The sequence below is a fragment of the Parasteatoda tepidariorum genome, chromosome 4 (genome assembly GCF_982258835.1).
Source record: "Parasteatoda tepidariorum strain Cologne lab strain chromosome 4, Ptep-v5.0, whole genome shotgun sequence".
Classification (NCBI taxonomy): domain Eukaryota; kingdom Metazoa; phylum Arthropoda; class Arachnida; order Araneae; family Theridiidae; genus Parasteatoda; species Parasteatoda tepidariorum.
Genome location: NC_141758.1, coordinates 67,626,669 through 67,766,446, shown reverse-complemented (window position 1 = coordinate 67,766,446; position 139,778 = coordinate 67,626,669). Strand labels below are relative to the sequence as shown.

Here is a 139,778-nt window from a genome sequence, read left to right as displayed (position 1 = left end):
CTAGTATACTGTTTGAAATTTCTCGGAAAAAAATTGTTAGATAATAGTTTATTTAATTCTTAATTTACCATATTCAAATTTAGCAGTAAAATAACCATAGATAAGAATGGTAATCAAACTGCTAACTGTTTGAAAACCATTCGTTAACTACTTTAACCTAATTCGATAATTTTATCGAACCAACTTAGCCCAGCCTAATGAATCCACTTAGTTCCTTGAAACTGCGTACATATTATAGCTGAGAGGGTCAATCTGTTAGTCTTAAAACCGACAGATCTGAGGTTCGAGTCCCAACGTTGACACCACAATATTTCCTACATTCCCTTCAACAATCTGTGTTCTGTACTCTCCAATGCCCATTACCTAACGAAAAGCCTATCTCCTATGTCCAGTTAGATCTCGTTTTCATGGTTTTGAAACCATGGGTAACCATTTCCAAATGATTAACCATGTAGTGTATAGAATATAGTAACCGTATAGTTTTGTATTCATGGTTTTATAACCATGCTAGTTGTAAACATTTTCAAAACCGTAAAGGTAAACTTTACGGTTAATAGGATGGACAGACTGCTGCCGATTATTTTACCATAATTTTAGAATAAAAATTCTAACAGTGTAGTGCAAAATTCGAGACTGCTGCTTATGAAAAGATTGTCGAATTAATCTGTTTAATGTTTCATTGTGATGGAAATAATATAACACTAAACAGAACAATTCTGTCAAAGAACATAAAACTGAAAATAAGAAGACATCAAATCAGTATTCAAATGATATTTTGAAAATTGTGACTACAAATATTCATGCTTTAGAAAAAATTAATTCACAAAAATTAATTATTTAATTAACATTTATATAACAATTGATTATACTGTAATTTTATTTCATTTTTAAATGAACACCGATTTGTAAGAAATCAACAAATCCAGTAATCTACACTAAAACTATTATCTCTCTTCTAAAAATGCATTTCTTCGACCATATTACATTTTTATCCTCCCTCACTTTCTCTTGAAAATTTCCGAATTAATTATTACGACTTTTCGATAAGACAATATCAAAGATGTTGAATCAAACTGCTGTATAAAATACCGACACTTTGGGTTGGGTGCATTATCCGTAAGAGACAATTGTAGCATAAAAACCATTTATAACGTAAAATATTATACCGTAATTTTTACAGTAATGTTCATTTAATTAAAATGAATTTTTAGTGATTACTGTAAAAGTCACGATACGTCAGATTTTTGTTCCATAACATGTTACAGTAAAATTAAATTTTATAGTAGAAAATACCAGAACCCTGAGTGCCGGTACTTTTTGCTGTTATTTGATCCGGAATTTTTTACAGTGTATAAAATAAGTGCTAATAGCGTAGTATCTCCAAACATTCTAATCTCATTTTCATATCTATTTTCTTTTATTTTGTTGCCTGATTTGATATTTAACATAAAACAATTGTTTTACGTTTTAAATTTTATTTTGCTGCTGCATGGTTAAATGCATTATTTTAATAAAATTAGAAATTGCATGTAACAAGACATAATCAGTAAGATTAAATAAATCTCGTTAAAATTGATGGACATCCATTTTGAATTATTTACTCCAGAAATTCATATCCCTCTGCTGTTGTTGTTGTTAATTTACGTCGCACTAGAGCTACACAATGGGCTATTGGCGACTGTCTGGGAAACATCCCGGAGGATGATCCGAAGACATGCCATCACAATTTTGATCATCTGCGGAGGGGATGGCACCCCCGCTTCGGTAGCCCGACGACCTGCGCGCGAAGTCGAGCACTTTACGGTAGCACAGTTTAACGAGGACCAATACCACACACCCTCGGTCCCTATGCAGACTGATCCAAGTGGTCACCCACCCGCACACTGACCGTAGCCAGTGATGCTTGACTTCGGTGATCTGCTGGGGACCGTGTCTTAATGATCAATCCACTGCGGGACTATCACCTCTGCTATAAAGTAAGCATTAATCAAAAAGCAAAATGAACAGTATTAAGTCTTGAACTCATTATGTGCTTATAAGCATATATATTATATTATATTATATTATATTATATTATATTATATTATATTATATTGTATTGTATTGTATTGTATTGTATTGTATTGTATTGTGTTGTGTTATGTTATGTTATGTTATGTTATGTTATGTTATGTTATGTTATGTTATGTTATGTTATGTTATGTTATGTTATGTTATGTTATGTTATATTATATTATATTATATTATATTATATTATATTATATTATATTATATTATATTATATTATATTATATTATATTATATTATATTATATTATATTATATTATATTATATTATATTATACAGTGGGTGATCGGTTAACGAACACTTTCACGAAAGATTTTTGTGTTCGGTTAACGAACACATATTCGGATAACGAACACTTTCAAGAAAGATTTTTTGTGTTCGGACATCGAACACATATTCGGATAATGAACAAAACGAATTCTAACGAACACTTCTCGGCCTGAAAAAAAAAGTACTATTAAACGTTTGTTATCATTTTGCATACAAAATAAGATATTTAAAGCATGCTTAGTATTGATAATTACTAAATGAAACTTGAATTAACAGTGAATTTAAATTTAAAGGTCATTCAATAATTATTATTATAAAGCTTAAAACACTTCTCGTTTACCACTCTGAGAATCCCAGAGCATTCAAAAAAAATTCCATAATTAATAACAAACTGCCAGTAATGTGGAGATCGAATCAGAGGGCATGGGTCACACAGTATCTTTTCAAAGAATGGCTATTTGAAGTTTGTCCGAGCATCAAGGACTACCTTGATACCAATGACTTGCCGTTGAAAGCACTGCTGCTATTGGACAATGCACCAGGACATCCAAAGGATCTTGAAGATAATTTGTTGACAGACTTTCCCTGGCTGACAGTTCAGTTTTCACCTCCGAATACGACTTCGCTGATTCAGCCGATGGATCAGGAAGTTATTGCGGCTTTCAAGAACACTCGCGTGCTGTTTCGTCGGTGTTTTGAAGCAAGCCAATTCTCCTCAACAATGACTTCAAAAAAGTTTAGGAAAGAAAAATTTGACATTCTTGAAGCTATTTGTATCATTCAAAAGGCGTGGTCAGAAATTCACACAGCGACAGTTGATTTCTGCTTGGCGGAAGCTGTGTCCATCCTTCGTTTAAGGTGACGGAGATGATCAGGGAGACACCCCTGAAATTATGGATAAAATTTTAACTGAACTGCTAGAGATCTGGAATAGGAGGTGAACGTGGATGACATAGAAGAGCTCATAATGGGACATGTAGATTAACTGACGACAGAAGAACTCCAAGAAATTTTGAATGAAGAACACCAAGAAACACAGCGAAATGTGTCTCCTTCTGAACAAAAGAAAGACGAAAGAGCATACCAATGCCGACATCTGCCGTTAAAGATCTTTTGAAAAAGTGGGAGGATGTCAGAGCTATGGTCTTAGAATGGCACCCAAACTAAGCTGATGTCAGTAGGGTTGGGGATTTTTGCAACGACAATGCTATTAATTACTTCCGGATAATCCTGAAAGAGAGAGAAAAGCAATCGACATTGGACATGCTCTTCAACGCCCCATAAGCAAAAAATGAAAAGGACTGATTAATATGCAAGACTATATGTATGTATTATTTTTTAAAAAACTTAATAAGAAATTATACATTTTTTTTAAATTTAATTTTTAGAGTCTCCAGAACGAATTAATCGATTTCACATAGAAGTCTATGGTGAATCGATGATCGGTTAACGAACAATTCGGATAGCGAACATAGTCTTGGAACGGATTATGTTCGTTAACCGATCACCCACTGTATTATATTGTATGCATATAAGAATACTTCCCAGACTTGGTTTACGAGTTGTATTACTTTAATTGTGCCCAATAAAAAGTGAACACACTGTATAACTTTTGATCTAATGATCGGATTTTCGCTTAGACTCAATCTTAATTTTTTGTGAGACCTTAAATATACTAATTAATTAGTGCAAAAGGTATTTTTAAGTACACATGGTATTTTTAAGTCCCCTGGATAAAAATACTGGTCCCTAAAGAAATTCCTTTTTTTTTCGAGGGTTTTGATTTTTGACGATCAAAATATGTGTGGGGGGTAACCGTAATCTTGAAAATATGATCTCAATAGTTTAGTCAGGAGAGCAGCAATATTAATTTCACTTCATTTAATTGGTCCCTTAACATTAATTTCACTTTTTTACGTATTTCACCATATCTCGGAAAACTTTTAACGAATTGAAATGTTGGTGACACTCTTGAATACAATTTTATTTTAAATATTACATTATCACGACTTATACAAAATGGTATACTTCACTATGAAGGACGACACGGAGTACACTGAAATTTAGTTCATAAAGAAGACTTCTTGAAGGTATAGCACTTAACTAAAAATGTTGTCATTTTTAAATATTTAAAAAAAATTTAAGAATATTTTGTTCAACATATTTTTATAAATGTAGTTAATTATTCTTGGAAATAGCTAAAATTCCTCTACATATTACAGGAATATCAGCCGCATTTGTTTCATAATTTAACTACATTTTCATATACTGAGTTAAATATGCTAGATTATATTTTTACAAAGAATGAAATAGGAAAGATGGATAGCTTAAAGGAATAAAAATAAATTATTTTTCATGCTTTATGTCTTTTCATGAATTCTATGACTTAGTAACAATCTTGTCGCTTCCATCTTAAAGTACAGAACACGTCATGCATTTCATTGATGATGCAAATCCTCAACGATTTAAGTACGGTTTCTCTACTCTACCGTTCGCACATTTCCAAACAATATTAAAGGGAAATATTTATGAGCCTAAATTGTAAAAAAAAAATATATATATATAAAACAAAAAAAGTTTATTTCAATTTTTCTTTATAATGTTGTTTATTAAAAAGATAAGGCATGTTTCAAATTCGATATCATGAATTAATTCATTTATTTATTTGCCGTACGCAAATTCGGAAAATTTGTTATAAAACTTCGATTTCAACAAAAAACAACAGAAAAATTATTATAGTGTTTAAATTTATATAACTAATAGTTCAATAAATTAAAAAAATTATAAATTAACTGGTCGATTATCGTACCATTAATTTTAAGTTTATAAACTTTTTTCATTTATTTATAAATAGATTAGCAAATTCATTGATTGGTATATTAACGAATTCTTCCTTTAACTATTCATGCTTTTTGGATTCGTTAATACGTCAAGTCGCTGATTCCCTAATATTCCAGTTTTATTTTATTTTATAACTGGAGTTGGACAGCCTACTCATTTCTGAGTTTATGACTATTAATCTTTTACTCCGTAGCCTTGTAATTTTGAACCCGACCCTGAAGACAAAGGAACTCCAGGATCAAGCATTGGGACAAACTAACCTTTGAGAACGACTGTTTGATGGAACTAACTCCCAATTGCGTTACATTGAGATAGAAAACCATCAAAATATCCACTGGACGGCACGGATATTCTAACCAATGATCCGTCTACCACTGAGGATATTTTACGTCAGCACTATGGTCAGTGCGAGTCGGGAACTGAATTCGTATCAACCAGCCACCGCTCAGATTCGAACCAGGGTCACCTCATTGGAAGACGAACGCTCTATCCCCTGAGCCTCAATATTTAATTTTACAACCATCATTGAACAGCCACCCCAATTTGGTGTCTACGACTGCCAATGTCCAACTCTGTAGCCTTGTAATTTTGGAAGCAATCCAAAAGACAAAGGAATTCTTGGATCAAGCGTTGGGACAAACTAACATTGCATCAACCATGATCGGTTTACCAGTGAGTATATTTTACGTCCGCTCTGTGCTCAGTGCAAGCCATGAGCAGAATTCGTATCGACCAGCCATCACTGGGACTCGAACCCTGGTCTTCTCATTTCGAGGAGAGTGCTCTATCCCCTGAGCTGCAACGGCTCTCAAGAATACACTGAAAATAAAAAATTTTGCCCCTCAAAATCAATCGTGGTCCAAAAAAAAGGGTTGGAAATCTATGATCTCTAGATTCCTTCGCTCACATTTCACTTTAGCATCATTCTTTCTTTTTAAGTTATAGTGAAAGAATATATTAAAATATACAAATAGTTATCTTTAACCGTTTTATGAAACCAATCATAGACAAATATGTTCATATAAAAAACAACTTATAATGATTCACTTTTTAGCTACAATTTTATTTTGCTTGCAAAAAATGCAAGAGGAAATGATAACTGTAAGTAATATTATCTGATTTGCTGTATTCACACGAATTTTACGAAAAAATCCTCCGTGAGTAGAAGATTAAAAAAAAGCTGCATTGTTGTCCAATGTTACTAATTGCAAATTAATCATTAAACTCTTCATTAAAAGATTATTAAGATTCTGGAAAGTTATTATATTGTTATGAGGGAAAGATGCAACTCACTATTAGGGATGAGCTTTAAAACAATACCGTGGAATTTTACTCAAACTTTTTAAAAATTAAACTTTATAGCTATTTTTGAAGTCCACTTAAACTCTAAAATCTAAAATACAAAACTGTTATCTCAGTACTTACTTTCTGGGAAACATTTTTTTTTCTTATTTTAATTCATCAGTGGGTACAAATGAGGGAAAACATATAGATACATCCTAGTGGGAAATAATAAACTAATAAAAAAATAGAAAATAATAAACTTATTTTATTATTTTGTTAAAATACATTCTAAAATGCAATTTGCATTCCAAAAAATATGCGTGCACACTGTAAAAAAATCGAAATCAGATTTTGGTAATATACATAGCACCTTAAATGCAGCATCTGTAAAAAAACATTTCCACAAAATTTTATACCGTAATTTTTACAGTAATATTTATTTAATTTCAGTGATTTAGTAATTTTACAGTAAACATAACTTTAAAAAATATGATAAATAAGGTTTTTTTGTTCCATGAACTTTATCACCATTATTAAATTGCTATAGAGCTAAGTTGAAATATGCATTTTAGGCCCAGGAATCATTAAGATTAACATTTAGTTTGTGAGAATCCAATCATTAGAATAAATGTTATTTAGAGTGCTTGTTTTGCACATTTTCAGATAATTTTTAGAGCTTACTTTTCGAGTATATATTGAATAATTGAAAATTTGAGGAGTTAAAAATCTTGTAATATTATGCAGTGCTTACATTATCTCCTGTATAGTCACTGCAAATCATCAAAAGCATAATATCTTATTTCATTAAAGTCACTTTCAATTTCTGAAATCTATAAACTCTTATTAATATTTTTATGGACAATCATAAAAAAGATTGCAGCCCATCAAAGTTAAAGTAATCCCGGTAAACATTACCTAAGCTGAATAATTATTTAAATAATAATTTCAATATATAAATTTCGATCTAATTATTTAAATAACGACTTCAATATATAAATTCCAAAATAATTATTTAAATCACAATTTTAATATATAAATTTCGACATGATTATTTGAAAAACGATTTCAATATATAAATTTCAATATAATTATTTAAATAACAGTTTCAATATATAAATTTCAAAATAGTTACTTAAATAACAACTTCAATATATAAATTTCAATAAAATTACTTTGATATTTAAATTTTAATATAATAATTTAAATAATAATTTAAATATATAAATTTCTATTTAATTATTCAAATAAAAACTCCAATGTATAAATTTCAATATCATTATTAAAAAAACAATTTCAACACAGAAATTTCGATATAATAAGCCAAATAAAAATTTTAATATATAAATTATAATATATAAATTATTATGAATAAATTATAATATATAAATATAATATATAAATTATAATATATATATTATAATATATATATTATAATATATAAATCATGATATATAAATTAGTATGTAAGTATTTAAATAACAATTTTAATTTATGAATTATGATATAATTATTTAGATAACTATTTCAATACATAAATTTCAATATTACTTAAATAACAATTTCAATATTTAAATTTTAACGTAATTATTTAAATAGCATAATTATATATTAACATAAATAATTATTCAAATAGCAACTTCAATATATAAATTTCAAAATAATTATTTAAATAACAATTACAATTTATAAATTTTAAAGTAATTAATTAAGTAACAATTTCGATATAAAAATTTCAATTTAATTACCTAAATAACAATTTCTATATTTAAATTTTAGTATATAATTTTAATATAATAATTTTAATAACAATTTCAAAATACAAATTTTAATTAATATTATTTAAATAAAAACTTTAATATATAATTTTCGATATAATTATTTAATTAACAATTTCAATATATAAATTATAATATAATTATTTAAATAACTATTTCAATATAAAAATTTCAACATAATTGCTTAAATAATATTTTCAATATTTAATTTTTAATGAAATTATTTAAATAGCATAATTATTTATCAACATAAATAATTATTTAAATAACTTAAATAATAATAATAATTTCAGTATATAAACAGTGATCTCCGTCTATTAAAAAAATATTTTCAAGTGGTAAGGAAAGTTAAGTTATTTTCAGTTAATATTTTTTATTTTAAGTAATTTTTCCGCCACTCTACATATCAAAAATTAAAAGTATCATATAAAATGCATCTTCATTTTTTATCTCGTGTTGACACTTTTAAAGAATAGGCGTAATTATTAAGTTTTACTGTTTAATTTGCTACCAATTTATTAAACAGAAAACAGAACAGTTTCCATCTCCCTGTATGAATTTTAATTCGATTATTTAAGTAACATAATGATTTCAATAAAATTATTTAAATAACAATTTCATTACATCGATATCAGGTTCAGCATTCGTCAGTTAATAATCAAAACAGTTATCATGTGATGTTGTATTTATTATATAATTACTTAATTAGGTTTGAAATATGAAAACGATAATAAAAATCACGCTCAGACAGTATTTGAAAAAGTTTATAGACATGGGAACAATTTTTAGTGTATATAGGCGTTGTTTTGATAGCGAGAAGGAATTTATGTAACGGTGTGTTTACGGAAAGAATGATGTGTTGAATGATACTGTTCAAAATCATTCAGGAAGAACGGTAAAAATGTATGTTTCTATATATCATTCAGTAACTATTTAATTCGCACCACTGAAAGACTGTAAAATTCACTGAGGCTGTTTTTTACAAGTGGCGTGATATATTCAGAGCAAGGTTGTGGCTTTTCTCGTTTGTTCGTGGAAGATAACTATTTTTATATATTCCATGAAAGCTTGTTTCATATTATTCCAGTTTAGATACTAAAAATCATAAAGTATTGATAAGTAACAGCAAAATTACTGAGGAAAACACTTTTGATAATCACAATAATGGTCATTAAACAAACATAATAAAAGTAAACAACACTGCTGACTCTATGCATGTATGCGTGCTTTTTTTAAACTTCAGCATTCGATTATTTGTTATTGTTGTAAATTTTCTCAATTTAAATATATATATATATATATATATATATATATATATATATATATATATATATATATATATATATATATATATATATATATATATATATATATATATATATATATATATGATAGATATATATATGATATATATATATATATATATATATATATATATATATATATATATATATATATATATATATATATATATGATAGATATATATATGATATATATATATATATATATATATATATATATATATATATATATATATATATATATATATATATATATATATATATATATATATATAAATATATATATATATATATATATATATATATATATATATATATATATATATATATATATATATATATATATATATATATATATATAAGGAAAACTTTTATGCTTGTTTCATTGGAACTATGAAAACGAGCCATAATACAGATATTTACTAACAAATAATTCAACAACAAAGAAATACATTAATTATAAATCAGTTTAAAAACTTATTTTTTTATGATATAATAATAAGCACCAAATTGTTACACTGATAACGGTTTTCTAAAGCATTTGCTTACAAAACTAAGAAATAGTATTGAAAGGTTTCAAAACAAAGACGATTAGTTTTCTAACAAGCTCTGCCTAAAGTAAGGCGATTTAAAATTAAACGTGAATCACTTGTATACAAAATAAAGTAAACTTCAGCAATTCTTTTAATCTTTTATTTATAAAACAATATGTATAAAATATTTTTAGATTATTCTTGAGGAATCGACGTGATTTTAACATTAAATACTTCTACATTGTTAGAATTTTCATTCTGAAATTACGGTAAAATAACAGGCAGTAGTCTTTCTAGACAATTAACCATTAAGTTTATGGTTAAGAACATTTCTTTACTTTTATGGTTTTTAAACCGTTTACAACTGGTAGAGTTAAAAACCGTTAATACAAAACTATACAGTTAAAAAACCGTTAATACAAAACTATACAGTTTTGTAACCATTTACATCTACCTTAATTCTAAACTATTAAAGTTAAACTTAAACGGAGATTGGAGTTCTGGGTGCTGCGCCATTTTTTCGTAAATGATAGTTTCGCATTCTAACAGTCTAGGATTATCGATTAAAGAGTGCAGGATACTAGTATTTTCATGTATTAAAAGAATGAAAGAAGTATAGCGGTATCAATGCTGTAATTCGAACCTCTAATCAGTCGATGATGAGATGGACCGATTAGCCCTCTAAACTGTGTACCTTATTGCTCGGAACAAAATGGCATCATAAGGTACACCTAGTTGGTGAGGATAGAATCCTGATTGTTAAATCGTCTTAGGTAAAAACGATTAATAAACGTTTTTTCTCACAATAAATAGTTTGAATATCATCTTTTCTTTTATTTATTTCGCTGTTTTGGTTATATATAGTAAATAACAATTAAATTGCTATTAATTTGATTATTAAATTTTACAGAGAAACTTCCAGCAGTGAATTATTAAAAGTAAATTTCAATTTATATCACTTTAAAAATAAATTTAATGGTAAATAACACTCAAGACTGTTCGAATTATTACAATTTTAACTAATTATTGTTACAATTTTAACTAATTATTGTTACAATTTTAACCAATTATTGTTACAATTTTAACTAATTATTTGAAACTGACTAATTCCTTAACTAAAATATTTAAATTCTTACCCATTATTAATTCCAGAAATATATTGGATGAATCTCTTAAACAAGAATCGGCTAGTTTAAAAGTAAAGCTTCAAAATTCTCTTTAAAGTTAGAATTTAAACAAAACATAATTTAAAATTCATACAAGTAAAAAATTATTGCAATAAATTTAAATTTTTTTTCTGAATATTTCATGATACTTGTGTTTATATTTTCTTGACAACACCGCTAATATACTACCAATACAATATTTTTATATATGTGTAATACTAAAATTACTTCAACTGCAATCTAATTCCTTATCTGTCTTATACATTGCATTCAGAAAGAATAATAATGTCGTAAATTTGAAACACACAATGAAACGAAGGAAAACAAATTTTGCTCCATAATTATATTTTCTAAGAATTGACAATGAAAAATCTAGAAATTCGAAAATTATTCAACTGATATTATATCACGTCTATGTTATAATAATAACAATTGTAACTCAAAAATAATAAATTTTAACACAAAGGTTTTGTCACTAGTTTTAAGCAGAACCATGAAAAATTGCAAAGAAAAAAGGAGTTATAGTTACATATTTATATTTTCGTTGTTGGCGAGCTATTCAATATAATAAGTACGACACGGCCGAATAGGAATTATTATAAAAAGATATCATATATTTGATTTCACACGTGTTTATAATGATAAAAGAAAAAGTTTGTGCATCGTTAGCAACAATCTTTCAATGCCGGATCGAAAATGAATCGAAATTTATCGAAAAAATGAATTGGTTTTTAAGACTAACGAGTATTTAATGCGCCGAAAGAACTTTACTTTCCGGTCTCCCTTATATTTTAAATTAGGCTGTAGATAGTTCTATTTTTCAGTTATTTAAACGATAGCATCGGTGATGTTTACATATTTATAACTCTATTCAATCAAAAGAGAGTTACATACCAATTTTAAACAGTTTCGTTGATTTTTCTTTTTTTTCGTTATGTCCGGAAAGCTCAATTTTTAGAAAAAATATGCATGCTAAATGAAAATAACATCACCGAATTAATTTTTTAAAGCTATCTGAAATCACATGCTTTTTTTTTTATTTACAGTTATGAGAGATTAAATGGGTCCGAACCCATACCCAATGTTCCCATAGCCATGTGCCCATAGGCTTGAGCACATTATCCGAATAAAGTCTTCAGGCTCGAGCTCAGGATAAACATTTTATATATTTTTCTACTACTTTGAAACTATACAGTTATTCAAAAATCCATTTGATTCAGTTATTAAGTTTAAAAAAATAACTATTATTAAGTGTAAAAATTAAAATGTATAAGATCCATGAGTAAGGAATCTCAGTAGTAAGTAATCTCGTAAGTAATTATTATTCACAGAAAAAAAAATTGGCATTTTCTTCAGAATTAGAACGAGAGACAAACAAATGAAACAATTTTGGTTGGCTTAGCTTTAGGAGTGTTAACTTCTTAACAAATAATGTAAGTAGTTTATAGTTCTTGTTTAGTTACTTAACTGCAACTTTCATTGTTTACACCCACAAACCTATAGTTTGTCTACGGTAAGAACTGCCCAGTCACAAAGTCTGAGGCCGCCAGCTGCAATGGAAACGTTTCAGGGAGGATAGCTTCTCTTCACTCTAGGGCTAACACAATTGACAGGAGAAAAGATTCCCTTTCTCTCGCCGACACAAGCCAAAACGTGTCCTAAACAGTGACCCCACACCCCTACTTGAAATACATATCTGGTTACCATAGTCACTGCCATGGGTCCAGACGAATGTCTTGGGGAGTTCTTACTATAGACAAACTATACTGTTGTTTATGGAGAATTGCAGTTTTTAGAATTACGTTATATAGATCTTCTACTGCATTAATTATTTGATACACTGTACAAAGAGCGGGCGTTCAACTAGTGTTTATTTACAATTGAAATGACAAAACTTTTTAGCTCAACTTGTACTGACTTGTACAACTTGTACAACATCAAATTTTCAATTTGAATATTTTAAACTTATAACAAAACATTGGTTCAAATATATATATATATATAAGTTCAAAATGAAGAATAAAACAAAGAAAAATTATAGACATATGAAAAAAAGGGGGTGGGAAATAATAAGTAGAAAAAATAACAAACAACAATTTATTAAAAAAAAAAAAAAAAAAAAAGAAATGTTAATTAAAAAAAGCCGGGAAAAAAAAGTAATCTTTTCTTCAGCCCACACGATTATATCCGTTAATCAGAATATATATATATATATATATATATATATATATATATATATATATATATATATATATATATATATATATATATATATATATATATATATATATAAATAGATTTAAGCATTTAAATTTTTTTTGGCTCATCTAAATAATGTTTAGTATGAATGTTTGTTTATGCTTTCCAAAAGAAGAAATGATTTTTAAGTTTTATTAAAAAAAAAATTTAAATAAATAATGAATTATCGTTAAGTTTTACATTATGTTTAATGCTAAGTAACTGAATGCCTAAATTTAAGTTTTTATCGAAAACCATAATTAAAAAAATATTATGTCCTTACCTTTGTATTATTTAAACATAAAACTCAATGTACTTAATAAATACAATGTACACATAAAACTCAATAAATACGTAATTGTAAAGAATCCTCACGTTTTTGCAATATATCTGCAGTATGCAATGAGATTTTACTGCTTTACAAGCATTTTCCAAATCATCTTTTTTTGTTATCACTACAATAAATTTCAAATGAATTTCAGTAGTTTGTTGTACGTATTTTCTTTCCATTTCATTGATTTCCAAATTAGATGCAATTGAATTGATGAAATATTAAACGTTTTTTCAACTGCTGTAGAAAATTTTTATGTGTTCTATGACCTGCATATTTCGGCCATTGTATTCCTTTTAAATTTAAAGAATAGATAGGTAATCATTTCTAATTTATTCGCATAAAAACTGTACCTTTATTGTTAACTTGATGGGAGTTAGCATTTTTAACTTTTTTAACCTTCTAGTGGTATTTGAATGGTTTATTTTAAACGCAAAGTGATTTTATATGCGCTCGTAATTTCTTGTCATTCACTTCATAGGCACCGACTCAATTGGAAAAGGGGGGTTTTCAACTGCTATTCAAAGTGTAAGGTTTTTTATTGTGTCCACTATTCATTCAATTCTATTAGAAACGTCACAAAATTTGCAGGTCCTTTTAAATATTTCCTATCAGCGGTGCCTTTAGCAAAATGAACCACTTTAGGATACCGGATTTCCTCCTAAATTATTGAAATAAATATATATATATATATATATATATATATATATATATATATATATATATATATATATATATATATATATATATATATATATATATATATATATATATATATATATATATATATATATATATATATATATATATATATATTTAGAATTTCACTCCAAAAAACGAACAACTTAACTTTTTTCTTTTCTCTTCAAGTTTAATACTTGTGATGCCACACTGGGCATTACATATTTCCCCGCCTTTAAAATGTTTTTAATTTCTTAAACTTATTTTTTTAAATCATTCTTAATCGAATTTAAATTAAATTAAACCAATTATTTAATTTTTATTACATTTTACAAAAAAGCATGTATAAATTATTTTATTCTTTTCTTAACAATCAATGCAACGGCCAACTTTTTATTTCAATACTAATGAACTACTGTCGCGCCTAAATCGAAAAACAAAAATCTATTTATAACTCTTTATTTCTTACCGCAAAAATGTTTCAGTTACACGGTAATACTAATTCTCACAGTCTTTTTGGCGATTTACTTTCGCCAAATTATTTTCAAATTTAATAATGATTATGGGGGGTTGGCTTTATTTTCGGCTATGCAATCTTTCGATAATTCTCAAACCATGGATCTCTTCCTATGCTCCCAACTGTCTGTTGGGAACAATTCATTTACTTTCAATTTGGAATTATTGGTGACTAAGGGTGCCCTTGGGCCTATCAGTCCCTACCGTTGAATATCTATCTTAACAGAAACTCTCGAAATTAAAAGAAGGATTTTCTTGATCCCTTTAAGGGACTTCTTTTCTTTATTTTTATATTTTTGAATGTAGCCATATTCTACTTAATATTTACTTAATAAATTAATTTTTCTAAAAATAATTTGATTCATTTTTCTGGGATAATATCCCTACATCACGTCCAAGTTAAGATGTATCTGTAATGGCCAAAAGTATACTTAATACTACAAAGAAACTACCTGAACGGACCACTAAAATTGAACTGATCTCCGCCTCCACAATACTATCGAGTCAAGGGGAAAAAATGGGAAATGGGACAACCGGTCATTTCACTTTTTCCCATAATTTTACTTACTTTTTTTTTTATTCTTTTCATTTATTATTATTATTTGAAAATATTTTAATGATAAGAGTAGATCAATGAAAGACTTAAGAAAACAGAAGTCCGATGTCTCCTTTCAAACTTTTGATCCTTCGGTATCCATCAATTTGTGATGGAAAGATTCGTGTGGATGGTAAGTTCTTTACCAATTCAAACATTTCGAAGCTGTACACATTAAATGCACTTTGCCTCCCAAAGTGTATAGAAATGAAGTTCTTTTTTTTATAAAGTTCTTTCAAATAAAACTCTCGTGAACTAGATTTTGTCATATATTCATATTATTTTCATTGTTGAATTAACTTTTTATTGCATTAGATTATTTCTAACCTGAATATTTTTTTAAATATAATTTAATCCAAGGGAAAAAAAAATTTGCAAAAAGTGGCTATTAAATTAAAAGGATCTATTGATATCGTCCACCCACTCCTTAGGTTTTCTTTTACTTAACCGACGCTAAACAGCCGACCCGCTTCACAGTTTACGACTACCAATGTTAATCTCCGTAGCCGTGTAATTTTGAACTCAACCCAAAAGACAAGAGAATTCTTCAAATATTGAGAAAAGACGAGAGAATTCTTCAAATATTGGGGAAAATTGGTCTTCATTGTGGGCTTTTCAATAGAACTAAGCCGCATTTGCGTTACATGGGGAGGGAAACCACGAGAACCTCCCAATGTTAGCCTGACGAATAGGGGACTCTAACCCATGATCCGTCTACCGCTGAGGATATTTCACGTCAACACTGTGGTCGTTGCAAGTCAGGTGAAGTATTCATATCGACCAGCCATCGCTAGGATTAGAACTTCATTGGGAGGCGAGTGCTCTATCCCTTGAGCCATCACGGCTCACGCATTAGGTTTGAGGAAAAAGTGGCTACAAAGTTATTAAAGTCTACCAGCCACTAGCTAGTAACTGTAAATTTAAATTTCCAGGCTTAGGGGACGCTATACAAACACCTCTGCGCGTACTAGTTTTATTGCATAATACTTGTAAAAACACATAGCGTATTGAGAAAAAAAACACTCCCTTAACTATGGCGTATATTCTATACATTTAATTAATAGAAGGCATTTCTTAATTCTAAAAGGAATATTCCACATTTAGCAATCATTTTTATTGTTTGTTTCTCTTACTCAATGGATTACGTTTCAACAACGACATTACGAGCTTCGCTCTTTCGTTGAACCATAAATCCTAAAAGTACCTAAGTATGATTTAGATATGTTTATTAACGATGGAAAAACCCCTAAGAAATATTATATAAATGACAAGACAATGAGGGTAATCTCATTGTTGTAATGTCTTTGCCCTCTCTTGAATCTAGACTCGGTTTTTTGTTTAATGATGCCCATTATTTTGCTTTATTATTTATAACCATACCCATCTCTTGTGAGCATCGGAGATTTTTAACTAAGGCTATGAACTTCATCGTTACCAAATAAGTTTTATCTTCTAACTTTTTGAAAAAGCAGCTCTTTCTTTATTTCTGGAAATCTGGCGAATATTTAGACTATAAAAATCCAAAGAAAGGCAAATGCGAAAAATGTACTGCTCAGACATAAAACTTTAGGCACTATATAAATTTTTTTACATAAACTCTTAAGTAATTGTAATTTTTTCTTTCAATCACTTTACTGAAGTTGTAATAAATTGATAGAAAAACATACCATGGAAAGAAAAAAAAACAATTACAAAAACAAATTTAAGCTGAATGTATAAATATTAACATTTTTAGCAATTTTAAACGATTAGGCACAAATGACAATATTTGTTCAATAATTAATATCAAAGGAAATAAAATAATGTGAAAATCCATTTTTTAATCAATTGAAACACAAGGCTTTCCGTTGAAATGACAAGATTTTGCATGGTTTCTGATTCGATATTATACCATGCTGTTTAAGTGGCTTGCAACGTATAGAAATGCCCTACTAAACATTGTCTATTGGGTTCAGATCTGGCTAAGGGTGGGACAGTCTAAAACTTATTATATGTTTTCAGTTAACCATAATTTAACGTGCATTTATTTATATATATATATATATATATATATATATATATATATATATATATATATATATATATATATATATATATATATATATATATATAAATCCTCGTTAAATTATGGTTAGCTAAAAACATATAAGTTTTAGACTGGCCCACCCTTAAAATTGCCAAGATAGTTTGACCTTTAAATTAAAAAAACCTACATCATAAACTGTGCTCTGTCCTTGCCTACCAAATTGTATAATTCTCTTGAGTTCTTTCTTATTTCATTGATGGCTATAACTATCTTGCCCATCCAGTTTCTAACTTTCTTTTTTTTTTTTTTTGATGATCAGCAGCACATTAATCCATTCACGATATGTACTTGCTGGCCCATTCTAGATTTTCTTGCTTATGATACGATTTAGGATAATACAGGCCACCTAGCACCTTTTGATATATTCGGTTTTATAAATCCGTTTGCAAAAGCTTTCTCTTGAAAACACGTATCACATTTGACTTTTGATGCATTTTCAGAACAATTTTGATTTGATGCTGTTTCTCCCCTCCCACCTCTAACCTTATTCATTGTTGTCTTTCGTAGACTTCCACATCACAATTGCTGTCCGTAATTTTCGTAACGGATATAATCTCACCATATACCTAACTCAGCGATTTATTTAAATCGAGATTTCTTTATTCTCAGATTCTAATTTCGTTATTCTAAAAATTACTGCATGCGTGACTCCTTTGACCTTTCATTTCGGAATGAAAAATAAAAATAACATCAGTGATTAATTAAAGCAACAGAATATTTCTACATACTTCTAAATTGATTTTTAATTTCTTAAAAATCTGCATTTATATATTATGTTTAAGTTTTAGTGGCAAGTATTTCTTCCTGATATAATTTTTTAGCCATAGCTTATCTTTCTTTTCGGATCTTACCTTATCTGTTTATTTCACTACAGTAAAACAATGGGAGAAAATATCCGTATTTCCAACCAATTAATCCACAGATCAATCCGATCATCAATCAATTTTATTGTGTCCAATTTTAATTTCAGTAATTTTTTTTTCCGAGATAATTTAGGAATTCGATATAAAATTATAATATAAAAATATCTCACATTAGATTAAAACAATTAAGTAAAATCATTATGGGTTACATTTGATACTTAGGCGAAACATATATCATTTATAACGGTTACCTCTACTAAGGCAAAACATTCCATTACAATTGCGACGATTTATCCCAAAGACGACGATCCCAAAACGATTGATTAATATTTATGTAAATTTTTTTGTTTAAAATTTGGCTTTTTTTCATATTTTATTTCGATTAAAATTTTTTGTTAATTTATAAGAATATTTTTAACACTAGGTTTACGGGACGTCATTTTGACGTATTTCGAATTTTATAAGGAAGATAACAAAACCCGTTTGCATTTTTATTTTACCTCTTGTAATGACTTTTATCCATTGATCGAGGAAAATATTTATTGAAGTCTATTTTCTTCAAAAGCGTTAAAATATTGAATCAAAAATTTGAATTGTAATGAACACAAATTTAAAATATAATTTAAATGAAAAAACGAATTTAATTATTCAGTACTCCATTATACTCCTTCGAGGACTGTACGTGTTAAAATACGAATGAAAACTTTTCAAAATATCCAAGATTCCACTTTTTTTGATAAAAGTTAATAGAAGCAATTCTTCTACCAATTAAACTTTTTATGCTAAATGTTGATTTCTAAATGTGAAGGGGATAAAAATACTAATATGCATATTCAGCAGAAGTAGCCTTAACTTTTCTAAATGTTTAAGAATTTATTTTCTTGGTTAAAAAAATTACATTAAAAAAATCTTTCTGTTAATTAAGATTTTTTTTTTATTCGTTTTCAAATGTTAAGAGAAAAAAAATACTATAAAATATATTTTCGGAAATAACCGTTTAACTTAGATTTAAAGATGTCAATTGTCCTTGATTTTGACAAATCAATTGTTCTCAAAATGAGACTATATATCATTCAAAGCTGTCTGGGCAATTTAAGTTCACAGGTAATAAAAAAAACTTTTTTGAAATAAAAATAAGCAGATTCTGTTTGTAACTGATTTAAATGGGAAACTTAATAATAAAACCATTTTTATGTATATATGGACAAAGAAAATAAAAAAATAAAAATTATACGTATGAAGATGAACTTGCAGAACTAATTTACATGATTTCATTCTTTTTTTTTTCTCCCAAAATGTACAAAATACAGCTCACAAATTTAAACTTTTTTAAATATTCTTTTCTGGAGTGAATTCAAACACAGTTGTTGTGTTGGTAGTTCACCTTCATCTCCGGAGTTTTATGAGAATTGACTCCGACTTATATTCGATAAAAAAAAAAAATTAACCAAATCGTTGGAAAGCATCATAAATAAATAAGTTTTTATTATAAATTATATATTCCTGTTTTTGTACTGTTAGAATCTAAGGTGTTTAAATAAATATAATTTTTTATGTAGTTATGATAGCAAAGAGTTCATTATAATTGAAGAAAGTTTCAAAAATATTTTTTCTCTAAGTATTTTTATTTTATTTTATAACCGTCGTTGAACAGTCGACGTCGACCCAATTATTTGGGTTTACGACTACTAATGTTCAATTCCGTATCCTTGTAATTTTGAACCCAATCCAGAGGACAAGTGAGCTCCTGGATCAAGCATTGGGATAAATTTGTCCTTATGGATAGAACAACCCGCAATTGCGTTACATGGAGAGGAAAATCATGAAACCACCCACGGTTATTCTGACAGAAAAGGGACTCTAACCCATGATCCGTCTACCACTGAGGATAATTTTACGTCAGCATTGTGGTCAGTGCGAACCGGGTGCGGGATTTGTATCGATCGGTCTAACGAGCAACGTCATCGTAGATAAAACATGACATTCGTTTATGCCACGATTTATAGGCCAATAAGGTTCGAAACACGCGCATGACATCGCTGACAGAAATCTAATTAAATCTGATCCAAAAATTTATTCAGTGATAATAATCCATGCGTAGTTGCTGTAACGTTAACCCGCCAAGCAAAACCACGTGACTAGGCCCAACCATGTACTTTAAATCTCACTCGCGTACTCATACACGACTTTCAGCAATAATTAATACGCCTATTCCTGATGAAACTTGCAAGTCAACCCTTGAATAATTCGAACAATACTACAAATTTCATTCAGGATATCTTCCTTTTGGCTTATCGTATACCAGAATATGGTGTTAATCGGTTCAAAATGGCAGATATTATAAAGATCACAAATATTTTCTTTTATATATAAAGATAACCTATCATGCTAAATAGCAGTTAGTTCAAAATACTAATTCAAGAAACTCAAGATTTATTATAATCATATTAGTAATTCTCTAAAATAATAATTGTATTCATTAGGTATTCTCTAAAATAATTACTAATGGCTTTAATATTTATTAACATTGAACATACTATCATGGTACTACAAAACTTTTTTTAGCTAGAATAAAATGCTCTTTACTCTATCAGAACTTCGTGCACAACTACAATTTTTTATTTTATTCTGGTTGCTTATCAAAGAAAAAAAAAGTTTTAGAAATTCAACTCGCAAAAAGAAAGGCTAACTATAGTACTAAATAACCCTCGTTAGTTAAAATTTACTACAATTTTTCGAATGGATGCATAGCTTCATTTTAATTTCATGAATTTATTATTTATACATTTAGGTTCGCAGAAGCAAATCTTGATAAGCGTAAATATCGGAAAAAGAAAAATATAGTTGTAGATATTTAAAAATTAATTATCGAAGATGTCACTTGGAATTATTCGGTCTTACTTCTGCTAATCTAACAAATAAACCTAAGTAAGCATTAAAAACATGCCACAAACTCCCAAATGAAACTTATTTTTGATTACATAGAGCTGCAAACTACTTATATTATAAAATATTTACTTAGTGGAAAACTTTCTTTGGGCTGTAGAACAAATCAGTTGTCAAAGGTAGTTTAAAAGTGGACAGTGACAACATAGTCCTTCCTAACATACGTACATTAGATATTGTGCAAACGGATAAAAAAATGTGAATTAGTACAATGAACACACATATGAGAATTCTGTTTAGCTTACATAGAGAACTGTTTATTGCATTCAACAACATATTTTTGATTACTTAACATTATAACATATGTCATTTGATTTTTCATACAAACAGTATTCATTTATAAGATAAAAACTGAAATGACTTGAATAACCCATTTACTTCTAATTTTGTAATTAAGCTTGATTTTTTAAACAAATTAAACTTTATGTTCTAAACGAATCCATACACGTTAAATCATGCAGTCTTATTTAATATATTACTTAAAGAAACATTTGCTTGAAACGGCAACGCTAAGAAAAATATAACATTGGAAGAAAAAAAAACAGTAAATGTTATGAATTTTCATTAGAGACTACAGAAAAGCAAACGTAATAATTTTTGAAATAAGAATAGAATTTTCTGATAGAAAAAAAAATCACTAAAACTATAATTTTGCTTAACTCAAGATACAATTTTACAAAAAATATTTACCACATTTCAACTTAAGTGAATGCTGTAATAATAAAAAAATTATAATTCTTATGACGATAAAAAACAACTATCTCACTGTTTCACATAATAAAAATCAAAGAATTTTCTAAACAAAACTAGTACATTTCAGCTCCATGAATTAACACTAAGAATCCAAAGGAAAATGAAATAAAAAACTTTGAAACTGACAAAAAATTTTAAAAATTACTTTATGACCTCAAATGTTTGAAATATTTATAAAGAAAAGAAAACTTATAGTACACGAGCACATGCACAAGAACAAAAAATCTTTTATTTGTCATGAAGATTTAAATTTTGTTTCACAAACATTAAGTTTTTTTAAATGTATTATACTGCCTCACATGATTAAAACTTTAAAAAAAATTTTCTTGAAAGGTAGAAAAATATTGGCATATCAACTCTCTATTAGAACTTATGGAAAATCACCATCCACATAAAAGCCATAAGCAAATAATAGCCTAACAAATAATAGAAACCTAAGATATGACTACACTAAAAATAAAAAACTAATATTCAAATTAGAGCAAACCTCTCCTTATTTAATCTGCTCTTTTACATGATAAAAACCTCAGATAAAAAAAAGTATTTATTAATATTTAATCACACAACCTTCACAAAAACAATAACATACCATATAGGTTAAGGCACAAAACTGTTATTGAAAAGCACCAAGGGTCTATCCTTGGCATTGACTTGAAACCCACCTTAAATTAAAGGTGAACAAGCAGAAATGTTGGCTTAAAATTTTGCAGCATTAACCTCCACTACCCTTCAAATCAACAATAGGCAGTTGTGATTAAACCATACTTTTTTTTATTTTTTAACTTATTTCACCTATTAAAAACCTGAGGAATATTACTATGTCAGCTGCTACAATTAGCACTGATAACTAATTAAAATCATTATTTCCCCAAGGATAATTTTTAAGAAACTTTTTCAGTGTTTTATCTTTAAAAATAAATGTAGAAATCACTGCCTCAATATACTCTCCCCCCCCCCTCCCCACTCCAAAAGATTCTCACTCCCCCAGGACACAAAGGAAGGCTTTGTTGATTGGCACAAAGATGGGGAAATGCATGTGTTAGTTCGTTACACAGTCAATTCGATTCAGACGATTTTTTTTTCCATTCTGCCAAAAAGTAAATTTTTTTTTATTAAGAAAAATAATACAAAAATTGATCTAAGTACAAATTTACAATGCAATCAATCAATCTTAATTGATTTTTAAAAATTTATTGCTTTCACATCTCATTCACTTCTTTGGCTTGTCTCACATCAGCAACTGATGAAAGAAAAGAACAACTTAGCCTTCCTAAAAGTTTCTGAAACAGTGAGAATGTCCCCACTGAACCATAGTCACTACTTTTTCCTTTCAATATTTATTTTCGTACCAAATATTGATTTTTAACAACATTTCTTGTTATTCTAAGTATAGACCATGAATTCAGTACAAGTTTTGTGCCATTAAACTATACATTCAATTCAATACTAGGCATAACATAACCCTCAATAAATTTTTCTAAAGAAAAAATAATTACATCACACCAGACTTTTCAATCAGCATGATGTGTGTGGACCATAATATAAATATTTTAGTAATCAAATAACATGCAACAGAAAACAATAGGTGCAAAACCTTTTAAAAATTTTATTTATAACCAAAAGGATTAAAAAAAAGTACAAATTCAATTAAAATCTGAAATATTTAAAAGTAACTTCAGATTGCATTAAACAATAATTTTATAAAGCATAAATTGCAACAAAGCTCACAACTAATTATTCGAATAAAATTCTTCATTAAATCATTAAACTATATAAAAAAAATCAACAGGACTAAATGCACAAATTTACAATAAGCAAATCAATCACCAGTAGAAAAATTTTACATAAAAGCAAATAATCAAAGCGATAATCAAACAAATCACCGAGAAATATTGCAACAAAAAATCCTCATATGCATATTTTCTTCTGAATCTTTTACAATTCGTTAGCAACGTCATTAATATTCATCCCCTGCAATAGAAAAATGACTTCATAATACAAAAATATAGCATTGATATAAATATTTGAACAATCATCATTATAAGAAAAATCATATCTCCATATTTATTTACAAAACACAAGTGCTGCTTACTACTGCATAGAATTTGTTTCTTTGCTGTATATGTTCTCATATTAGGAACTATGATAGTAGGGCGGTCAATATACACACTTCAACAGCTGAGTTTGAGAGACCCGTGCGAAAACGAATTTTCTGATTGACAGCAAAACACCAGGGATCCTAGTAGAGTTTTTTTTTTCCTTCTAATTTTTAGGGTATTATTAGGGACATTCTTCAAAAAGTCCCTAGTCTACTACTACCTAGAATTCAAGGGTTTCTTAGCTGCAAGTGTTTGTTCTCATATTAGAAACTAAGATGGTAAGGTGGCCTCCACATATGCATGCAGGAACAGCTGAATTCAAGAGCCTAAATAGCCTAGCGAGAGCAGATTTTCTGATTGATACCAAAACAATATACGGGGTAGCAGAACTTTTTTTTAGTTTTTTAAGGGTTCTTTTAGGGACATTCTTCTCCAGTTTTAGGAGTATTTTAAGATTTTGTTAAGCTAAAAATAAGCTACACTATTAAATAACAACTGACTTGTAAAATTGAAAATACATATTTTGTATAGCATATTAATCAATTTGTAAAACATATTAATACAAGTCATATTTAATGCAAATATAAGAATGCATACTCTTACAATGGTCTTTATGAAATCATGGTAGACTAATTTGATCCCATAAGAATGTATACTTTCCACGAATGTATACTTTTATACTTCAACATAAAAGTATCTTTTATTTTCACCTTACTATTTTAACAAAAATCTATTGGCTGCTATTAAATTTCAAATAAGCAATTTACATTAAAAATTATAGTAAAAATTTAGAAGCCTTATTTAATTTTAAGTTGCTTTTTCAAAATTTCTTTTTTTCCAAGTTTTTAAGTCAGTCCTTTCTGATTCTAAATTTTAGAGCTCTACTATGCCAGATTTCATCTATTTTGGCAACACAAGTATCCAATTCGAACATAACATTTCAGGACTGGAGTTGAGTAGACTCAACACTCCATGTCTCAACATTTGTTTCAGAATTTTGTAGCTATCAATTCCTTCAGGTATTAAATTACATGCAGCAGTTATTTCCACAATATTTCGAACTTCTGCAGCATTTTTCAATCTTCCTGTTCCCTATTTTACTATGCCTACAATTGGCTCATTCTTTCAAACTCATTAATTTTTTTGGTTATTTTCACTAATCGGTAAATCAATATCATTTTTCTTTTTTCATTGGTTCTAAGTCTCTACTTTTAATATGTTGATTGATCTTTTTGCAAATAACTTTTTAAGCACTTAAGAGTTGGTGTAAACTTGTGCAACCTTGATTTAACCTTTAGGTTAGAGCGTTTATTCGATTTCAGGTGGACTATAAGATTCGAATTGTTCCAGAACATGTAGTTCTGGAACCATCAGTACAAACTATCAAAACAGGGATTAACACCCAGGCAACCTCAATCGCAACAAATCTCAAACAAGAATTACATCTCAGCGATAAGAACTGAGAGCAAGTAAAGCTACTATTTTTAGTAAGCAATGGAAAAGTCTTGCTCCGGATGATAAGCAAGCACCAAGTATGGCAACTTTTAAGATAAACATAGAACAAGACTACCTGCTGTGAAACCTTATTTATGACATCCCATCACCCGAGTGCTGGCTGCACTGTTAGCAAGTCAAGAATGCTTAGATCATTCAAGAGTATGCTCTATCCTGGACCATAACTAAAATTACAATCAGTGTCGGCTTACCCAATAGGCCATGGCCTAGAGCCCCCAATGATTAGGGGTCCCCTCAAAATGGATTTTTTGAAAATAAATTTTAAAAAAATTTAAGAAAAACAATGATTTTTAAGAAGAAAAAAATTATATTTCAAATATATATTAATAAAATACGAGAATTTTTTTACATAATGTTAATCAGATTTAATCTTTCTAAAATTAATAGATCTATAAATACTTTTATATTTGAATAAATAAAAAATACACAGAAAAAAATTTAATCTAAGGGCCCAAAAAATAATGGCCTAGGGCCCCACTACGCTTAATCCGGCACTGATTACAATAATGACCCCGTCAAAGAGATTCAGTTTTACTGGGCAGATCTTCACTGAGTGGCTCTAAAACCAAGGTTGATAGACCACAGCAAATTTTAAGTCTTTGTATTTATCTTATTTTTGGCTTATAGAATGGATAAAAAAATAAAAAGTTTAAGATTTTATGAATTAGTTTTATAAAGGTTTTACGAATAATATTAGTTTCAAAATTAGAAATTTTTTTGAAATTTCAAAAATTCATAAATTTTGAGCAGTTATTAAACAGCTGTAACTCAAGAACTAATTGACCAAGAGAGGTAAATTTAAAGGCATTTAGTTCAGTTCTAAATGGCGTTTATTAAAATAATGTAACATGGCTTAACTTTTTAAACAAAGAATTTTTTTTTAAATTTTCTTCTGATTTAGAATTTTTTTAAAAATTTAAAATTAAAATTTTTTGGAAAAAATATTTTATTTAACAATATATGCGTCGAATTTTAAGATCGTATCCCAATGAGATCACAGGGTGCATAGCCAGATTTTTCAACAAAAAATAAGCACTTTCTAAGCACTCAAAAAATATTTTTAATCACTTTCCAACAAAGAAAAATTCATAATTAGGATCTGTGCAGTAATAAAAATTATTTTTTTCTATCTTTTAAAGTTCTTAATTTATAAACATAAAATCAATAAAATTCAAAAAACATTATCATAAAAAAACAACTAGTTTCTGATAAATATTACAGAGAAAATTGAGAAAATCTTGCATTTCTTGTAATTTAGAACGACAACCAGCATGGTCTAATATTAAAAAATAGAAAATTAAGCACTTTTCTCAAACCTGAATGAAAAAAGCACCTTTAAGAGTTTTTAAAAATCGTAAATCAAAAATAAGCACCTTTAAGCACATTATTAAATTGCTACGCATCCTGGATCAGAGAGGAAAAAAATATTTTCTAGTTTTAAGATTACAACTCAAGTAGTTAAAACACATGACATATTATGTCAGTTGTTCAACAAGAAAATTTTTTTATCTTTATGATCCAATAGGAATATTGTCTTAAAATTTGGCAAGTACATTGAGCTGAAGTTAAAATATTTTTTTTTTTCAAAAATATTAAAAATCGTGTTTTGGAGTATTTTAAAATTTAAAAAATATACATATTTATTAATCAATAAGACCATGCTATATATTTAATTAACTGTCATTAAAAACTGAGCAAAACAGCACAAAATTTAGCTGTTTAGGATAATTAGCTCTCAAGTTTTAGCTGTTTAAAAACTGCAAAAAATTTTACTTTTAGAAACTGCTTTGCTCAGAGACAAATGGCATCTTAAAATTCAGTATTTTCTCTTATCAAAAGGTGAATTTAATTAACGTGCTAAAAATAGTTAAAATCTGAATAGCCGACATAAAAATAAATTATAATGGGTTTATTTAATAATAATTAGCCAAACACATTTATAGTGCAAAACATTAAAAAAAACCTTCATGGCATTATGAAAAGGAAGATTCCCATTTCATGCAAAGTGTGAAATTATCTGCATTAGTAGTTGCAATTCTCCCCAAGTAACATACAAAAGCGAAACTGTCAAATATGTTCTTGTTTATGATTTTTGACTAATTAGTCTGTTCTGCTTAGTGCTTCATAATTTGCTTCATATTAAAACAATTCATCCACTATTTTATTAGCATAAGTAATTAATTTTGAGCAATTAGAATTTTCTGTTCTTTACTACTTTCTCATCAAACATGTATTAAAATGAAAAAAATACAACAGTCTACTAAAGTAACACTTCAAAAATTACAAGTCTAGTTTAAATAATTAATTATGACAACAGTAACCTACATTGACGAAAAAATATAAAAATATGCCGTAAAATTTAAATAGCTATTTTAACATTCTTAACTTTTCATAAAATTACCTACACTGTTAATACTGGGAGTACAACCTTCACTCCACAGTGGTAAATTATCCTTTGCAATAGCATCATTTTTTTCCAATTCATCCATCAAATCCTAAATAGTTCAAAATAAGATTGAGATAAAATAGTAAAACTTGATAATATTCACAATTTATTCGGAATACATTGTTTAAATTTTGCATTTTAACAAAATTACTTACAAGACTAATTTTTGAAACAGCATTATAATACTTTTTTGCTGAAATTTCAAGGATGTAGAAAATTTTTTAAAAAAGGTAGTCTTACACCAGTTTCACCCCAAAGAATACTGACAGTATCTCAGAAGAAAAAGCTGATACAGACAATGTGGAGTATTCCCAATGTGATTACTTGAGAATCAAGAGACAATTTCAATAGCTCAAAAATAACAGAAATTTTTACTGGCGAAGCAAGGGATGAAAACTGAATCTTTAGTTCCACCACTATTATTCAATGAATCAACAGTTTTGCTCCTCACTGGAGAGAATAAAAATTTCCTTTTAAGTAGGGGTGCACAACCTGCGGCCCGCGGGCCAAATGCGGCCCTTCGACTACCGAAGTGCGGCCCGCGAGAGCTTCTAAACACAATAAAAAAATTTTAAAAAAGGGCAATTTTTAATCGCACTTTTAAGTCATCACGTTTTGACACAATTAATTTTAACAGATTCTTTAGTAAATGTATGTTTAACGCGCTATCTTTAAGCCGATTTTATAGTAAATATAAATGATTTTTTTAAAACAGTTATTTCCGCTTTTCTACGTGATTTCGAAAATCCCGAATTTTTATTACGACGCGAGTTTCAGATCGCAAATTTAAATAATCACTTTTCTTGCACTTTATTTGTGACGATTTCATTTTAAATGCAAGTGATTTTTTATTTTTTTTTTGCAATTCTTTCTCTTTTTTCAACAATTTTTTTCGGCAGTTATTGCTATGCATTCCCACGTATTATAAAAAATTCCAATTATTCTATTACGACATGCAAATTTTAAATCATGCATTTGACACGCTTTATTCGTGCTGATTTCAGCATAAATATATATTTTCCCACTTATTTCTATGCTTTTCCACGTGATTTTGACTATCCCGTTATTTAACTATGATGTTATTACGACACGTGATTGTTAATCGCGCAATTAAATAATCACTTTTTGATACGGTATTTCGGTAGAGTTTTATCGTAAATCCTAGTTATTTTTCCTTCGTTTTTATTTCCGCAACGAATATGATTTGGTCGAATGTAATAATGAATTGTGATTTGGTCAAAAACCAAATATTCGGCAAAAAAAAGAAGAAAAAATCGACTGAACGCAGTACAATTGGGGCCAAATAGCAAAATCTTTTACTGCTACTAAACACTGAAACTAAAATTTTAATGCTCAGAATAATATTTCCTAGAAAAACGTATTCATAAATTAACTCTAAAAAGAACGTTTTTGCCAATCAAGGCAAATCAAGAACGTTTTTGAAAATGTCGAAAAGCGAAACAGAGAACATAAAAACCAATCTTAATTTTTGAAAAATTTTTTTAAAGCTGAACATCTCAGTTTTTCAATTGCCAGAAAAAGCCAAGAAAAATGAATTAAGTCATCAGAACTGCTATTAAAAATTACTGCGTTATAGTGAAAGCGTATAAAAAAAGTTTTTTTTTTATTTAAAGAAAATAAAAAGATAGAAAAAACGTTCTTAATTTTTAAAATGAAAAACTTATGCTCAGAATCTCAATTTAAAGTTTTCTCATTGCCATAATTTTGGAAGAAAAAAATTGCTATAATATAAACTTTATTAGTAACTTTATTTTTAAAAAAAATGCTGAGTCATAATAAAAATGCCTAAAAAAAGAAAAACAGAAGAAACAAATTTTTCTTAGTTCCTGAAACAAAACTTTAATACTGAAAATAACACTTTTCTATGTTACTGGTTATTTATATTACAGTACAGGGAAAGAGTGATAATAAATTAATACTATGAGACGTTCTGTTAAAATGCTGGGTTATAATAAAAGCAGCAAAAAATGGAAAAAAATCCTTCTCAATTCTCAAAGTATCGAAAAAATTGTCTGATTATAATTTTTTAAAAAAAAGTGATATTTATAAAAATTCAAAAATTAAAAAAAACTTAGAAAAATACATTTCTAAAAAATATTCTGCCGAATATTTGACTGATCATTCAACCAACTGAATTTTTCACAGAATGGCCAAATACTCGTTACATCCCTCCCTAATATAAATGCAATGTTATTTCAACTTGAGAAATTCATAAAATGGCGGAAAACGTGAATTTTTAAACTGCTCACTGTTTGTAGTTTAGATTTAAATTTTTTGTTGCTTAAGTGATCTTTTTCGATAAAAAAAAAGGAAAATGTTTACGATATAAAAAATCTAATAATTAATAAAATAAAATAACAAAGTACATTACAAAATAAGCATTGAATTTTATTTTGAACTATCACAGTTTTGCTTTTATTTTAGGCTTTTGTTTAAAACCTATAAATTTTCTTCAATTAAAATATTTAATTTGAATTTATAATATTTAAATATGACTAAACTTTTTCCTATTTTCATTCTGTGGGCATTGCAGTTTTTTTTATTTATTTATTAGAATTTAATTCTAAAATGAATTTTCGTATTGCATGATATGATAAAAAAAACATTTCTTTTCATCAATGTTTATTTATTTTGATAAATCTATTGTTCATATAATAAAAATAGCAAGTTGTTTTTTGTAAAAAAAAAGTATAAGTTTTTTTATTTTTCAATGAATTCTAATAATGGAACACTACTAAGTTATTGATATTACTAAGTTTATTGATAAAAAAAATGGAACGCTAATGTTTAAATAAACATTACTACATTTGTCATTAACATGTCTAAATACATGTGCGGCCCTTCGTTAGCCAACCAGCTGTGCAAGTGGCCCTTCACTCAAAAAGGTTGTGCACCCCTACTTTTAAGGAAAAAAAAGGAGAAATGGATGCCTTTGAATTAGTAGAAAATTCATTGTTTTCTTGAAGACAAAAAAAGGTAAACAAACAAAAATGCCATTTTTTTTTTCATAGATCCAGTTTAAATAATTGATTATCACAACTGTGACACACATTGAGAGAAAAAATTTAAAAAATATGCCTTCAAATTTAAATAGTTATTTTAAACATTCTTAATATTTCATAAAATTACCTACACTGTTAATATTGAGAATACAACCTTCACCCCACAGTGGTAAATTATCCATTGCAATAGCATCATTTTTTTCCAATTCAACCATTTCCATCAAATCCTAAATAGTTCAAAATAAAGTAGGGATAATAAGAATGAGATAAAATAGTCAAACTTTATTATCTTTACAATTTATTCAGAACAAATTATTTAAATTTTGCATTTGAACAAAATTACATACATGACTAATTGAATAAAATTTTCAATGCATATCCAAAAGTGTCTAATCGGAAGCATTACATCCCTTTTAAATTTGAAAAAAAAAATATTTAAGAAATAAAAGTTCTTAATACATTGATATTTAAAACTATATCATGAAAAATAAAATGAAATCTAAAACCATTAAATTTTCAGCCTCATAAGAAGCATAATAGAATGAAAATATTTTAAATCTTAACCATTAAAAATAAAGTAGAATTCCAAACAATTTAATCACAAGCTTTTAAAAAAAAATTAAAAATAGAAAGAATCAATAAGTACAATATAATACTTATAATAAATGGAAGTTTCAAAATATTTATAGATTTTTGTCATAACTATTTAACTAAATCTTTAAAAACAAAAGTTTTTAAAAAATTACAGTTACTTTCGGGAACGAATATAAATTTAATTAACTAATAATAGAATTATAATAAAAATAAAGCAATACTAGAAACTAAATAATACCTTTAAGGAAAAAGAAATCTTTTTAGTTAAAATTTTATGCAACCATAATCTTTTTTCTTTGTTCATTAAAATGATTTAAACCAAAGATTGCAAAAATTAGTACAAGGACTCCCCTTCCCTTTTTAGATTTTTTCTTTTATGGACCCTATTCTAGCTTTTAACATTTTACTCAGTTCTCGAGACTTACGGGCTAAATAATCTCATAATTACATAAGTATTGGTAAAAATATATAAGTAGCTTACAAGTTGCTAGGGAACATTTGTGCAAATATTTCTCTTCAGTGTAAGATGGAAATAGAAATCAACTTTTGACAACAGTCAAAAGTTGCTTTTCAAGACAATTATTGTGCAACATTTGGCAAAAATTTAAATACAGTAGAACCCAAATTTAAAGTCACCTGTGAATAAAAACTTATTGCTTTTAACATCTTTTCATGGCCCCTTTCATTTCTTATATCAATAATGAAGAAAAAAAATTATGATATTTAGATTTGAAACGGCCTTATAATACTATTTCCCTGAAATATTGAGGATCTAGAAAATTTTTTAAAAAGGTAGTCTTCCACCAGTTTCAACCCAAAGAATACTGACAACATCTCAGAACGAAAAGCCGGTACAGACAATATTAAGTATTCGCAATGTGACGACTCGAAAATCAAGAGACAATTTCAATAGCTGAAATAATGGAAAATTTTTCACTCGTGAAGCAAGTGATGAAAACTGAACCTTTAGTTCCCCCCCCCCCAATCATTCAATGAATCAACAGTTATGCTCCTCACTGGAGTGAATGGAAATTTCCTTTTAAGGAAAAAGAGAGAAATGGATGCCTTGGAAATAGTAGAAAATTCATTGATTTTTTTAAGACAAAAAAGGGTAACCAAAAAAAAAAATGCCAATTTTTCTCTCAGAGATATAATTAAATTTTCTCTTATTACTAAATTAATTATATTTAATTTAAGTTTCAGATTTTATTTAGGTATCCAACAAAATATATTTAAATTTGAAGAAAATTAAATTTTAGTTTTCATGGGAATTTCCATGCCTTCGATATGGCAACATGCCATCGTTTACAATGCTTATGTCCAGTCCATTGAGTGTCACTAATTCAAGGCTTTGTTGTATTTTAAGATGGTGCTGTTGTTGCAGTTATATTTTTCATTAAAATAATGATTTTAAACTAAATTTATTTCCTTTGTTTTGCTGATACAATATATTTATGAGAACACTAACAATAATTTCTCAAAAACAGATTAAAAATGTACCATAGAGGTACAAGAAATAAAATTAATTAACACATTATTTATCATTACAAGACTATGAAGCTTAAGGGGTAAAAATCCAAGTAATAGCAGTGGTTAATGAAGAAATAACTGATCTTTGTAAAGCTATGCACACTGAGTATTACAAAGGCATCTTTTAGCAGTTTTTTAAAGTCAATGTGAAATAACATTTTTTACCCACCTTAATTTACTTCCTAAATTAAATAGCAACCAATTTGCTATATTGGAAAATAACTTAATTTTTCCTTTAAAATAAGTTAGAGCTTAATCATTTAATATGCAATTTGCAGTCTACCTTTTCAGTGAGTCACAAACAATAAATGGAAAATCCTATGGGACTGATAGGTATTGTATAGTCAAAGAAATTTGTTGCCTGTGAATGGTCATATCTTTGCCATACATCACTGGTTCATGGTAAGGTAATTTGCAGCTTCTGTTTGTCCGAAGACTGGAGCACCCAGATGAAAGGAAGATTCCCATTTCAAGCCAAGTGTGAAGTTAATTGCATTAGTAGTTGCAATTCCCGGAGTACCATACAAAAGCGAAATTGTCAAATATGGTTTTGTTAATGATTTTTTACTAGTTTGTTCTCCTTAGTGATTCATAATTATCTGTCAATGTCTGTTAGTGCTTCATAATTTGCTTCCTATTAAAACAATTTGTCCACCCTTTATTAGCATAAGTAATGAATTTTGAGCAAGTAGAATTTTCTGTTCTTTATTACTTTCTTATAAAAAAAACATGTTTTAAAATGAAAAAAAGTTTTAAAATTAAAAAAACAATTCATCAGTCTACTAAAATATCCTCAAAAAGTGACACTAAGAAAATCACAAGTCTAGTTTAAATAATTGATTAGGACAACAGTAACCCACAATGAGGAAAAAAATTTTAAAAAACATGCCTTAAAATTTAAATAGCTATATTTTAATCATTCTTAATTTTTCATAAAATTACCTACACTGTTAATGTTGGGAGTCCAACCTTCACTCCACAGTGGTAAATTATCCCTTGCAATAGCATTATTTTTTTCCAATTCAACCATTTCCATCAAATCCTAAATAGTTCAAAATAAAGTAGGGATAATAAGATTTAGATTAAATAGTCAAATTTGATAATATTTACAATTTATTCAGAACAAATTATTTAAATTTTGCATTTGAAAAATATTACATACATGACTAATTGAATAAAATTTTCAATGAATATCTAAGAGTGTCTAATCAGAAGCTTTACAACCATTTTAGCTTTGAACAAAAAAATTAAGAAATAAGAGTTCTTAATTAAAAAAAATACATTGGAATTTAAAACTACATCAAGAAAAATAAAATGAAATCTAAAACCATTAAATTCTTAGCCTTATGAAAAGCATAATAGAAAGAAAAAATTTTAAATTTAAAAGATTAAAAATAAAGTAGAATTCTAAACAATTAAATCATAAGCTTTCAAAAAAAATCAACAGGTACAATATAATATTTATAACAAATGGAAATTTTAAAATATTTATAGATTTGTCATAACCATTAAACTAAATCTTTAATAACAAAAGCTTTTAAAAATTTAGTTATTTTCAAGAACTAATATAAATTTAATAAACCAATAATAGAATAAAAACTAATAGAAATAGAATAAAAACTAATACAAATTTAATAAACTAATAATAGAAATAGAATAAAAATTAAGCAATACTAGAAACTAAATAATACCTTCAAGGAAAAATAAATTTGCTTCAGTTAAAATTTTATTCGAATATAAACCATAATCTTTTTTCTTTGTTCATTAAAATGATAAATATGTTTGTCGGACCTCTGATAATGGTTACACTATAGGAAAATCATATAGTTTAATACAACTAGAAGGAATAACATTTAATTAGAAAATATTTACAAACCAAATTTTAACGAACCAAATTTTAACAAACCAAAGATTGTTTTGTTAAAATTAGTACAAAGACTTCCTTTCCCCTTAAAGACTTTTTTTTCTTTTATAGACCCTATTACAGATTTTAATATTTTACTCAATTCTTGAGACTTACAGGCTAAATAATCTCATAATTACATAAGTATTGGTAAAAATATATTAGCAGTTTCCTTTTTTTAATTGATCTAGCAAATTATAAGATATATACAAACATATATAAAAACAAAAAAAATAGTAAAAAGAATTTTTAAAAATTTAAAATTATATCTTATAATGGTATTTCATGCAAATAATTACCAGAATAAAAATATCTGGCTATATGCTGGTAGGTCTTATTTTGTAGCCTAAATTAAATTTGTGTTTCCACTTTGCTCTCATAAGGATATAATCATTTTTGTGAATTATATAATCAAATGCTTGAGTGCTTGATTTAAAATAATTATCAAATATGTTTGTCGGACCTCTGATAATGGTTACACTATAGGAAAATCATATAGTTTAATACAACTAGAAGGAATAACATTTAATTAGAAAATATAAAGCAGGTTGACATGTTTCTCTGAAGTGGTTCTCACCAATGTCCCTTAAAATCTTTGGATGATAGTTAGGGCCTTTCTTGCTACAGAGTCAAATATTACTACAGTCTAGAACCAATGCTTTAATCTAAAATTTATTTTTAAAATATATACATATACTGTCAAAATTATTTTACTTAATTATTTAACAATAAAAAATCTTATATATAGTTAAAATTATGTACAATAAGTTCTCTCTCTCTAAGTTATGATTTTTAATTAAAAAAATTAAATTTACACTTATGTCTTGACTTGCTTCATTAGAAAGCATGGCTGCCATATTAATGCTTGAGTTACTCATACTAGTAATGAACTGAAAAATAATAAAGACATTAGCAAACAATTTAAAAGCAAACATATAATAAATAAAGTAAAAACTTTTAAATTGAATAATAAGCAAAAAGAAACAAACTAAAACATTACAGTTATCAAAATAAAGAACTTTACAAAACGCCAAAAAAAAATTACATTTCCACCCGAGTAGGATGCACAAAAATTTGACAGACAGACAAGAAAAAAAACTTTTTCTAACTAATAATTATAATGTGATATCAATTATTTCAAAAAATCTTAAGATTGCCAAATTCATAAATACTCAAGAGTTTAATTAATCTTATTAATCAGGTAGAAATTTAAACAAATTACATCATACCTTTACACAAAAATTTACAACATTACTATCAGAATTCTTAATCTATTTTTTACTCCAAAATAAGATTTCATTATGTAATATTTCATTAGTCATAAACAAAGTATGAATTTAATCAGAATTTTTAATAAAAAGTAATTATATTTACATTCATATCTTCGTTTTCTTTCATAAGAGGCAATGAATCAGTATTACTGCTGGAGTTACTATAATCAATCTAAAAAAAAGCATTAGAAATCAACTTTTGGAAAAATAAACATACAACTAAGGCTAGGTTTTAAGGGTCGAAGGATAAAATTTATTGTAGTCCCTTTCCTTTATAAAAAAAAAAATGTAATATTTTCTAGAATTTGTGAAGAGTTTTTATTTAAAATTATAAATATTTTCTCGAATAAGATAATTTTCAAAATTAAAAAACATTTTAAAGGAATTTCCATGCTGCTCACAGAAAATCTTTGAAAACCAAAAATAACAATGTTTTCTATTACCATTATAAAGATCCCTTCAACTTTAAAGGTGAAGCTTCTCTCGTTTTCTTTTATCACTATCAAAACCAGTAACTGAGATGCCTTAAAAACTGGTGTCAGATAAAATTCCTGTCCACAACAAAAAGATTTTTTGATTTTGCATAGATATCTGGTTCTTTCTAATTTAGTTATATTATTGTGGAAAAGGCCCTTAAAGCAGAAAGTGCTTAAAACTGATATATGTCACAGAGCATTAAGTGCTGATGATTTAATAATCAGCCACCCAATTTAATTCTTCCCAATCTTAAAGATCTAAGTTAAATCAATTAATGTTCCATTTTCATCACCAATTTAGTTGGAAAAATAAAATGGCTTATCTTATAATTAAAAAGTAAGAGTGAGTGAAAGTATTTGTATTTTTAATGAATACCCAGAGGACATTTGCTATTATCAAAAGTGTTGTTGCTAAACATAATATATATTTCTCCTCCCGGAAAGAAAGGTTTTCAGTCTTGTGACTGATACTAAGAATCGCAAAAGGAGGCAAGAAATTAGGAATCTCAATATCAATGAATAGAGGTAATCAGAAAATCAAATTACTATTCCATATTTTAAGGGGAAAAAAACATAAGATTACATTATAAGTGAAAATTACTCACATTAATATTTTCCTCTGGAGATGCAGAAACTAAATAAACATAACCATTTTCATCGGTACAATATACCTTAAAAAATTAAACAAATGATCTTTTTCAGCAAGATGTAAAATATCTATTACATATAAATTAAATGATATATTAGAAGAAAGTATATTAGCCTAATTTAACCAACTAAGCATTTTCCTTCGGGCAAGTTCTCCCAATGCACAATTTTCTTATTTAATACCAAAAGAGAAAACTTCTTTTTTTTTTTTTGTTATCCAGAAAACAGGTGAAAGAAAGTTTCAAAAGGCCAATTTTCTAAGGAAACACTGTAATGCTTCAAAATTTTAATTGTGTGTGTATGTATAATGTCGTAGCTGAGTGGAAGGATTTACAAAAAAGGAATAACATAAAAAGATTAATTGAAGCTTGTAGAATTTCAGACATGAAAATCATATTAACTCAACACACAGATTGTAAATAAGCTATGTATCACCTAAGTATAATTCTTGAAAAAAAAGTAGTGTTTGCTTTAAGAGTTTGTCATTAGAAAAAAATAACTTTTCTCAGCATAAGGCAAAAAGTAATTCAAAATATTTTTCATTATTTAAAAATGTATAGATTTTTGTACTAAATTTAAAATCTAAATTAAATATTTTTTTGTTACCTTTATATGGAAAATTAAAAGTTTTAATTTTACTTCTTTTTCAAAATCAGTTTCATTCAGCCATTAACACCCCCATTTTTAAGATTTTTAACAATGGTTAAATTTTCTTACTCTCCATGTTTAATTTTTTTAATAATAGCTAATTTTTTTTACTCTCATTCGATATTTGAATTCAAGGTCTTTATAGGGAATGTTCAAAATTATTTTTAACATTTTTAAAACCATACAAGTAGGATATGCATGTAAAGAAAATAACAATTGAAATATAAAAATTTCAAAAGCAACAAAACCCCAAAAAAAAGTTTTTATATTAATAACACCCCCAAAAAAAAAGTTTATTATAATTAAACCCAATAAAAGTTTTTATAATAACTAATTTTTTTAAAATTATAAAAAAATTATTGTCTACTTGTATATAATGAATTAAAAGTATAAAAAATAAATTTTGGAAATTTAGTTTTATACATAATATGTCTCCTCCGTTTTGAACAATTATTTGATGAAAATTAATAAATACAATTAATTGTTTTTTAAACAAACTGCTTTGATTGACTAAAGTAGTTCCAATTATAAGGAAAATCTCTTAAGGACACTTTAATCATTAAATGAGGCTATAATAATGAAATAATCTCTTAATGATTTAGAATATTAAGCAAGCACAACTTACTTCATTATTCATATCGATATCATTAAAACTCTTAATAGGAGGTTCCTCAGAATCATCTTTAATCTCTTTATTTCCAGCAAAAGTACTATATGACTGTAATAAATTAATATTCTTAATATTGCCATTAAAGAGTGAACTATATCTTGGATGTGGCTTAAAAAGAGACGTAAAAATAAAAAAAGATTTTTAACTGATTTATAAATGCCAATCACTTTACACATCCATAAATAGAAATAAAAAATTTTAAAGATGTACACATATTTATATATACTCCATGTTCTATTCACTGTGACACAACATTGTCGCAGAACCTTCATGCGGATAGATTTTTCTTTTGAGAAGTAAAAAACTGTTTCCTTTCATGCAGAAATTTTCTAAAAAATTCTTTTTCTTCATAATTATATTCAAAAGATGCCTTTCTCGTGCATCAGAAAGGAAAGAAGTGTTTGTTTTTTTAATTCTCATTTGAGAATGAAAAATAAAAGTAAAAAATTTTAGTTTTCTTTTCTGCAGAAATTTTCAAAATATTTTTTTTTTCCTTCTAGAATTAGATTTGAAAGATGCCTTTCTCCCCCATCAAAGGGAAAATAAATGCTAAGGATTTCTCTATTCTTATTTGAGAATTAAAAAATTTGATAAAGACTGGTTTCTGCTAGAAGTTCAATTAGATAATATAAAGAAAACTGCAAAATCATGAAAACCTTTAAACTTAGTTTGCTCTGGAAATCATGTTCTTTCGTTATTTTTTTTTTTTTAAGAACACCATATTGCACATTTTATTAAAATTGGACTGTGAAAGCCAATCACGTTACAAATTAATTAATCAATTTGATACAATAGTCCCTCGTTTTTTTAAACCATGTTTTAATAAAATTTTCCAAATTGACCTAATATTTTTAATATATTATGCGCATAAAAATTTCAAATCATGCACCAGTCTTCAGTTCATCGTTCAGAACTCTCGCCGATTCAATCATAATTGTATGTGATGTTTTGACCATTTTTTCAGCAATTATGGCAATGAATTTTTACTTTTTTTTCTTCAATCCCGATGTCTTGAGTTGCTCAGTTATTATTGATATTCTCGTAATTTTTTTACAAAATACTGATATTATCTCAGCATGAGAAGATCGAATTGCGAAAATCAAGTTCATTTTTAGTTCTATATGTTAATTGAGCACAAGTCGAATCAATGAGGATAGCTTTTGTATTTATAAGCTTATGATAAAAATAACATTTTATAATCTGTTTGAAACTTCATATTTTGTTTATAGTATATACTTAAAATAGGGTTGGCATTTTGTTTGAAAGAAACCTATTTGTTCCAGAACACTGGATGAAAATGGAAAGAAAAAAAAACTGGACAAAATGAAAACTAAAAATAACCAATAAAATTGTTTAGAAATAAGTGTTATAAGAATATAATTTTAAACAAATTAAATATAAAAACGAAAAGTTCTCACTTTTAAAAACATTGCTTTTCTCACATTTACTCCAGTTTAAAAAAAAAAAAAATTTCAAACTAGTTAAGAAGCAGTTGAAGTATTCATTCATAACAGTGTGATTATAAAAATTTGTATGTTGTTCATTAATGTGAATCCTATATACCATTAATAGTAAGAGTATGTTTAGTGTATGATTTGCTAATTTAGTAACAATAATTAAATTTCATAAATTATATTCTCACAGTCTTTATTTAATTTTAAAATTAGGTTTTACTTTGCTTATTTATGCGAATTATTGAAGGACTACAAATAATTTAATTCACAAAATTCTTTAATTTTATATTTCTTTCCAAAAAATTTGCTTTATAGTTTTCTCTTAATTGAAAGTGATACATTAAATAGTTTAGATAATATAATTATTTTAACTTGATAGCAATTATGAACTGTTTAAAAAGAGTGTTTAAACTTTTAATATTTCTTTTTAAAATGGAGTTCTCTTATTTCTTCCACTTTGGTTGAACAAAAGGCAATTTTTCCACTGTGGAAAAAACTTGTTATTCCTGATTTGAAACATGTTTCTATAAACCTAAAAAAATATATATAAAGAATTTTTAATAAATTAAAATGGAAATAGATTAAATTCCAATTCACCAAAAAAACTGCTTTGAAATGATTTAAATGCTCTAATGTAAAGCCTAATTTTGTGTGAATAATTTTGGTGAATACAAATTTCAAAACTATGTTAAAATTTTGAGATTGTATTGGAAAGATACTTAGGAAAATTAGTAGCAGGGTATTATATTGTTGTATTATTATATTGTATTGTTATATTGTATTATTACATTACAACATATTGTTTTATTCTCAAAATTTATTTTACATTCCTATTATCACAAGTACATACTTTCAAGAATTATATATTGTTGATAAAAACAAATAAAACAATTTAAATCATGGACTGCTAGGCTAACCAGGTTGTAAATAAATAAAAACTAAGCTTATAAAATTGGTTTTATTAAGTTGAATAAAACTAACTCTTTAAAATAAGGAACAGAAAACAATTAAAAAATTTTTTAAATAAAATAGTGCATTCTTATTAAAGTGAAAAATGAAATCCGAAAAAAAAAATTTATATGTTGTCGTACATTAATTTATGCTAAATTCATAGTTTTTGTTCAATTATTTAATATAATTAGATTATACATAATTAGAAAAAAGCAAACTTACTTCATGTTCAGTTTCTTTATTAGAGAAACAAAAATTGTCATTAGAATTTAATGATGCATTAATCCAAACATTCCCCTGATAGAAAGAAAATAAAGAGATTTATATATTATCCATAAATATATATTTTAGGTGTTCCTTTATCGCTACCCTTAATATATATTTTTAAAATTCAGGTGGAAAAAAAAGCACATTTAAGCAGGGTTAAAATTATATTGATTTAACTATTATCACAATAATAATTCCTATATCACATTATCACAAGTACATACTTTGAAGAATTATATATTTTTGATAAAAACAAATAAAACAATTTAATGCATGGAATGCTGGGCTCATCAGGTTGTAGATAAATAGAACAAAACTTATGAAATTTGTTTTATTATGTTGAATAAAACTGACCCTTTAAAATAAGGAGCAGAAAACAATTACAATTTTTTTTAAATAAAATAGCACATTCTTATTTAAGTGAAAAATGAAATCCAAAAAAAAATTGATATGTTGTAGAATATTAATTTATGCTAAAGACATAGTTTTTGTTCAATTATTAATATAATTAGATAATACATATACAAAAAAAAAAGTAAACAACTCACCTCATGTTCAGTTTCGTTATTAGAGAAACAAAAATCGTCATTAGAAATTAAAGCTGCATTAATCCAATCATTTACCTTTTAAAAAAAAGAAAGATTTTGTTACATGGTGTTGCTGTTGTTAAAATTTAAAAAAATTGGCCGAAAATAAAATACAATTAAATTTATGCGATGTGCCTCAATAACTAACATAAAAATACACATTGGTGAGGTACAAAATGTTGCAGTTAAATTAGTTGGAAAACATTATAAATTTAGTTAATTAATTACTTTTGTTACAAGGTTGAAAGAAATAAAAGACAAGTTAATTATGGCGCGTGACTACTCCAAAAGTGAAAAAGTACGTAAAAGATTGCAAGCAATAACCCTTAGAAATAAAAATGTAAAAAACACCAAAAAGATCAATACGTCATTGTAATTGAGTTCCACATACCTGTTGCAGGTTTACTTTGAGCTGTCTGAAATGTTGAAAAACAATAACTAATGTTCTTGAAAAAGAAACAGAATAAATGAGTTCCGGTTACCCAAAAAACATGTTCGTTTTATTTTTATTTTGCTGCAGAAGGTTCAATAAAACAGATAACAGGGAATCACAACATCGAGGAGCACTGCCACAAGGAACGCAAATACATCAGCACACTAATTTCTGGCACATGATTGAAAAAGGATAGGCATTAGTGGAGACTAACATGGACAGCTTCTTAAAAAAACCACATTTTTGGCGTATCATAAAACAGGAACGGTGAGAGAATGGAACATAAATCCCTTTTTTAACACGGGAGTGGGATGCCGCTGGAGTCTTACTTCTCAAAATCTGCCCTCCAAAGATTCATCCATGGCGAAAAAGAATTTCAGCACAGCCGAGCCGGACAGCTCACGCACCCACAGGGGGTCGGAGAAATGACCGCCATGTAATTAAACAAAAAAATACTCCGTCTCTCAAAGAGAGGAGGGGGTGGAAATGAAAAATCCCTGTTAAGGGATCGTAGATTTTGAATGCTAACAAATATCGAATGCTGCCCGCTCCAAAAAATGGGCGGTATTTATATAAAAGGCCAGAAGTGGAAGTTAAACTCCCTAAAAAGCAAAAGAACCTAGCTTAAGGAGCGAACTGAAGTGAGTTGACTAACCCCTTAAATTTAAGCATAATTAAACACTAACGGTGACCATACAGTAACCAAAGACCATGTGTTGACATCAAAGGCTGCCGAAGGTCACAGGCGTGAAGGTCGACAGACAGTGAGGCGTCACAGGAGAGGGGTCAGGGTTCGGTCTAGTTTTTAGGTCACGATCCCAACAGAAAAATTAAGATTAAGTGACGCAATGTCACAGATTTATATATCATCTATAAATATATATTTCGTGTGCTCCTGCATCACTACCATTAATATATATTTTGAAGATTCAGGTGAAAAAAAAGCACCTTTAAGTTAATAAATTTAAATTACATCCAGGAAAAAATAAAAAGGCTATCAAAACCTCACAAATCACTATTAAGTTAGATGGGTTTAAAAACATCAAAACATGTTTCACTGCCCAATAACAGTTGACAAGTGATTTCTAGAAACACCTAAAAATTTATTGGGCAATTAAGCATACAATTGATAAATCGGAGGAAAATGATAATGAAAATAAAGTATTTTTTAAAAAATTACTAATGATAGAGAATAAGTAACCATTTCAGATCCATAGCACTTGTTTTCAGTTTCATTTTTTAATAAAGCATTTGACAAATTGTAAGATGAAAAAATTTTCTGTAAGGAACCTTAAAATTGCCCAAAATAAAAAACATGATTATTTAATCTTTCAAATCACTGAATTGGAAAAATCTTAAACTTTCCTTATAGTCTGCAAATCTTCACTTACTATTTATACCTATATGTAATTTCGAATGTCTCATACGAGTCTTTCTATATTAAATCATAATCTCAAAATGAAGATAAAGCTAAGGAAAATTATAGACATATGAAAAAAAGGGGGGGAATAATAATGAAAAAAAATAACAACTAATTAAAAAAAAGGATGAAATTTTTTAAAAAAACCGGAAAATAAAAGATATAATCTTTTCATCAGCCCACACGATTATATCCGCAAAAAAGAGTGCTTTCTGATTCTTATTGTTTTTCTTAACTTTCTTCGTGTTTTCTTGTATTTATTTATTTATTTTGTTATATATATATATATGGGTCATTCTCACGAAAACTGTCATTTTTCAGTTCATAAAATCCCAAAAAAGTAAAGTGAATAAAAAGCTCTGAAACTTTTTATATTAATAGAAATATGTAATGGCATTATAAAGAAAGTATATATCCTATAAATTATACTTAATATTTAAATTAATTAATTTTTTAAATAATTAATTTATAATAATTAATAATTAATTAATTAATTTAATAAATAAATAAATTAATTTTATAAATTAATTTATTAATTTATATTTCAAATTAATTAATAAGTAAATTAATTATTTTCACTATTTAAAAAGTGAGGGAATGACACTAATAGTGAGGGAATGATATTTTATTTTAATACATGTTTTTATCTAAGTTACATCTACCTAAAGTTTGAAAATGATAACATACTAAGTATATCTAATATTTATTATAATTTAGTCTTATATATTTAATAGTTTTTACAGGTTTGGGAAATAAAATTGGCTGGCTCGATTGAACAAAAAAAAATTTGATAATATACTTATCTTGAATCATTCCCTCACTTCAGCGTAATTCCCTCACTTTATACACTAGTGAGGGAATGACGAATTCAATGAAATTTAAAAATAACATTTAGGCCTAATTAATTTCTGAAGTCAATCACATACAATTATATTCATACAAGAAAGCAACATATAATTATCCACTTTCTCGATGAAGTTGTATTTTATTTTGCTCTAAAAAATGACATGAGGGAATGACAAATGTAAAAAATTTTACCTGGTTTGATTCATTCAAATTTATTCCACAGCAAACTTCTTTAAGTTGAAGATGGAAACATACTGCAATTTTGTTCTATGATGCCAGTTGTTAACTTCTGAAGTTTTTATTAAAATATTTTTATTCTAAGAAGATTGCAGGTGATAAGAACATTGTTGTGAGGGAATGACGCGAAACACTGGGGACAAAGTTTAAAATAGTGCTGTGTTAATATTTTTATCAGAAATTAAATATAAAAATGATTTTCTGAATTCTATATTTCAGTATTCTGAAATAAAAAACATGAATTTGTAAAAAAAAAAATTTTTTTTCAGAAACAATTTTTTTCTTTTTTTAAATCAGCAGTGGGGACAAGTGAGGGAATGACATATTGGTATATTTTAATTACCTAAAATAAACAAAAAATAAAAATTGATAATTTTATTTTTATTCTTTTGTTAGCTTGCATTCCGAAGGACACTTTCCCTGAATTTTTTTTTTCGTAAGCTGTAAAACAAACATAAAATATACTGGGGACATGAAAATGACTGTTTTTGTGAGAATGACCCATATATATATATATATATATATATATATATATATATATATATATATATATATATATACACATATATATATATATATATATATCAGGATGCATAGCCAAATTATTCAACAAAAAATAAGCACCTTTCAAAAACTTTTCAAGCACTCAAAAAATATTTTTAGGCACTTTAAAAAAATATAATTAGGCAGGATTGGCAGCAATGTTTTTGACAATTGTCAAAAATCATGACATTTTGAATAATGTAAACCGAGTGGCGTTTGCATTAGCTACAAACTGACAATGCGCCAAAATAGATTGGGGTTGAATTAATTGCGAAAACATTGAATAGAACAATGTGAACTGGGTCTTTTTGCATAATTTGAAGCGAAAATCAATATAGTAAAGGAAAAATCTCATTTTGAAAGAGGGAAAATTAAGCACTTTTTAAAAACACCCAATGAAAAAAGCACCTTTAAGGGCTTTTAAATAATGAAAATCGAAAATAAGCACCTTTAAGCACTTTTTAAAAACGCTACGCACCCTGTATATATATATATTTTCATTGAGAAACAGTTAACCTATAAATATTACAACTGTTTTGAAAACATCCTTCAATTTGTTTTTAACTAACATCATGAAGTTAAAACAACCATTGACAGAAATATGCAAAAAAAAGTAATTAAGATTCTGTTACGATTTTTCTGCAGTTGATCTTCACCTTAATTTATTTTAAATATGTAAAAGTGAATATCAGAAAGTTAAAATTATAAAAAAAATAGTTAATCAGTTTTAGAGGAAAATAACTTAATATTGTTTACATAACTCTCTCTACATTAAAAGATCGAAAAAGTCACAGCTGCTATTTTCAGCGTTCAACATAATGTTACACTTGTTTTTTAACGCAAAAACTACTTTCAATAGAAATTTTAAATTATCAAAAATTACACAGAAATGTATAGGGAATACTGTGAAATAAAAAAAAACAGCATTTGATAATTAGTTCCAAATTTATTCTTTTTTTCCTTTATGTTATATTTTGTTTTGTTGCGTAAAAACTAAAAGACTTAAAAACTTGTAATTATAAGGTGTAGAAAATGCAAAAGGAGTACAATAGAATAAAATATTTTATGATTTGGTTATTAGTATGAGACATGACATAAGGAGAGTTTGTTTCAAAATTCCAATTTGTTCAAGAGCTATTGCAATTTTCAGTTCTTTTTACTCATTCTGGGTTGTGGTGGTCTTGTTATTTCTAAATTTTCCTGATAAACAATATTTTGTCTTTATTTGTTCCAATTTTTAGCATTTTGTTGTGATAGTTTTTTGTTTTTTCTTCTGTTCGGAAACGTAGGTGGTACTTTTTCACAATGAATTTAAGAAATAAAAAAAATTATTTAGAGAAGGAGAGACTGTCAAGAATTTTGAAAACCTCTTTTGAAGTAGTTAACGTGGAAATGTCAAATATTATATGATTCATTGCAAGAGAGTGAAAAAAAAAAACCCTGAAGCATTGCAAGTGCAAGGAATTCGTCATACGAAAAAATTACTTTACCAATTTTGGAAGACATGAGAAGTGAGATTCTTGGATGAAAACATTCCTAACTAAAGAAAGCTGTGGCTGGATTTTGCCCCATTTTAATCTTGTTGCCAACATAATCTTAAGAAAAAATATACTTCTTCAATAAAACCAATACGTCATTTTATATTTCCTTCACAAGAATAATCGTTATCAAATGCTTTAAGACAAAAACTGATTAAGTTAACTATGATTTAACAAACAGAAATTAAATATATTTTAATTCAAACAATAATTGATTTGTATTATTTTAAAAAAATATTACTTTGCTTCCTAAAAAAAATCCCCTTTTATTCTATTTAAAAAATTTAAATATTTCAAAAAAGTACTGTTGCAGTTATAATATATAAATAGTTTGAAATATATATGTGGATCATACTATGTTTGTAATCACAAAATTAGCTTAATTGAAGATCAATAGCAATTTCTTTAACACATTGAGATATTAAGTTAAACAGAATTTGATGAGAAATATAAATAAATAAAATTCAAATACATGCATTAATAATTATTTATTAATTAACTTCCGAATTTCCCATTATTCTTCAGAGGAATAAACAAACATTTTTAAGAACTAGAAAAGAAAAGAAAATCATAAAACCTCCATTTTAAAATGCTTTCAGACATAATTATTTTATTTAGCTTCAATTATTTAGGAAATATAAATATATAATAAATTTAGATAAATATATTGTTAGTACATTAACTGGTTTCTCAAGTAATCAAAGTGACATTGATAATTAATTGATTTCTCAAATATTCAAGACATCATATGGCCATCAAGACCATATGATGTCAAGACATCAAGATAGACCATCAAGACATCATTAAAATGCAACTTCTGAATAAAAGTGTTACCCAAGTGTCCCGGTAGTAGATACTCTCCAGCAATGGGCTATGCTGTGTTTACCACAGTATCTGCAGATTCCGATTTTTTTTAAGAACAAAAGGAGAAAAAAATTGTGTGCAGAAAAAGCAGAGAGCTTGTTAAAACTAATAAGCAAATTAAATTAAAACGCAAAGTTTTAGTGTAAAGCTTAATTATATTTTTAATACGCAAATTGTGCTAAATATATATAAATATAGAAATATGTATAAGTCAGAAGGAGAAGCTACTGAATATAGATATAATTTTTACAATAATTTATTAAGTGCAATTTTTACAATAATAATCTCTGCCTCACTGTGTCAAAATCACAAACAAATTTGAATATTTCAATACAGTGCTGCAGATAGTCTGTAAATCATGAATTCCTCAAATATTTAAATTTCATAACCATTAATGAAATGCAACTTCTCAAAAAGAATTAGTTTTAAATATTGTACGGAATGGAGAGTTAAAAGGTAGAAGATTCGTAATAGATTTCACTATGCTAAACATAAATGGTAATACTTAAACAGGGTATTAAGCTATCAAACAAATATTAAATCAAACAGTGCTATAAGTTATCTTACTATTAAGACACTTAGTTTTGAGAGAGTTTCAAAAAACAATTAAGTATTATATTTTCCATTAGCTATTTTTTTTCTTATTATTAATAAAACCTGATAAGTATAAATTTCAATATGTATGATAGGGTACTTACCATACTACTTGTCTGCTCATTACTGGTTTCGTCTAAAAAATAATCAAATAAGCATTACATATAAATTTTATCAAAAGAAGGTATTAGTGATTTACAGTAGTACAGTAATGTAGATCAGTGTTTCCCGAAGTGTGATATGCATACCCCTTAGGGTACGGAAACAGTTTAGCGGGGGTAAGCATTCTTATGCAAAATATCTTGCAACAAACGAAAAATTTCAAAGAATTTTATTTAAAAACAAAGTTAGCCATGAAAATTTATGATTATGTATTTTTCTATTGGCTATTTTTTGCTGAGTTAACAGCTAATAATTAATGGTGTCAACAGCCAGTTATGATTTTTAACGTTTGTGCAATTTTTTTATTATAAAAAATATATTCATTTTTTTTATTCATAGTACAGAGAGTTACGAAAAATTTAGAAAGGGTACACAAAAGTCATAAGTTTGAGAAACACTGATGTAGATGGGAAAATTGACATTTTTATTTTAAAAACCCTTTAGTCAGGAAAAAATTTACATTATAAAGATGAAAATTGATATAAAATTTTTAAATTAGTTGATACCTTTTAGTTGAACATTACACTCTTAAATTAATAAAAAATGACAAAATACCATATTCTTAAATTTTTCACACCCTTTAAAATTGTATCACAAGCATACTATCACTTTATATTCCTATAGTGTAATTATCTTAATGATCATTGGTTATACAATGTATTTTAAAAATACCAATTATCACAATTTTTTTCAAGGCTCTAACCATTTAAGCAAGTTTTAAAAGGCAAAATTTTTGCATTAAGTTTCACATTAAATACTTGCAAGCTGGAATTAAATACTTGCAAGCAAGGAATCAAAAATTATATTAGACAGGCTTCTGAAAACATCCTAACATGGCTAAAAGATTTTTCTTCTAAACTAAAGAAACATGAGTGCTGTTTCCTTTGATATAGTTTTGTAGAGATTAAAGTTTTCTACAGATAGAAATAGCAATTATGTAAATTTTCCTGAAAAAGCTTGGTCAGTAAAAAAAAAACAATGCCTTTAAAGCAAAGCATGCATAAAATAGTTCACCTTAATATTTGTATAAGTTGTGTTCTCCCTAAGAGTTTTTTGAAGGACAGTCTGCCCTGCTTGCCCTTTGATCCCAATGAATGCACTCTCTTTACCCTTTTTGTAAAAGTAAGCCACAATCCCTTAAAATCACTGCCTTTTTATTCAGATTCCACTTAGGAAAAAAATTTATTCATGGTTTTTAAATAATAATTACACTGGTAAAATTATCTGTGTTTATAGGCTAAATACTGATTACTACTACAAGTATTTCCTTTGTTAGGATTATTTTCAACTGGTTAAATTTTTTATAAGTATCATTTCGGGGAGATATATTAATAAACTTTTCAGTGGTTTTAAAACTATTTTTTTAAAAATAAAATGCATCTTTGAATGTCGATTTACACATAATTTTTAGTTTAAATTATATTTGATTGAACAATATAATCATATTATTGATTAAAAAATTTTAAGTAACATTAAAAAATTTTTTTAAATGTTCAATTTCATCAGCTTTAATAAATATGCGTTGGAAAAAAAATAAACCAGTTTTATAAAAGTTTATATAATTTTTTTCCTTTTTACATAAGGTTTCTTTGCCGGTGTTTTGAAAGTAAAAACTTGAGGCTCATTTGCTCCGCCTTCACAAAGCATTATACTAAGATCGTAAAGCAGAGAGTGCTTGAAACTGTCACACAATCCAAAACAACTGATGTTTGTAGAGCTAATTATATACCCTACAAAGCCATGCAGGAAAGTAAATAGCTTAGTTAGGTATTTTAATTCAATGTAAAAAAAAAGAAATTGTTTTGCTATTTAAATTTGCAAAATAAAACTGTTAAATGAAAATAATTAATCCAGGGATGCTTGTTTGTCTATTTTAGATGGTACCCAAAGAACATTTATAGTTATCAAAAATTATAAAAAAAACTTCTGAAGAAAATTTAGCAATTAGCAAAAAATTATTGCATGTGCAATTGAATAGAACCTACATTACACTATTGAATATAATCTAAAATAATCCATTTTTTGCACTAAAAATTACATATTATGTTGACATTTATATCTTACTTTGGCAGGCAAAGAGATTAAATTTTCTGTTGACTCAAGTATAACTACAACTACTTTCAATACAAAAAAAAAATGTGTCTCCTGCATCAAAAATTATTAACTTTTACACTTTAGATTAATTGAATTTTATTATTCAAAACAAATACATAAATATGAAATAGGTTGATAATAACATGCGAAAAATCCAAATTGCTGTGTCAACAAGAATGCATATTGAAATGAAGATTCATAATCTTGTACATGAAAGTTAATAACCTATCAAAGAAAAAAAGCATAGGAATTCATACCTTTTTTTTAATTGATTAAATGAAAACCAGCACTACTTAGTTTCTGTTCTGCCAATGTGTTTCAATTACTTTTTTCTAGCCAAGATAGATGATAATATTGACCAAGATTGACAATTTGCACAGGTAAGAAATATAATGTCATGATCAGGTTTGATTATTTGCACAGGTAAGAAATGTAATGTCATGATCAGGATTGATAATTTGCACAGGTAAGAAATGTAATGTCATGATCAGGATTGATAATTTGCACAGGTAAGAAATATAATGTCGTGATCAGAATTGATAAGTTGCACAGGAAAGAAATGTAATGTCATGATCAGGATTGATAAGTTGCAAAGGTAAAAAATTTAATGTCATGATCAGGAATGTGAGAGGTGCAAAGGAAATAAAGCAAACCTTTTTTTGAGTTAGAATCGCAATTAACTTTAAATTTAGGATGAATTTGCTACACTATTTTAGTAAGGTTAAGGAACTGCAAAGTTGGTTAGTAGTGAATTAAGTGAGATTACCCAGGTATATTTGTCAGAGAGTAATGCTTTGATTAGTTTTAATGTAAATTTTAATAATGCCATCATTGTTTAGACAGCAAGTTGCATCAGCTTCAAAGGGAAAAATATTTTTTGTACGTCACAAGATTAAATAAGGAAAAGGAATTCGTTTTACGATAATTAAATACATTTATTATTACCCCGCATATGTTAAAATTGTAAAAAAAAACATTGACATGTCTTAAAGTTATTCAGTAGAAAAGAAATAAGATACATATTTTAAATGTGAGTGACTTAAATGTGTTTAATACTAATTTCCGTTTATGATGAAATGCACGTTCAGTGCGGTTAAATGATACTTTGTGTGTAAATTGCTATAATCTTATGAAATTAACTCGAATAGTAATAAAGCTGTTATTTACGAGGAAAATATTTAATATAGATTGATTGTATTTTTTTTTTCAGTGAAATGTTAATTTGGTATTAAAAATAAGTATAGTAAGTGTAAACCTAAAATGTGATAGAATTGCATTGTTATGCTAGTTTTTAGCATGTAACTAAAATGGTGGCAATAAAAATGTACCAAATATGGCCAACAAGGTAATAAATCAACCTAAATTAGTGACAAAGTGTAAACAAAGCTGTCACGCTTTAAAAACCATGGTCGAAAAACTTGGATTGGGAAAAAATTTGCTGTGACTGCGGTCCCTGGCGTACAATAGGCCCACTTAAAGTTTCAGCTCATTTACTCATAAAATAAAAGTTTTTCGCTCTGTGGAATCAAATCACTACACTTAAGCAATACGTCTTCTGAAAGATAAAGGGTTCAAATTCCAGTAGAGACATTTGATTTATATTACTTGAGTTCTGATCTAAGATTGATAACTATTTAGTATGTTTTATTCAATATATTAATTTTTAATTTAAATTATGCCATTGAAAACAAAAACTTTGTTGGAAACACATAAATCTTTCAGCAAGAATTATAATGCTATTTGATTTAAATTTTCATAATTAAAATTTAATAAAAAACCCTATCGATGTTTTAAACCAGCCTCTTTGATTCAAGCTTAATTTCGTTTCACTACAGATTTCACAGATGACTTACTTGTTATTCGAAATTGTGTACTTAAATATCAAAATATACTTTTAATGATAAACAGCTTTTTGAAATCTATCATATATACTTAAATAATTTTATGTATTTTTGGCAATTTCTTTTATCTTATACACTTTTACATCAACAAAATTACATTCTTTTTCCACTTATACCCTGAACATTTAAAAAAAGTTACATTCCATTTGCTATATAAAAAAGTCTGATTAAAATTCTACAAACCAGTAAATTTATAGTGGACTTCTTTAGTACATTTATCGATTTCTATTTTTCTGATTTTTTCTAATTTTCCATCTTGGCATAATTTACGTAAATTAGCTTTACATCTTCTTTTGCCTGCTTGATCATAATCACTTTCATTCTTATACTTTTCATATTTTGATTCTGATATTTTATCCAACTCCTATAAATAATATAAATATTAATAAATCTTTATATTAACAACATATCTTATAGTCTCAAAAAATTGCCAAAATATTTTTCAATGAAAATTGTTTTAAAATTGTTTCAGCTTTGTAAGAAGTAAATAATGGGAAAATATTTTTAAACGAAAGTAAAGTATTTTTAAAGCATAGTCAGGGCCGGATTAACCTAGAGCCACACTAGGCACGTGCCTAGGGCCTACGAAATTCAGGGGTCTACGAAAAACTTGGGAGAAAAAAAATTTGTTGACGAAAGTAATTTAGCTTTAAAAACAACAAGTGTATTTTGTACAAAATCATGAAAATACAAATAAAAGTATAATATTTTTCGGTAATAAATTATTTTGCAGAATCTTATGATCTAATATATTACTCTTTTGCGATTTTTGGATTCAACGAAATCTTGTATTATGCTGTCGAATTCCAAACTACGCAAAATATCGTATTCAATAGACATAAGTGCGAGCGATGCCAAATGATCTTGATTCATTCTTGCACGCAAATAATTTTTTATCAATTTTAATCTGGAGAAAGATTTTTCTCCTTCTGCATTTGATCCAAGAATCGACAAATATATTCTTAATGCAATGTGAACGTTAGGAAAAGTATTCACAAGTTTATCTTTAATTTGAGCTTTTGACAATGTTAATTTCCTTCACTTAGTTATCATAGTAGTATCATGAAAACTATGAAGCTATTAGTATAAATATTTCTTGTAATTAATCTCACTATCAATTTCACTGTTTTCTTTGCTGGTTTGTTGTTGTATTGTTGACGTGAAGTGTTTACATAGTATCGATCGAACTAATCATAATGGTATTATCGATATCAACTGCAATATCGGCAGTATGTCGGTATTGCAGATAAAGTTCGATAAACAAATTAAAATCTACATTAATAAAAATGTTAAAAAAAATATGCAAGAAAATTTTAGCATATATTTTGAAAAGAGGGGAGGAGTGGGGGAAGGAGGGGAGGGGCAAAAAACGGCTATGCCTAGGGCCTACGAAAGGTATAATCCGGCTCTGAGTATAGTATTTATTTAGTAAAAAGTAAAGTATTTCTTATAAAGTACAAACAAAAGTAAAGTATTTTTAGAAAGCAAGTTTTAAATTTAGAATAAACACAGTTTCGAAAATGTCCAGAATCATGTTTTAGCAGTAATCAGATACGTACCTTAATTATAAGTATGCTAAAATCATTAATGAAACTTAAAAAGGACAATAAATATCCAAGTATATAAAATATTATTAAAACCTAACCTCTTTTTTAAATATATATATATATATATATATATACATCAGGGTTGGGTTTTTGCCCTCAAAAACTGGTTTTTGACATGACAGTGGTAAAAACCGTGTTTTTGCCGGTAAAAACTGTCAAAAACCTACTGTTTTCTTAAATTTATGGCATATAGCGGACAATATATTATTTTCACATAATTGCCCTTATAAATGAATGTTGTAAATGATTGCTATTGATTTTGCAACTATATACATGTATTCTTATAGAAGGATATACATTCATACAGTAATATTGTAATATGCTTATTGAAAATAGTGATACTTACTTTTATCATTATAGCTTGTTTTGCAAATGATTCAAAATTTTGCACTTCTTAATTGTTAGAAATAAACAAACAAACAAAAAAGCTCGGAAATATTAATAAATTCAAGAACTAAAAAGAATAATTTAGAATTTGGCATTTCTTAAATATTAGAAATAAGCTAAAATAAACTTTCAAAACTTGTAAGTACTAACAAACTCTTAAGTCAAGAATTACTGCTATTTCGTCAAGTTAAAAGCTTTTATTCAGTTGAAAAAGCATATTAAGCAAAACTTAATTACATGTTCAGTAGTCGGGGTCACGGTACCGAAGCATACGATAGCAAATGACTAATTTTGCGCATTTTTCATTGCCCAGTCGCTTTCTGAGTTTAGTATGGATGAGTCCAAAATTCAAGAAGATTCTGTCAATGGAAGCCTGTCATTGAGGATAATGATAACAAAAGGTTATTGCAATGTTGCAAGGAAACTCTAAAAGGATTTCCCAGGCTTTTTCATGTCTCATTTCTGTGTAAAATATTGAAAACAAAAATGATAAGAAAAGTTTATTTTATGAGGCTTTCTTTTTATGTGTACATGTGTTTCTCAAAGCAAGATTTTATGAATGAAAGTAATCAATCTTTACATTCTTCAGTAATGTAATATGCCAAACAAAGTGATGCTTGGAAATGTTGAAAATTTTGTTTAGTATCCTAATATTTTACTTCAAATAGTATGTTTTGCTATAAACATGTTGAGAAAATGCAAGAATCTGTTCTTAAATATCTTTTAACAACTTTTTTTCTAATTTTATTGCCCAAAAACTTATTAATTTTAAATTATAAGCAGTTAAACTCAAATAAAAATAAAGTTTTACCAAAACTATGGGTTTTTGACAGAGGGGTTTTTGACATGACCAGGGTTGGCAGGTTTTTGACATGTGACAGTTTTTGACAGTTTAAACCATGGTTTAAACCGTCACGTCAAAAACCTCACTGTCAAAAATGTCGAAAATGTCAAAAACCTATATTCATATGTGAAATTTAATTAATACATAAAATTTATATATTTTTTATAAAGGATAGTGTTTCTAAATATGTTCTAGAAAAAATAAATTTAAAATGTTGAAGAAACACTTATATTTTGAATAGTAACCAAAATCTTGTACTTTTGAAAGCTCACATCTTTTGTAATAGTATGTATTCATTTTCATGTGTTATTGAAAATCTGCAGTGATATTATTAAGAAATTTATTTATAACCAAATTTAGTGTTTAGTATAGATTATACTAAAAATTAGACATTTTTAAAGATAAACATTAGCAGTTTTGTACATTAGACATCTTTTAAAGAAAAATCTCTTTAATATTCTTTTAAATCTTCTTAATAATCTTTTTAACATAAGACAATACAAATTTAAGTGCTTTCTGTTAAATACACAGAGTAGTTAGTGTCGATTTACAGTATATTCAGCCTATTCATTTACTATGCTGAAAATTTAGTTTATCCAAATACTTGTGAATTTCATTTTGCTGAATACTATATACATAGTTTTGTTGAATATCTAAATATTCAGCTGTTGAATAATTACTTCTTGCTTTCAAGATATGCATTATTTGTATTCTTAATACAAGTGAGGGAAAAAAATTAAGAGGTAAAAATTGTTTTAAAATGATAAGTGTAATAATTATAAATAAATATAATAAACAATATGAATTATATTTATCATTATTCCCAAATATAACTATACTTTTAAATTCAAATTAACATACTGGATAATAAAGATATTCGGTATAACATTAAAAAAATTTTTCATACACTTGTATCAAGTTTGTATTTATACAACATAACTTGTAAGTTCCTTATAAATATTAGTTATATGTTCCTTATATGTCAAAAATGCATAGTAATAAACTTTTAATTTTCTTAAGCATCAAAAAAAATTTTTTTTTTCAAAATATAAATATTTTATAAAATTTTGTGCAAAATTTTTCTGCACATGCATTTGAATACAAATTTCTGAGATTTTAAATCTGTTATTTTACCTTAATTTTAATTAAAAAATATTTTAAAACCTGCTGATTACCTATAGTATAATTAAATTTCAATATAATGCATGGCAACTGTTGGTAGTTTTGAAGTTTATATATTTTCTTGGCAAACTTTAGTTTTTGACATTTTTGACGGGTTTTTGACGGTTTAAACCAGTATTATACCCTTGTCATGTCAAAAACCACTTTTTGACGTCAAAAACCCAACCCTGGACATGACGGTAAAAACCATGGTAATAACCGGTAAAAACCGTCATGTGTCAAAAACTTGCCAACCCTGATATATATACACAGTTATTTCAATTTTTCTACATCAAAACATGACCTGGATAAAATTTATATGCTACATAAACACATTTTGATTGGTTGATCATGCTTGACCTATGATCAACCTAAAACTTACACCAATGGTATTTTAAAATAGAATTAATTGTTAGTTTATAATTTAAAATTACTAGTTTATAATTGTAGTTACGAGTTAAAGACATGGAACAAGACAGATCAAGATATGGAAATATCCACTCGATTATTATGGAATCAAATTCTGCCTAACGAAATTATATTTTCTGTACAAAATAAATAAATATGCCATATATAATATCACACTACAAAAGGAATTGGGAGAAAACCAAAGCTTAAATAGTAATACAAATATGTAAAATAAATGCTTTATTCAAAAAATGGGGATATTTTCGTATCTTGACCTGACGCGCCAACAACAACCGCCAAGGTGCTAAATTGATTTTAAATGCACAATTTAAAGAAAAAAACTCTTAGATGTTTGCCCAGGGGTAGGTACAAGTTATACCTTTTGAGTTGATCCCTTTCTGTGATTCTTTTTTTTTTAGTTTCTTGCAGGCCGCTTCCCGGAAGTTGCTTAGATTTGGCGATTATTTTGCCACAGATCACGTGTCACAGAAATTTCCCCAAAAAAATTGCGAGGAAAGCCATAAATAGCAATATTGAAAGTGAATTTTAAAATAAATATGTTTTTTACAGATTAGACAAGATATTTATAAAAACATCATATTAAAATGTAAAGTACTTCTCAATTTCGCCGGCGCAAGTAAATTTAGTTTTTTTTTAATTATTTCCTTAGTTATATTTAAAAATAGGACTCACAGAAATCTTTTTTTTTTCTAAAAAAAAAGAATCTTAAGAACTCTAAAAGAACAAACTAACTTTTCATTGACAACTTTATTACTTGCATTGGCAAAATGGAAAAGTGTACCAAATTAAATTTAATTATAGCACTATTATATAACTTTCTGAATTTAGAAATGGAAAAAGATAGAAAAATGAAGTTATTTCTGAAATCTGAATGTTTCAATTAGTTAAAAGTCTGAAAATATCATTGTTATTTAGTTCATACTTGTCAATTTGCAATTTTATAACAAAACTTTTACAAATACAAAAGCACAATAATCTAACATACCTTAAACAAGGCTAAATAGTTACGCGACCAATCAGGAGATTTTTTATGCTTAAATAGAATCGAAAAAATCTGCTCCTGTCGATCAATCCATTTAATTACAAGTCGGCATGTTCTGTTTGCCAAGCATCTTCTGAGGCAATTTACTGTTTTACGATCCTATTTAACATAAGAACAATAGATATTACTTATTACAATAATTTGACATATAATCAATAACTGAGAACAACAGTATACAATATTGCTGTATGTCTTAAAAACCAATCTGAACCCTCTCAAAAAGCTAATATTCTTAGATTAATAAATTCTAATAGATTCACTTTGTGCCAAACTTTAGACAGAGATAAAAACTTGCATTATGATGTGAACAAATTTCTTAAGGATAGTAATAAAAAAAAATTCATGTTCTAAAAGTTCATGTTTCAATGTTTGGTTCTAGATTGAAAAAAAAAATTTTTTAAAATGACCTACCATTTCCAACACTACTGATAAATTCTATGGACATATAAATAAATGCTTCATTGCTCCATTTATGTATTTGAGATGCATTTAAAATGATTGCAAAACTGAATTAAATTCTGTAAGCTGTTGTCTAATTCTTAACCACTTCATAAAATATTTTGCTGAAAATTGAGTTGCCATACCTGAATGAACTTTCTACATGATATAAAATTATGATTTTTATGATATAAAACAAAACTTAAACAAAAAACATAGTTGTTTTTTAAAATAGCCTTGTCATTCATAATGGGTACATTTGTTTTTGCATATAATTATATAATTCAGGATCATTTTTATAAACGCTAAATTTAATTCATATATCTGTCTGAATAACTTTTGATTTACTGGTCAGATTTTCACATTCTAGGACTCAATCTTTATGGCTCGAGAAGGTGATTTCAAAAAACGTACTGTCTCTGAATAAACAACTTTTTTTTTACGGATTTGGAATTCTTATCCCCAAAATGTAAGGGGTAGCTGCAATTTGGGAAATATGGTTCCTATAGTTTGGTCAGGAGAGCGCTCCAAGGTTAGGGCCCCTTTGTTAATTTAACTTTTGCGTATTTCACTATGTCCCGAGAACTTTTTAAATGAATTAAAAAATTTCAATAGACAATTCTTACTCTTTTTAACAGGTTTTTGAAATCTCTTGTCAAAAACCAATTTTTGACACCAAAAACCAACCCTGATTTTTCCCAAGATAAGAAAGATATGAAAAGTGTATACTGAATCAGAAAGAGTTTTTGTTTCTTTGGTCCATGAAGACAGAAATTATAATGTAGTTTCTAAACAAAAACTGAAGAGTTAATCAACTTAAATTTTTATATTTTCGTTATGCGTAATTTGTTACACCCAGCTATCTCATCAGCAGAGAATACGATATAACTGTGGCTTAACAGAATAAAAGCAAAATCTAGTTAAATAATACAATATTCTGCAACAGTTCTGAGGAAAAATTGCTTAAAAGACACTTAAATTTTGTTTTCAATAAATTAGATAGACAAAAAACGAGATTAATCTATGACGAAAATATATTGAGACTTTTTATAAACAAATGCCTTTTTTATATTACATGCATTAAATGTACTATATTACCTCCAGTGTTTTCACTACAGCGCGTGAACGCGAGAATCTCGCATATTTTTTTCTTTTCCCGCATTAAAAAATGATTAACGCGAGAAGTTCGCGCACTGAATTTATCAATTTTAAAATGCACGAATCTCTCAAATTTTGGAAAAAATTAATGAATTACCAAACTCCCTCATCGACAATTTAGAGCACTTTGTAAAAGTTTAAGTCTGTGAAAACTAATCTGGAAGACCTGACAAAGAGTATGAACATGGAAATAACTTCAACGAACTTCACTATTCCATAACAGAAATAAGTGAAGAACCTATGCTGGCATATGTAGAGGACAGGAAAGTGTGTGCACAATGCTACAAATTTAATTAGTGATTCCGAATAGTTCAGCATCTGTTGCAAGGTTATTTAGCCCCCAAACCGAATTAAAACAAAATATCGTAACAGATCGATTGGTAAGCATTTGAGCAAACCTAATGAGAAAAGCTAATGAAGAAGTAGATACAGAACATTTTCCATATGATAATGCAGCAAAAATATTCAATGTTCAATGGTTTAGAAATCAGAAGATGTTAAAAATTTATTGTAACTAAACAAATATTTTTTTTAAAAGTCTATTCGGGTTTTTTTAATTTTTAGAAATCTCACTTAACTTTTTGAAATCTCACCCTGTTTTTGAGAAAGGGTGAGAAATTCTCTCCCATTTTTTTTTCTGTAATGAAAACACTGACCTCTGAATTAGATGTTTTTAAATAATTAGATACCATTCTCATAAATCAATATTTGATGATTAACTACTGTTAAAATTTTCGTATGTCTTTTTTGTTTCTGATGATTTAGTTATTAAACTAAGTAAGGAAAATGTATTGTTAATGTACTGAAAATATCATGTTTCTTTGAGTGTTTTATATACTTATATTCTTCTTTGTTTAACATTGTAGCATGAAAACATAGTACCTCATTTAGAATAGTACCTTAAGATAACAGAATATCTACTGAAAAACATTAAAACTTAAAATAAATTTTTCGTACCAGACTTTTTCTCCTTATTCGAACCATTTTCTGAAAAAGGAAAATAAGATATATATGTGAACATTATTTAATAGTTATGCAAAACAAGTTTTACAAATAGTAAAGCAGCAATCAAGTTTCTTTAAGACATTTCATTCCATAACTTAGGAATTTTTAATTAGTTATAAATTTAAATATTAAAATCATAAAGTTTTAAGAATATGTCCTCAAACAATTTAAAGAACTTAAGAAAACAAAAACTACTATGAAACCATTACCAACTTAAATGTTTTTAAACAATTTGATGAACAATAAAAAAAATATGTAATGAAACTTTTAACAACTTCCCAAACAATAATATTGAGAGAGAAATTAATTCTGAATAAATTATTAGTTTAAAAATACATGAACATTAATTATTTTCAATTTGAATTGAATAATTCAGCTTTTTGTGTTTAAAAAGAATATCTTTTAATTAAGTATTAAAATTAGAAGTCATATATATAATTTACGCATATTATAAAGAAATAAAATTTTAATCTTTCTTTTTTTCAATTCATAATAAATAAACAAGATATACTTTCTTTTTTTTCAATTCATGATAAATAAACAAGATATACTTTCTTTTTTTCAATTCATGATAAATAAACAAGATATACTTTCTTTTTTTCAATTCATGATAAATAAACAAGATATACTTTCTTTTTTTCAATTCATGATAAATAAACAAGATATACTTTCTTTTTTTCAATTCATGATAAATAAACAAGATATAGAATTTCCGGAAAGCTCGTTACCGGTTTCGATGAATGTTTAATACAATATGTATCCGTTTGAAGCTAAATCAAAGAGTGGGAATCCAGACAAATAAATAATTGTTCAAAGAAAGGAGAGGGACTTGGTGCAACGTAGACAAAAGCAAAAAATGAGTATAGAGCACAAATTAAGTACAGAAATGGATATGCTCTAGTTTCGGCTCTATAAACCAGTACCTTCCTCAATATCTATACACCATAATGATAAATATTTTAAAAAGAGTAACAAATAGGTAGCTTAAAGGCATTAAGTAATCAATTTCGTTGTTTATATACTAAGGTTCTCATTTACAGAACCGAAACTATAGTATACCCATTTCTGTACTTTAATTGTGCTTTAATTACATTATTTTTTTCTTTCATCTATTGTTTTCTTAGTTGTTTAAATTTTCTTAGTTGTTTAAATTACCAATTACCAACTAAAGTAAACTAAAGCCTCCTTCATTGCCATAATTAATTATACAAAATTACTATTTTCATTATTTCCTCAATCACATATTCAGAAAACTTCCAGCTTTAAACATTTTCACTCCAAAATTAAACATTTTCAAGTATCAAATAATGCAGAAAAAAATCAACTTAAGTCACATCATGAGTACAATTCCTACCCGTCAATTCCACTCTTTAATTTAGCTTCAAACGAATGTTACTCTGTCAACCAACAACTTGCCAAATGACTTTCAGAATGTTTATAAACTCAGCGTAGGTCCCGCGCATCCTTACTCGCCGGTTTCAATGAAAAAGATTACGTAATATTCAACCAATAAGAATTCGCCACAATTTGGAAACTAAACGTAAACCTTCGCCAATTCCACTCACATTGGCGTCTTCCTCGCTTTTTTTTTTCTTTCTTTTTTTTTTTTTTTTTTTTTTTTTGAACTTGCCAAACTGTAACGTTGTCCTTGAATAACAGTAACTCTCTCTTTTTCTTTTTTTTTATGGAAACCAGAAATATATCATTTGAAATTTAGCATCATTGCTTTATCGTAATTCAAAACAAATCATTCGCATTTGCTTCATAAATTCGCATCTCTTTGAATTTAACTGAAATAATCATATTGAAAAATATTTAATTCCGTTGTTTTTTAATTAATTAATTATCTCGCTTAAAATAAATTTATTTAGTTGAAAATACAAGGGTATTTCAGATAAATTAAAATATTTCTACAGTAGAACTAAATCGAAAGTGCTACAGTGTGCTTAAATCGAACATTATTCTGGTTCATTTCAATGTAAGTAAGTGAATCAGAATTAAATACTTTTAAATATGGCATTATTTATCGCAGAAAATTAAAAAATTTTATACAAAATTGCATCACAAATTCTATTATTTTTAGTTTAGAAATGCGCTTAAATATTAAATTCCAGCATTTTTATAATATTTCATTAATTAACTATCTAATCTCGCTAAAAATGAATCTATGTACTTAGCTGAAAAGTCAATATTATTTCTTCGCGTCATAAAATAAACGTTTTAAAAATACTGGAAACGGAAAGGTGAATACATACTATATTAAACATACTAAGAAAAAAAAATTCTATTAAATATTTTAAAAAATTCGCTTCATTAGTTCTGCAAAATTTAAATGAATCATTCAAACTTGCTTCATCTATTTTTTTTTTAATTTTTATAAATTAATTAATTTATATAATTTTGTGGGATTGAGAGTTTTTTATTTATTTATTTATTTATTGCAGACATAAAAACGGCTGGCGTTCACTTGCAAAGATTAATAACCAGTTAGGAAGAAAAAATATTCACCTGCTTGAACTTGAAAGGAAAATTAAAAGCTACATTTTGGTTGCTCATAATATTAGTAGCTCCTCGAGGTATAAAGTTTTCACCAGGTATAGGCAAGTTTTTGGAGTTCATGGTTGTAGTCTTTTTCAATCTATGCTGAAACGCCAAATGCAAAAGAGATCAATTTGGGTAAAATGGTCATCAAATTAAAAGTTTAAAATTTATAACTTTAAAGAAAACTGAAAAGTTTGAAGAATCTGTCTTTTTTTCAATCTCCTGTCCTCCGATGAGAACTTGACAAGCACTGCCTACGAAGCTTCCCAAGCAGGGCACAAAAAGTTCTCTAAACACTACTCTGACTATATATTTTAGTATCATAGGTAAAATTGAACTGGTAATTACCCAGAGGTATTCACTACCGAAACGTTTATTAGCAAAATTCATAATTTTAAATAATTATAATAAATAAAGAAAACGAACCAACAAGTTGTAGTTAGACTTATTGCAATTCAAACAGTCAGACTTTTTTCACTACCGAAACGTTTATTAGCAAAATTCATAATTTTAAATAATTATAATAAATAAAAAAAAACGAATCAAGAAGTTGTTGTTAGACTTATTGCAATTCAAACAGTCAGACTTTTTTAACCCATTAGCGGCAATTGTCGCCCTGATTTTCTTAATTATTTAAAGCAATATAAATTAGCTTTATAATTTTACAGCATTAAGTTTTATTATTTATTCTAAACAATTTAAATAATTTAAAATTGTTATTAAAAGTGTAAATTATAATTCGATTTCATCAAGTAAATAAATGCTTTTGATTTTTAAAAATTCTTCCTTTGCAATAACTGAACAATAACAATGATTCCAGAGATTTTAAAGACTTTTTTTTCTTTAAAAATTTTGTATTCTAACTTCTCTCTTTCGCGATGAATGTTTTTTTAAATAGAAAAAGGTCGTCAATGGAAAATTCAGTTTACCAAAACCGTTTCAAACTCAAGATATACAGAGAAAAAAATTTATAAGGTACAGTTTTAAGATTTATAGTATACATAAAACAAGTTTCATTTTAAATTATCTATATTTTATCATCTGCTTAATATCAAGCTATGAATTCCTTCATCTTTTATTATTTTTTTAATAATAATAAAATTACTTTATTTTACATTTAACAGATTCTTTTTTACTTACTATCTAAATACACAGAAGAAATATATTTATACTAAACTCATTTTTTTATTATCTTGCGTATTTTGATTATTTATTTGTATAAGTGTCTCAAATAAGGATATATCTTATAACTTTCGTTAAAAAAAAAATTCACTTGGAAAAAAATACACTAAAAACAAATAAAAAATGTTTCTGGGAAATCAATGCCAAACGAGTTTTCAATTTTTTTGTGTATAGGATTTATCGTTATATCGCGTTTAATATGCATTTTAAGTATCTTTTTCAACAAAAAAAGTATACACATTAGGGGTTTCAAATTCGTCATTTAGAGCATAAATTAATTAGTTTCAAATTAAAATTTGGAACAGAAAAACAAAACCGTTATCGAAATCTAACGAATCACAACTGAGGTGGACAGAATCGTAAAACCCATTAAAAAAAAAAACAAAGGAGTTGAAAAACGATTATAAGAAAAAATTCCAACAATCATCACGCAATCAAACCGATTTCGAATTTTTTCATCCCACTTTCTTCACTAGTAATTCCACAGATTTGATAGCGTTTATGTTTTATTTCCCTCCCTCCTTCATTTACACGTTGATTTTAACCACCACAAATGTATAATTTTTTTAATTTCATTTTTGACAAAGACGTTTTGTATATTTTAAGGGTATTTATTACAAAACACTTTGCACGTGTACTTTTTTCGTTTCTGTTAGTGAGTTTACTTGAAATATGTCCTAGATATGAGATTCTGATTGAGGCTAATTTATTTTTTAGTGTAAGAATTTTTATTTTGTTTTGTCGTTTGAATTGTATGTTATAGATAACCATAATAAAAATAAACTAATATACTTGTCTACATAAGTGTTCTCGGAATTAAATTATGGTAGGAGATAAAATTTCACAAATAGAAAGATTTCAATAGATTCCTTTATATCCTCCTTTTATTTTATTTCCACCACCTGCAGTAAGTAACAAGAGCAAAAACGGTCTTTGAAAATATACGGATGTGACTAATAAATCAAATAATTCCATCTTACACAGATTTTGTTAAATTTAAACACCTGGCAGGCTAGATTTATTTCTTCCACTGAGTGCAACACAATTAAATAGAAATTAAAGCACTTAGAACAAATATTAGAACGTTCAGAAAAATCCCAGCATACTCGTATTAGGACTGTGCTTAGGGGTTGTGGTCTCAGAAAATCTGTTTAAATCACGATGGGTTCTTAGAAGTTGATTAAATTTTAAAATTGAAAAAATATTTAATATTTTAATAATTTTTCAAACTTAAATTAGCAATAGTTGTACAACTTAATTTAATTATTTTTGCATAACCCAATTTTATTAGCTGTGCAAAATAAGTAAAAAAAAATTTTTTTTTAATAAATTTTTGTGTTGTAAACCAGTGTACCAGTTTAAATGTACAACATAATTTTGTTAAAGTTGTACCACTTATTTTAATTACAATTGTACAAAATTTAATTATACCTACAATTATGTTTTTCAGTGTTACGTATTTAGAAGTAAGTATAATATTTTACATTTGAAATTGTGATTGGTTGCACTTTCTTTTTCATATACTGAGCGTGTTTTGGCCACACCTCATAGAAGAAAGAAGGTCTCAGCAAGGATTAATTTAGTAGTCCGAAGTAAACGAACATAAACTGCGCAGTGGTTGAAAAATAAGAAATATTACATTACGTTCTGGGGGCTACTTAGTTGTGCAGTGGTGGTGAATACGAAAGTACATTTTCACAACTAAAGGATCAAATTTCTTGTTTATGGTAACCCGTGCTGAGGCCTTCTCTTTTCTAGGAGGTATTGGTTTGGGTGACAAGAAGTTTGTAATGGCAGTTAATATGTTTTGCGCGACCTATGCCTGCTAAAACACAAGGCACGACCGTAAATGCAAATAAAATAAGTAATGTAATTCGAAGATTATGAATAGAAATAGTATCTAAACACAGCTGCTCAGATTTTGAAAAATCGATTTAACTCTGAACCATAAAAACTATTATTTGATGCCTAGCTATGACTTATATTAATGTATACACTTTTTTAATTTCTTAACTGACAGAGTTTCTAAAGGTAAACACAAGGGAGGTGATTATGGAACACCCTGTATAGTTGACTGTATCGATAATTTTTGAATAACTATAAAATATAATTTTTGCATTCGTGAAAATAAAAAGTTTTAATAGCGTAATTTTTTACGAAGAAGTAAGGTTGGAGACGTAGTTAAAAATTCTCATTTCAAAAAAATATTCTTACTAATAAAATTTATGAATACTAGTTCCCTTTTGAACCAATTAAAATAGTTAAAGCTGAAGAAGAGATTCTGGAACTGGCGTTCCAATTATATTTTCACAAGCGGGTATAAATTAAAAAAAATAATAATAATGAAACCGGCCACATACTGAGCAAAGTTTATAAAATATGTTTTAACAGCATAAGCTGAAGCATGGTATGATTTATGTAAATGAATAAAAAAATTGCATTTGTATTTTGTATTTCAAATCTAATTATTCAACTCAACATGATAAAAATACAAATAATGCTCCTTTTCGTTTTCACTTTAACGAAATCCGGCTTATTTTTTCAGCCTTATGCATAGATCAAAAAACAGATTCAAAACTAGACTAGAAGCTGCTCTTGACCAGAGAATTTTAAGACTGTTATTGATAAATTCAAGACGAATATTATTGTTATTACTATTACGAATATTATTGTTATTGTTAGACGAATATTATTGTTATTGTTATATTATTGCTATTATTGTTACTATTAATATTAATTAACTATTAGTAAAACGATGACAAAATTTCAGTCTTCACAAATTAATATTTTCATTACTAGTTTTTTTATGGTTAATACGTTCACAATTAGTAATCAACTTAATTTTTGAAGTAGGGATTCCCCGCCGAAAAGGTCAATCATTTAGAGTTCTATAGAAGAAAAGAAATGGGGATCTAGTGATCTATTCTGTCTTGAACCACAATATAGTTTTTATGCCATTATAGGCATTACATATTTTCTAGCTTTTAAATTTCCTCTATTTCATAAATTTAATTTCTTAATCATTCCTAATTCTTTTTTAAACAATTAAATTAGATGATAAATTTTAATTCAATTCTTAAAAAGAGATACAAATATTTCTATTCCCAATAAATGTAAAGGACAACTTTTAATTTCAATTATGTATAACTAATTGTTATTCATTATCACGACAACTGAACATCAAATTCTATTTCAGACCTTTCTTTCATCAACCACATTAAAGCATATAAGTTATTAGATTTACTTTAATTTTTAATGAACTTTTTCACCTTAAATCTTCAGCCAAATTATTTAAATATTAGCATGAGATATCGAGAGACAGGCTGAAGTAGCTTTTCTTTGCGCAGTGTCTTGCTTCGATAATACGCCAACAATGGATCTCTCCTGTTTTGCAAAGCGTTGATTAAATACTACTTCTAATTAGACAGATCGTGGTGGGATTTATCTCTAGGGGTCAGTCCCAATTCATATTATGCAAAATTTATGATTTTACTAGCGATGGCAATACTCTTTCTACTTTGCACCTTAAGGTCTGTTCCGAAAAAAAGGTTTTAGGATTATCATCATCTACTTAAATTAGTTATTTATACCAACTACTGTCAAATATTTTTCATTTTATCTTTTAAATTCACTGCAACCAAAACTATGGTTCAAAGTTGAACTATATTATCATACTTCTTAAACTTGATTATACGATACCACTGATGTATACCATCAACTTTAACATGGTTTAATTTAACACCTGATTATAATAAAATAGCAGCATGTTGTGGTACTGATATTATGGTACAACGTTGAGCCGATTTTTCCTAGAATGTATAGTTGTTTGTCTTTTAGTCTAAATGGAATCTTTTTTAGCGCCACTTTAAAGTCATATACAAATTAAGGACAATGTTACAGAATTGTCAAGGTAACAACAAACAAAAGACAGAACAAAAATAATTATTATCCAATATATGAAACAAAACATTTTACAGAAACAGTTTTTTTATAAATATATAAAATTAGATTTATTCATTAATATTTGGCATACTCACTTTTATTCTGAAGACTTGATTTAGCATGTTAAATTCAGATGTTTCCATTTAACATGCATTTTTTTTTTCTTTACAACTATGTTTGTTGTACATTGCAATACGCAATATTGCAAACCAATCCAAAATCCGATGCTATATGATAAAGATTCGCAATAACTATCTCGTGAGTTTAAGACTTTAATTTTTGTTTTAAATTTTTAAACCTTAAATCTGCACCGAAAATCATTAAAATAATGTAGATTTAACAAAATAATCAAAGTAATTATTTGTTCTTTAATTTAAATTAATAAAAAAATTTGGAGCTCTTGATTTAAAATTTATTTTTAATAAATCATTTTCGATTAAAATGGGTTTTTAGAGCATCAGGTAGTCAATAGCTAAGAATCATAACATGCATGTACCTATATATGAATAGGCATTCGAAACTTTAATTAAAAAACCTTTAGTAATTACACAGTAATTTAATTCAAATATGTTTTAAAATAATTAAATTTAAACTAATATGAAAAACACCTTTTTAAATTTCTTAAAGTTTAAATTTCGTTATAAAAAAAATTTATAAAGATAATTAAATTAAGCATAAATTATTAAGCATTTAAAAGTTACTTCATTTTTATTATTTCAGTTTCAAAGCAATAGTCAACGAGCTAACAATCTATTATACTCAATTTTTAAATTAACATAATTGAAAAAAAAAAGTTTTGAAATTTATTCTACAAATAAAAATTTTAGAAATACCATTGAGATTTGTAAAATCAGTATAATTTTCAAATTCATTGATTTGCCAAATTTAAACATTCTATTTCGTATGTAAGCATAATAAGTAATTGAGGCGTTGCATATCAAGTCCATGATATTGAGATAAACGATAATCGAGCCCAGCGTTTTATTTTAACAATTACGGGTTACATCCAAGACCAATTTAACTTAAGAATTTTCTTTAATAAAAAATAGCCTTTAGGGATAGAAGTCTGCTTTCTGTACTCATGTCTGTTTTACGTAGACGTGTACACAAAGCAGACCATTTAAACCACACTTTTTAAAGTGAAATAGTTCTTCGAAAAATATAATTAATGCTGGTGTATTCCGAATATTTTTTTGGTATGCCATTATATTATTAAAAAAAAATTTAAAAATAAAAGCATTTATTGATAATTCAAAAGTCTTATTGTAAAAGTAATATTATAACAATAAACTAAACATGAGGATTAATAAAAAAAAATATATGACTCTTCTACTTTTTATTCATTATCGTGATTTTGATTCATAGTAAAAACTAATTACACTATTTTTAAATTTAGCAAAAAACAAACAATTTTCAAAGTAAAGTACGCAATATTTAAGGAAAATACAAATGTGTAACTAATAATAAAAGTAATTATTGCAATCATAACCTAAATATAAGGATTGTATCAGTCAGAAAATTGTCCCAGTTTTGATTTATACTTATAATTGTGATAAATAAAATAAAAACTTATTAATTTCAATTACATATAAAATGATTAACTTATTGTATATATTAATTGAAAATTTTATTAACTATGTTACAATTTTCATAATAATTTAATAAATTTATAATAAACAATTTCCTAAACGAAATAAGGAACATTGATAATGCAAAAATCATGCATAGACAGTGTAATAATTTAAATTAATAATCAAATTAATAATAAAATAAATAATTTAAATTAATAATAGATTAATAAATTAAAATAAATTAATATTAATAATAATTTAAATTAATAATTTAATTTTTTTTTTATGAAGATACATGAAAAACGGGTGTAATGAACAATTTTCAGATCAAAATACAGAACATTCATTAATTATTAAATACTTCTTATAGTAAAAGTTTTAAATGTCATTAAATGTATTTGTGTATTTTTTTAATGTTAAAGGATAGTGAATTTATTAAGAGCCTGAAACAAAAAAATTATAATTATTATTAGTTATTTAAATAAAAATGCAACGAAACAATTTAAAACCTAAATTTAATTCGTTATTTTCTTCAAATTTAATCCGTTCTTTAATTCTAAAGTTACGCATGGGAAGTGCAATAATCCTAATTAATAACCTAAATATGATCGATGAAATAAGACTTATATGAACAATTTTCAAAGCAAAATACAGATAATTCATTAATTATCACATACGCTTTATAGTAAAAGTTTTTAATAAAATTATAAACTAAATGTAAGGATCAATAAAAAATGGCAGCAACTTTAAATACATAGTAATAATTTCGATTTATAGCAAAACTAATTATACATATTATGTAATAAAAAATTTAATTATATATTTAATTATTAAGAGATAGTAAAATTATTAAGAGCCTGAAACAAAACAAAAATATTATTATTCATCTTAACAAAAATGCAACGAAGCAATTTTCAATTTAAAATTTAATTCGTTCTTTTTAAATTTATTATTAGTTAAGTGGTGGTCTAACTTCCCGATATCTATTCATACTATTAAAATTACTGATCGTACTTACAAATAAGGGTGGCATTTTATATGCCCTTGACTAACTACCTGATGCCCTAAAAACCAATCGCAGAAGAAGGGAGAAGGCAAAGTGACTTATCTAAAAAAAACCCATTCTCTTACGTTTCTTATCACATCAAATCCTAAACCAACTTAAGAGTCAAAGATATCAGCATTCAATATTTATAAAAATTATCATAATCATTTAATACTGAACTCACCTTTGCGTATGTTAACAAAACACAGTAAATTATTTGTAAAATAATAATTTGTTTCAGAACTGAACATTTAAAATCATGTAACAGAAGGGGGAAAAAAAATTCTGGCAAAAATATTTTTTGATATTTATTATTCATATTACTGCGAATTGGAGCAAAATGTATAAACTCGAACCTCAAGGTAAGTTTTTTAAACACATGATTTAATGCATAAACTTGATATTACAAAACTGTGTGACACATCAACAATGGAAAAAAATGTAACATTCGATAATTATTAACGGTTCGACAATTATTAATTACTAACTGTGAGAGAATTATTAACTGTTTAACTTTTAGGGAAAAACAATATGCGGGCCAGCTCAACAGACAGCACGAATTCAAGCACTAAGTTAGAATTAAACTAGTTGAAATGTTTAACTACTAGTTTGTATATAAACCTAGCACGAGCTTTTTCTTGAAATTACAATTTGTTTAAAAGTTATTGCAATTTTAAATGCGAATTTTTCCTTTTATTTTTTTCTTTAATATATATTTTATTTCTTTGAGCCAAATCTATAAAACTTAGAAATTATAATTTACGGAGGTGTGTATAAAAATGTACAAAAAATTCTATGCAATAAAAAAAAATGTTAAATTAGATTATTGGTTTGAGAATTATTAATTGTTAAAACTTAAAGTAAAAAAAAAGTTTTTTTGTCCGATCTACTGCCCGCTGAAATGCAACTATAGAGTCAAAATTTGATGACGTTCTGAAAAGGCCATTTTCAATTACAAACTTAAATCTTTTAACTAAACTAAAAAAAAATCTTTTTTTTAAAACAAAAATATCGAATTTTAAGGGGGGGGGGACAAAGATGAATGAGAGACCATAACGGGGGTTGGCGAGCGGAGCGAGCAGAGGCAGAGCCTCCAAATGAAAAAAAAAAAGAAAGAAAGAAAATATAACGATGTAATTAAGCAGTGTCGACATCCTATTGACAATTAATTAATACACAAAAACTTGTAATCTGAATTTCTATTAGTATTATTTTTATTACCGTATTTACTTATATTTATTACTGTGCACAGTTACTTTATTATCTGTAATACTAATAGTATTTTTTACTAAATTACAATTAATTTTTTTATTAAGGAATCAAGTTTTTTTATTGGATAAGCACTTGGCTTAAGAGAATTATTCTATGAAAAGTAAAAAATGATTTTCAAAGAAATTTAATCTATTTTTATGACATTTTAGATCATAAAAATGGATTAAATTTCTTTGAAAATGACGACATTCTTACTTCATTTTAGGTCATAAAAACAAATTATTTTTTTACCTTTTAGTAAATTTAAGAATATTTTGTTGGAAAAGAAGAAAACTTATACAAACATCTACATTAACTTGAACTCGAAAATATGGATTTAATTTTGATGAATATATATTACAATGTTTTTTCCTATTAATTTAAGCAGGTCATATTTTGATCCCTCCATTGATTGCGTAAAATTATACTCCTCTTTATAGGGGAGTTCTAATCGGGGAGTTTCCCCTACACATACACACTCCTTTGCACGTTATTGCAATACATTAAAATAATACTGATTTTAATAAAATCATAAGTTAGAAGAGAAAAAAACACTGTTTCAATTCAATACTCAATACGATTATCGTTATCATTAAAAGCAATAATAAGCAAAACGTCCTGAAATATATGAATTTCAAGAAAATTATTTACTCTTATTTTCATTAAATTTCAGTTATAAAAAGGATATTTTTGTCATTGAAACTTATTATGATATTTACTTCACATTATATTCAATTGAAATTGACTCTTTTCGCTTTATAACAATAATATAATTTTTGTTTGAAGTAATAATCCAATTTCTTACAGAAAGTCTAAGATTTTCATGGGCTTTTTCGAGATTAGCGTGTTTTAAGTAAATGGTGGTTTGAATCAGTGTCGCCAGAACTTAAGATTAAAAAGTAGCGAATGGGAGCTCCAAAAGTAGCGGATTCGAACATTTTGTAGCCCAAAAATAAATCATATATATATATATATACACATATATATATATATATATATATATATATATATATATATATATATATATATATATATATATATATATATATATATATATATATATATATATATATATTAACAAAATTAATATCACAGCATAAATAAAGTGTAAAGTTTGCCATGTTTTGAGTGCTCTAATTTATTTGTCTATATTTCTGTAAAACAGCGCCGTTTGCCAGAAAACACTAAAATTATAATAACATTGGATAGCTCGTTTTTTTCAAGCTTTTTTATGTGTAAAAATCAGTCGGAACTGTCTTCGATATTTTAATGTTGACGCGGTCTTTGAGCTGCATAAGAATACTGAGAGGTTTCGACCTCAGCTCGCTTCGTTCCCCAACCTCAAGAACCTTAATTACTCGCACATAAAAATTTTCTCACTAGCTAATTTTTTTTAAATAAAAATTATCTCGCGTTTCGAGGAAATTAAAAATAAGACCTAACTAGGACCCAATCTCCAACAAGAAATTCAGAAAAGTTCAACTTCATGGGCCTACATCTGTGTGTATTTAGAAATAAAAGGCAAAAAATCTTTTTTTGATAAGCAAAATAATTTATTTAATAATTTCTGCTCTGAAGTTCGAAACAATACAAAGTACAAACATTCAGCTCGCAGATGAGAAATATGACTTTGCTTTTCTTTGTAACAGCATCAATAATTGTTTCAAACTCGATTGAGAATAGTTTTGATAGTAATTTAGTGAACAAATGAATATTTTGATTTGGGTCACGTATGAAACTGTATTTTAAAGCGTCTACGAAGCAACAAATATTTTTAACTAATTTTTTTTTTCATTTATAGTAGCCGTAACATCTGTTGTAAAGTTTAAAAAAAAAACAATGATAAAAAGATAGATATGCACTAAATGCTCGTAAATATTTTCTTTTCTCGCAGCTCGCTTAGTTGCTGTGCTTACTTTACTTGCACAGTGAAACCTGTTAAGTTGACCATCTCTATAAGTTAATCACCTATCTAAGATTTTGATGATCAGGTGCAAAACTGGTAAAAACAATTTATTATCATTTTTATAAGATGACTTCTCTTATAAAACCATCAAATTGTAGTTCCACTTCTGATCAGTTTACGCTAGTTTCACTGTAGTAGCTTTAATAATTTTCTAAACTCCTTTTATAACACACAGCATATACATTACCGTGTTTATCATTTAAAGTCTTTCCTAGTTATTTTGCAATTACTATAAATGTTTCGAAAGGTTTAAAATGTTGACACTTTCGAATTAAAAAAATTGTCGTTATTAAATTTTCCTGATCCCTAAGTGCATTATGTTTCAATTAACTTAGTCATTTTTATTCATAATTTTATTGTTATAGTTAATTATTATTTGAAATTTCATAGTATATATTTTTGTTTTAAAAACAAAATCCATCTTTTGCGTTTCATCGTCATCATTGGGTGGGCCTTGGCCCTCTGTGAAATATTTCTTCATGTCCTTCTCCTTGATGCCAATTCTGATTATCATTTGCGTTTGGTAATACGAATTTTATTTTAATATGATAACTATCTAAAACTTCATTTTTATTTGTTTCATTTATTTATTGTATATTTGGCAAAATGAGGTGAAAAATAATAACTGTAACCATAGCAATACATATTATAGCTTCCTTTAAAAAAAATTAATTTCATCATTTACAACGGGCAAATCTTAACTCTAGAGAGATATAAAAATTTTCCTATTTTTCGTGCAATTGTGAATAGATGGTGATTTACAAAAGTGAAATGAATTCACTAAAAAGCATTTAACAGTACAATATTTTTTGGAAACTCATTGTCATTCACAACAATTATTTTCATTCATCAGGTTTAATGACTTGGGATTTAATTTTTCTGAGTTTCAAAGCGAGTAACGTGATTTTTTTTCTCCAGAAGATAAATGATTAATAATAGTTGGAGTTAAAAAACATTTTCCCCATCATACTCTCCGTGCATTTTTCCATATATATCTTTGCGATTTTCCGAGTCTACGATTTGAAACATAAACATGGAAAGATTATAGACTCCATCAGTAAAACATATCAAGAATCCAAAACTGAAGCGAGAACGTTTTCAACAACAACAAAAATGTCCTTTTTAAAAATGATAAAGAAGCTGCAAACTTTCAGAATCATTTTATAATGGGAAGGGAAAAAATTAAAATATATATATATATTTCAGTAAGGAAAAAAAGTAGCGCATATTTAAGATTTGTAGCGTTCGAAAAATAATAAGTAGCCCAAAAAGTAGCAAGTAGCGAAAATTCAATTTTCAGTAGCGGGGACTTTTAAAAGTAGCCCAATCCGCTACTTGTAGCCCAATCTGGCAACACTGGTTTGAATTTTACTGTTCAAAGAAAGCAAGAAGAGAATTTCCTTTTTCTAATTAACGCCAACTACAGTGCGCCAAAGAATTACAACTCTCTTTACAGCAACCCTGCGAACTAAACTCAAAGCAAGCTTAAAATAAAAACAATGAATTCATTACAATGATCATTGCTGTTGCTATGGCAACCGTTATCCAGACGGAGGTGGCAGACCACGTGAGGTATAGCAGTCTGGAAATTCGTAATAAAAGAAAGGATTTTGTAATGTGATAGACTTCTCGCTGTTAAGATTTAGATAATTTTAATGTTATTTTAATTAAATTTTACGAAAAAATAACTAACAAACCCAATATCACTTAAAATATGATTGAGAGAATGAAACAGTGTTAAAAAATACATAAACTTATATTATTTAAAAACTGAGATTCAAAATGACAATTGTACTTCGAGTGAAATGACACGCAAATTTTTTCAATGGCGTGTCGCGAGAAGGGCGGCCGAAGAACTCGCCAGGCTTAAAAGACAACCACGCGACGACTAAAAACTAAAATTTAAAAATAGATTACAATGGCAGCCATTATTAAAGTCATTGTATTATAAATTCAGCTTTTTTTTAAAAAATAAATAAATAAAACTTGTTGTTTTGTAAAATCAATTTTTCGTTAGGCATGTTTCGAAAAGAATAACATGTGCTTTTTTTGAATAAATATTTAGAATATCTTATTTTCACAAGTTTTAAAAGATATGTAATATATTAATAATGTTGTATATGTTGTTTGTTTTTGTCCCATACAAACAAAAAAGAACTCATAAGACGTGGATTAAAATATGGATGAAAAGTCTAATGGAATCTAAATTAATACTTATGAATTAATAAAAGTTTTATAATTCCTATCATCATTCAATATCAATGATCATCTAAATCACTCAAAAGTAAATGATTCAATACTAAATCATTCAAAAGGGTTGATACACTACCGGTCAAAAGTTTGCGAAAATTTTGAAATCTACGAAAAAATGGTCTAAATTCAAATGTTTATAGAACTGCGAAAAATCAGTCAAATTGCATGCAAATTTGATATGTTCTAAAGTGAATCCTCTACATTTAGTTACATATGATCAAATTGCAATACTTTATTTTTTGCGAACTGAATCCAGCTTTTCATCATGGGTTGTTTCTATGGTGAAAAAAGTTGTTAAGTTTGAACACCTGCCAAACTTGCAAAAAAATTTTTTTGTACTTTCTGTTAATGGAAAATAGTTATTTGAACCGTTCTGTGTAAGCCCTCAAAATTTCAAATCGTTTCGATTTGTTTTGACGAAGTTATAGATTTTTGAAAAACATGTGTACTTTTCTCGATTTTTGAGCATTCCACATATGCAGTCTTTTGGTCTATACATCTTCTACCAAAGAACTTTTTAATTTTAATGTTTTCTATATTTGCAACTAATTAATATTGATTATAAAACAAATATTCTTATTCATTATTGCAATTACAAAGAATTTATTATGAATATAATTAAAACAATATCTCATAAATGTCCCATTTCATTGAAAATTTGTTTGTTCTTGCAAACGATACTCTGATATTTCGAATCGAAATTAGTTATGGGACATTTTACAACAGGAACTCTATATCACTTGAAGTGATTAATGGTTTGTTCGATCGAATGCCACGCATATGTAAGGCTATAATAAAAGCAAAAGGTGGATGGTTCGAGGAATCTAAGATTTAAATGTTAATTTATTTAATTACAAAATACGAATAAGAATATGTTAAATATTTGACCTGTTGTAAATAAAATAGTTTAGTAAAAATGCAAATTTTTTATACTATTGATATTATTTTTTTAGAATTATTTATGTAATTATTGTTATAACTTTTTATTTTAATTTAATGTAAAGTAAAAATATCACAACAAAACTAATACATATAAGCAATAAATATAAACAATAAATATAAACAATAATAGTTACAATAATGAATAAGAGTATTTGTTTTATAATCAATATTAATTACTTGAAAATATCGAAAACATTAAAATTAAAAAGCTCTTTGGTAGAAGAAGTATAGACTAAAAGACTGCATATATGGGATGCTCAAAAATTGAGAAAAGTACACATGTTTTTCAAAATTCTATAACTTTGTCAAAACAAATCGAAACAATTTGAAATTTTGAGGGCTTACACAGAACGGTTCAAATAACTATTTTCCATTAACAGAAAGTACAAAAAATTTTTTTTGCATGTTTGGCAAGTGTTCAAACTTAGCAACTTTTTTCACCATAGAAACAACCCATGATGAAAAGCTGGATTCAGATCGCAAAAAATAAAGTATTGCAATTTGATCATATGTAACTAAATGTAGAGGATTCACTTTAGAACATATCAAATTTGCATGCAATTTGACTGATTTTTCGCAGTTCTATAAACATTTGAATTTAGACCATTTTTTCGTAGATTTCAAAATTTTCGCAAACTTTTGACCGGTAGTGTATATCCTCAATAGATATCTGTAAATCGCTTGATTTAATAAAATGAATCTGACAGCAAAGAAAAAGAAATATTGTAAGTTACAAAAATTTTTATTAACTTTTAAACCATTTTGCAACTAGTAACTTCAAATTTTGGTAATGAAGAAAATACGGTATTTATTTTAAAACCCTTCTGAAAATTAAAAACTGTTGATCGTGTATAATTAAAATATCTAATATAAATTCAGAAAAAATAAAATATAAACGAAGTAATCAATTTAATTTTTAGTGTACTTTTTAAAATTAATAAAAAAAGCATTATGATTTTTATCGTATCATTTCTAATATTTGGCGGCACATTTTAAGAATTTTGCGGCACACAAAAGTGCCGCGGCACAGTGGTTGAGAATCACTGGTGTAGATATTCGGGTTTTTAAAAATCAAATGTTCTTAAAACGAAAGCGATTTTATAACTCGGTGATCACCGAACTATTATTTTTATTATGAAAATAAATTTTCAACCTGCAAATATTAGAGTCTGTCAAAATGCTTTATGAAAAATAAATTGATTATCAAACGAATTTAATAATGAAGTATTAGGTCGTTAAAACTTAAATAATCTTTACATTTAATAAAAATTTACGAACACTTTGTTGAAAATAGTAATAAATTTTTTACAATAGAAAAATCACATAAAATAAGAAGAAAAATATTATTGATACAACAGTACATTTTGCAAAAAACTTATTTGTTTTAGTCCTAGTACTCTATAATTCTAAGAAAACACGTGTCAAAATATGTCATATTTTTTATTACATTACGTACACCACTCAATCGTTCGGACCTGATTTATAAGTGGGTTCATAAAAATTTCGATTATTCTCAAAAACGTATAAATTCAATTTGTAGAAGCGCGCCATTTTATTTTTAGACGTTCTGAAAAAAGGAGCAATATTTTGATCCTTGAGAGCTCTTCCGGTGTTAAAAATATCGCCTTTGAAAATCTTCAGATAGATGATGAAAGCCTATTCAGGAATAGTAAAAAGAGTAGAAGTAGAAAAACTGCGTACCAAAGCAAAAAACGTGAGTCATTTTCTATGGTTTTATCAGCTATCGTTAAATGACTCACATTTGATAGAAATTAATGTTGATGTGTATTAAAAGTTATGTTTGTTTGGGTCAGAAGATTTATTATTAACAAGAACTGATCATCGCCAGAAGACTTATTCAGAGAATGAATTATATTAACAGAATATGATTAATATAATCCGAAGACTTCGCTGCCATTTTTTTTCTGTTCATTTCTTTTATCATTTCTCAAATTTTTTTTTTTTCTTTCGAGACCATTGTCTTCGAAGATTAAAATATACATCCAAGAACTCTACATACGCTTTTTCCCTAAGAAACTCCGAGAGAAAGCGTTGGGAAAATATGGTGGTTTTTTATTATGTTTTTAATTAATGCAATCTAATATTGTATAGAAGATGCACAATCTCTACCTTTATTTATTTTTAGAATTCTCGTCAAATAAACAATAATATTAAAGAAATAAATGTTTAAGAGAGGGACAAAAACAAAACGTAATCAAAATTTGACGAATTAAGTACTAAAACATGCACCCTTCACCCTTGTTAGTTTTCTCCTGCAATCAAACGGGTTTTCATGCTTTATTTTAATCTCGCCTTCCTCGTTAATATTTTAACTGAGTTTGATAACATTTTTTTAATTTCCTCTCTTAAATAATTTAGAAATCTTAATATACTTTTTTTCAATTCATTATTCACAAGGATTAGAAAAAAATATTTATTAAAAGCGGTCTTTCAATTTGACTAGTTATAATTAAACTGGCACGCGTGAACCTCTTTAAAATTAATATTCATACACAATTAAAACATGGGAGTGTGGACTACTGGTGAACAAAATAATGAAAATTAAAAAATATTTGCTTTAGTCAAAAAATTTAAACCATAAGGTTTTGTCTCAGAAAATAAAGGCTAAAACAAAAACAAATATTGGAAGCTTCACTATTAATTTATTCTTTCTATCGGAGATCGATTTTTTTCTTAATTCCATAGAAATTCTCTGTTCTTTTAAAAAATTTCCATACTATTTATGAACAAAATTTCTTTACTTATAATTCCATAGAATCTACTTAAAATCAATTTTCCTATTTCAAGATGTTAATATTTATAATGATCTGTTCAAACTATTTAGATATTCTTCCAGTTTTAATTTATATTTATCTTTCTAAAATTCAATTTTTATTCATACAATTAAATTGTAATTCCTATACGTGTTTCTACACGAAATACTCTCTTTAATATTTTGTTCTACATTCAAAATTTATTTTAATCTTTTTGAAAACCGTATACTGATATTATATTCTAATACTAATTGCTGATTTAAGATACTAATTTAATATACAAATATTAATTTAAAATTATACTAAGGAAGTTATTAATTGTGACACTTCTTAATCACTATGAATTTTATAAACAGTTTAACGAGCCGCGACGGCACCGAGGTTAAAGTAATGAGATGTCGTACTTAAGGACATAGGTTCTATCCCCAGTGGCGGCTTGAAGGCTATCAAGCTTCAGATCGAATTTTACCAGATGGTCTGAGCAATAAAGGCGGTAGATGCGCATTGTTGAAAACATTGCTGCCATCATCGTGGAGCTTCAACTTCGTGACCCTTTTGGCTAACAGTATTGCGGATTATGGGAAAGTTTTACTTTAAACCTTTAATTACGAAATGTCAAAGAAAAGTTCTTTTTTCACCAACGCGATCAACTTCAGAAGGGTATACTTCCGTATCGTAATCTGTCGCGCCAAACTAAAATCGCGAAGACGCCAACAAATGGATTTTAAAATTGCTAATTTTTTTAAGTAAATGTAGAGCAGTGATTCTCAACCTTTTTTTGTGGCGGCACACTTTTAACGATTTCGAAATTTGACGGCACACAATGAGAAAAATTAGTTTAAATGTTGTTTACTTAACTATAATACACTGTGTTAAATAGTTTGTGATAATAATTTTGAATGTGAAATAAAATTATATGTACTACGACAGCACGTTTATTAAGGGATTAATTATTTCTTTCGACTAATTTTTCATTAGTTAGTAACAATTATTTTATTTTTTTGCCAGTTATCATTTGTTAGCTTGTTTTCTATAGCTATTAACTGTTAGTTTTTTTACATTATTCATTATTTTTTGTGATTTCTTGTTAATTAGTTTTTTTGCTAATTATTAATTGTTAGCTTATTTTTTTTGTTCGTTATCCTTTGTTAATTTGTTTTTATAACTATTAATTGCTTAGCTTACTTTAATGATTAGCTTTTATTTCCGTTTGAAAGTTAATATTTAGCTTGCTGTAGCCTTTGTTAATTAATAATTTTAATAGTCATTAAATTTCTGACATTTTTAAAAATTGTGTGTCAAAGACAATTTAACCACTTCCTTCTTATTTTAACTTATTTTAAGATTGTCAGAGACAAGACAATCGCCGACAAAGATGTTCACGCTGTTAAAGCGTGGAAAAATTATAAAAAGTATGCATATATGTAAAATATTATATACACTTTTCTTTTATTTAAACTTCACTCGTAATAAAAAAAAGCATTATAATTTTAATTTATCATTTCTAATATTTGGCGGCACGTTTTAGGAATTCGGCGGCACACAAAAGTGCCGCGGCACAATAGTTGAAAATCACTGATGTAGAGGGTTGTTTTGGGGTGGTCCCATTTAATCCCATATTGGGATTAAATGGGATTAATTTTTTTGTTTACCGCTTTCGAAAGTTACCAAGACTTGGTGAGTATTCTGTTCTACTTAAATATGGGTACCAGTAAATGTTAGCATGGGTGAAAAAAAGATTCAAACTGGGGGGAGCTACTTTCTTTTGCGCTTCGTGTGTTCCTTCATTAGAACATTTCTCATCGAGTTTAGTTGCAGTTATGAACATTACATAAATAAATTCATTTATAAGCAAAGAAGTTTATGACCAATTCTTTATAATAGGTATAATTTTGAAAATCCTACCCACATTCCCCCAGTAAAATGTTCTCAAAAATCAATTTAATTTTAGGCAATAAGACAATCGAACTTCTTTTTAAAAATTAATCTGAATACCAAAAATATTTTAATAAAATCCTCTAAAAAATGGCACTGTAAAGGATTAAACGAATACAAAATGTTAAGGAAAGTAACAGAAATTTTACCAATTTAGTTCTGAAAATTCAATATATCGTTCGTACAAAGATATAATTTTACATAAGAAGGAAAAAAAATAACATTCTAAAATATGTTACTCCTCAGTTTTTTCAAACTTCGAGATAAATTGATTCCCGTAGAGTTAGTTACTTTTACTATGCCTCCAAGCAAATATTCTACATTATTTCTTAATGGATTAAGTTTAACATTTTAATAACTCATTTAAATTTTTTTTAAATATTTGGTAACGGTTCTAATAGAAAACTTAAAATTTTCAAAATAGATAAAAATATTTTATTTTGTATCAGTATACGCTTAAGCTGATTCACTTAAAGCTATAAAGTTTATATACAAATTGTGATTGGCAAACGATTTTCACTGATAATATTTATTTATTTTATTTTCTGTTTTGTCTAACAAACCGTGAGATCCTATAGTTCATTATTCTCCCTTTCGTTTTGCTGTAGCCAGCGATTTTTAATTTCGATTATTAAATTACTATATAAAAAGAAACGTATGGTTAAATTGTGACTCGATAGCAAAAATTTATTAAAATATTATTCAATGGCGTCTTTATATTGTGTTCCTTTTGAAACAAGAATATTACGTTTAATTAAAATTTCTGATATTTTAAAGGTGAGAATAATAATATTCTTCCTTTTTTTTTAAAATTTTCATTTACAGTTTACGTACTATCACATCAATAAATTTGATGGAAAATAGGCAAAATTAAAAACGGAACACCTAAATGACCTGTGATCTAAAGAACGGATTTCAGCAATCTACTGTTCAAAAGATAGCATTTTATTTATATAATCATTTACGCTTTCCCCTTCAGCACAGCACACATAGATTTTTTGACTCTCAAAATATTAGGGGGGGGGGGGGGTAGTAGCAATCAGGAAAATATGTTTTTTTTTTTTTAATTTGTTTATTTACTCGGAATTACCCGGAATTTGCCAAGACTAGGCGATTATTTTGCCACAGATAACAATTCGGAAATATTCCCGGATTATTATTATTATTTGTTTATTTCAGATATAAAAACTTTTGGGGTTTACAGGCATAGGTTGATACCTAGTTTGGAAAAACGAATATTCACCAGCTTGAACATAAACCCTTTGACGCAAAATTTTTATTAAATATATTTTTCATATTTTTTTTCATTGTTTATATTAATATAGCTCAAAATAGATGAAAAATATTATATTTAGCATTTGAATAATCTATGGTTATAAAATACAGCATACAACACCGGTGTCTTTTTCTGCGTTAATGTAAAATCTTCCTAAACGCGGCTCACTGACAAACAATAATTTTTCAAATTTACACTTATTTGCAGTTATTTAGATCTAAACAGAACAGTTATATATCATTGCAATTTTTTTTAATTTATAAAATTAATTATTGTTAAATTTTAAGATTTAAAAAAAGAAAAAAATGACAGCCACTCTTTTTGGATTAAATATTTTTGTACAAATATAATTCCGATAATCTAACAGATTTTTATTATTAACTATTAGTCTGTTTTTTATAATTAAAAACTACCAAAATATATTTTTGCTTGTAATTAGAGCGTCCGGAAAAAAAATAATAATAATAAATAAATAAATAAATAAATAAATATATATATATATATATATATATATATATATATATATATATATATATATATATATATATATATATATATATATATATATATATTGTATAGATATATGGGACACCAGTGTCCCATCTGCTTTAAAGGGTTGAGAAACAAAAATTTGGTCGTTCCTTTGTAGTACATTTGTATAAAAGAAATAATAAAAACACTATAAATTATATAATATATTTTTCAAAAAAAATTTAGAAACTGTAAATACCTTTTTCAACATGTCGATTGTAACAGAATACCATGCACGACGAAACAGTGAAACCTCTCCCATCATTAATAAACAGAAAAACGAAGTCATGGTGAATATTATTTTATTAAAGAATATTTTTACGAACTGTCAGATATATTTCTTAACAAATGCTAGTTATCCTCTTTTTCTAAAAAACGTTATTCAAATGTTTCGATACTATTAAAGTTATTACACGCTAAAACTCACGGAAAATGAAAATTTTTAGTTAAGGAAAACGAAAGTAAAAAAAAATTTAAAAGCAAACTGAAACTTTTAACTAATTTCCCACAATTCCTAAGTTGATAAAGAGAAACCACACCCACGTGACTGAAATTGTTTCTGACGATTGCTTGAGGAATTTCTGAGAAAACAAGAAACTTGCAATTCGCGATCGCAACGAACTATAGGGGGCGTTGTTGTATGAGACGCTTACCTGCGATTTCTATATGAACCGTCATTCAGTTACTCTGGAGACGTCGTTAATGTAGCGTGTAGCATTGCAACGTTCCTTCTTTAATGTGGCTTATTAAATTTAAAAAAGAAAAATGCTTGATATTCTTTCTTGTACAACCGAAAACAAAATGGTATCTCTTTTTATTAGAGAAGGAATATCCAAAACACATCGGAAAAATATTTGTACATTAAGAGAAAAAAATATGTATATTCTTATAAGAGTTAAAACCTAATGACCGAGAAATAGTATTACTAAATTTAATGATATAACATGAAAGGCCCATTTAAACTTTACATTCTATAGTTTTAAGAATCATATTACTTCAAAAATTAAAATGAACAAAAAGTATACATAAGCTTCATAATTTTATGAAATTTAATTTTGTAAACAAAGTTTTTTGACAACAATTTTTATCAAAAAATTTCAAGTTTCAATAAAAATCATTATTTAGAAACGAAGAAACGTAAAATAAAGAATGCTGACGAAGCAAAAACAAAAAAACAATTCTTTTTTGTCGCCATTTTTAGTGCTACGAAAATTCGTCTTTGGGATTTGCCAAAAACAAAACAAGATGCAATTTTATTTTTTCAGGAGGGAAATATTTTACCGAAAAAACGAAAATGTACCAATTCCCACAACATGAAACTTTATCTTGGTAAAAGTACGTTTTGGAAATGTTATTTCATTTGGAATCTTATTTATCAGAGTTCATATGGCGATATGATTGTTTTGAATCGATGCTAAACTCTATATCGGCTCATTTTCCACCGAAATCCGATCGACTATTTTGATTTTAAATAAAGTGTTTTATTTTATGAATTGTGCAAAAATTTTAAGTGTAGATTGGCGGCACTTAAAAACCGCCAAATCTGTAGCGGCGGTGGCGTTAATATGTAAGTACCGAATTTTTATTCCATACTTTTCTGAATCATATTACTTCAAACATTGGAATATACAAGAAGTATACATAAACACATAATGTTATACCATTTAATTTTTCAAAAAAAGTATTTTGAGAACAATTTTTATCAAAAAATTATAAACTAAAAAACGGAAAATAAAGAATTCTTAGGATAAAAAAACGATTTTAAGAATTCTTTACATTGAAATAAAAATTTCCATATTGTTTCTTTTTTTATTATTCTTATAGTTCTTAATCAGACGTAAAAAACCATTCTGTAGAGAACCATCATCAAATGAAAAAAAATATTTACAAGCAAATTTTTTATTGTAAAAATCATTGCACTTACCTGATTTATAATTCCCGGAGAATTCCAAAATGATAAGTTCCTTGTTTGAAAACTTTATTCTCAAATAATAGGTACATAGTTTATCCCTTCATTACTTTTAGATAACATACTACACAGCAAAATTTTATAATTGATATGAATTTGAATATGTATCTTAAAAACAGAACAGCTGAATTCTAGTTGAAATGATCTATTCTTTCAAAACTAAAAAAAACTTACCAAGAAAACGATTCAAATTAATTAAAAATCAGCACAAATGGCACTATTTCAAGTAACTTGGATAATTTTTTATTGTTGTTTTCCGAATTATATGGATACAAAAATATATACTATTCTATAACGAAGAAGAATATGCTATAACTATTACAATTCTGTATGTTCTGAATTCATATTTATTCACTGGAATGACGAAAGCAATGTTGACTTCACTTTAATTCGTAATGAATTGAAGACAGAAGAAATGCATTTTACCTTAATACACACATCTGTAACAGTATCCGAAATCGGAAGTCATCAGTTGCAAGTTTGTTGATAATAGAAATAAAAAATTATTGAGGAATTTCTCTTCAAATGTTTGGCATGTTCTGTTCCTGAAAGATTTACTAATATTCTGGAGATTTTTTTCAAGTTCTTCGGCCTTTTCCTTAGGGAAATTTTGCTTCTTATTTGCTGCTAAAAAATGGCGTCTGATTCAGTCAATGACTTTGATGGAACTAAATGAAAACGTGATAAATTAATGTCTGATATTTACAGGCTCCCGCTAGACGGCGTACTCGAGCGTTGCGATCGCGAATAGAATTTAATTCAATAATGAAAGAAAAAATAACTGAAATTAACCAAAATAGTTTTTAACAATTTATGGAAAAAATTAAAATATATTTCGAACAGTTTTTTTAATAAAATGAGGAGAAAATTAATGCAAATTTTTATGTGCTCCTTCCATTGATTCTCCTAATTCATGTGCAAAAGGAGTTAGCCTCAGCAGGAAGAATTTTAACCCAAGCCTGCTACTTTTAGGATTATTTAAAGCAGGCCCGGACTGGCCAGTAGGCAGACCGGGCAAATGCCCGGTGGGCCGGTCTGGCATGAGGGCCGGTTGGACCGAGCAGCAGCGCAATTTTTTTTTTATACATTGCATGAATTTCAAATAATATTGCGCAAATAATAATAATATTAAATAACATATGTATGATATATGTAGCAATATTATTGTTTTAAAATACAGGGTGATTCAGAACATGTGCGCCACCCATTTTTTTTTTCGAGAATGGAGCAAATAACCGATTTGAAATAAAAAATCTAATAACTAAATCGATCCCAAGGAATTCAATAGTGATATTGCTAATTCCCGGAAGTACCGGAATTTGAACACAGTTTTGATTTTTTAAATGGAAATCTATATTTTATTTGGCATCATTGGAGAGGGTTTTCGAAAAAAAGTAACTTTTACTTGAAATTATTTTTATATCTCTTTCTGTTCTCAAGATAATAGATACGAAAAAATTCTGATTATTTACTTCAATTTATCATTTTTATCAAAAATAATTCACTTAAACTATCAAAATCGCTTCAACTTTTATAAAAGATGGGAAGAAAAGCACAAATGTGTTTCAATGAAGGTAAAAGACATTATGACGAAAAAAATCTATTTAATATGTATTTTTTCTTATCTATTATCTTGAAAATAGTAGGAGATATTAAAAAATATTTTAAGTAAAAGTTATTTCTTTTCGAAAACTCTCTTCAATGATACCAAATAAGATAAGGTTTCTATTGAAAAAAATATATGAAATATCGTGTATATGAAAGACTTCTCGCTGTTGCAGAGTGTATATAAATCTTCAACTGGACAGAATGTGTTTTCTTTAGTGGATTCAGTTTTAAAGTCTTGTAATATAGATATAACAAAGTGCATCGGTAATTCAACTGACGGGGCTGCAAATATGCAAGTTGAATATAAAGGATTTTCTTCATGACTTTCCAAAGAGTCCCCTGGTCAAATTCATGTTTGGTGTTACGCACATGTCTTAAATTTAGCTTTAGGAGATACCACGAAGGCACTAATTGAAAGTGCATAGTTTTTCAGCCTACTAAATAGCGTCGCAGTATTTTTCCGTGAATCATACCAATGCATGAACATCTGGGAACAAAGTAACGAGCACGGAAATAAAATAAAAAAGGCTCGCAACTATTGGAGAAACACGTTGGTGGTCCAAAGATTCCGCATTAAAGAAAATTTTTGGTTAATTTTCAAACTCAGATTCAACTATTAAGCCGTTATATGTCACATTGATTACAAGTTTAGAAACTATACAACAAAAATCAAATTTCAAGCCAAATATCCGTGCAAAGGCAAACATATTTTTAGAATCATTTTGCAAATATGAAACAGTAATCACCGTCAAAATATTCTCGAGAATATTTGAATTAACTACACCACTCTCCCAATATTTGCAAACTTCTGGTTTAGACATCTTAAAAACTTTTGGAATGGTATCAAAACGTGTTCAAAACTAAAAAAAATAGTGAGAGATTTTGAAGGTGTACAAAAAGTAACAGATGATTTTATTATTCGCGCAAATAAGGAACTTGAAGAAACTGAAATTCAAACAAAGTTTCCACAAAAAAGATTGAAGGAAAGAAAATTGATGCCGGGTGAAACAGCGTCGAATGAAACAGTTTTTGATGATGAAACCCTTGCATTTAAGATAAACGTCAATAACATTATTTTCAGCACAGTTGTAGCGTCAATGGAACGCCGATTTCCAGCAAATGGAAAATTGTACGCCGATTTTTCCTATCAAGATCCGAAGCGTTTCCCTGAAAAACGTCTCACCAAGCTTCAATCTGGGGAACTAAATGGCTTCATGGAAAGCTTCAATCTGGCGAACTAAGCAAACTCTTGCTAAAATTTGACGAAACAGCTATAGGTGAAAATTTTCGGATTGAACTTAGAAATTTAGCTTTACAATGGAAAAAACAAAAAATTCAGACTTAGAAGATTATAAAATAATCACAGAAGATCATTGAAATGAAGATAATAACGACTTTACTTTGGAAACAGAAGAAGTAAGTCTAAAATGTGAGACACGCAGTGCGTTCAAATATTGTGTTATTTGTTGCTACAAGATGTTACAGAGATTCAATTTATTGACCAATTCTTACAATTTAATTAGTCTAGCATTAAAATTTTTACTAACATTGTCAAAAACTCAGGTGGTTTGTGAAAGATCATTCTCCACATTAAAAGTAATTAAAAATCGAATGAGGAGTACTTTATCTTCTGATAATTTGAATACTCTCATGGTAATGGAAAAAGATCTATTAATGAAATTAGATAGCGACGACATAATCGATCATGTGGCAGAAAATAGTGAGCCTCTTCAAAGTTAAACTTAATTTTAATTTAATGACTTTTGAAGAAGCATTAAATCTATTTTTAAAATTTTTTTTACATAAATCATTCGTGTATGTGTAGTATAATAAATATTTTTATTTACTCTTCATCGTTTACCTTCTTTTTGATTTTATCAACCTATGTTTCCTCATAAGAACCATGTATTTTGAATTGAAATATATTCTATAAAGGATTATTAAGCAATTTTCATCTACTTTCTTACTTCGATAAATTAACTTACGTTCACGAGAATTTATAAGTAAAAAATGCCTAAAAACGATACTTTAGGATCCGCGTAAGCTTCGCGCACGCTGTATTTATGTGCAGTAGAGGGCCGATATCTCTAAAATGTCCGGGCCGATTTTAGATCCCAGTCCGGGCCTGAATTAAAGCCCGATCCCGAAATTTACATTTGATAAAGGCTAAATTTTACGTCCTCGCCACTCGGCCTTTGACGTCTAAACAAGGAAATTAATCATCAAAACCTTTTTCACCCCTAACCTGGAGAAACAAAACGCGAAGAGAAAAATCTATAATTGATTAAAATTGAAAATCAATATCTTAAGCTAAATAGAACTTATATGAGAATAATTTGCGTTATCCTCACAAAGCACAAGCACTGTAATAATTTCGCTATAATTTTTTATACCTCATAAATGTTACGTTTTTCATGCTCAATAACCAAACGTTTATTTTAAAGTAGTTAAAATGTTTATAAACATTTTATCAGGTGTCCGAACCCGAAACTTTTTTTTAGTAAACATGCCCTCGTCGAAACGGGATCGTAGCCTAACTTCTCTCATCTCTAATAGACATTCACAGAATGTTGAATTTTCATAGAATAAATACAAAGTTTTTTTTTTCTTCAAAAAAAAAAAAAAGAGTACAATACGTAAAATAAAAAATGAAACATTTGGATACTTTTGAATGACCGGATTTTTACGTATTAACATATAACGAGGAATTGATCTTATGTTAATACTTTTTGAATTGATCTTATGCTAATTACTTTTCCTAACAATAATTTAAGATATGAAATTAGATGAAAAACGTACTTTCTCTCAATAAACATGAATTTTTCTTTTTAATTGATAGAATCAAACATCCACAAAATATGTAAGTTAATCTGAAAAATACAGTCTTAATAATTGTAACGAGCCCTCATCCCCAGATGTCATCCCCCTCATCCCAGAAAACTATCCCCAGATGGCGCCACTGGCGCATCAGAAGTATTAACTTTTTATTTTTTCAAAAACTTAAAAACAGTAGAAGTAATGTAACTAGAGAAGCGCCATGCAGCGCTAATACCTAACTCAATATTTTCATCACTTTATAATCATCATTTACCATTTCATGTAAATTCATCTTCATCTATTTGTAATTAAAACCAATAAAGGTTTATCAATCATCAAATTGGCGGTCTAAAGGTAAGTGGAACATTTTCCACAATTCATATTGAAAACAGGAATTCATTTTAGATTGAACATTTTCTGGCGCCCGAACAGGGACCGCCATTAAGAGATTTCTTGTTTATTTTCGATTAGAAATTTAGTTTCATAGAATAGTGACTTTAAGTGTATAAATAGTTCGCTTATAAATTAAGATGGAGAAATCCAAACAAAAGCGTACTACGATAAGGTCATTAACAACTAAGTTATTAACCAAAATCGAAAACATTTATCAAGACGATAAGGTTACAATAGATGAATTGGATGAGTTAATGTCTGAATTAATGTTAAAACAAGAACAATTGAAAGAAATTGATCTCGAAATTCAGCAGGGTATTACGGATGTAAATGAAATCGATACAGAAATTATAAAGTGTGATGAATATTTGACAAATATTGTACGAAGTAGAAGCAGATTAAACAGAAAAATAGAAAAACTGTCGGTAGTGTCTCCTGAGTTAAATTCGAACATTTCTGAACCGAAGATAAACACTAATATAAGAATAAATGAAACTTCTTCTGTGAAACTGCCTCTTTTAACTATAGAGAAATTTTCTGGCGATCCTGCAGACTGGCAAAGATTTTACGATCAGTTCGAATCTGCCGTAGATAAAAACACTGATTTGTCGAATGTTGAAAAGTTTAATTACTTGAAAACATATTTAGTGGGATCGGCTTCAGATGCGATTAAAGGATTCAGTTTAACAAATAATAATTATGTATCAGCAATTGAAACATTAAAAGAACGCTTTGGCAAGAAAACGTTGATAATTAACTCTCATTTGAATAAATTGTTGAGTTTAACCCCAGTAGAAAAATCAACAGATATTTTTTCATTAAGAAAACTTTTTGATTCTTGTCAAACTGAAATAAGGAATTTAGAATCTTTGGGGATTAATCAGGAAAATTACGGGGCTTTACTCTGTCCTATACTTATTAAATTACTTCCCTCAGATATAGTGTTAGAAATAACCAAAAAATATAGCAATGATGATGAGTGGAAAGTGTCAGAGATCCTCGATATTTTAAAAACAGAAGTAATTAGCCGAGAAAAAGCCACGGCCTTGAGTTCGTCTATAACACGAGTTTCAGAACGTTCCCCCTTCCCCTCCTCAAAGCGTAGCAGTGGAGGCGAGAATTCGAATAAACAAAATAAGAATCTCATATCAACGGCGTCTGGTTTATTGAATGAATCGAGTAATAAGAAAAATAAATGTATTTCTTGCGGTAACGATAGACATAATTTATGGGATTGTAATGAATTTAAAATGAAAGAAATGAATGAGAAAAGGGATATTTTAAAGAGAAGCGGTTGTTGCTTTATTTGTTTTCGCTTTGGCCATACGGCTAAAAAATGCAGGAGTTTTGTAAAATGCGATATTTGTTTTAGACGTCATTATACATTTATGTGTCCGGAAAAGAAAACAGATAGTAAAGTGGAAAGTACGGTTTTATCGAATGAAACTTGTAATCCGGAAGTATTAATGCAAACGTTAACAATTCGCTTAATAAACGGAAAAAAAGAAATAGTTATACGCGGATTGATAGACACGGGGTCCCAAAAGTCGTATCTTTTAAAAGAAACAATAAATAAAATAGGTTACAAACCAATAGGCCAAGAAAACTTAAATCATAGTCTTTTCGGTGGATTACAAAGAACTAATCAGCATAATAAATACAGAATTTTTTTGAGCGATTTAAATCGGGATTATTTTTGTAACTTGGAAGTTTATGATCAGGAAAAAATTTGTACAGAAATTCCTAAAATAAGAGACGGCTCGTGGATAAAAGAAGCGAATAAGTTAGGAATTAAAATTTGCGATTATAAAAACATGGAAGGGTCGAATTCAGAAACTAAAGAAATTGATTTACTTATCGGAGCCGACGTTTGCGGTAAACTTTTCACAGGTATTATTAAATCGGTCTCAGAAAGTTTAGTTGCATTCGAAACGCGATTAGGTTGGACACTTATGGGAAAAACTCGTGATCCCGAAAACAGTAATAGTACCAACACAGTTTTGTCCCTTCATGTGGCTCAGGCTAAAATTTCGGATCTCTGGAAACTAGATACGTTAGGGATATTAGACCCAGGTGAAAAAGAATCAAGAGAAGAAATTGCGAAAGCTACCGAAGACCATTTTAATCGCAACATAAAGGTACTTGAAAATGGGAGATATGAAGTGAGCCTTCCATGGATCTTAAATCACCCTACTTTGCCTGATTATAGAAGTGTTGCTGAAAGAAGATTAAAGAACTGCGTTGAGTCCTTAAGGAAATCAGAAATATTAGAAGATTATGAAGCGGTATTTAAAGAATGGTTACAAGAGGGAATTATCGAAGAGGTTGACCCAGACGATGCAGCCACCAATGAACATTTTTTGCCCCACCGAGCAGTGATAAAAGAAAATTCTACTACCAAGATCAGACCTGTTTTTGATGGTTCGACCAAAATAAAAAATTTCCCCTCTGTCAATAATTGTCTTGAAAAAGGACCTAATCTTGTGGAGCTCATTCCTTCAGTGATCAACAGATTTAGATTAAATAAGATTGGAGTCATTGCAGATATTCGAAAAGCTTTCTTACAGATCCAACTGAGTGAAGCTGATAGACCTTTCTTAAGATTTCTATGGTGTGAAAATGGAGACCTTTCGAAGATCAAAATTTACCAACATAGAAGAGTGGTGTTTGGCTTGACTTGCAGCCCATATTTGTTGGGAGCCACCCTACGGTACCATTTGAAGAAAGCGCCAGAATCAATGCTGGAAACTGCAGTTAAATTAGAAGAATCATTTTATGTAGATAATTGCTTAACCAGTGTTGAAGATAGAGAACATTTGCACAAATTTATGACTGAATCGCAGTATATATTGAAGAGAGCTCAATTCGATCTAAGAGGGTGGGAGCATAGTATCCTAAATTCACAAGAAGTAGCCATCCCTGAAGAAGAAAGAAAAGTACCAGTTTTGGGACTGATTTGGAAGTTAAGTACTGATTCATTGACTTTGGACTTAAAGGAAACATCGCAGGCCTTTGAGACTTTAACCAAAAGAAAAATTCTGTCTGAAGTTCACAAAGTATTCGACCCAATTGGTTACACGTGTCCAGTAACATTAAGACCGAAGATCATGCTTCAGGAGTGCTGGAAGCTAAAATGCACTTGGGATGCAGAATTACCATCTTCTATTAGAAAAACGTTTGAAAAATGGCAAAAACAACTAAGTCAATTGAAAGATATAACCATTCCGAGGTGTCTCTTGGACAAGCCTGAAGGTTCGAGAAATTTAAGTTTACATATTTTTTGTGATGCGAGCAAGGTAGCTTATGCTACATGCATATTCCTGAGAAGCCAAAACGAAGACTCGACATCATGTCAGCTCATTCAAGCTCGATCTCGAGTAGCTCCTCTAAAACCCGTCACAATACCCAGACTTGAACTTTTATCCTGTACAATTGGAGCTAGACTGGCACATGGAGTTAAATCAGACTTAAGACTTGAAAATATTCCAACATTTTTCTGGTCAGATTCAGTAAATGCCCTCTTTTGGATAAAAAGGAATGAAAATTGGGCCCCTTTTGTTTACAACAGAGTCCAAGAAATCAGATCTCTCAGTTTGCCAGAAGAATGGAATTATGTTCCCGGAACTCTTAATCCAGCTGATCTTCCCTCACGAGGATGTTCTGCAGAGCATCTTAAGCAATCTAAATGGTGGGAGGGCCCTATATGGTTGAAAGATCCACCACAGCTCTGGCCAAAAGATATTATCGATCCAGATTTGGATATTATCAACGCTGAAAGAAGAAAAACGGTAGTGACTTCAACAAATTTATTCAAAGGACAAATTCCGTTATATGATACTTTAACATCATATCGAAAAATGATAAAGGTAACTGCTTGGATTTACAGATTTTATCGAAACATCAAGAGTGCTGTGGATGAACGAAACCTCGAAAAACAGCTGACTATTGAAGAAATGAAAGACGCTGAAATGGTCATTTTAAAGTACGTGCAGAACAGATGCCTAGCAGAAGAAACCAAGCCTTGCTATACTTCATTACAAACTATAACGGATGATGAAGGCCTTATACGAGTTAGAACAAGAATAGCCATGAGGAAGGATTTGAGAACATTTAAGTATCCTATTGTTCTGCCATCTGACCATAATGTCACTCACTGCCTTATACTTGATAAACACAAAGAACTAAATCATGCCGGAACTCAAATTGTAATGTCAGTTCTAAGAGAACAATATTGGATCCTCAGATGCAGAAAAACTGTTCAACGAGTGATTAAAAAATGTGTCATTTGCAAAAGATTCAGCGCTCGTCCTACAGAAGTGCTAAGTGGTCCTCTACCAGAAGATCGTGTACGAGAAGCATTGATTTTTGAGGTCATTGGAGTGGATTTGTGCGGACCACTCTTTTTGAAGGATGGAAGCAAGAGTTGGATCGTGCTGTTCACCTGTGCGGTTTTCCGAGCTATTCATGTTGAGTTAGTAACTTCACTTTCCACGGATAGCTTTCTGTTGGCATTTAGAAGGTTTATAGCACGACGAGGAAGACCCGCAACGGTTTTCTCTGACAACGGCACAAATCTGACTCGCGCGGCTGCAGATCTGAAATCAGTAGACTTCGAAAAACTAAAAGAGTTTGCTACTTCGAAAAAGATTCACTGGAAGTTCAATCCTCCCTCTGCACCCTGGTGGGGTGGATTTTTTGAAAGAATGATTGGAATGCTAAAATCTATTTTACGGAAAGTCCTTGGAAGAGCAAACCTTCTCTATGAAGAGCTATACACAGTAATTTGTGATGTTGAAAGCATCATAAATTCCAGACCACTTACGTACATCTCAGAAGATCTAGAGGACATGATACCATTAACACCTGCCATGTTTTTGCACGAACTTAAAGAATCTGGAGTACCAGATATTGATTTAATTGATGCCACCAGGATGAAAAAACGATTTGCCTATCGTCAAAAAATTCGAGAGGACTTAAGAAAACGTTTCCGAATTGAATATTTAGGACAACTTAAGGATTTTGCCCGTAAAAAGAAAGACTCTCAAGTTAAAGAAGGAGAAATCGTTCTCGTAGGAGACGATAACAACAAACGCATCAATTGGCTTTTGGGTAAAATAGAAGCTCTTTACCCCGGCAAAGATGGAAAAATAAGAGTGGTGCGCGTAAAAACTCGGCATGGATCATACTTACGACCATGTCGAAAACTTTATAGACTTGAATTGCCTAATTGAGTTTCGTCACGACATTCGTCGTCCAAAACTCAAGGTGGGAGGATGTAACGAGCCCTCATCCCCAGATGTCATCCCCCTCATCCCAGAAAACTATCCCCAGATGGCGCCACTGGCGCATCAGAAGTATTAACTTTTTATTTTTTCAAAAACTTAAAAACAGTAGAAGTAATGTAACTAGAGAAGCGCCATGCAGCGCTAATACCTAACTCAATATTTTCATCACTTTATAATCATCATTTACCATTTCATGTAAATTCATCTTCATCTATTTGTAATTAAAACCAATAAAGGTTTATCAATCATCAAATTGGCGGTCTAAAGGTAAGTGGAACATTTTCCACAATTCATATTGAAAACAGAAATTCATTTTAGATTGAACAATAATAATTAAGTCAGGAGATGTCAGATGTCGAATGCTAATTTTAACGTTTGCATCTGTCTCCATACCCCCACACTGTAAAAAATTACAGTAAAAAATACCGACACTTTGGATACCAGTACTTTTTACCGAAAAATTCATTTTTAGTGTAAAATTTTACGAAAAGAGAATATTGATGATACCGTAATTTTTATAGTAATATCTAGTATAATACAACTGAATCACTTGAATTAAATAAATATTGCTGTGAAAATTACGGCACAGAACTTTACGGTAATAATGGATTTTAAGTTAAAATGCATTCTACCGGATGATACATACAGGGTTTAAGTACTTTTTACCGGAAATTAATCCAGAAATTTTTACAGTGGAGCAACTATCAAAATGAATCAAAATATTATTGCGATATATTTTATTATTCGTTTTTTGGAAGAAAATACCAGTTAAAATAAGAAAATTTATCATTAATTTTTTTACTCAGAGTAAGTACGTTTTGTGTCTGATTTCATAATTTAAATAATCGTTTGCAATAATTAGCATACTTAAAATCAACTCCTCGAACTAATAAGACTGAACAAGTATTTTTTAATATTATTTTTATCAAATATTTTTTATATTATTTTTACCAAATTTTAGTTTTTTTGTTCGTATCAAGTATGCATCATAATATAGGTATGTATATCATGATATACATTATGTTTAATTACCCGTTCATGCTCTATTTATATTATGCGCATCATATAATTTTTAAGTTAATATAATTAATATCTTTAATTTTTACTAGCATCTACCATCTATTAAAAGGATTTTAAAACTTTTTGTCCTTTAACCAACAGCTGTCAGATATACTGATAACTACGGTTTTTATTATTATTTAAAAAAAAAAAAAAAAAAAAAAAAAAAAAAAAACCTACTAATGCATAAACGTTTAAGAGTGACGATTTCAAAATAATATATACACAATGTGGAAAAACAATGTAATTAAAATGCGTTCAAATAAATCAATGCAAATATACTTACATAAATACAGTGAAGATAGAGCTTAGTGCTTCCAGACAATTGATATTTCATCATAGATTTTAAATGAATATTTAAAATTGAATCTAAACAATTCGATTGTAATAAAATACTATCGAAATCTCTGATAGCGGAAAAAAATATCGAATGCATTGAATGAAATAAATTCAAATGAAACAAAGTTTAAAAACAAACAATAAACTGCAATAATAAGATATAAATATTAAATACAAAAATAAATAAAGTACCTGCAGAACATCAATAAAGTATCTGCAGAAATTAAAGACAATTTTTAAAAATTTAAATAAATCTTAAATATAATGAGATATTTAATAATAAAAAAGATGTGCTTTCTTTATTTAAGGAAGAAAACAAAACTTGAAAAAAATGTAATTGAGTTAACTGGAGCTTAATGAATAAAAAAATATCAAAAAGAATTTCAAAATCAAAATATCAATAACAAAAATTGTAACAAAAGAATTCGCAAACGATAAAATTCGAAATTTGAACTCTGATAAAACAAAAAAGAAATATTTATACGAACTATCGATCTAACTGGCCTTAACAACAAAATAAAATGTCACATTCTAAATGGTCACATTGTGGACAGAAAAATAAGGGACATCACGTGACAGATAAGTTATCTATAATTGTTTTTACGCAGTACCCGATCTAAAATTATAATTCCGGGGAAGAACTTATTTTTTGGTACGAAAAAGAGGAACGTTTTTTTTTTTCTTTCGAGAAAAACGTTAGCACTATGATTACAAAATTCACAAAATTAATTTGCAATATAAGAGTGCAATTATCAAATAAAAGAAACATAAAAAAATTTCGTAAGCAGTGAATAAGTGATATAATTTGGCTGATATAATTTGTTGACACATCACATTACTTCGGCATTAAAGCAGCTGCCTATTTGTAAGGTATTCAGTAAACAAAGATAATTGCTGATAAGCACATACTTTAGAACATATTTATTTTTAGAAACAAACAAAATACAGTTTTTGCAAGTGATACGAATGCATTTTTATAATCGTAGATAGGTTACGCAATTAATAATATATAAAACCTTTGCAAAAGGATATTGAGGCGAAAATAATTTTATATTTTCGCTGTTGCTTTCGGTATAGTGAAATTTTCGATACAAGTAAGAAAGTAATTTTCATAAAGCAATTAGTAAGGTAAATTTTTTAAAAAAAAATTAATAAGTTTCAAAAATATAAATAAGTTTAAATATATAGATTCGTCTTATTATGTAAAGTAATTTTCAATTATAAGAAAATTATTATAAAATAAAATGAAAGCTAGAAAAGTTGGAATTTGAGTTTTTATAATAAATAATTCCGTGGCTATAACAGGCCACGTAATGTGTTGAAAAAGCAATTGGGACATTTTTCAAATATTTTTGCTCTGTAAAATATTTTCCCAGCATTTTTCAAAAAAATTAGGGCCTGGACATTTGATGGTGTCCAAGTCCTAATTTCTTAGTGACATTTTTCAAAGAAAAAAAAATCAGGCCTTTTTTTAGAACAGTATTCATACCTCAGACTACTTTTAAAAACGTAAAACGACAAACTAATAAGAAATTTTAGTTTGCTCTAATTAAGTATATGTAATTGCACTGCTACGTACTTCAGATTTATATTGTTTTGAGCAGAAAGTTCTAACAATTTCCAGTATAATTTTATTAAGGACGCACTCAACAACAGTCAGTGTAATAATTGTTTTCTTCTTTTAAGCTGCCCAAATTATGTCTGATAATTAAAGAGTATATTAAGCATGACTATGAAATAAGCATATTCATTTATAACATATCTGATTGTTAAAACCATAGTCCAAAAGTTACAATAAAAGCAAAAATTAAGAAATTACTTTTCCACTATAGAAACCTTGTTTTTAAATTTGATAATTAACTATCAGGTGTTTGGTCATAGAACTACGCATGAAAGAGTAATACAGCTTTGCCAATCTTCCAAAATTTAATGCGAATTCTTGAATAATAAATAATTCCATTTGTCTACACTGGCTCCATCTCCTTATTAGTCCCCCTCTTTCCTATTTTTTTAAACTGAAATTTTTTAAATCGAAACAAATAAAGTAGCTCAAATAAAACCAAATTATTTTAAAGATGTCTGAATGTAATCAGTCAGTTGCACAGCATAAATTAAAATTAGTATAAAATTAAAATTCTTAAAAAAAAAAAATATCAAGTGTAAATTAAATTACCTTTTACGTTAGCATAAAATATGCTTTTTTTGATGAATTATATATTTTTTTCTCTTTTTAAAATAGAGTATTCATGTGATTGCATTCCACATTTGGCGGGGATCTCATTGAAGTTTTCTGCCCTGCTATATATTTACATCTAAACTCTACAAAAGGATGATAACTCCATAGTTTAATAAATGGAGTAATCGTGGGCGTCACTGAGGCCCAATTTTTAAGTGGGACGAAATTAAATTACGCAGTCACAATAATTTTCTAAACTTTACATACAAAAAAAAAAAAAAAGTCTTTAAGTGTAAAAAATACTTTCAAAAAGATAAATTTTTTTTTTAAAATCTCTCTCATTTTTAACTTAAGGGATTTAAATCGATGATAATTCGCGAAAATTTTCTTTTTTTGTCTGAAATATTAAGAATGGATTTTAGATACTTCTAATTATTGAGGTGAACATGTACCCAACGACAGCATGGAGCTATATAATACTGTATTTATTTATTCCTCTCTCATATGAGCTGCTTTTGACGTGAATATTTTTTTCGTTTTTTTTGTATCTAAAATTATATCTCAAAAGCGGTCGTTGAAGAACATCCTATCCTTAATTTGTTTCTTAGTTTTTTTGTAAGCATTTCTCTACTACGCTAAGGCGTCTTCCCACTAAGCAGGTGGATAAAGTAAACACACTAAATTCCTATGACAAGAAAGAAAAAGGATAGAAATTTTTAACCATTTCTTACTGAATGCTGATAAATTAATTGGGCGACAGTATCATGAAGTAAGTCTTCAGTCAAACGGTTTTTAAAGATTGCGAAAAAATATTCGTTTCAGAGCCCTTTTTACGTTTACTTTCTGCTATTACATCATTCAAATCCATTTTCTGTGAGGAATCATATTCAATGCTCATGACTGAATTTTTCTTCAGTCATACTATTTCTTGACATATTTTTTATTTGCAGAGTGAACGCTTGCCGCTTCAATTAGTTATCATGAGTGACAAAAAAATTCGGAGTGAAATGTCTATGTTTGGAAATGTACCAACGAGATTATTATTTTTTACTATTTTATACATGTCATCTACTGCTAATTATCTTGGGCTAAATAATGCTTGAAGCGTTCTAATTCTCGCTATAGTTCTTTTTCATTCACATTATTGGCATAAATTTTTACACTGAAGCATTAAATCCTTGGATTTTAAATTTGAAAAAAAAAAAAAAAAAAATCCGAACAAATCTCACATGCCGTTGAACGAGATTTTGACTGATCTATGTTCCGCAGTGGACTGATCGTTAAGACACGGTTCCCAGCAGATCACCGGCTGCGGTTAGTGTGCGGGTGGGTGACCACTTGGATCAGTCTGCGTAGGGACCGAGGGTGTGCAGTATTGGTCCTCGTTAAACTGTGCTACCGTAAAGTGCTCGACTTCACATGCAGGTCGTCGGGCTACCGAAGCGGGGGAGCCATCCCCTCTGCAGAGGATCAAAATTGTGATGGCATGGCTTCGGATCATCCTCAGGGATGTTGACCAGACCGTCGCCAATAACCATTGTGCAGCTCTAGTGCGACGTAAATGAACTACTACTGCTACTTGACTGATCAATGTGTCAATAACTGGGAGATATACTCCAACTTTAAATCGTTCGCTACCTTGTTATATAAATACGGCACAGGGCCCCATGCCCAAGAGGTCGTAGGTTCGATCCCGCCGGCCGAAGACGTGTAGTAAACGGTGACTGATGCACGTTAAATCTGTCGGGGGTCACCTCCGAGTTCCCATAACAAATCAATACCTCTGAAGATACTGGAGAGCTCCCTAGTCTTCTGGATCAAAATTACAAGGATACAGAGTTGCACTTTGGTAGTCGTACATCCAGTATTAGGTATGCTGTTCAACGACGGTTGTTTAAAAAAAAAACACATTTATGCCTTGATCATTAGGGAAACATACAATAGCATCAGACAAGTATTCATTTTTCAGCCTTTCAAATGGAAAAAAAAAAAATTCCAATAACCGTCCCACGAATAATGGACGAAAAACAGACACAAAGAATACCGACTTACTTTTCACACAGTCAATGTTTTACCTGATAAATAATTTATCCCTAACCTGGGTTATAACACTCTCTACAATACGATGACTTGCATTCTGGTAAAAAAAAATTTTTTTTAGCACAGAACAGTTTAGAACATGTTAGACAATCGCTCCCTAAAGCTATCTCCCTTTCTTTTTGTTTTACAGGGTTTGTAAGTTAGTACACGGTACTTTCTGGACATAAATGCACCCCAGAAGCTTATAGAATTCATACCCTCAGGAGCATGGGCTATTATTTGGGAGGATCAATTAATTAAACAATTAAAAAAAAATATCAGCAATTGAGCCCTCAGTTAATGATTCAACTCTGGTAATCGCAAAAATCGCTTTTCCCTTACTCCACTACCTTTCAGTAAGAAATAGGAATAAGAAACAAGTCGATACTCTGGCTGTTGCTCGAAAACGTAACCTAGAGGCGCCAATTTTAGTTACAAGGAGTCAAAATCATGCAATTTAGATTCAAAGTAATTAAAAGTATTCATCAGACCGATCCTGTCTTAAACGATCCCCAAGATTCATATTATAGGCTGTATAATATTTCAAAAGATAATTTTATTTCCTTACAATAATATTAAAGACAGTGAAAGTTTTGAAACGACTAATTTTATTTATGCAATCCAAGAATGGTTTCTTGCAATAATCAAATTTGTGTAACTTTAGAATTCTGATGATGAAATCTTGTGATTAAAATCGGGCGAAAAAATTGATGTCGTAAATGAATAATTTCATTGAAAATAAAATAAAATTTTAGAAGAAAAGTGAATTTTCACTCATAATCAGTATCGATATGACTGAGAAGATTATTCATTGTATTATAAATTCATTGTATCGAGAATTATCGTTTTTTCTTCCCTTATAATTTTAAAATTTATTTAAATGTTTAAAAATAAAATACCAAATGAAACAAATATAACTAATATCTCTAAAATACATGAAAAGGCAGAGATATTCGAGAATTCCAAGTTCGTAAATGTGATATTTTATTCTATTGAAATTACTTTCTGTCTTAAATGAAAAAAAAAAAAAACTTAGATAATAAACTAAAACTATTACTGAAGAAAACAAACACTTTAAATATTTTTTTCAAAATTACTTTAATTAAGCAACAAAGATATAGCAATTATGAAAAAGATAAAACAAATTTTGAGAAAATTGATTACATATTCTCATATACGGAATTTTATTGCAAACATAATCATAATAATTGATAACATATTCTAATATGCAGAAATCTTATTGCACACATAATCATAATAATGGATAACATATTCTCATATGCAGAAATCTTATTGCACACATAATATAACGAAATCTTAAACAGAAATTAAATGGATTTCAAAATTTGAACAGAATTAAAATAGTAATAAAAATAATCAAAGAGGAGATAAAAAAACAAAACAAATTTGATTGATTTATTTACCAGATATTGATGCCATTAAAATTTAGATTTATTGTGAAACTCAAAATGGCTTTTTCCTAGCTTTAACAATTGTCATCTTAGCATTGCAGTGCACCAAGCCATACCAAATATAAGAGTCATCTACAGGTTTTGCAGTGCATCATATCATACAAAATGTTAAGTTCTTATTTACAGGTTTGAATTACAAAAATGTGGAACTGATTGTTACAGTCTATTTCATCATCAGCACAAGAAGTGGAGTATGAGGGATCCAGTTATAATAATGAATTTTACAACACTATATAAAATCACCATGTAAAATTCCTGTATCACAAGTTGAGGCACCGTCCAAAAAAAGCAAAGCATGTCTACAAAGGCTGTTTGTCGGCCAATGTATCAATGAGGTTACAGTTCTGAACTTTTGAGACCATGCTGCAGAGACAAGCTCACTGCCTTAACAATTGTGCCATTACAGTTACCTAATTTGAATTAAAACATCAACTGTACTTAGAATGAGTCTGCAGTTAAGATGGGTTTTTTTTAAAAATATTTCACCCTTGAAATTTTCTTATCCATTTTGTCATTGAAGAATAAGATAATATCTTATCCATTTTGTCATTGAAGAATAAGAGAAGATAATAGATTCTCTTAATTTTAAAAAACAAAACTTATCATTTTGGTGCTAATTATATTTTAGAACTCAATTATAAAGAGTAGGCTGCGATGTATAAGTGGTTAAGGAGCTGAACTGTCATCCTTGAAGGACGAGGGTTTAATTCCCAGAAGCAGCTTGGAGACTATCTTTAGATTGCTAGGTATTAAATTGTCTGGGAAATAAAGGCAGTTTGTGCACAATGCAGACCACTTTGTCATCCTTATGCTGTTGATCAAGAAATAGTGGAAACTTAAATATGTGTAACAATAAAATTAGAAACATTCCATTGCTCTCATTTAAGTTAAGGTAAAAACATATTTCAAAAATGGCATCAATATCTGGTTACCACCGGGAACCATGACTACAAAAAAATTTTCTCATGCAGAGAAGCAATTTGAACAAACAGACAACAAAATCTTTTCTCCCCTTTCAACAGGCACTTGATAAATACAATGAATTTATCTTCTCAGTCATAAAGACTTGTATCCTAAAAAAGGAAATAAATTGACACTATCATTGACATGCCACTAAACAGTGATATTGATAAATGTACAATATGAAACATGCTTATAAACCAGACAAAAAAAGTTCATCCCTACCTATATTTAGAAAAAAAATTTGGCTAAATTTGAAAGAGAAATGATTAAAAAGGAGCATATATACATTGCTATCAAGCACAAATTATGGCACAAAAATGTGCATACTGCAGCTTGGGTTCTTCCTCATAGTTGAAACACAAAATGACAGAAGAAAACAGGAGATAAATAGCAGTAAGAAGAAAAAAAAAGGCCTGACACGTGACCCAATCAGAAATAAAAATACTAAAATTGCATAAGAAAGCTGGTTTGTCTGCATATTTGGCTATATAAATGCACAATTATACAAGATACTGAAGTAAGAAAAAGTTTTGCTCAAAAAATAATGAATTTAGTAAAAATACTAAAAAATAATTTCCGAGTGGTTTAACCTATAAGAAAGAACTTAATAAGATAATTAAATAAGACATATATAAGTAAGTGTGTGAATGGGAGGGTAGAATAAGGACAATGTCTAAACGAAAATATGCTTAGAATCTCAGTTTATGTTGTCAAAATTTTAAGTTATTTTTTAAAAAAATTTCTGGTATTACGAATTAAATAACTTAACTGTTACTCTGTTTAAATAAATAATCCTAAGAAACTGTAGCTGTAAGATATTACTAGATTAAAAACTTCATTCACTACAAAAATATTACAAATTGGAAATGACAGACTTGCCAGATGTGAAAGAGAAGAAACAAAAAGTGATTTGAAAAATAAAACAGAAAGTTGCCGTTAACGAAAAATAAAGGTGATAAACTAAACTAGAAAAATCACAGTGCAGCAGCGAAGCAACCTGATCTTACATTTATACTTAGTATCAGGTCAAAATTAAAAAGTATTTGGATTTTACTTTAAAAAATCAATAAAAAAAGGTAACTTCTGTACACTAGCCAAATCATTCAACAAAAAAATAAGCACCTTTTAAGCACTTAAAAAAATATAATTAGGCAGTGTTGGAAAGTTTTTGACAATTGACGGTTTTATCTCGTTTTAACCGTCATGTCAAAACAAATAGCATTGTCTTTGACAATTGTAAAAAATCATGAAGTTTTGAATCATATAAAATGAACGGCGTTATCATACACTACAGACTGACAATACAATACGCCAAAATAGATTGGGATTGAATTAATTGTGGAAACGTTGAATATAACAATGTAAACCATTTTATAGTGAAAATCAACAAGGAAAAAATCTCATTTTGAAAAAGGGAAAATTAAGCACTTTTTAAAAACACCCAATGAAAAAAGCACCTTTAGGGGCTTTTAAAAAACGAAAATAAGCACCTTTAAACTTTTTAAAAACACTATGCACACTGGTAATAGAAATAATTAAAAAATAAATAAATAAAAGCTTACCAAGCTAAGTTGTGGTAGGCACCACATGGAATTCTCACACGGATAGTCTTCAAACTGTCTCATAACTGTTTCGTTCCAAACCTGAAATAGACATTTAAACATTTTGTTTCATACATGAATAAAAACATCTAAAATAGTTTAAAAAAGTTACTTGCAGGGGAATTTAAGTAAAACTCTTAATTGCAAAGGCAAAAACTAAAGCAAATTCAGGAGCTCTGTATATAACTGTTGTTATGAACAAGTAGATTTATAAAATAACTGAGAAAAACAGTTCAATGAGCAGCGAAGCAACCTGATCTTACCTTTATACTTAGTATCAGGTGAACTGTAAAAATTATTTGGATTTCACTTTAAAAAATCAATAAAAAATAACAACTTCTGTACAGTAATAATAAAAAAAAGCTTACCGAACTAAGTTGTGTTTGGCACCACATGGGATCCCCATTTGTAAGCTGTTCTGGAGATGCATCAGTGGAATTTTCAGACGGATAGCCTTCGAACTGACTCGTAACTGTTTCTTTCCAGACCTTAAATAGATATTTAAACATTAAGTAATAATATTAGTAGTCATTGGATTTTAAAAAACAGTATTTTTTCTTCAAGAAAAAATACTAAGCTACACTTAAAATATTAATACTTACAGAACTAAACTGTGACTGCATAGGATTCGTTTCTATGAGTTCTTCTGGAGATGCATCAGTAGAATCTTCATTTAGATATTCTTCTAACTGTGTTAGATCCATGTCTTCCCAATCCTAAAGTAAATATTTAAAGAATATACTCATTGGATTTAAAAATACAGGGTGTTTTCTAATGACCACCTTAAATATATATTTTGAGAAATCTTGTCACTTGTGAAGTAGAAAGATATTTTAAAATCATTTTTCTTTATTAGTGATTCAATGGAATGCAATAGCATTTCTGTTGTCCTTTAATGCTAACTTGTGATTACATTTTACTTATTTCAGGCGAGCAAGTGGACAAAAATAAAAAAAAAAGCTGAACTTTTACAACAGACACTATGAGGCAGGAAGTGTTCAATCTAATGCTGTGATATCAATAAGACATATAAAATAATAACTTCTAACTCTGTCGTGCGATTTTTAAAATTAAAAGTGGCAGAAGCATTTAGACAGTGAAATTAAAATGCTTCTCATATACAATTTTAAACTTCTTTGAGACCTACTATATTGCAGAAAATTAAGCAAATAAGGCTTAATAATAATCATCTTAAATTAATTGCCAGCTAATCATTTTTAATTAAAACGGTCGCAAACTTTCACCTCAATATCTTCTGATAGATTATTACTAACAGTTTTAGTCACTTTGAATGTTTTGTTTAATGAATCATTCAGCTGTATTTATCAAATTGACTTCCATCGTAAAAATACATTCACCTTACGATGCACCACGTGAAAAGGACTCTAGTAAACAAAAAACAAATATGAGTACGGACAAATGCACAAACAGCCAAAAATAAGAACTAGCGGAGTCGAGAGAACTATAATAATATTCACGGATGTGCAAATTCAATATGCATTGCATCAGCGAGGAAACTGATCATTGTTTGATATTCCATGATTGCTTCGATGATCATTCTTTCTCTGAAGGCTACTGCAGGGAAAAAATGTTCCATTCCAAGTATAACTATTTTTCAAGCAGCTTGGGTTTCAGCAGTTATAGGGGTCTGTAATCTTTTTAGCAGTAATCTTTTCATCCCTGTTATTTGGACTTAACTTTTGATGAATTTCAGAGTTGAGTTCTTTTTCTCCGAGCAATGATAAAAATAATAAGACAAGTACAATGAACACTTATTTCAAAATCAAAATTTTTATTTTGGACAAGCAAGTCTAATAATATTTTTGATTTTTAAATAAGAAGCACCCACTGAACTATATGACCAGGAGAAAAAAAAAATACATCTGCATAATTTTTCAAACTATTATTTTTAGTTACCATGCAATTATTGATGAGTACGATATTTTTAAAAACAATTAAAATACATTTTAATTTTTTAAATTAAATGATTTGTTTTTTTGTTAACAACGAAAACTTTTTCAACCTATTTTGGCACTAATGCAAAATTTAATAAGTTTAAAAGGTAGACACTTAAAGTAGCATGTTCTACTTAAGGTACAAAAAGCATTACTAAATATAAGGTGAACTTTATTAATCACAATAAAATGTCCTAAAAAATACTTAAAACAAACAGCAACTTTCCACAGGGTGCGTAGCCAAATCTTTGAGTCAAAAATAAGCACTTTTTAAAAACTTTTCAAGCACTTTACACAAATTTTCAAGCACTCAAAAAATTCACATTCAATCAATGAAATAAAAAAGTAATCTAGCACAAAAAAATATTAATAATTTTTATTTATATTTTTAAAAAAGTTTCTAATCTATTTAACAATCTTACACTACAATAAACCCTTTCTTTCCAAGATAATTAAAAATATATATAGGTTACTAACCAGTTTTTAGCAATGTGGAGTTTGCCAGCTCTACTCTTAAAATGAATTACAATTGATTCAATCACATAAAACAAAGATTTATTAAGATTTATAATAACAATTTCACTTAAATGCAAAAAAGGATATAAACATACATAAGGCATATTTATTTTCCATACAGTTTCATATATAGTTTTCATGTTATTTCTTATCAACAAATAGTTAATTAAATGACAGGAACATTATTTTTTATCAGATAATTTGTTTTCTAGATCCAACAGTTCTTTCTGCTTTTTATTAATATCAATTCATATAGAATTAGTTTTTTTTCAAAAATGAAAATTTTCTGCCTGGTGAGCCAGCTCGCTTGCTTTATTCAGGTTTCTAACTATATATAAAAATCCAGTGATGGTGTGGCACCAGCCAATGAAATCTAAGGTATCACGTGACAGTATGAAAGAAGTAGCCAATCCAAGCGAGGATGCAGTTTTAAGCCAATCAGAAAAGAGAACGCATTCGCGTCAAAGCTTTTTTGCTGATTTACTTTGAGTGGGTTTTTGCTGATTACATCTCATCTTATCTTATCATTCTTATGCCTATCCAGTGATTGATATCTTTTAATGTTTACATTTTTGTTGTTTGCTATTATAAAACTTACTGAGGCTTGCTTACCTTAAAATGGTTAAATTTTAAATCACATTTATTTATTCAACTCATTTCAATCATTTGGAATTTCAGTATAATGTCTGACAGGACAGATCGCGATCGAGAATATCGCAGACAGCGGAGATTGGATCCCACGTTTCGTCAAAATGAACAAGAGCGTCGAAGAATAAATCGACAAAATAATCGAGAGCTTACTAATGCCCGCCAAAGAGAAAATCGAAGTAGGACAGCTAATCGTCTTCGAGAAATAGATGAAAATCAGTATTTGGGAGAATCGTACAGTGATGACTGTCCACCTCTTTTGATGGGATCTATGTCTGTAGAATGCTCTCATTGCAGGGCACTATCCTTTGTAGCAGAGCATGGAAGAATAAAACACAATTGCTGTCACAATGGTAAGATAAAGCTGAACCCAACTCATCCGTATCCAGAAACTTTGAAACAGCTTTTATTGGGAAATGACAATGACTCAATGAATTTCAGGCAAAATATACGTTTTCACAATTCGTCTTTTGCTATGGCAGCATTTTGTGCAACCCAAGAAATTCAATTTAAAGGTATAAGCTGTGTTGCTCTTCGTGGGGAAGTTAACGCAATGGCCACAACCAGCATCATGCCAGCGAACAATGAAAAACCACGTTTTGCGCAAATCTATATCCATGAAAATGAAACTGCTTTGGCCTGCCGAACATCTGAGCGCTGCAAACCAAGTGTTTTAAAAATCATTCAAGATGTTATGCAGCTAAACCCATACGCTCAAGTGTATAAATCGCTGTTTGAAGCTTATAAGAGGCATCCTACGGAGAGTGTTCGCCTTGAATTTCACAAGTTGACCACTACTGATGGCAGACGTTATAATCTTCCAACATCTGGTGTTGCTGCTGAAGTGTCGGCTGTTGTTGTGACAGGTGCTGAAGGTTTAATACCCGATCATGTACAATTTATCGCATACCCAAAACACCAGTTTGTGTGTCAAAAGATGTATAAACTGTCTCATCATGTGGAACCAATGGTTTTCCCATTGCTTTTTCCATCAGGTGATCCTGGTTATTCCCTAAATGTACCAAATAATGCAGGATCAAGTCGTGTTACTGCTGTACAGTATTTTGGATGGCGGTTGCGAGTGCTTAGAGACTTTAACATTTTCACCTCTGCTGGTCGTTTATCCCAGCAATATATTCTACATGGTTACATTACTATGGAGTGGAACAGGCTGAATTATATCAAAAGTCATCAGAATTTATTTCGGAGAGAAACACTTCAAGGGCTGATTGATCATGTGCAGTATAGTTCCGCCAATACCTCAGACATTGTACGACTTGGGCGAGCTGTCATTCTTCCATCATCATTTGTTGGCAGTCCGAGAGCAATGCAGCAGCATTTCCAAGATTGTATGGCTCTCTCAAGAGATGTCGGACGACCTGATTTGTTTGTAACTTTCACAGCAAATCCACAGTGGCCAGAAATTAGAGAATACTTGAGTCAACTTCCAACAGGATTCACTGCAAGTGACATTCCACATGTTGTTGTACGAGCATTCTATTGCAGATTTGAGGAGTTTGTGAAAGAGATAGCTGCAGGAAAGGTTTTTGGCAAAATAATGGGCTATACTTTTAATATTGAATTTCAAAAGAGAGGTTTCCCACATGCCCATTGTTTATTCATTCTCAACCCACGTGACAAATTGCTGACCCCATCATCAATTGATAGATTTATCTGTGCTGAAATACCTCCAAAAGATAATTTTCCAAATCTGCATCAAAAAGTGTCCAAACATATGTTACATGGCCCACATAGTGAAGCAACTCCATGTTATGACAAAACAAGTGGCATCTGTACAAAAAATGCTGTCTGGTGATGGTTTTCCTTTATATAGACGTAGAGATAACAGGAGTGATATGCATTTCTATAACAAACGTATTGGAAACTTGCTAATTCCTGTCGATAATTCGATGGTTGTTCCCTACAATGCCTATCTCCTTCTGAAATACAATTGTCATATCAATGTGGAGTACTGTGGAAGTGTAATGGCGTACAAATACATTTTTAAATATGTTAACAAAGGGCACGACAGAATCAAGGTGACAATTTCGAATGATGATAATGGGGTACAATTAAGAAATGAAGTTGACGAGTTCATCGATAGCCGATATGTAAGCTCAATGGAGGCAGCTTGGCGTTTATTGGAATTGCCGATGCATGACAACAGCCATACAGTTATTAGATTGCCAGTACATTTGCCTGGTTATCAACAGGTAACATTTCAAGAGGGTCAAGAAGTTAATGCCATAAATTCTGTGAATTCTGTAACTCAGTTGATGGGTTTTTTCCAGTTGAATGAGAATGATGTGGAAGCAAAATCTTTGAAATATATCGAGATCCCAAAGCATTATGTGTGGGTACAAAAAGATCGCCAATGGAAAAGAAGGCAACGTGGAAATAATAAGATAGTTGTTCGCATGTATGCCGTTTCACCCAGAGACAGTGAATGATTCTTCTTAAAATATTTGCTACATCATGTTTGTGGTCCAGTATCATTTGAGGATTTGCGAACAGTTGATGGCGTAACGTTCAACTCTTTTCGTGAAGCAGCTTATACTTTGGGATTTGGTGATGGGGACAATAAAATGGAGGAAATGTTAACAGAAGTGGTTCATTTTATGATGCCCAAAGAGCTCTGCGTTTTTTTCTCACATTTGTTATTGGCTTGCAATCAAATTGATGCCATTCAGTTGTGGGATAAATTTAAAAGCTACATGTGTGAAGATGCAAATGAGAATGGGTGCCTTCTGGAAATTGAAAGCCGTTTAAACAGTGAGGACAAAACTTTGTCTGACTATGGATTACCATCTGTTGTTACGATAGAACCATCAAATGTTGATGAAGTTTCTTCAGAGCAGCATCTCAAAATTTCTCAAGATATGATATCGAAACTTAACCTTGAACAGAAACAAGCCTTTCAAGAAATTATAAATTGCATTAATGATGCTAACAATTCCAACAAATTATTTTTTATCGATGGCCCAGGTGGTACTGGGAAAACTTTTTTATACAAATGCTTATACCATCACCAGAGGCATCTAAATAAAAACATTATATGTGTGGCTTGGACAGGCATTGCAGCCATATTATTACCAAATGGCCGAACAGCCCATTCGGATTTTTAAGCTGCCATTGACAATGCCATCAGCAGAAGAACAACTTAGCCCTATTTATTTGGACAAAAGGACTAAACGTTTATTAGTCAATGCAGATCTCTTCATCTGGGATGAGGCCTCGATGATACCTGGTGTTGCTCTTAAATTAATTGATGTCACCCTGAGAGACTTATTGAAATCCGAAGCACCATTTGGCGGGAAATGCTTTCTATTTGGCGGTGACTTTAGACAAGTTTTGCCGGTTATCAAAAGAGCAGGCAAACACCAAATTGTGAATGGAACAATGAAATGTTTGCCGATGTGGGAAACAGTAAAGCGATTTTCGCTTAACAAAAATATGCGTGCTACAGCACAAAGCTTCGGTGATTGGCTTCTTACTGTTGGAAACGGTTCAGTATCTCATCTGACAGTTCGTGAATTCCTATGTGAAAACAAAATTAGTGAAGTTTTCGGTGAAATACTAACTGAAGATGTATTACGCACCTCAGTTCTTCTTGCTCCACTAAATGATCAAGTTCATAAACTTAACAGTGCCGTCCTACAAAAACTGCCCGGCAATATTATTAAATGCCGTTCATATGATAAAGCTACTTCATGTGATGGTGATGAAACGGACGATGAAAGTGTAATGTTGCGCTTTCAGCCAGAATATTTGGCAAAAGTCAATATCACAGGATTGCCGCTTCATAATCTTCAACTTAAAGTTGGAGCTGTAGTGATGCTAATCAGAAATTTGTGTATTGCCGATTGTGCAATGGCACACGTTTGATTGTACGGAAAATAACTAAAAATGTTCTCTTTTGTACAGTTATGACTGGAAGTAAAGCTGGTAGTTCAGCTTGCATCCCTCGCATTACTTTAAATACTGGTGATAATAAAGAGTTGCCCTTTGTTTTGCATCGCACGCAATTTCCAGTCAGACTCGCATTCGCTATGACAATCAATAAAGCTCAAGGCCAGACTTTTGACAAAGTTGGCCTTTACATAGACCAGAATTCTCCACTATTTGGCCATGGCCAACTATATGTTGCTTTATCAAGGTGCTGGAGCATGTCTGGGATAAAAATTAAGATTGTTGGTGCAAATAGTGACATTGAAAGTTCCTCAATTAAGAACATTGTTTACACAGAAGTTTTGTAAATATCTTATTTTTGTGCATATTTTTTTCTTTGATAACCATTATGGTAAATTGTTATTATGTTTTTTATTTTTGTTTCTATAATTTGAATGTAAATTAATTGGGGGGTGATGCCCTCTAAAGAGAGCATCCAGTGCATGATTCCCTTTGAATTTAATCATGTTGCTTTCAGAACATTGTTTATGCAGAAGTTTTGTAAATATCTTATTTTTGTGCATATTTTTTTCTTTGATAACCATTATGGTAAATTGTTATTATGTTTTTTATTTTTGTTTCTATAATTTGAATGTAAATTAGTTGGGGGGTGATGCCCTCTAAAGAGAGCATCCAGTACATGATTCCCTTTGAATTTAATCATGTTGCTTTAAGAACATTGTTTATGCAGAAGTTTTGTAAATATCTTATTTTTGTGCATATTTTTTTCTTTGATAACCATTATGGTAAATTGTTATTATGTTTTTTATTTTTGTTTCTATAATTTGAATGTAAATTAATTGGGGGGTGATGCCCTCTAAAGAGAGCATCCAGTACATGATTCCCTTTGAATTTAATCATGTTGCTTTAAGAACATTGTTTATGCAGAAGTTTTGTAAATATCTTATTTTTTTGCATAGTTTTTTTCTTTGATAACCATTATGGTAAATTGTGATTGTTTTTTATTTTTGTTTTTATAATTTGAATGTCAATTAATAGGGGGGGGGGTGACGCACTCTAAAGGGAGCGTCCGGCATCCAGTATATGATTCCCTCTGAATTGAATCAAATCTGCTCTGCCACACGTGCTTCGGTAACGGAACTTCAGTTCCGGCTAATGCCCTTATAATAACTTCTAATATATATGTATTCGAATCTCATTATCATGATAGAATTCCTTGCAAATTACTAAAAATTTTGTATTTTACTGATTATTAAGTTGATTGATTAGTACATTGTTAAATAAAATCCCTTATGCTCTGCTGCGCATTTAAATCCTTATATAAATGTATTAAAATTTGTTCGCGAAGCAAACAAAGAAGAATTGCGTAGCAATTCTCGGGGGTTGGCGAGCGGTAGCGAGCAGGGGGCGGAGCCCCCTAGTATTATATATTTCGCTAAATCTATTCTTTTCTTTTTTATGCAGAACATTTCTTCCTCTTTAGTTTTCTTTTATTTTCACTTTCCTTTTCTCTAGCCTTTTTGGCTTCTAGGTACACTCTATACTAAGCATTTGCGCTGCTACATGAAACACGCATTTCTCTCGTTATTTCAACTTTATGGAGCTCTCCACCTTTTTTTACATTATCGTAAATAATTCTCTGTGAAATACAGGAATTGTCACTCAATTTCAATGTTCTTGTTCACACTGAATCCTCTTTCCACTCACGCCTGTCCATGAGAAAGACTCAAAATTTATTACCCTCAAAATAAGGGATAATCATCTAATCTTGTTTTCTTATGGTCAAAGTTTCTGAAGGCACTTGCGTCAGGTATGACCACTTGTTTGTGAAAGTCTGAAAATACTGATACACATTCTCTTTCTTCAGTCTGATTCAGCCGATATAAAGTTAAAAGAATATTTTTCATCCAAAAAGAAACGGATGTAAATCGAAACAATCAGTACTTTCCTACATCATTGGTTCAACCCAAATGAATTCAACTTGATATTGAAGTCAGAACAAAAGCCCCCGTCAAAAAAGTGGTGAAAGTAAAATAAAATAAACAAGAATAAAATTAAAGTAAATTAAAAAGAAAAACAGGATCTGATATTTTCTATCCGAATTGGAGCACTCTGGTTTCGGTTTAAAGTGTATGCGTAAGTCACAACGTGGGTACGACATGAAGATTGCGTGAATGATTCCATAGCAAACACCCCATTTTTCGTGAAATGCATGGGATCAACCAGATATGACTGAAGAAAAAAAAAATTATTCGTGAAAAAAAGTACTTTTTAAAAACGTCAGCTGAAAAAAGCACCTTTAAAAGCTTTTAAAAACGAAATCCCCCAAAAAGCACCTTTAAGTACTTTTTACAAACGCTACGCACCCTGTTCCAGTTCCACAAACAGAATTAAAATTCCTAATAATTAATTATCACAGTAGTAGGTTCTCTTATTTAACTTTAAATTATAATCTTTAAAAAATACAATTAATCTATTTAGTTTTAAAAACAAGACTAATTCAAATAAAAGATTTAAGTGAAAATATGTTTACCATTATATTACCAATGTCCACATCTGAAAAGATTTCCGATGGGAGAATAGGGACCATGATATCGTAACCATGCTGCCAAGGAGAGATGGAAAAAAAATATATATTTTAGAACTAAATTATGATTTTATTTTCAACAAAAATTTATTTATCTTTCCCAAAATCTTTATTTTTATATGCTAGTTCTTAAGTTGATGCTATTAAAAAAATTAAAAAGAAGAAAGAGTGATTAAACCCTTTGAGATATAAATTGTATTTTTTATAATGTAATTTTTGCCGACCGGCCTGTGTAGGGGTTAGGGAACTGCCCTTGCATCAGAAAGGTTCTGGGTGCAAATCCAGGGCAAGACATGGATGTTCTTTCCTTCTCTATCTGTCCTTACTGTGGGGTGACTGTCAGGGACACCATCTAATATGGTGTCCCTGAAAGAGTGGCCAACAAATCTGCCCTTAGATGCCCAGGTGGGTCATTTGAAAAAGATGGGAATCGGGGGGGAGGGGGGGAAATAATGTTAATTTCTTAAAATATAAAAAGAACTTTGATCGAAGGAGATAAAAGTTATTTCTTATTTTGAACTGTTTAAGTCTTTAAGTCCAAGTCTTTTGAACAAGTTAATTCTCATTTATTTCTGCTTATTGTGTTACATATTCCATGTGGCAGAATCGCAATGGCACGGCGACATTGTTCAGTTCTAACACTGTTCTTTCTAAGAGTTTTTAAGGGGGACGACCCACCCTACTGGCCCTTTTATAGCAATAAATGCACCCTCTTCGTAAAAATAAGCTGCTAACTCTAAAAAACATTATCTTTTTATTGTGATTCCAGTTATAAAAAAGATGAAAAGTGTTATCCGTGTATAGACACTTAATTGTGATTACTATTAAATTTTGTATGTGATTTTAAATTTTATTTAAAACTAGTTTTCAAATTTTAAAACTATTTTTTAAATAAACACCTTTAAAAAAAATGCATCTTTAAATGTTTGTTTACTCTAAATTGCAGTATAAATTACAGAAAAAGCTTTCAAGTTGTTTTTCAATTAATTCGTTTGCTTAAATTTCTTGAGAAAAAACTAAAGTTTTTTTTTTTTTTTACTTCTAACGGCAGGCATTTAACTTTTACGTTCTTCGTCTAGGAAGAACCCGGAAGTATTACTCATTTAACGTTAACCCAGTGGGCACCTCTGAACCTAAGTCACGGAAACGAGCAACATTACCCACGCCACAGATACCCGTTTATAGGGTGGGCCACATTTATACAATCGAGAACAACACACAAAGAGAAACATCCATGCCCTGAGAGGGATTCGAACTCGCAGCCATTGGCTTCGCAGTCAGGAACGCTAATCACACAACCATCTGGTCGGCAGGAAAAAAATGCATTTTGATTAATTATTTTGTAAACTACAAATTTTTCTCTTATTTCGATAATGGGAAAGAATTACTTTTTGAAATATACTAATAAAATAGTGTGAGAGGGTAATTTAAAAATTGTTAAGGATAAAATTCAGTTACTACATATTACACATTTCGATATATATTTACGATGCTATAAGTAAATGCCCTTTCAATACTCAAAGTGCCCTGCTCTTTTTTATTCCTACGGAGAACTTTTATTTTTGCTTTGGTTTATAATTTCGTTATTCTTTTTTGCAGAAAGTTTAACACAAATTTATTTTCTCTAGAATTAACAGTCAAAACATGCCTTTTTCTAGCAATGAAGTGAAATTTTTTATTTTGGTCATATAAGTCTTGGGTTTGAAGGGAAAAGAAATGCTCGTGGCTTTTAGGATCTGCGCAGTGATAAAAATTATTTTTTCTATCATTTAAAGTTCATATAATTTATTAACAAAAACTCTATAAAATTCAAAAACATTTTCAAAAATTTGACACAACTATGATAAAAAAAGTAATTTCCGATAATTATTGCAGAGAAAATTGTAAAAATCATGCATTTTTTTGTAATTCAGAAAAACAATCAACACAGCATAGATAAAATATCTTTTTCAAAGATAGAAAATTAAGCCATTTTTTACACACCCAAATAAAATTACGTATTAAATTGAAAAATATATAAAAAAGACAAATTTTGTAATTACAGCGCTTCTGTTACTCTAGTAACACATATATTTGTCATTATTAAAAGTTTCTTGTATAAAAGATATTGGTGATAGTGAGATTTATCACATAAAAGTCGAAAAATTCTGCCACAGGGCCTTCTGTATTTTGAACTTTTTTATTTTCCATGCACAGTTGATACTTTTAATCTGAGTAATAGTTCACAGTAATAAAAACTATCAAAATCTTTCTTTCTAGAGAAGAAAACATTTAATTTCAGAAATATATAATTTATGCAGAAAATATGAAATTACCTCTAAAACTAAGGCAGCGGTCGAAGCACACATCTCTCTTCCAGCATTCGCCTGGGCGGCGGTCGAAGCACACATCTCTCTTCCGGCATTCGCCTGGGCGGCGGTCGAAGCACACATCTCTCTTCCGGCATTCGCCTGGGCGGCGGTCGAAGCACACATCTCTCTTCCGGCATACGCCTGGGCGGCGGTCGAAGCACACATCTCTCTTCCGGCATTCGCCTGGGCGGCGGTCGAAGCACACATCTCTCTTCCGGCATTCGCCTGGGCGGCGGTCGAAGCACACATCTCTCTTCCGGCATTCGCCTGGGCGGCGGTCGAAGCACACATCGCTCTTCCGGCATTCGCCTGGGCGGCGGTCGAAGCACACACCTCTCTTCCGGCATTCGCCTGGGCGGCGGTCGAAGCACACATCGCTCTTCCGGCATTCGCCTGGGCGGCGGTCGAAGCACACATCGCTCTTCCGGCATTCGCCTGGGCGGCGGTCGAAGCACACATCGCTCGTTCAACAGTGGTCGGAGCATACAGAACGACCTAGGTAAACACAATAAATATTTTAGATAGAATTTCACGCTATTGTTATAAAATTCCAGTGTTTTCTTATTCTTAGAACGTAATTATTCTTAGAACTTATTCTCTAACTTAATTCAGGGAGCGTAGTAAGATTTCTCAGCAAAAAAGAAGCACCTTTTCAGTACTTTTTAATCAATCAAAAAATATTTTAAAACACTTTCCAAAAAAAATAATAATCATAATTAGGATCAGTGCAATAATAAATTTTTTTCAATCATTTACAGTTCTTAATTTAGAAACAAAATCAATACAATCCAAAAACTTTACTTATTCATGATAAAATAACTTGTTTTTGTTAAATATTGGACAGAAAATAGCGAAAATTATAAAGTTAAAAAAAAATGATTCTCCTTCCTGCAGTAATTTTTGAAGGATTTTTTTTTTGTCGGCAGGCATATATTCAAAAGATGCTTTTATTGCCCATTGGAGGGAAAAGAAATACTCATGATTTTTCTGTTCTCATTAGAGAATAATGAAATAAAAGAAAATAGGTTTTCTTTTTCTGCAGTTTTAGTTATTATTAAAGGTATTTTGCAGAAAGGTATTGATGCGATAGGGTTTGCTGTAAAAAGCTGGAAAAATTTTTTGCCTCGGGGCAGGCAATACGTGAAATTCAAATGGAACATTTACTTTTTATACTATGGCTTTATCGATGAATGTACGGGAATGAATTTCATAAAAACCTAAAACAAATTTTAAATAGAAAAAAATTCCTGAAATTTGAGCAAATGTATACGAGAAGCATATATCCAATATGTTAATTAAAAAAAATATATATTACAAACAATGCTGAATAAAAATGTTAATGCTTCCATTTATATTTTGTGTGAATTCTATTCTTGATCTGAGATTTTTAAATCACATGAATAGGAATTCCATTGGGAGACTTTAAATCGCTTGAATGCAAATCAAGATATGAAATTTTAAATTGCATAAATATTCAATTGCGATTCGAGTTTTAAATACAGTAAAGGCAATTTTGAATCGTGTTTACATAGGTACGAAAATGCATAAAAAAATTTTTTTTTCAGAATTTTGAAGGGAAAAAAAAGCGAAATTTTCTTTAAAAAAAAAAAAAAAAAAAAAACGGAATTCCGCGAAAAAAAACTTATCCTGGATAATAATTATTGCTATTGATTTAGTTTCCAAAATCTGATATTTTAGACACGGTATTATTTATTACAATAATCGAACCCTGAAACGAAAGAATTAATTGGGTGACCTCTTTTTTTTTAAAGAGTATAAATCACGCGATTTTGTCATGTTTTTTTTTTTTCGTTTTTTGGAAGTTACTACTACGAATTCTACGATTATCGATTATTATTATTTAATGTGATGATGATTTTCAAAACACAAAAAAGGAAATAATAATTTCAGCGTTTTTTCCATAACAAAATGAGAGAATATCACCCTTAGTATTAGAACTTAAATAGTAAATTAATAAATAAATAAAAAAACAAATTTTGTAATTACAGCACTTCTGTTACTCTAGTATACAGATATATTTGTAATCATTAAAAGTTTCTTGCATAAAGATATTGGTAATAGTGAGATTTATCACATAAAAAACGAAAAATTCTGCCACAGGGCCTTCTGTATTTTGAACTTTTTTATTTTCCATGCACAGTTGATATTTTTAATCTGAGTAATCATTCAAAGTAATATAAACTATCAAAATCTTTCTTGCTTGAGTGGAAAACATTTAATTTTAGAAATATATAATTTATGTAGAAAATGTGAAATTACCTCTAAGACTAAGGCAGCGGTCGAAGCACACATCGTTATTCCAGCATTCACCTGGGCAGCGGTCAAAGCACACATCTCTCTTCCGGCATTCGCCTGGGCGGCGGTCAAAGCACACATCTCTCTTCCGGCATTCGCCTGGGCGGCGGTCAAAGCACACATCTCTCTTCCGGCATTCGCCTGGGCGGCGGTCGAAGCACACATCTCTCTTCCGGCATTCGCCTGGGCGGCGGTCGAAGCACACATCTCTCTTCCGGCATTCGCCTGGGCGGCGGTCGAAGCACACATCTCTCTTCCGGCATTCGCCTGGGCGGCGGTCGAAGCACACATCTCTCTTCCGGCATTCGCCTGGGCGGCGGTCGAAGCACACATCTCTCTTCCGGCATTCGCCTGGGCGGCGGTCGAAGCACACATCTCTCTTCCGGCATTCACCTGGGGGGCGGTCGAAGCATACATCGCTCCTTCCATCGCTCCTTCGACAGTGGTCGGAGCATACAGAACGAGCTAGGTAAACATAATAACTATTTTAAATAGAATTTTACTTTAAATATTATAAAATTTCAGTATTTTCTTAAACTTAATTTAGGAACCGTAGAGAGATTTCTTAATAAAAAATAAGCACCTTTTAACCTCTCAAAAAATATTATAATCACTTTCCAAAAAAAAAAAAATCATATTTAGGATCTGTGCAGTAATAATTTTTTTTCTCGATCGTTTAAAGTTCTTAATTTATAAGCAAAATCAATAAAATCCAAAAATTTTACTCATTCATGATAAAACGACTAGTTTCTGTTAAATATTGCACAGAAAATAGTGAAAATCATGCAATTTTTATATAATTTAGAACAACAATTAATACGGCAAAGAAAAAAAACTCTTTTTAAAGAATAGAAAATTACGCACTTTTTGCGAATCCCGAATAAAAACATCCCTCTTAGGATACCTTTTTTTATTAAAGCTCCTATAAGGGCTTTTACAAAAAGTAAATAAAAAATAAGAACCTTAAAGCAAGTTTTAAAAACACTACACACCCTAATTAAAAATGTAAGCATAATGAAATAAAAATATAGAGTAGAGAAAGTGTTACGTGAAGTAAATCAGAATGAAAAGCAAGAGCTTTAATTTCTTTTAAATGTTATTTAAACAAAAACAAAAAAAACTGTACTAAATGTGGTGCAGAGAAGTCAAAAGAATTCTCTGCTAGAAGAGTTTAGAGCAGCAAGATTGGCAATTTCAAAAACTAGTTTTTCTCCCCATCTCTTTTAAACCCTTTACTAGCAATTATGCAAATCAAAGAAAATGTTTTTCACTCACGATTTGTTTAAATCCGGGATGAAAGTAGTCAGAAAGTAAAACAGAGGAAATCCAAGTGAATGTATAAATATATATCCCAAAATTTGACAAAAAGAGCGTGAATTTTTAACTTTTAAACCGTGTGATTATAAATCCTGATGATTAATTTTAAAATTGTGTGAATAAGTATTGTAATATTTGATTTCATCAACTTTCAAATCTCGTAAATAATGTACGATATTTAAATCACTTGAATAAGAATTGCAACGCGGAATTTTTAAATCAGGTAAATGTGAAAAATCGCTCTATGATAACAAAACGCGGTTTTGAAAACTCGTAAATACAAATCGCGATATTTGATTCTAAAATCTTGTAAATAAGAATCGCTATTTACGGTATTTAAATTGCGGGAATAAAAATCGCAATGTGCAACTTTTAAATCAGGTAAATACGGAAGTCGATATTTGATTTTTAAATTGCGTGAATAAGAATCTTGATATTGGCAAATTCTGGGCTTGGGATTTCTAAATTAAATTTATAGGTAATTCAAATTCAAAAATTCCAATTTCTTTGCTGTTCTATACTTTTCTAACCTCTTAAAAAAAATTGTTTTACCCACTTTAAAAAGACATGAGCAGTGAGATAAATCTTCAATGTTATGATCTTCTTTTGACTTCTTTGTACCATGTTTAGTGAGCTGAATAAATGATTAAGGATACAAAGTTTATTATCCTCTTTTTCTTTAACATAAAAATTTAAAAAAATCTACATTATAAATATCTATAATAAAAACTAAATAACAGTTAGCCACAATATGTAATTCTGAAATTTATCCCACATGCGCAAATTAAAATTGCTTACATTAGGTAAAATAAATATTTTCATAAATACATTTCTTTTAAATACTAAAAATAATTACAAAAAACTTTCTTAGAGAGTAATTCAAGTTTTTTTTATGTTGAAGAATGTAGCAATAAAATTACAGTAATTAGTAAAATAAATAAAACATTTCCTTAATTTACATAACCACTTCCTTTAAATACTAAATATTATTAAACCTGAATTAGGTATTTATACTTAATGGCACAGTTACTAAAAAAAAAACTTTTAGAGTAATTACTTTTACAACACTGAAATTTAAATTTATTTGTAAGATATATCTATAAGGCTCCAGATATATAGATTAAAATATTAAACAGAAATGCATCATACAATATTTGCAATTTTGTAACATCAGGTCAAATAAACTAAGATTAATAAAAGAACAAAATATCTTTTTCAATTTCTTGATTTATTTTAATTTTATAGCATGTTTGAATTTTAAGACACATTAAACAATTTTATTGGTGATGTGAAAAAGGGCCCATCAAAAAATTATCTGAAAAGATTATCCAAATACTTCTTTTTAAGCTTTTAGGATTTGATTCTATTTTTAAAAGCAAGAGAGTTTTAAAGAGCCGCAACATTTAGTTGCAGAGCTTGAGTCTGATTTAGAATCAGCCTGTCAAAATATAATGAAATTTAAAAACATTTTCATTACTGAAAATTGATATTGAATTTTAAATTTAGAAAACTCTTTTTTAGAGATCTGTTTATTAGGAGTATTAAGAAAATAAGACATCTTAGGAATATACTACACAGAGGTCTGTCCAGGCCGAATTTACTACCGTTTAGCGGTGTACCTTCACAAATTCAATTTTAAGAAAAACGGTAGTTTCACAAAATACTTTTTCAGAAAATTGTAACTTTGCATCCCTTAAGAAACGATAAGTCCATATTTTTGTGTAGATTTTTAAATATAATTATAAATTTTTCACAAATTATGTCTAAATTTTCACAAAATAGGTACCTCTCAGAAAAACCTAGATAGACCCCTGCTACATTATTAACAAGGAACTTTATTAAATTTTTATAGTAAAGATTCTTTTTTTTTTTTTTAAACTAACATACAACAGTTCCATTGACTTATAACAGGCAAGTAAATTAAAACTAAACTGAAAGTAAAATATAAATACCTTCTACGAGAAACTTAAAAGCAAAAGTTTTGAGTTCAAAATGCGAGCGTTAATTTTAAAATATAGATATTACTTGAATTTACTCATAATTTTGGAACAATTTCCATGTCGTGATCTGTCGCAGAATAATTGCCAAGTCTTACTTAACAAAAAACTTAACCAAGTCTTACTTAACAAGATCACAGAAGGAAACTAGAAAGACATAACTCATATTCATTCCACAGGCAAACCTCTTATTTTTTTTAAAAAAAAGAATTGCAAGTTTAAGATTCCTATGACGCCTTAGCGATTGTAGCTGACAGGACAGATCACAATATGGAAGTATTCTCCTTTATATATATTCAAGATTTACTAAAGATAAAGATATTTAAAACTCACGTCTATGTTTTCCATATGCTGAACTTTACAGGATTTAGGAAATTCTATAAAAGAAAAACAAACAAATAAATAAATAACAGAAAAATACATATTTAATAACTATAGAGTAAGGGTGCAAAAATCTGAGTTTACTTTTTGATGCACTCAATTTACACAGATTCTATTGTAATCAATGTCGTTTCTCGATCGCCCTTTCAACAGTTTCTGCTATGAAATTCCTTATGGTTCTAAAATACCCAATACTTCAAATACAATATTACAATGCACGAGTTTCGAATTTCAGTTAATAACTTTTCGACTTGCATTATTTCTACCAATTTTATTATGAATCCATGTGATGTTTCTAATGCTTTTTCGCGGCTTTTATAACCAATTTCTATATGGTTTTTAAAATCCTGAAACAATTATTTAAATATCACAAATTGTGAGTTATAAATTACATTTATCGCTTTTTGCCATGCTTTTTTTTTTGTTGCCTATTTCATCATAAATTTTAATGATTTTAAAGCTACACTTTTACATGAGATTTCGAAAATCCTGTATTTTTACTATGATATTATTACGACACAAGGATTTCAAATTTTGTAATTGTAAGCAAATTATTTGTAAGTTCTAGAGACTTTGCACCAGGGTTGGGTTTTTGACGTCAAAAAGTGGTTTTTGACATGACAAGGGTATAATACTGGTTTAAACCGTCAAAAACCCGTCAAAAATGTCAAAAACTGAAGTTTGCCAAGAAAATATATAAACTTCAAAACTACCAACAGTTGCCATGCATTATATTGAAATTTAATTATACTATAGGTAATCAGCAGGTTTTAAAATATTTTTTAATTAAAATTAAGGTGAAATAACAGATTTAAAATCTCAGAAATTTATATTCAAATGCATGTGCAGAAAAATTTTGCACAAAAATTGTTTAAATATTTATATTTAAAATTTTTTTTCTTTCTTTTTGATACTTAAGAAAATTAAAAGTTTATTACTATGCATTTTTGACATATAAGGAACATATAACTAATATTTATAAGGAACTTACAAGTTATGTTGTATAAATACAAACTTGATACAAGTGTATAAAAATTTTTTTTTAATGTTATACCGAATATCTTCATTATCCAGTATGTTAATTTGAATTTAAAAGTAGTTATATTTATGAATAATGATAAATATAATTCATATTGTTTATAATATTTATTTATAATTATTACATTTATCATTTTAAAACAATTTTTATCTCTAATTTTTTTTTCTCCACTTGTATTAAGAATACAAATAATGCATATCTAAGAAGTAATTATTCAACAGCTGAAAATTTAGATATTCAACAAAACTATATCGTATTCAGCAAAATGAAATTCACAAGTATGTGGATAAACTAAATTTTCAGCATAGTAAATGAATAGGCTGAATATACTGTAAATCGACACTAACTGCTCTGTGTATTTAACAGAAAGCACTTAAATTTGTATTGTCTTATGTTAAAAAGATTATTAAGAAGATTTAAAAGAATATTAAAAAGATTTTTCTTTAAAAGAAGATGTCTAATGTACAAAACTGCTAATGTTTATCTTTAAAAATGTCTAATTTTTAGTATAATCTATACTATACACTAAATTTGGTTATAAATTAATTTCTTAATAATATCACTGCAGATTTTCAATAACACATGAAAATGAATACATAATATTACAAAAGATGTGAGTTTTCAAAAGTACAAGATTTCGGTTACTATTCAAAATATAAGTGTTTCTTCAAACTTTAAATTTATTTTTTCTAGAACATATTCAGAAACACTATCCTTTAAAAATATATAAATTTTATGTATTAATTAAATTTCACATATGAATATAGGTTTTTGACATTTTCGACATTTTTGACAGTGAGGTTTTTGACGTGACGGTTTAAACCATGGTTTAAACTGTCAAAAACTGTCACATGTCAAAAACCTGCCAACCCTGCTTTGCACACAAGAAATACACACTCAAAACTGTTGGAATCATGCCTTCCAGATAGCAACAACTACCCCTTTATTTTTATGGTAAAAAATTATCAAAACACTATAGTGCGGCTTTCAAGAGAACTCGGACACCCATCTCGTGGTGGGTACTATAGTTATGAGGAAAAGTCACTTTGAATAGGGGTGTGGGCAGAGTTTGTGATTTTTTTTTTTAAATCAAAAAAGTTGAATTTTTTTTATTTAAATCTGATTTTTTTATTATTTAAATCTGATTTTTTCATTATTTAAATCTGATTTTTATTCAAATACACTGTAAGAACTTTGATTTATAATTAAAAAAACTTTATAAATGTTTAATCAAAATTAAATTAATATTAAAACTATATTATAAAAATATTTTAGAAGATCTAAACTACCTAAAACAATTTTTCATCATTATACATAGCTTTGAATGCATAGCAACCATTTTGAAATAAATGAATACTTTATCTATTCAAACAAAGTTTCAATATACTTTATCTATTCAAACAAAGTTTCAATATACTTTATCTATTCAAACAAAGTTTCAATCAGCAAACCATAATTTTAATTTAAAATTGTGATCTTTTTCTCTCTCTTGATTTTTAAAAAGACAAAATAAATGTAACAGATTGTGTTTATTGATGTAGTCATTTATCAAAAAGTAAATAAATATATAATCGATATATTTTTATAGTAAAATATTCATTTTTAATCCCATATCAAAATAAATAAGTTAAGCTATAAAAAAAAATTAAAAAATTCTATGTACCCATTGGAATTTTTTTACACAAAATTTCTTTATAGAAAATCTATAATGAAATAGAAAGCCTGACACAGATACTGTAAACATGCACCCTGTTACCAGTTAATATTCCTACTGCTTTAAATAGAATTTGAAAGAAAGTAGTTTCGTTAACTAAAATTAATTAATGCAGCACTTCATTTAAAATAAATTTTAAAACTAAGAAAAGAAAATAATAAAAGTATCAATAATTTAAAACACTGTTTTTTTAATTTTTCAAATCAATATATAAAAAAAAATCAGTTAAATCGATTTTTAAAAAAAAAAATCATCTGATTTAAATCAACAAACCCTGGGTGTGGGTGAATAATTTTGTTTTAATCTTGGCATAGGTCGGCATGAATATTCATTTCAGATGAATAACAGAAACAAAATCACTCATATTTATAATAATTTCAATTGACATATTTTAAATAACAAAATTTAGTAATGTATCACTGTTAATGTGTTACACATCAGTAAACTTAAACATTTCTTAAATTTAAAATATTTCAAGAAATTAATTTTTATTTACATAATATTCCATTAATTAATTTTATGAATAAATATAAATTGATCAATTATTTATTTACAGGAAAAAAAAATGATTTAATATTAACAAGAATGCGCAACCAATGTTTGTAAAAGTAGAAATATTTTTTAGAATACTATATTTGGAATTTAAATTTAGGAAAACTTAGTTTCTCTGTAACAGTCTTTCCCCCCCCCCCCTCCAGGAAGGGTTAATTCGATTAACAAAACAATAAGGAAGATAAAAAAAATTTGTGAAGGGTCTTCATGTCTGATTAAAAGATAAATTATTTTGTGAAGAACCCGTTTTTATGAAAAGATATTTTGTGAAGGGTCCGTTTTTCTTCTAAACAGACCCCTGCAAGGAAAAAAGATTGCAGTAGGGTACCTACTCGAAGGGTATAACTCATAGCCATCCTTACTAAAAACACAATTAGGGACATGTAAAAAATTTAAGGGTACACAAAAAAAATTAAATAAATTCGATATGAAATGAGTTTTGATATATTAATACAGACATAAAATCAAAATTTTGTAGCTTTTATAATTCTAGACATAAAATTTTATAGCTTTTTATAATTCCATGACATTAGTACTAATTATACATGTCTTGAATTTTTAATTCTCAACAAATAATGTTATTAATAACTACCTACAAACCGTGAAATACACTTATAAAAATTAGATGATTTTGTTTAGTAATTTTTTTATTTATTTAATCTTGAAGAGATTGATCTGCTCCTAAGTTAAACTTGACATAGTCACCAACAAAATCTTTTTTGTCCTAAGAGAATTCTTCTATTCAAATTATTTATTATAGAAATTCATGATTTTGGACACTGCTAGTCTATATTTTAATCTACAAGTAAAAATACTTAGCAACACTTACTTAAAAATGTGTAACGACAAGTTCTAAATTTTGACTTGGTACTTTTTAGATTCTCTGATAATGGAGGAAATTTTCTTTCGACCAAGTACTTATCTTTGATCAATTTTTGAATATTTGACCTGAAGCGCTTCTTTGCTTCAGTGTAAAACTTGGGACTCTTTCGATACTTGGCTTCTTTAACAGGTGAAATACTATCCATAGCCTGATAATAAAATTAGTTTTCAAATTAAGAAAAATACTTGGAGAAAACTAAGTCAAATGTATAAATGGGTAATTTTTGCATAACATCTACACAGATTAAAACAAATCTTAAATAATGCAATCCTTAATTAAATTCTATTTATTACTTTTTTCAAATTATAGCTATAAAGAGCTAAATACAATTTTAAAACTACTGAAAATAATAGCTTTATTTAAAATAATAGCTTTATTTTGCTTTTTTAATGTCGAATAGAGTCAGGAGGAGAAACTTTGAGCAATTAGTTAAATGTAGCACTAGAGAAAAAGCTTAATAATTTACTTTACACTTAATACCAGAAAAATTAGTTAAAAACAGAAATTTAAACACAAACCAGCAAATAATATTTAAAATAGTAGCAATTTAATAATGAAGACAGTGTTGTGTCACAACAACCAGAAATAAGACGTGAGTTGTACCAAACAATTTATTTAAACATTCACACGAAAAATCACAAAATATTACCCAAAGAAATATCTCTTCTTAGAAAAAAACTCTCTTTTCAACTACACAACAAAAGAACATCACTTCTCGTGTGTGTCTATCAAGCAACATCATTTTAGCATTACCTCTCGAGGAATTGATGCTTTTAGCTCAGTTGTCACACACTGTTACGTTACAGTCTAACTCCTCCCTTCCACAGAGTTTTCTTTGCAAAAGTAGGAAATGGCAAAAAAACTTACATAAAATTTTGTCAAAACCGATTTATATGGGCTGACATAAAACTGTTTTGTTTATCTGTAAATAGGAAAATAAAAGTTAACAACAGGCTCAACTTGATGTGCCCAAATGACTAAGTTAGTCGGCTCAAACTATCAGCATTGATATGCATAGTTCCAGGTTTATGTATAACGTCGAAGTTCAAATGCTGCAAGGATAAGGCCCATCTTAATAGTCGGGAATTGATTCCAGTGTTTTGTTTAAGCCATACTAAAGGATTATGATCTGTTTGAATTATAAATTTGTGAGGACCATCTATATAGCACTTTAACTTCTTGACAGCAAATATAATTGCCAAACATTCTTTTTCTACGGTACTGTACCTACTTTCAGCTTCACTGAATTTTCTACTTAAATATAGTATGGGATGTTCTTCTCCTCTATCATTGATTTGCGATAATACTACACCCATTCCAAGGTTTGAGGCATCACACTGTACTATAAAGGGTTTATCAAAATCAGGACTGTACAGAACGGGGCTCTCAGATAACTTCAATTTCAGGGTTATGAAAGCCTTTTGACATTCGTCATTCCAAAGTATAGACTCCTTCTTAGATTTTCCTTTCAATAAATCCGTTATTGGGCTTGAGATTAAGGAAAACTCTGTATCCAGCGAGTCCAGCATCAATATCCAGCAAGTCCCAAGAAAGCCCGCACTTCACTCTTGGTTTTTGGTACAGGGAAGTCTTCAACAGTTTTTACCTTGAGTTCTCCTGGACTTCTTTGTCCTTGTCCCACTTGATGGCCTAGATATTTTACATAGAATTGTGCAAATTTACATTTAGATGGCTTAATCTTTAAATTGGCGTCTTGAATTCTTTCCAATGCGGTGTTGAGATGAATAATATGTTCATCCCAAGTGTTCGAGAAAATGGCGACGTCATCGAGGTATGGAAGAGCGTAATTTTCACATCCTTTTAGTATTTCGGCCATTAGTTTACTAAAATAAAAAGGTGCATTCTTTAATCCAAAAGCCATTCTTAGTGGTCTAAAGGATCCAAAAGAAGTAACAAATGCAGCATATCGTTGAGCTCTTTCACTCAAAGGCAGCTGCCAATATCCTCTGGTCATATCGATTAAGCTTATATACTTAGCTTTGGACACTTGCTCTACTCTTTCTTCAATGTTTGGTAAAGGATAGTATTGGCTACGAGTAATTTGATTCAAACGTCGATAATCTATACATGGCCTAGGATCTTTTCCTGGAGCTTCAACTAATATTAATGGTGACGCGAAATCAGATTCACCTGGTTCAATGATCTTAGCCTTCAGCATTTTCTCCACTTCTTCTTTCAATATTTTAGTTTGACGAGGAGATATACGATAGGGTTTTGTATATATTGGCTTTTCGGTTTCTAATTCTAGATCAAATTCTACTAAATGAGTACAACCAGGGTCAGTTGAAAACAAATCAATGTATTTATCCAGTAGAAGTTTCAATTCGCTTATTTGGTGATCATCCAGTCGGGTTTCTACTTCACTATCCTGCAATAATTTTTTAACCTTCTCCTCATTTTCAAAATTAACCGGTTCCATCGAATAGTGCAAATCCAAAGCACTTGGAGTCATCAGTTGAACTAAATTAACGGTTTCAGGTCTTTGGAAATAAGGCTTTAGCATATTAACGTGATACACGTGAGTCGTATCTTTTTCCAAAGTTTGAACCACATAATTTGTTTCAGATAGTTTTTTCACCACTTTCATTGGACCAATCCATTGCACTGATAATTTATTAGGTCTTGTAGGTGCTATAACTAAAACAGCGTCGCCCATTTTAAAATCTCGCCTAATGGCTTTCTTATCATACCAAATTTTTTGTTTCTGTTTGGCATCTTCCATGTTCTGAATTGCAAGTTCCTGGCTTCTTCACATTCTATTTAAAAGGGAGAAAACATACTCCGTGACCGTATTTTCAGAATCAATTTTATCAGATAATTTTTCATAAATTAATGTCATGGGCGTTCGAAGATTTTTTCCATGCACTAGTTCAGCTGGAGTAAATCCGGTACTATCATGTACCACAGACCTTAAAGCAAAAAGCACATGAGGTAAATGTTGCTCCCAATTCGTTCCAGACTCTAAGCATAGGACGCGTAAAATTCTTTTCATAGTCCTATGAAAGCGTTCAACCGGATTACTTTGTGGGTGCTGCACAGAGCTATGTAATACTCTGATTCCAAATTTTTCCAAGAATTCTGTTGTAAGAGCGCTGACAAAAGACGTTCCTTGATCACATTGTAACTCTCTAGGGAAGCCCATTCTACTAAAAATTAACAATAATGCCTCCACCACTCTAGGTGAGCTAATGTCTGTTACTGGGATGGCATCCGGATATTTAGAAGACAAACAAATTGCAGTAATAAGATATCTATTTCCTGAATCTGTGATAGGGAGAGGCCCACATGCATCGACATTTATTTTAGTGAATATCTCTGGAATAACGGGCACTAACTTTAAAGGAGCTTTCCTTTTATCTTGAGATTTTCCAACCCGTTGGCACAAATCACATGTTTTAACGAAGTCTTCAATATCTCGGTAACAATTTGGCCAATAAAAGTTTTTTGCCATCGCATCCTTCGTTTTGGTAGCTCCTAGATGAGATACAACATTTTCATGACAGAGGTTCATCAGCTGAAACCTAAATTTTTCTGGTACCATTAATAGCCTCCTTTTTTCACCACTTCTATCTTTCTTCATAAAATATAAAATTTCATTATAAATCTCGTACTTATTCTGTGACAAAGGAGAGTCACGAATCTTTTCAAAAATAATTTTAAACTCTTCACTTTCTCTTTGGGATTCTTGGAAATTTTGTGGCGAAATATTTAACAGTTCGATACCAATAAATTCTTTATTACAAGGTAATATCTTTTCAGTGAGTAAGTCATCGCTTTTCGCCGTTTGATCAGAAGTAACGATGTGTTCATTGGAATCGTCTATACCGAGCTGTACATTATCTTTATTTTCTACTTCCCTCCTTTCATTCATTTTTTCTTGTTTTCGAGTCATTACAGCACTTATCATTGGGACTTCAAACGAATTTTCCAATAGAGCAGCCGTTTTGTTACCCAATAAATAATACCCTTGATCAAGAGAATCACCTAATACAGCTGCCTTAGTAACCACTTTTCCTAACTTACAGTTTAATTCAACTACGGCTAATGGGAAACAAAATGATTCTTCCTGTATTGGAGTTTTTATCCAAACAAATTCACCCGTGTACATTTCAGGTTTCACAAATCTCCTAGGAATTAAATCCAAGGTTGCGCCAGTGTCTCGTAGTATTGAAATGCCAACGCCATTTACCACGCCAATGCTCGTATATGGTGTCATTATATCAGGAAACCTTGGTTCCGAAACGTGAAGCGAAGCCACAGTTTCTGAATTTGTTTTCACCTTGGGACATTGAGGGCGTAGATGATCATAAGAACCACATTCAAAGCATCTAAGCTGTCTTCTTCTTTCAAATTCTCTTTCGCGAACATTTTCTTTAACATTATTTTTCTGCCAAGTCAACTTTTCTTTAGTTCTGGTATCACTTTGGTTCAGAGATCGCCAAGAATCATTTTGGTTACTTCGATTATAAGGCACAGACTTTTCCTTGAAACTGTTTTTTAAACTTTCATAGTCGTCCAATTTTCCGGCTAATTTGGAATAAGAATTCAATTCCATCCAATCTTCAAGAAAATGATCTCTTATGTCATTTGGTACATGACGTTTCATTTGCTCGGTAACCATCAAACTCTTAAGATCATCGAAAGTGGTAATTTTTGCTTCAGAAACCCATTCGCTAAAATAGCAATTTAATTCTTGTGCAAAATTTCGCCAAGATTTTTCAGGTGATTTAAAATGTCGATAAAAATTTTGTTTGAGTTCCTCTGCATTAAGCTTATATTGTTTAAGAATCAATTCTTTTACAAAGTCGTAGTTATTGGCATCATTAGGGGACTCTCTCGCCAACATATTTGAAATGTCGGGTGGTACTACGCTCAATAGGTAAGGCACCCATTCATCTTTAGGAATTTGTGCAATTTCTGCTCGACGTTCAAAATTTATCAGATACAACGACATTTCATCTTTACCTTCATTAAATTTTGGTGTTATTTGTAAAATCTGTATTTTATGATTTGTTTCACCTGATACCGGTCTGTTTTGGTGCTGAATTTGAGAATTTGCTTCTAATTCGAGTTTACGCAATTCCAATTGATGTTGCCGTTCAAGTTCTTCTCGCCGCTCTTGTCTTTCAAGTTCTTCTCGCCGTTCTTGTCTTTCAAGTTCTTCTCGCCGTTCTTGTCTTTCAAGTTCTTCTCGCCGTTCTTGTTTTTCAAGTTCTTCTCGCCTAATTCTCTCCTCCGTTATACGAGTCAAACACATCTTTACATCCTCAGCCTCATAATGTTGACTAGTTTGAATTATTTTTTTAATTTCACAAACATTTGCTTGAGGTGGAACAGATTCACCTAATTCGTCGGCCAATTCTATCAAATCCACTTTTTTCGCTTTATTAAGAAAAGCCATAATTTACAACTGATAAAAAACTAAATATACAATCACTGACTACCTTAAATCAACTACTCTTACTATATCCCACCGCTGCCACCAGAGAAATTCTGTTGTGTCACAACAACCAGAAATAAGACGTGAGTTGTACCAAACAATTTATTTAAACATTCACACGAAAAATCACAAAATATTACCCAAAGAAATATCTCTTCTTAGAAAAAAACTCTCTTTTCAACTACACAACAAAAGAACATCACTTCTCGTGTGTGTCTATCAAGCAACATCATTTTAGCATTACCTCTCGAGGAATTGATGCTTTTAGCTCAGTTGTCACACACTGTTACGTTACAACAGCTAAAAAAATTTCCTGAATTAATTGTTCTGGAGAAGATATAATAATAAGTTCTTTATCTTATAACTATAAAAACTAAGAATTAACAAAAAATCTATATTAAATTTAGTAAGAATAATGAAAGGGAGTATTTTTATCAGGCAAAATAATCATTGAGGCAGAAATTGAAGCATTGTGACAGAAAAATATTTCAATAAAAATTAATTTTATATTAATAAAATTACATACTATTTTTTAGATGCATATAAGAAAATAACCTTCCTTACAGCATTAAGATAAGTCACAAAATTTTCCTTAAACTTTACCTAAAATTTAATTAATACTTTCTCATTCTAAATTTAACCAAGCAAAATTTCTAAGCCCTATAGAAGAAGAAAAAATCACTATCATTGTTATGGTGGTAATATTGTACAGTTTTTTCCAATGCTTATTAAAACTACCACTGATATTTGAAATCTGAATAAGTAGCAATAGACATTAATTTGGAAAAAATACTGCTCAACAAAATAATTTCCAAGATATATTTTGAAATGTATTTACAAATATTTTTCTTTATTTAACAACCAACAGTAACTCAAACTATACTAAAACTAAATGAAAATTTTGGCCTTATCTGTAATACCTTACAAGATTATAATCTATTTCTTTTACATGTAGAACAGTTAATAAAAATGCTGAAAAAAAAAAAGTTTAGCTGGAAAATTATAGAATAGGCATGGAAGATTACTTACTATAAATAATTCAAAAAATGAAGAAGATATGGGATTTCTCAAATTGATATAGTTAATGAAGAAGTCTCCTTTCTCTTCATTCTCCCAAACAATTATATGTTCAAACATTCTGTCTTTCAAATACCTATACAAACGTGTAAACACTTCACGAGATTCCTAAAATGAAAAAGAACAAAAAAAAACAATTGCTTTCTAACAATAAAATTTGCTCCATCAGAAAATTTAGAATAATATTGTTAGCACCATTTAAGAGCATAAATAAAAATTAATGCAATTTTAAAAATATATATATAAATTTCTACCATTAATTCACATGAAGTTTAACTTATCAGGTTTCCATTTCACTCAACATACAAAATTTACTTCACATTACATTGATAACTGGTAAAATTATTTACATTCAATACTTTTATTTTTACTATTTGATAAGATTGTCAGCGCCATTTAAGAACATAACGTCATAATACTTCACATTCATTACTTTTAAAATTATTTACATTCAATATTTTTATTATTATTTGATAAAATTGTTAGCGCACCATTTAAGAACATATTCAATTTAATAAAAAAAATAATTTCTACCATTAATTCACATGAAATTTAACTTCTCAGGTTTCCATTTCACTCAACATACAAAACTTACATCATAATAATTTACTTCACATTGATAGCTTGTAAAATTATTTACATTCTATATTTTTATTTTTACTACATTAAGTCGAGTAAAAGACTTATCAATTATACACTATACTTAACACATAACTTTTCTGAAAATTTCCCCATGTGTCTATTGTTTTTGAAAGCGGATGTGGAAATAATAAAATATAAATAAACTTTAAATTTTTTTTATTTATTATTCAACTTTTAATATCTCTTTTTCGTATGATGAAAAGTATAACAATCACCTACTTGTAATGGTACACCACAAGTTTTGCAAGTATATCAGGTTTCGTAAAGTTATAATAAATTGGTAGTGAATTGATTAGTAAAACTTGAAAAGTAAGAAAAATTACGCCCACTTTTTAAAATAGTCACTACGAGATCACTGCTAACATGATTACTATGACTCGTAACCGGACATCAACGCTTGGCCACGTAAACACGAATTAACTCGTGACCGGCCAGCAATGTGTTAACAAAATATAATTACTAGCAGCACTTTTGCGATTTAATCTATGCTAATATTACATTTTTTAATTTTGCTGCGATCCTAAAATGATTCTCGACTTGTACCATCAATAACATTTAAAATAAGTAATTCAGTGTTAAGGTTTAATTTAAAGGTTCTTATAGCAACATTTTGTATAGTTGCAAAACAATGAATTTAAATAATATTACTATCACAGTTTGATACTTATTTTAATTTTCTTATCACATTTCCTAAACGTTGCTAAGTTTATCCATACTATTATTTAAGAGTAAGATATCAACAATTTAAGTGTAAAATAATTTTGGAAACCTTACTGGCAAGATATTATATTACATTTATAAACACTTACAGGATCGGCTTTCCTTCCCTTTTTTCTTTGAGAACACTTTTTCATTTCCATAAGGAGCTTCTAATTAGAAAGTAACCTAAAAGTAAAATATTAGTAAACTTTATTATTAAAAACAAATGATAATAGCTATATTAACTACACATTATTTGAAAAGAAGAGTAGAATTTTAATTAAGGAGGAAGGATTCCCTTCAGTTTTTACATACGAGATGTATAATCCAAATATTAGAATTCTTTTAGAACTAAATACTTAGTAAAAATTGAGTAGATCTACTATTAAATAACAAGTGAAATAACTTTCAATCCTGAAGTAAATATTACCTGGTTGATAAGCTTCAATCTAATTGAATGAATAAAATTGATCAAAATCCAACTTCAAATGATGTAATGATGCCGCTGCCTGTCTGATTCTGTCGGTTGAGGAATATGACGTCATGCACTGGCTGCAAGGTGACCAATCAAATTCGCAGATTTAATGGAAACGGAAACTAATGTTCTGTAGCTCCGCCCGAATTGATTCTCTTGCATTCTAGAAACAAGAAAGTGTTTATCCCCCTCCTCCTCCACCGCTTCAAAACAAAGTGACTGATTCTGATAACTCGAATCAACAAATGAAAAATGCTTCGAGACAAAGAAAAAATAAAGTATTTTCTTTAATATGTGTGTTTGAAAATAACGCGTCGCTAAGTGTTATAGAAAATTCTGTTTTTGGTTTTAATTTCACCAAATCGCAATTTTAGAAATTTAAAATTAGGACGGAATGATTTAAAACTTTATTCATCGAAATACTTGCTGGCAAGTGGTGCGCTTAACATTTGGCACTTTCCTAGAATTCTTATTAATGAAATATTATTGTTATTGACTGTTAAAAAAAATTTCACTTGTTAAGTGATATGAAATTTCGCCACATTTACACCGATATTATGTCATATGAAATTTATACCGATTCATGAAAGGAGTGTAAAAAAATAAAATAGGTGTATAAAAAAAGTCAATTTAGGGCTATAATTAACTCATATTTTTAATTGATTAGAGAAGATAACAAAAAAAAAAAAAAAAAACTAATACGTAAACTAACAAAATTTAGAACACTTAAAAATTACTGTTTATTTTGTGTTATCATCACATATTTAAATTGAACGTGGCTGTTTTTATTTTATTTTAATTAAGTTCAAATTCTGCTAGAAATGTAAATTTTTTTTGTTGTCAAAATCTGCTTTTTTAGATTTTTATTAAATTGTTGAAACTTTGTGAATATTTCAACAAGCCACTTGTAAAATTAATTATCCAAAAAATCTGTATACACGCTTTTGAATTTTTTTAAAAAATATTTTCTCTTGTTGCGAGCTCCCTTTCGAACTGAGCTATTTCCCCATTTAAAGGCCACATTTAAAGAGCAAAAAATGAGTTGTTTCAATTTGGTTAAATTTTAAAGTTATATTATAATTTAATTAAGGTTGTTTTTCAGTGTTTCTTACACGTTTGTCAAACTTAACATTCGTAATGCCTAGCACTTACTCTTCCAAAATTTTCATTAGAATAAATTTAAAATTCACCTCATATGTTTTGCTTCAGCCTAGGCCGATAAAACCCTAGGTTAAACCCTGATATAGTCACAAAAGCCTATAGTCAGGTCAGGGAAGCATATCTCTGAAACTGTTTAAGAGGGTTTAAAAAAAAATTTCTGAAATTTTCATTTATGAAACTCGTTTTTCGATTATATGCGAAAAATAATTTTAAAAAAAATATTATCTAATTTAATTATGACTGCAATTTTTTTTGACTTGTTAGACAGACAAATTTTTACATCATTTTTTAAATTAGGTAATTTTAAATAGAAAAATCTAATAGTAGTAGCATTTTATTTACGTCACGCTAGAGCTGCACAATGGGCAACAGTCTGGGTTCTGGGAAACTAACATCCCTGATGATTGGAAGATGCGCCAGCACAATTTTGATTTTTGCTAGCTCCAGGGTTGGATTACCCATTAGGCCATGGCCTGGGCCCCCCTTAAAATGGATTTTTTTTAAATAAATTTAAAAAAATTAAGAAAAACACTGATTTTCCAAATTTTTTCAAAATGTTATGATTATTTTTTAGTTCTAATTTAACAAAATAAAGTAAAATTTAATTTATTATTATTTATTTTTATTTTAAATATGCTTTCTTAAATGAAAAGATAGATAAATACTTTTATATTTGAATAAATAAAAAATATGCGAGAAAAAAATGTAATCTAAGGGCCCCAAAAATTTGGATGGCCTAGGGCCCCGCGTACGCTTAATCCAGCCCTGGGTAGTTCAACGAACTGCGTGCAAGGCTGAGCTCTTTACGGTAGAACAGTTTAGCGAGCAACTATACCATTCTCCCTTTGTACATACGCTGGCTGAGTAAAGTGGTCATCCACGTGCTCACAGTAATGTCCGCAGTCAGTAATGCTTGAATTCAGTGTCCTACTGAGAACCGTATCTTTACGATCAGTCCACTGTAGGATAACAAAACTTGAAAAATGTTTCGCAATAAAAATTTATGGAACATTAGAAATTACTTTTTTTTGCTCAAACCATTTTAATAATTATTTTTTTAAAAGTAAGATTTATAAAAAAATTTTGTGTGTGTTGTTTAATTTAAATGTTGCTTAAAATGAAAATTTTGGTTCAAAAATCTTTAATAAAATTTATAAATCTCTGATGAGCTCACGTAAAAGTTTTTTTTTTCTTAAAAAAATGCTTACATGATATCTTACCTGAGAAAACTGGGGCTTTAGGCTGCGTTGGTCAAACCGTAACCTGTTGCATGATATTACGTTTGCTTTAAAAACTAAAAAAAAAAAAACAAGTTTACAACATTCATAATTTGTTATCAATATCATGAAAATATCGCTGATAAACAAATGTATTATGATACTACTTTAATCAATAAAGCCTTATCGAGAAAACTATATTAATCAAAAATAATAACTCTTAGGGAAATTCTAACAGAAACTTAATTGATAATTTTTTTATCTGATACGTTTAAACTTTTTTTTTTTTTTTTAAACAGATGGTGGGATTTTTCCCTCTGCATTTGAAATGTGAATTTCATCTATAAGTACAAAATATAGTTTTAAAAATTGAAAAATAACAATATAGTTTTATTTATTATTTCATTTTGTAACAATTGGCGTGACATAACGAAGTGATAAAACTCTAAATTTTAGATTCATCATTAAAATATATGAACCTTTTGAAATGCATACATTAAAATAAAAATAAATTTAGCATCTAAACTGAGGAAATTAAATCTGATTGATCATTAAAATATATTAACCTTTTGAAATGCATACATTAAAATAAAAATAAATTTAGTATCTAAACTGAGGGAATTAAGTCTGATTGATCATTAAAATATATGAACCTTTTAAAATGCATACATTAAAATAAAAATTAAATTTAGTATCTAAACTGATGAAAACTGATACTGAATAAAAAGAAAACCAACAAAACAGCAAGAGCGGTTATTCAAGCAAATTTTTCAAAATTTTGAACATAAAATTTCGAGCATTTTTGGAGTTTCTAATCGCGTAAGAAAAAATGATTATAATTGAAATTTTTAATAATTAAAAAAAAATCAATTTATAAAA

General features: G+C 28.6%; 2 protein-coding genes across 41 annotated transcripts; both read right to left on the bottom strand.

Annotated features, from left to right (window-relative positions):
* Nucleotides 1-23,833: 23,833 nt before the first annotated feature.
* On the bottom strand, nt 23,834-98,242 carry LOC107449188 (uncharacterized). Of its 33 annotated transcripts, none has more exons than XM_087161280.1 (17): nt 97,659-98,237; nt 63,541-63,675; nt 60,985-61,014; nt 58,375-58,530; nt 53,145-53,325; nt 48,909-48,940; nt 47,299-47,403; nt 42,291-42,365; nt 41,698-41,772; nt 39,026-39,118; nt 37,710-37,775; nt 36,732-36,800; nt 36,173-36,247; nt 34,401-34,496; nt 31,462-31,557; nt 28,267-28,356; nt 23,834-24,218 (listed from the first exon to the last, which is right to left on the bottom strand). In XM_087161280.1, exons 1-17 carry the CDS (start codon nt 97,806-97,808, stop codon nt 24,183-24,185), a joined length of 1,560 nt encoding a protein of 519 aa, XP_087017406.1. In that variant the 5' UTR covers nt 97,809-98,237; the 3' UTR covers nt 23,834-24,182. The 33 variants fall into 33 exon arrangements, with proteins under 33 accessions (XP_087017406.1, XP_087017407.1, XP_087017411.1 ...); XM_087161281.1 differs by lacking the exon at nt 97,659-98,237 and adding an exon at nt 84,441-84,728; XM_087161285.1 differs by lacking the exon at nt 97,659-98,237 and adding an exon at nt 71,287-71,316.
* Nucleotides 98,243-103,122: 4,880 nt separating this feature from the next.
* On the bottom strand, nt 103,123-136,615 carry LOC107449190 (uncharacterized). 8 transcript variants are annotated; one of them, XM_043052638.3, is made up of 13 exons: nt 136,477-136,615; nt 136,157-136,232; nt 134,658-134,813; nt 128,114-128,315; nt 123,932-123,975; nt 122,158-122,235; nt 120,249-120,749; nt 117,933-118,463; nt 115,564-115,635; nt 106,605-106,718; nt 106,371-106,490; nt 105,964-106,044; nt 103,123-104,511 (listed from the first exon to the last, which is right to left on the bottom strand). In XM_043052638.3, the coding sequence occupies exons 2-13, from the start codon at nt 136,205-136,207 to the stop codon at nt 104,491-104,493; spliced, it is 1,971 nt and encodes a 656-aa protein (XP_042908572.2). In that variant the 5' UTR covers nt 136,208-136,232; nt 136,477-136,615; the 3' UTR covers nt 103,123-104,490. The 8 variants fall into 8 exon arrangements, with proteins under 8 accessions (XP_042908572.2, XP_042908573.2, XP_042908575.2 ...); XM_043052639.3 differs by lacking the exon at nt 136,477-136,615 and adding an exon at nt 136,362-136,474; XM_043052641.3 differs by lacking the exon at nt 115,564-115,635.
* Nucleotides 136,616-139,778: the final 3,163 nt, after the last annotated feature.

Excerpts from the sequence above, each read along its gene's own strand:
- LOC107449188 (XM_087161280.1), bottom strand. The coding sequence starts at position 97,808 with ATGCATTCGATATTTTTTTCCGCTATCAGAGATTTCGATAGTATTTTA. Across the intron at positions 41,773-42,290 it reads ATAACGAAACTGAACATGAG|GGGAATGTTTGGATTAATGC; the intron begins GTGAGTTGTTTA and ends TCTTTCTATCAG. Across the intron at positions 37,776-39,025 it reads ATATCGATATGAATAATGAA|GTATATTGTACCGATGAAAA; the intron begins GTAAGTTGTGCT and ends TAATTTTTTAAG.
- LOC107449190 (XM_043052638.3), bottom strand. The coding sequence starts at position 136,207 with ATGGAAATGAAAAAGTGTTCTCAAAGAAAAAAGGGAAGGAAAGCCGAT. Across the intron at positions 118,464-120,248 it reads CCGCTGCCTTAGTCTTAGAG|GTCGTTCTGTATGCTCCGAC; the intron begins GTAATTTCACAT and ends GTGTTTACCTAG. Across the intron at positions 106,491-106,604 it reads TGCAGTCACAGTTTAGTTCT|GTCTGGAAAGAAACAGTTAC; the intron begins GTAAGTATTAAT and ends TATCTATTTAAG.